Source organism: Perognathus longimembris, chromosome 1, assembly GCF_023159225.1.
Source record: "Perognathus longimembris pacificus isolate PPM17 chromosome 1, ASM2315922v1, whole genome shotgun sequence".
Classification (NCBI taxonomy): domain Eukaryota; kingdom Metazoa; phylum Chordata; class Mammalia; order Rodentia; family Heteromyidae; genus Perognathus; species Perognathus longimembris.
In genome coordinates this window covers 135,109,656-135,253,834 of record NC_063161.1, presented here as the reverse complement: position 1 = coordinate 135,253,834, position 144,179 = coordinate 135,109,656, and the positions used below count along the sequence as shown (strand labels likewise).

Below are 144,179 nucleotides of genomic sequence, written 5' to 3'. Positions count from 1 at the left end.
ACAGAAGATGAGACACCATCCGAAAGTTCACAAGGAACCTGGGCCCAATTGGTACTATATTGTGTAAGTCTAATAGGATTTTTTTTTCACAAACAGGCATAACCATCACACACACATTTGAGAAAAAAACGCCAGAACTTTGGCACCTCCAGAGCTGGAGAGCACCAAAAGAGATAAGCAACAAAAGCATTCATCACGTTTACAGAGCAGAGGGAATGGAGGCCAGTGACCCTCACTGACCCTGGCATATGAACACACATGGGACACCCCACTGCCATCTTTGAGAGTCACCAGAAAAAAAAAAAAAACCCACAGAGGTCTTTGCAGGAACTCATAACAGAAAGTAGAAACACAGCCAAAGAAGCCATTTAAAAAAATTAAAACAATAAGACTGTAGTGAGAAAAAATAGAAAATAAACAACAGGATACACACACACACACACACACACACACACACACACACACACACACCATCTATCAACACTTGGCCAGTCCACACATGCGTTTTCTTCACCATCTTGTGTTAATGTCATCATTATCACTTACCAATACACGCTTCTGGAAAGCAGCCACTTTGGGGAATGATGGCTTTGTGCCACAAATGAGGACACTTTAATGACTCAAGTGCATGGCATCTAATGGAGATGACAGCGGCTGCTAGACACCAGTCTATGTTCACACCCAGCTCCTTCGTGTGGCAGTGCTCTGCTAATTGGGCCTAATGGGGGAGTTTGGAGGTATTCTCCTTCTGTTTAGTAATATCTGATAGTAATATCTTTGTAAGGTTAATGAAAGTGATCATTTGAGCCAACTGTGAAAGGCTCCCTGGGTAGTAAACCCACCTCTTTGGAATAATCTTCTGCACACCCCAGCCATTGAAAATTCTTGTGATGGTTTTGTTTTAGTCTGCAACATCAGGTTTGATTTTTTTGTTGTTATTGCTTTTCTTTCTTTCTTCTGAGGTCCAGAATCAAACACTCCCTAAGACCTGGTCTAACTCAGAGTCCTAGCAATTTTAAAGGACAACAGCTGGAGATGATTAAGGGCATTGTTCACCTTTGGTCATGTCCTTTATGGTCTCTACTGCCCCCTGCTGGTATGGAGAGGAAGGAGCAGGTTTCCAGGCATCCCTTGGGAGAGTACCAGAAAACACAATATGAAGAGCTATTATTCAGTATCTTGTACCACTTACCATGCACTTTCTGAATTAATACTACTGCCCATGCTATGTATGAATATATAGGCTATGAATATGCCTAGGCTAGAGCCAACTTACCTAGGAACACAAGGCACAAGATGACAGACCCAGGATAAACCTAGCTCACCTTGTTACACACCCATTAGGAATACACTGAATTGAGAAAAAGCATATACACTTCAACACATAATCACACGTGAGTATTGACTTTAGTTCTATAAATGCCTTAATTACAATATATACTTTAAGCAATTTCTTTATATTTATAGAGTAAATCATCATGTAGATATTCTACCTTGAAGGGGTGTTGTGAGGGCTAATTACCAAACAGGCAAACCATAGGGCCTGAAACATAAGGGGCCAGGGTTAGCGCTAAGATGGTGCAGGGATAGAAGATGGATAAGGGTTAGCACAGGTTGCTTAGTGATCACTTCACTCAGGTCCCAGGAAGGTTTGTACCTCAAAGTCTGGGCTCAGAGACAGGAGATGGACAAGAATGAGTTGTCAGATGGACAAATGTTTACTGGTATGTAACATAATAGTTTATAACTCAAATTCTGGGATCAGAAAAAAAGTCAGAATGATCAAAAAACAATGTTAGCATGTTCTGAAAACTTCTTTACCACTTATAAACTAGTTTGTATGTGTGTTGCTTGATCTTTATACACATGTGCCTTTAGATGCATAAATGTGCCACAGTTGAGGACACTCATAAGAGGCCCAACATTACATGAAACACTGATAGTACATGGTTGATTTTCTTCTACAGGATCTCCTATTATTACTTTTTCCACTGTCAGGTAAGTCGACTGAGGGTCAGGAAGGTTAACTTTCCTAAAGTCACACCACACTGAATAGCAGAGCTAAAACTTGTAAAGTGGCCAGCCTGATTATAGTGAACACTTCTTTAACCATTTGGGCCTTTTCCTGGAGAAAGAAGGAAAGGCATGGTGTGCTACACCTTATTGAAATGGAATTCCATGGCAACCTCCTCAAAGGTATGCTCACCTGCATAAATGTAAGCAACTTGCTCAGACTCCCAAGTTGTAATTAGTGACTGCAGGAGAGGGGCGGGTCAATGTCTTAAGATGAGAATAAGTTTTATTAAGATCGGTGTAAAGCAATGTTGGCGCAAGAAGTTCCAGATGACAGCTGGAGACAGATTTTGTGAAATGAGTCATTGCTCAAAAGCATTAATGTCCAAAGACAAGTGAATAATAATGGGAAAGTCCAATTAATCATTGAAACAGGAATGAAGTGAAGAAAAGAATATTATCTCCTTGCAAATCAGGACCGGCACTTCCAGTATAAATTAAAATCTATCATAAATCACAAATAAATTGGATGGACATCTGCTGCAGGAATTAAATTAAGCAAAGAAAAACTGCACAATTCAGAAATTTTTACGAACATGGAAAGCCCTGAAAGAGACAGCTTTCCTTGAAGCTTTTTTTAATGGACTCATTTCTTATTTAAAATGTCTTTAAACATTAAGGTAATACCTCTTACGCATTAGCTCACTAAGAGCTGGACACGTTCAGTGTCATATTGTCACACATGCAAGGACATAGCCATGCATAATTGTCATAATGTTTACATGCAAATTTACAAGGCCAATTTGTGACCTTAGCATGTAACAAAACAGTTTTGTTATTATGGTGAAAAGGAATCAAAAGGAAAGCTGTTATGATTTTCACTTAAAATGTCTCTTCTTGCTCTGAAGTGGTAACAACTACATCAGAGAAGATCCCACCATTCACCATGAAGAACAAGTGGGGAGACATAGTTGAGAACAAAAATCTGAAGCAAGATTTGGAAAGTGTCTTTATATCTATCCCCAACTTTTAATAGCTTTTATTGTGCATATCCAGATTTTCCCTGAAAGGGTGCAGAATTATTTCATAGAAGGGCTTCAAACTTTAGAACTACACATGGTCCAGCCATTTAGGTGTGAAAAATACCAGCACCTCCCAAATAAGTAAGCAATATACAATAAGAAGAAAAGTCTAAAAAGGATTATTTTTAACCAGTCAGCTAATATGTATCCATACAGGTAAAAATATACATATATAAGTATATATGGATGGATATGGGTAGATAGATAGGCACATATGTATACATGTACATACGCTTAGTCTGTGGAATACTTTCCAAATGAGTCATTCCAGTGTTGTGAATGCTTATTTTCTGTTTATTGTCTAAATCTCAGGACATTCGCTTGCTTGGCTTGCTCACTTGCTTTACAAGTTAAAGCTTTTCTTAATACTTTGCCAAAGCCAGGTACTATGCTAAGAGCTTTCACAGTAAGTTTGTACTTATCACCATCTTATTAATAAGGAAGCTGGAGCAACATCTCAGTCAGTCAAGGACCAAAGACACAGAATGAGTAAGAAGTAGTGCTGGAAGTGGAATCCACAGGTCCTAAGTGGGTAGGCATCACCTTCACCCTGCTCTCTCCCTGCATCCGTCCCCAGTTCTTCTCTCATCTTGTCTTGGAGAGCTGCTTCAACTCTGAGTTCACCAAACATAGTTATAAAGAGATCAAGCAGGGATCTTAAGGGTTCACACATCCCCCTCAGATCATCTTGTAGGCACTGAGACCTAAGATTACTGTCAGGACGCCCTCTGCTGATTAAGAAAATGTCCACATGAGTGGAAAACAGACAAGATGATCCATTCCTCATTCTGACAAAACCTAATCTTGAGATAGATTCACACCTCATGAACAAACAGCTGTGCCCCATAATCATAAAGAATATACTCCTGCTTCATAGTTCAACCCCCAAATGGCCTTCATCAAAAAAAATTAAAAAGGCAAAGATATCAATCTCAATTTCCAAATCTAAGCCATGGAATCATTACAATAGCCCTGACATTCATCCCCACCTCTTCCATTCAGTGTAACACCCCTACATGCACTGTTTACATTGAAATGGAGTTTCAGCCTTTGACTATTGTCTTTTTTCAAAAGTACAAGAAAGGACTGTCTGCTTTCTTAGGAGTTATGGTGATTTAGAGCTTGCTGGTAAGAGCACACAGCCCTAGATGCTAGATTTCTTTACCCAGAAATTATAAAACATTTAGGGACTCCTGGGGCAAGTTCATCATAAAATATTCAGGAACATCTGTGTCATATTATTTACTGACAGAGAGGACCCAGAAAATATGATGCCTGTAACACAGGCTGCCTTGAATCACGTGGGCAGACTGTGGCTGGAAGGCATGTTTTGTTCTCTCTCTCTCTCTCCCTCCCTCCCTCCCTCTCTCTCTCTCTCTCTCTCTCTCTCTCTCTCTCTCTCTCTCTCTCTCTCTCTCTCTCTTTCTTTCCTCTCATGCAGCCTTTTTCTCCCATATCTCATACAGCCCCCCACTATAAGCTTAAGGATAGGTTTGAGCTCCTACTCTCCTAGACCAAAGTAATTGCTAGCAAAAGCAGTCTGACCACTCAGGGGCAAGGGTGTATCCTCTCTTCAGGACCTTATATAGACACTGGCAGTGTCAAAGGAAGCACAGTCCAAAAGGGATATTGCTACACGAATAGTGAGAGCAATCCCTCCCTCCCCAGATTCTGTGTGTACAAGCAACACATTTTATACAGAGGTACACACACACACACACACACACACACACACACACACACACACACACACTTCCAGTTTATTTTCCCCAGCCATAGAAGGGTAGAATCACCTAGAAAGGCTAGCAGACAGGACACATGAGTTCTTTCAGGCAGGCAGTCAATCAATACACCTTCTGTGTGACAAAATCTGCGCCAAGTATTGTGTGAGGCGCATTGTGCCACCGTGTGATGCTGGCACCTAGTCAACCCTCCGTGTTCTCATGTGGGGTGGGAGGCGGGAAGAGGAGACACATGTAGAGCTATGAAGAACTACACTAAGTGCCTAGCACAGGATTCTGACAAAGCACTTCCCTCTCCATCTGACTCTCGCCCTATCCCCACCTGCATGCTTATTCTAGAAAACTGCTCCCCAGGATGTGTCTGCTCCTTTCAAGAACAGTTAAATGAGATCCTTGATAAGCCAAGCAAGTAGGCATCTGGTTTCTTTAGTACAGGCCCAATCATACTTGCTCTCCTGGCTACTTGCTAATAATATTCTCTTTCACTCCCCAAAGGTTCCAAGTTTGGTATATAAATTACATGGCCATCCTCTACATGATCCTTTCCATATGTGTGTGTGTGTGTGTGTGTGTGTGTGTGTGTGTGTGTGTGTGTGTGTGTGCTGGTCTTGAAGCTTGAACTCGGGGCCTGGATGCTGGAGCTTTTCTGCTCAAGGTTACAGTTCTAATACTTGAGCCACAGCTCCACTTCCAGCTTTTTGGTGGGTAATTGGAAATGAGAGTCTCAAAGACATCCTTGCCCAGGCTGCCTTCAAACCCCGATCTTCAGATCTCTAGCCCCACAGGCTAGCTACTTAGAGCCACCAGCCCCCAGCTTGAATGTGATCATTACTGAAGATTCCAGGTTCTCTTGAATCTTCCCCACCTAAATCTTCCCAATGATTTTGAGATATTCCATTGCAATGACACACAATGGCTTCTACTTTTCCTTATCTCTTGCTGCTAAGAGCATGAAGGTCTCCAAGAAGAAGCTACACAAGGACCCTTGGCCTTGGTCCCTGCCTTTCCCGTCACTGAGGGTGCCACCTGCAGTTGTCACCACTCATATGACACAACAACACAGGAACTGTGCTCCATCTTCAAATTACATGACACCAGGAAGGAGAAATCCCATAGACCTCCTATGCCACACCCAACATGAAGCCTGAGGAGAAAGGGTCCAAATGACTCCCAGAGGTTCTTCCTGCCTGACATCTATTCTCACTTCTATTGCCCTGTCAGAGGCAACACAATGTTGGCCTGTTGGCCAGGACTAAGCTGGAGATGTGTTTCTTAGGAGTACCATATGCCAGGATTATATTTTTTAATTTTAATGTATTTTAAATATTTTTATTTTTAATTAGTACAATTTAATTGCTATTATTAAGGAGTTACACATATGGGGTGGCTATTTCATAAGTCAGGTGATGAGTATATTTCTTATTTTTTAATTTCTTCTTTATTTTTAACTAGATTTTATATAAAATCAATGAAGAACCACCTACTAGAACCAAATGTTAAATTTTCAAAACATTTCTGTTAGTAACTGCTAAGGATAACTATCTGCATATGTCTAAATAAATTCTATTAAAGAAAAACAAAGACAAAAATTCGACCGTGGTAATGATTGAACAACTCAACAAACACATTAAAATTTATTTAACTGTCCAGTTGGAATTGTGTGAATTTTATGGCATGTAAATTTTATCTCAATAAAAACTCGAGGGCAGAAATATTGATCTAGTAGAAACTGGGCAGTATGGCTTCAACCTGCAATCCTAGCTACTTGAGAAATGCAGATGAGAGAATTGCAGTTTGAGGCCAGCCCAGTCATAAAAGTTTGCAAGACTTCATCTCAACCAACGGCTGGGCACAGTGATATGTGCCTGTCATTTCCAATGGCCAGGGGAAGTACAAATCCAAGGCTGGCCCAAAAATAACCAAAGCAAAAATGAACTAGAGCTATGGCTCAAGTCCTGAACCGTCCTGGCCCCTTCCCCTTATTATCCTTCTGCTTCTGCTTCATGACCTCCCTGACTCTTGCAGGGTCCTGAGTTTAATTCCCCTCTCACAAACCCGCTCAGTGGCAGATAACTGAGCCACAGAAATAACTTCCTCTTGGAGGCTGACCACTGGCACTTTAGAAGTTCAAAAACCTAACCCCAAGAACATGGTACCATGGAGTCAAGGGACTAACGCAAGAGAGATCCACATGGGCTCTAAGTAATCACAAGTCTCCTTCTGACAGGGAGACAAAGGATTAGAGTATGAAAGGGGGGATGTAGACAGAGGCAGTGACTGGTGTGATGTGCTTTGAAGATAAAGAAAGATGCTACAATACAAAGAATATGGTCTGCCTCAAGAAGCTAGAAACAGGCAAAGACTCTTCTCAGGAGCACGCAGTAGTACCCCTTCTGACACTTCAACAATTCCATGTTATTGTTCTTCTAAAAAAAAAAAGAGAAGAAGCTAAGTTGTTGGATTTGAGATTCCAGTAGAAATGCATAATCAGACATAAGCTCTGGGTAAATCTAGAGAACCAAACTAAGATTAAAACTGAGGAGTTGTGGAAGTGGTCAGAATACTATTAAGCATTCTTGGTACTTAGCAAGGAGGAAGTGTGAAAAAGAAATTAAAATGGCAATTACTGGAGACACAGAATTGGTCCATGTTTCTACTCCAACATAATGTATATTTGTGTTTGTATTTCTCTTTCCCTTTTATCTAAAATGGGATATGTTTACATGAGTTTTATCATGCTTTTCGCCCTTAATCTATCCTGATAATTTTTCTATTATAGAGATAACCATTATAAATTGAAATTGTCTGTGTATTCAGTTCCACTAGACTGCAATCTTTGTGAGGCAAGACTAGTTCAATTAGAATGTAAAGACAAAAAATAATCATCAAAATGCCCCAAACATCATAAGAAATGATGGATTAAGCATTCAGATATGTGTGCTATCATTGGTAGCAAAATTGACAGATCTTTTTCACAAAACATTTTGGCAAAAATATCAAGTTCCTTCAAATATGTACAAACTTTGACCTAGCCATTTAATTTCTGGAAGTTTATCCTAAAGAAATAACTCATGTACCACATTCTTCCACATAAAAAATAGTTACAACATTGAAGTAATCTGAATGTTTAAAACCACAAAATAATCCAGATAAATTGTTATATTTATAATAGAGTTGAATGTAGCTATTAAAACTTGGTTCATAAATGCTTTACAGTTCCATTTATACATGTTTGAAATGTTTTAAGTAAAAAAAGGATGAAACACTGAATATCATTTAGTTTTATTTACAAAAAGCTGTTTTCAGATGAAATAGACAACCCAAAGGATATAAATCAAATGTTTTATTCTCAAATCAGTGGTTTTCTCTTTGTTCTCGCGCATTCTTTAACATTCTGTAAGAATTGTTGGTATGGTAATGTTAGTTTACTTGTCTCTATTTCCTTTTTTTCTCTACAATTGACATATATTGATTTGGGGGGGGGGCAGGTCATGGGGCTTGAACTCTGGGCCTGGGTGCTGTCTCTGAGCTCTTCAGCTCAAGGCTAGCATTCAACCACTTGAGCCACAGTGTCACTTCCCATACATTGATTTTTGTATTTTAAAAAGTAAATCCTAATTTCAAAATAAAATGAGAGATTCTAATCCTATGAAGTATTTTTGGTTATATGCTTCTCCCTAACCAACATCAAAACAGCTGTATTTCAGTTAATTTCTACATCTCATCAAGCTCCTTTCCCTGGTGGCAATATCATATTGAATTCTCAATTACTCATCCTCTCCTTAGCATATCTACAAATTTTAATCACATCTTCAGTAGGTGTATGTCATGGGCAACAATGAAGAAGCCCATCAATGCTGCCACAGAGTCAAACAGGAAGGAAAATATTAAGTTGAGAGCAAGAATAATTTGTAGCAGGTGTACTAAGTTTCACCTGTCCCATGCAGCAGAAAATCAAGGGAAAACTATAAATTATATGCATTTACTAAGAAAACTGGATTCTTCATCTATTTGGGTTCACCTTTTACAAGATGTGCTATCATTTCATATATTGCTTTGCTATTTTCCATAAACGACCAAAGACATACTAAATCTTCTCTTTTTCATCTTCTAAAGCAGTTATGCAATTTTACCTTTATCAATTGGCCCCCTCTCACCAATATCTGGAACCACAGGTTTCTCTTTATCTTTGAGCTAACACACACACACACACACACACACACACACACACACACACTTAGGATTTGACAGCTCTTTCTGAAGTCAATTATGCTACTGGTAGAGGAGTATTCATTCTTCAGTCTTTGTCAGATTATAGTATGACAAAACTGGAAAATGCCTTGAGAGATGAACGTTTATAATTCATTAAGTAACAGGCACTACTCTAAGAGCTATGAAATTATCCTAATACATTTAAACCTCACAGCTCTAAGAGTGAGTGCATGACTCGTTGCACAAATCAGGAAACTGAGGCACAGACTACCAATATTAAACTCTTTGATGGGACACAAGAATTTTTCTATAGTTCAAACAGAAGCCATGTACCACTAAAGTCCCCTCAAGTTTCCTGCCTCTGCTTCTCAGTCATCTGTACATCATGTACAATTCTCAGTGGAAGAAGTTTTAAAACACAAATCCCTTGTGTTGGAGAGTAAAGTAGCTGACCATTTTTGCCATTATATGTAACTCTGCATGTGTACATATGTATGTTTGTATCTATTCATCTTTGCCAAGTTCTACAATTATTTTCATTGAATAAATCTCTCACATGACGTTGGCAGGCCAGTGTATGTACACACCATTCAGGTTCTTTAGAGATAATGCTAGATAATTCTTGCAAAAGACGATCCCAAATTTATTCCTGCCATCAATACTGAGAATTCTTATCTACTGAGATTCATGTAACTGGATATTAGCCCTGCATATTAGGTTGTGTTTTTTATCTCTGATATTCTAACAGGGAAAAAAAATTTTTCACTGTTGCTTTAATCATTTCTATCCCCTGTATCAAATGTCCTTATAGACAAATCTGTATTATAAAAACACTCATCAATAAAATTAACCCTTATGAGCCATTTAAACTATCAGATATGTCATATTCTTTTTTATTTATATTTGAAAGTATATTTTGTGAGAGAGAAATGAAGAAAGGAAGGAGAATACAGTCATAAAACTTAATGCATAGCCTAAAAAATTAAGAAAATTGAGGGAAGCAGTAGGGTTGAGAGGAATTGGGAAGAATGATGAAAGGGGTGATGACATTGATCAAGATGCATTGTATTCATAAAATGATGTGTTGATTAGTAACACCTTTGTACAACTACTTAAAGATAATAAAAACAAATAAATTTGAAAGTATGTGTTGGCCATCATTCTCACAATTTTAATAAATCAATTAAATGTGTCTGTGTGTATAGACATAAGTAATTAAATTATAATAGTTATGCAGTCTAAGAGTCTTAGCCTTTCTGCGTTTCTACTTTTTCCCCTTTGGTTGTTTGTGGGGCTTGAACTCAGGGCCTAGTCACTATCCTTGAATTTCTCTGCTCAAGGCTAGTGCTGTACCACCTTAAGCCACAGTTCACCTCCAGGTTTTTGGTGGTTAACTGGAGATAAAAGTGTTATGGACTTTGCTGCCTAAGCTGACTTTGAACTATGGTCCTCCTCAGATCTCAACCTCCTGAGTAGCTAGGATTACAGGTGTGAGCCACCAATGTCCAGTGTGTCTTAGTCTTTTAATAGAGAGAATTACCTGGTTTTATTTACTGTGATAGCTGACATAAATTCTACTAGATTTTTCAGTAGTAGTTTGAAAGTATTGGTCTCATAGTTACATTCATTACATTTATGCTTTCCAAGTTAGTTTGACATTTCTCTAGCTATAAAATTACTGTAACTATTGGGCTGATATGTGGCCTAGCGGCAGAGTGCTCACCTAGCATGCATGACACCCTGGGTTTGATTCCTCAGCACAACATACACAGAAAAGGCTGGAAGTGGCACTATAGCTCGGGTGGTAGAGTGCTGGCCTTGAGCAAAAAGAAGCCAAGGACAATGCTCAGGCCCTGAGCCCAAGCCCCCAGACTGGCAAAAAAAAAAAAAATAAATATATATATATATATATATATATATATATATATATATATATATATCCAGGCACCAATGGCTCACTCCAGTAATCCTAGCTACTCAGGAGAAGCTCAGGGACTATGTTCAGGCTCAGAGTTCAGGACCAGCAAATATATATAACTACATGAGACTGCATCATGTTTAAAAAATATTTAGCACAATTTTATATGCTAAAATTTTTCTAATGACCTAGCTTTTTCATATTTTATATTTTTCACCTGCAATTCTTTTTACTTTAATTATATTTCATTAAAACTCTTTGGAATTTGCATGAAGTTTGCTAATCTGATCTTTGTGTGCGCTTCTTATGTCCTGTGCTAATGATCAGACTTCCCCTCTGCTTCCAAAAAAAGACAGCAGGAAAGACTGTTGATTGGACAAAGTTGGGGCTCATTAAACTGGCTGAGTTGAAAAGAGACCCCCTCAGGAAATATCAGCAGTCTCCACAAGGGCTTAGATCTAAAGAATGAGTGAGTTAATCCTATGATGGATTCACAATATGATGGCTAAATTAAGAAGTAGTGAAAAGTAGAAAAATGGAGCTGAGTTAAAGAAACTACAACATTGAGGATGGCCCTTGGGGCTATACCTTGCTCTGGTCCCTTCCGCATTCTCTTTTCTCTACTTCCTGACCACCATGATAGAAGCTACCCTGCTGTGCCACACCATTCCCCATCATGATAGACTTACACCTCCAAAACCATTGTGCCTAAACAAATCCATCAATTCAGTTCTTCTCTTGGGTATTTTGATCACAGCTATGCAAAAGAGGAGCCAAATATTGTTTGTGTTCTTGAAGATGTGCGTGAGTTTTGTTTCTCTTATCAATTCTACTTCATGTAACATAACTTATTTGGCTGGTCATAACCTTCTCCCAAGCTCTACATATGTTATTTTATAAGTATTATTTTCCTATTTTTTTAATAGGGACTTTTTCATATCATAAGACCTTATACCATGGATGTGTTCAAAGAAGCAAAAGGAAGGCAGTTTTTAGCCTACCTTCTTTCAATATGCTGAGTTTTGTTTTGTTTCTATCATCTTCTTGGGTGGTATAACATTTTTTAGGATTTTTTCCTTTTCATGGTCATTTTCATACAAATTTGAGAACGACCCATCAGAGTCTGCTAATCTAATACTATTTATGAACACTGCAATCTTCTATAATTAGGCCCACTTACTAGGCCTCTGAGAGCCAGTGAAGTAAATTATACAGTGCACACTAACTCCTTTTCTTCTAAGCCTTGCAGATTATAGACACTCTAGGGAATCAGAAAGTTGGCTGTAAGAAAAACACTAAGGCCGGGCACCAGTGGCTCTTGCCTGTAATCCTAGCTACTTAGAAGGTCAAGGTCTGATGATCATGGTTCAAAGCTAGCTCAGGAAGGAAAGTCTTTGAGACTCTTCAAGTAACCACCAAAAAGCTGGAAGTGGAGCTTGAGGAAATACAAAACAAAACAAAACTGAGGGACAGTGCCCAGGCTCTGAGTCCAACTAGAACAAAAAAGAAAATAAAAGCACTAGCTTGGCACTGGTGTTTCATGCCTATAGTCCTCTCCACTTAGAAAAATCAAGAACAGGAGAATCCTGGTTCAAGGCCAGCCTGGGCAACAAAGCTTGCTAGACCTTCTTCTCAGCCTGAGCAGTGACATAGCATGCCATTTCAACTTACACAAGAGTCTGATGTTGCAAGGATTATGAGGCCCAGGGTAGAAAAACCCATGAGCCTCTCTCTCAATGGAGAGAAGCTGATTGTGGTAGCATGCACTTAGATCCCAGAGAGCACAGCATGAAGCTCACGGCTCAGGCTCATGCCAGGATGGAAAGTGAGATGCTATCCTAAAACCAGGCAGCGAAAAACAGAGCTGGAGACATGGCTCAGCAGCCTCGCTCCAGCCTAGCAAGTGTGATATCTTAAATTCAAATCCTACTACCAGCAAAAAGGAGATAAAAAAGGAATAAGAAACCATCCGCCATAATTTTCAATAACCCTATGTATTCACTGAAGGTGAGTTACGCGGCTCTTGTCATAAGGCCAAACACCTCCTCCCAATAGTGAAAGATTACTTGGAGCAGGGTCAGTACAGGTAACAATGAGGACAGAGTGTCAGTTAAACTTGCTGGTTGTAATCATTCCTGTTCATGTGGGCTTCTTATAATTTTCTATCTGAACAAAGAAAATTGACAAAAAAAACTGTACAACTGGCGGGGGGGAGTAGGGAGGAGGGAAGATGGGAGAAAATGATGGAGGGGGTACTAAGTTGGACAAGAAATGCACTCACTTCCTAATATATATAACTGTAACCCCTCTGTTACTTCACCTTGACAATAAAAAATTTTTAAAGAAAATTGACAAAAATTTAAAATATAAGAACCAGTACTCGTGTGCAGGATTCCTTTTCCCATGTGAATATGTTCCCTAGATATTTTTCCTAAAGAAAATATCCATTCAATAAAAAGAACATTGCAGAGCAGAATATAATCTGAATTTCTAAATTCATAATTTAGACTAGTAAATGATGAGGTTCTCCCATGAAAGAGCTAAATACCATGGTCAAACAGTGAACATTATTTCTTCTGAATAAGATGGTGAAATATTAGTGTTTAAGTATGCCCTGAGAAAAATTAGCTTCTCAAACATATGACTTAATTCTTCAGTAACTGAAGCACACTATTTTATATCCTGGGGCCCTAACATCTATCCTCTGGGCTCCTGCTACCCACAATTTTGGACACACAGCTACAAGTTACTAAAAATATTGAAATAATTAGCAAAAGGTTTCGACAGATGTTGCGAGCTAAAAACCTATGCCCAGAAACTGTTGTGGGTTTGAAAATCACACATCACTACTGAGTCAGTTGTTCACGTGTGCAGCTGCCAGGGAGCAATAATCATTTGATGCCAAATTTAGCAGGTGCTATTGTCATAATCCAAAGTAGAGAGAGCATCTCTAAAAATACCTATCTTCCTTATTCACACAGGCACTCTATTTTTCTGGGAATTAAGGCATTACCACCAATAGGGTATGCACATATTTGTTTTTCTCTGTATCATTTCCTGTTGCAGAAAATGATTTGTGTTTATGCTATCTTGTGAGATGGAGTGCCTAACCCCATGTCTGACGCACAGCATTTGACAGATGCTAAAGGATCCAATGACTCAACCCCAGCTCAGAGAATCTATCTTGCAAACTAAGTTCCCAGAGCATTTCCATGTTTATTCGGAAGCCCCAGTACATTTGTTCCACATGCCTATTTGTTGTCATGGTGCTCCTACTTATCTAGACATGGCAGAGCCGGCATGACTTTCTTTTCCAGCACATTTCCTCATTTTCTGGCCTGCTGACCATGACCTTTCTCGTGAGAATATCTCCCTGGGATCCCTCTCACTTCCTTTGCTCAATCCTTTACCTCCATCTCAGATAATCTCTGTATCACTTTACAACAATCTACATCCTTTAAGGGCCAGGCCAAAATTCACTCCTCCTGGGAATTCACTCCTCCTGCAAGTTTCCTCCAGGAAGTATGTATCTCTCTCTATCTATCTTTACCACCTGAAAATGCATTCCTACCCAGGTTGTGCTGGGGTTTTGATATTGCTAAGCAGATTTCTTTCTTTTGTTCTTTTCGTCCGCGCACGCATGCTGGACCTGGAGCTTGAGCCCAGAGCCTAGGTGTTATCCCTGAGCTTTATTGCTCAAGGCTAGTGTTCCACCAGTTGAGCCACAGCTCCATTTCTGACTTTTTGGTGTTTGGTCAGAGATAAGAATCTCAGTTTCCTGTGAGACTTCCCTTCAAACTTTCCTTCAAATCGTAATCCACAAGTCTCAGCTTCCTAAGTAGCTAGGATTACAAACATGAGCCAGTAGCGTCCCTTAAGCTCCTTTCTTTCTAGATGTTCTCAAACTGTTTATGGGGCTTGGTTTTAGAGATCACTGAGTTTAAGCTATCTTTTTAGAGCATGAGGAGTCCAACGTGAAGGGGCTTTCTAAAGATACAAGGGTCCTTCATCATCTCTATGCTCTTTGCACACATTCTCAGATAATACCAGAAAAGAATGACTAAAATCATGCTGGGGGGAGGGGGGATGCCAGTGAAACTTGTGTGAGAGCAGCACTGGTGCTGAGTAAGCAGCTGCTCTTCCACAAATCGGAGCTCATTATTTCCTAACAAAAGTTGGCTTGGCCTAGTGAACTACTGTGCCCATCTCCTTGGATAAAATTATCATGAGTTCCTGAGAAAAGAAAATAATAAATGCCTCTAATTGCTTCGTGAGTGGCAGGAAGAATCGCAGAATGTGAAATTGTCTTCGTGTCATCTGGGGACAATGTCTTCAACATGGTGACTTCAGTGGGTGAGCGGAGGAGAACGGTGGCATTAAAACAAGCTTGGGGATAGTATGGAATAGAATGTAAAGCAGAATGCACTTGGCAGGGAAGGGCTTTAAAATGACACTGCAGAGAGATTCCTCACTGAAGAAATGAATACCTCCACCCTTTGGCAGTCAAGTTCAGGAGGACATTCTGAGATACAGTGACACATGTACTCCTTAGATTATTTATTCACTGGGGACATGTACAGAAATGCCTGAAACAATGTAGGAACCTAAGTCTGTCTGAGGATCCATGGTGGACTTCCCAGGGGTAAAGCATCTCCCTGACAACTATGTAGGCCATGATACTTGAAACATAGAATATTCCTAACATTTTGTACTTAAAGTCATAGTTACAAAAATATTTACTGGTCTAATAAACTTTTTTTTGCCAGTCCTGTGGCTTGAACTCTGGACCTTGGCACTGTCCCTGAGCTTTTGTGTGCCATTTGAGCCACCTCTTTGTTTCCAGCTTTTTTTATAGTTTAGTGGAGATAAAAGTCTCAGATTTTCTTGCCCAGGCTGGTTTCAAACAGTGATCTTCAGATCTCAGCCTCCTGAGTGGCTAGAATTACAGGCACGAGCCACCGGAGCCTGACTTTTAACATTCTTATAGTGCTTGCTGTTTGACAGGCACTGTTCTAAGCCAGGACCTCTGTAAGTGCTACTTAAATGTATTCAGTAATTAAAATGGACAGCTGACCTTATACATAACTGATTTACAAGTAAGTTGTAGCCCAACTCTACTCTTCCTTATCTTTACCAAATCAGATCACATATCAAATCCAGATCAACACAGAGTTTGCACTCACTCAGCCAGTTCCATGGATTGTTAAAAATATTCCAAGATAAAACAAAAATGTATCTGTATCAAACATGTAGTTTTGTTTAGGGTTTTTTTGGTCAGAATTGCTGTTTGAGCTCAAATTGATGCCCACTTGATGCTCCTGAAGGTGGACTGGTGATGACAGAGAAGTAGCAAGTGTTATCAGCTACATTCATCCCCATCTTGTGTGTTGGGTTGCCCCCAACCTCCCTCCACTGGCCACACCCTGCCTTGCTCTTGCTGACTTGTGCCAGAGTATGGGACCCTGTCTTGGAGCTGACTTCCAGTGACTGGGTGACTGAGACCCAGAGACAGAATGGCAGGTGAGCTTGTTCATATGGGCTAGACACATCCTCCAGACCTTTCCAGCTTCCCAGCTCCTGTCTTCTTTACCTTATGTATGGTATATTCCCGTGCATGTCTTCAGGAGGGAGGCGGGAGGGTACAGAACTCAGGGGGAAAAGGGTCAAAAAGTGCAGCAGTGGAGCTCACGGGACATTAATGAAATTGAACTATGCAACTTGTGGATGAAGACACAGGAGGGAGGAACTGGAAGGGAGGGAGGGAATGGAAGACAAAAGGAAATACACTCCTTACCTGACTCATGTCATTGTAATCCCTCTGTACATCACTTCTAGAATAACAATAAGTAAATTGTTTTCTAAAAATTCCCAGCTCCTCCATTCCACACCATGCAGAGCCCTCCAGCTTGCTTAGCCAGCCTGCCAGCCAGACAGCTGTAGATGACGAGAGCCGCTAGATGGCGCTCCCCCTGGCCTCAGTAAGGTCCTGCACCACCCAAGCCCATTGCCACTTTCTCCTCCGAGTCTGCCCGGGGCCAGGTCTAGATACCAGACCCTACCTCATTCTACTACACTAATCCTGGAATACTGTGCACATGCACATGCATGCACACGCACATGTACATACACACACCACCCTACATGCAAATAAAATAATTGTACATGTTAACTGTACATATAAGTATTGTAAGAACAAATCAAAATTCAAAACAAAAAGCTTAATTCTCCCTGTTTAAAAAAAGTAAGATACACAGGGAGACTGTCACAGAAAAGGAGGCAGAAGGAGAGGAATAGACAAAGTGAGAAGGGAAAGGGGAGGGGAAGGAAAGGAAAGGAGGCTGGGCTATGGCTCAAGTAGCATGTCCTGAGTTCAAATCACAGGACTGCCAAAAAAAAAGAAGAAAAATAACAAAAAAAGATCCTCTCCTCCCCCCCCCCTTCAGCTATGTTTTTAAGAAAACTATTTTTGGTTTCTTCTCTCTTTGAATGTACATATATATATATATATATATATATATATATATATATATATATATATCCTTTCCAAAACTCAAAGAACTGGAAATGAAAATTCTTAAGGTGTCCCCCTCCAGTTCCTTCAGGAAGGTGGCAGCCTAACTGTTCTGGGCATCATGTACCAACCTGCAAACTTCTCTCCTGGCATAAAGATACAAGAGGTTGTTTTTCCTTTGTATAAACCCAGTGAGCTAAAAGATGCTCATCCCAATTAGCGGGTGAGGCTAGGTGAAAGGTGCTGGAGGGCAGCTCCTCTTACTGAGGACACATCTGAAACCAGCTACGCAGCAGGTGCATCTGCTTGCCTTGTATGAACCGGGTGAGGTTTCTTCCTCTTTGTCATCTCTCAGAAGATTGCTTGTGATGTGTGTCCCATTCTGTCTCAATGTTTATTCAGTCATCCAACTGCTTTTCTTTTTCTCTAAGCCTTTGTGTAAAGGATTTCTTGGGTTGGGAGGTTTCATTGTTTAATTATATTTCCCCCAGTGGTATCAAGAAAGTCCCAAAGAATTCTGGGTCTACACGTGATAGCTGCCTGGAGGGCTTCCCTCCAATTTGTAAAATAACAAATGAAAAAGCTTCTGTGTTGCGGATACCCTGAATACAGTCTTAGCCATCCATTGGAGAATGCAGCCCTGACTTCCCCATTGCCTTAAAGAAAAATGGGGGCGGGGGGAGGGGAACACCTGTTTCATCTGAAAAAAAAGGAAAAATAAACTGAGCTGAGACAGTAACAACTGATCAAAGCATAAGAGTGAACTCCTGCTGGGTCACCTTCAAAAACTCAGAATTGAGACCAAAAACAAAATCAAGCCAGGCACCAGTGGCTGTAATCCTAGCTAGTCAAAAGGATCAGATCTGAGGGAAAAACCAGCCCAGGCAGGAAAGTCTGTGAGACTCTTATCTCCAGTAAACTACTCGGAAAAAGCCAGAAGTGGCACTGTGGCTCAAGTGGTAGATCACTAGCATTGAAAAAAGGAGCTCAGAGACAGCTCCCAGGCCCACAATTCAAGCCCCTGGGCCAGCAAAACAGAAAAAGAAAAGAAAAAAACAAGAGTGCTCTGGTGACTCATGCCTGTAATCCCAGCTACTCAGTAAACTGAGATCTGAAGATGGAAGTTTGAAGCCAGCCTAGGCAGAGAAGTCTATGAGACTCTTATCTCCAATTAGCCAGCAAAAAGATAGAAGCAGTGGTATGGCTTAGTTGGTAAAAGATCAGCCTTGAGCGAACAAGCTAAAAAACAGAGCCCAGGCCCTGTGTTCAAGCCCTAATACCAACATAAAACTAAAGAAGAAAAGGAAGGAGGGAGGGAGGGAGGGAGGGAGGAAGGGAGGGGAGAAAGAGAGAGAGAAAGTGAAAGGATGAGAGAGAGAGAGAGAGAGAGGAGAGAGAGAGAGAGAACAAAAGCAGCATGGGCTCTCTAGCGGAAAAAAGACTCCTGCTTCTTTTACCTTTTCCCTCTGACAAACATGATGTGTGGCTGGGAAAGGACCATTTCTATAAATGTTTCATTCTCCCTGCTCCAGGCACAACATCACTGAAGCATGAATTATGACCAGCTTGGCAGGCAACCATCTTTCTCTGAGCTCATCCTTTCTCATTTGCAGTCATGCTACTTGCCTGCAGTGGAATAAACTGCGTGAAAAGAGCTCAGTGTTGGAAAATACCAGCAGCATATCCATCTGCTGACCAATCTCTGGCCTGGGAGCTTAATAGACAATTTATTTATGTTCTTTTCCCCCCAAACCAAATAGCAAGTGTAGAGAGATGCTGCCACAGATGACTTTTCTCACGTATGATTCCCCTTATTCAAGCTCTACTGCCCTTGTGATATTAGTTGAACAAGAAATTATTGTCCATCTTTTTTGTACCATGGAAAACTGCCTCCCCAGTTGTTGAGGAATAATAGTAACAAGTATTGCCAATCCAGAGATTCTCTTTGTGGGCACTTGTTCCTATAATCCCTGTAGCACATAGAGGACAGGCAAGGGAAACAAAGATGATAAACACACAAACATATGCCCTCTGGTGACCTCATTCATCTACCCAGAACTCCTCTACATTAGAAATAAGACTTCACAACATAAATCTATCCGCAGAAGTCACTTATGCTCTTGAAAATTCTTCATAAAAAATACTCCTATGATAGGAGAGTAGAAGTCATCGACATGGAAAAACAGAGTCATCTTTAAAAGAAAACCCTCAATAACAGATACAGCAAAATCCATTAACCATGAGAATATTGCATGGTTTAGAATTCTGCTGCTTCTCTTCAATGCCCTCCTCCTCCCTCAGTGAATGGTCCCTTTGCCAACCCAGGCATTCAGTCAAAAACACTCCTTTTCCCACTCTCCTCCATGCCATCACCAACACAGTAAGTTTCTACCATCCTATGCATTTCTTAAATGTATAGCTTCACCCCTAACCCCACTGCCAATGCCTTGATATAAATCACTGATATTTCACTGGCCATCTCTCTACCTCTTTCTCCCCTCACCCCCTCTTCCCCTCTTCCACTCTCCCCCCTCCTTCCTCTCTCTCTGTCTCTCTGTCTCTCTGTCTCTCTGTCTCTCTGTCTCTCTCTCTCCTTTCTTTCTCTCTCTCTTTCTCTCCCTCTCTGTTAGGCTCCCAATGGTTTTTCACAAGCATCTTCACTCAAATATTTGTTAGTGGTCCCCAAGTGACCCTATCTACCAAAGCAAAAGATAAAGATATATTCTGAGGGCTGGGAATGTGCTTAGCAATAGAGTGCTTGCCTAGCATGCATGAAGCCCTGGGTTCGATTACTCAGCACCACATAACCAGAAAAAGCCAGAAGTGGCGCTGTGGCTCAAATGGTAGAGTGCTAACCTTAAGCAAAAGGAAGCCAGGGACAGTGCTTAGGCCTGGAGTAAGCCCCAGGACAGGCAAATATATGTGTATATATATTCTGAAAGTGTTTTGGGGGTAATTGGTAACCACTTAAAAGTGTGATTCTTTTTCAGGTTTATTAAGGGATTATTAAAGTTAAGAAGCAGGAGGTAATAACATGTTTAGTAGCTGGTCAACTCGAAACCACATAGGTGGTATGACACTAGGAGTAGCCTCTTCCTGCCTCTGCTTCTTCATTATAAAATGGAGGTAGTGGGAACTACCTTAGATAATTGCAGTGAATAGAAAATGTGATTTGGGATATAGATAGAGGTCGAGCTTGGCACTCACTAGCCAACTGTTGTTATCAATATTATGGTTCTTGATGAGCTAAGAGCCTACCAATGGCATTGAGTATAATTTAGAGAGAAAGCATCTAAATAGGACATAACATGTTCTAGAAATTACAAGAATGTAGAAAAATTCAAATAATTATGTTGAATTAAGTCTTCACACTTGCGTTCTCCTCCAGTTCACTCCACAGATAAAGTTCATCAGAAGTCTTATTTGATGAAATCACTCAGTTCTCCAAGAATTGGTCTCAAGAATTTTTAATGCTATATATATTTTTTTGGAGGGGCCAGTACTGGAGCTTGAACTCAGGGCCTGAGCACTGTCCCTGGCTTCTTTTTGCTCAAGGCTAGCACTCTACCACTTGAGCCACAGCACCACTTCTGGCTTTTTCTGTTTATGTGGTGCTGAGGAATCAAACCCAGGGCTTCATGCATGCTAGGCAAGCATTCTACCGCTAAGCCACATTCCCAGGCCCCTAATGCTATATATTTTTTATTTCAACCATTACAATATATTTTTAAAACTTTTATTTAAAAAATCTGTTCTATTTACCCAAGTAGTTAACTTTTCTGTTTGTCTTTCTCTTCTCTATTTCTTGTAATTAATTAATTTGTTTATTGTGAAAGTGATGTACAGAGGGGTTACAGTTTCATATGTGAGGCAGTAAGTACATTTCTTATCACATTTGTTACCTCCTCCCTCATTTTTCTCCCACCTTCCCCCCTCCCCCATTTCCCCTTGCCCAGTCACACAGTTGGTTTACAGTATATTGTCTTGTAAGTGTTACTGTTGCATTGGTTCACCTTTCACCCTTTGTCTCTCCATTTTGATGTTCAACCCCTTCCCTTCCCTAGTTCAAATAAACATATATACAATACCCAGAGTACCAAAATCAGTTACAGTGATTTCAGGGGTAAAACCATGGGGAAGAAAGACAAAAGGAAAAGGCATAGTTTCACATGGTACATTGAAAATAACGATAAACCACTTATTTCCATAACTTGGAGTTAATTTCACTTAGCATCAGCTTATGTGCTCATATGCACATAGCTATTGAGCTATTGTGATCTTCTGCTAGGACTATTCTAGACATGTACTAATTACTACCAATGAGGGAAACCATAGAGTTTATGTTTCTTTGAGTCTGGCTCACTTCACTTAATATGATTTTTTCCAAGTCTTTCCATTTCCTTACAAATAGGACAAACACTCTTTCTGATGGAAGCATAGAATTCCATTGTGTATATGTACCACATTTTCTTCATCCATTCATCTACTGAGGGGCATCTGGGTTGGTTTCACATTTTAGTGATTGTAAATTGTTTTAAGTAAGTGAGAAGCAAAACTTTCCCCAATCACGTACAACTTAACCAGGAAACCCAGTAGTGAGATAAAGACAAGAGGGTGGAATATTACTTGGTAAGATCCGGTTCACAAAATGAAATTCTGTGTATCTAGTTACCTCAGTTGCTCGGTTTTCCTTTCAACCAGTGGTATTATCACTCATTTCTGGACTTGTGGGCTGCCTTGTTACTAACTGACAAAGGCAGATGGGCTTTAGACAAAAAAAAAAAAAAAAGATACTGTCCAATTCCTATATTGCCTTTTTGAGTTCTCTAACAGTTGACACAGGCACCTAGTTTGTGAAGAGATTTACAGCATAATCAAAAATCAAAGAAAATTACTCCCCAGCTCTTCTAAACAGCGTGTTCTGGGAACAAACCCTAATGGCAATTAGTCACCACGGGAACTCTTTCTCCCAAGCATTTTTAAGTTTTACTCCACTAATTTGAGAATGTATTTTTCATTTTAGGATCTATAATTTCATGATTGAGAGACGTAAGTAATGGAACCAGAGCTGAGGCCACTAATTCCTACAAATGGGCCTATCAGCAAGAGAACTCACGGTTTGTTTTCAGTCACCAGCATAGAGCTATAATAAGGGCAGTGACCTGCAGGCAATTACCCTCCATCAGCTCAGGAACAGCTTAGGGGTCTTGTTGTGATTAGTGAATGTTTATTTTGAATTTCCATCTAACCCTAATTGGGTCAAATTACACATTTGGCTTCTCAGTAGGATTTGAATTGCCATAAACAAACAACAACAACAACAAAAGATTCACTTAGTTATAGCTGAAGTGGCCTGCCTGGCTTTGAACAAAGGCTTTCTGACATATTCATGTGACTTCTCTATGTCAGTGGTAACAAGCAATATTTCTGGGATACAACATCTGTTCTCATACCCCGTGAAAATAAACGAGCATTAGGCTACTATCAATGCTAGCACTTTATATAAATGAGGAAAGTGATCACTTTAACTTGCCCAAGATCCAACAATTGATCAGTGTGGGGCAATAATAATCAGTGGGTGGTCACTTATGGAGCCCAGGATTTGAGTTATGGGTCGTGGTACTGCCCTAATGCCTCTAAAGGTTTTCTGAGTAGTTATTGGGATATCACTGTTCTCTTAATGGCTCATTTTTTTTTTTAGTTGTTGAGAAATTCAAAAGCAAATGTCCAGTACTTCCTAGAGAAAAGTCATTTAGCACAGTGGAAATGGCCCAGGTTATGTTAATCAGTTTCCTTATCTAGGAAACAGCCCAACAACACCTGCTTAGAGTTATTGTAAGGATGAAATTAGATGAATTAACACATGTTGTCTTGCCAGCTGACTAGTGGCATTGTGTTTAATGAAAATATATCAGCCTTATATAGTAATATCTTTTCAAGGGTTGTGTAACATGCACACTAACCCTGGGTCACCATATTTTTAAAAAAAGTGTTCATTGCTTTGAGTTGAGAACAAAGTTTGAACACACTGCTCAAGTGTCTCTTCTTCCCCAGTTCTTATCTTTGAAATCCCAGAGGTCCTTTTCCATCCTTGTTGTTGTTGTTGTTTCTTTCTCAGTAAAAGGTAGAATAGTCTCTTCCTCAGAATTTGAATCCCCTGGAATAGCTATTAGGAAATGAGAAAGATTGAATGCTTTGTGCGCTTCAAATTTTCATACATTGAGATCCTATTCACCATTGTGGTAATATTAAGAAGTTTGGCCTTTGGGAGGTAATTAGGTCCTGAAGATGATACTCTATGGATAGGATTAATGTCCTTATTTAAAAAAAAAAAAAAAAAAGACTCTAGGGCTGGGAATATGGCCTAGTGGCAAGAGTGCTTGCCTCCTACACATGAAGCTCTCAGTTCGATTCCCCAGCGCCACATATATGGAAAACGGCCAGAAGTGGTGCTGTGGCTCAAGTGGCAGGGTGCTAGCCTTGAGCGGGAAGAAGCCAGGGACGGTGCTCAGGCCCTGAGTCCAAGGCCCAGGACTGGCCAAAAAAAAGACTCTGAAGAGTTGTCTTACCATATCTTCCACAGAAGCATAGCAAGCAAATGACATTCTATAAACTAGGAGGGAGGCCCTGGGCAGACACCAAAATTAGAACTTCCAAGCCTCCAAAAGTATGAGCAATAAATTTCTATTGCTTATCAGCCACTCAGTCTATGATGGTTTATTACAGTAGCATAAACTAAAACAAAACATACTTCTCATGAGAAATTAAAATATTCCTACTAGGCCTTCTGATTTGAGAAAAAGAAATGAAACATTTTCCACTTCAAATACCCCAAGCTAAATGACGGGAAATTTGATTCCCAAGTGCTGACTCACAGGCATCCACAGCCATAGAAAAGACCTCAGAAACATTTTCTGACCAAGGATCTTACTAACAAATGTCCTTAATGACTTTATCCACTGACAAGGATCAGTTAACTCATCCTGTTTCTTTCTTTACTTTTCTGGTAGGTAACCCATTCTCCCAATCCCTTCTTACTTATTCTTTTCCTCCTCAAATCCTTCTATTTCCTTTTCCTTCTAGCCAATCACTTCTCGGATGCAGTAATGTTGATTTATAATTCTCCTTCACATACTTTATTGACAGCTACCCAAAACCTTTATTCCATTTGAATTAACACAACTCTTCAGTAATTGAGTGATCATCAAAATAGCAGTTCTGATGACAATTGCTTCCACTTGCAGACTGCCATTAATCTATCATCAGGGACATTAAGCTAAAATTGAATTTCCCAAGTTCAAGCAATTCCTCTACATAGTGAATTATGGGGCTGCCCTTTGATTTTCTAGTTATGTGTGCTGATAGCAAAATCACCGTACATTCAGAAGGCATCTTCACAGAAGCCAACAGCTTTATTAACAACCCGGAGCACTGATGCTGTTATTCTGAGCCAGGAGCACCATTATGTACACAAAACAAGATGAATGGTACAGTATAGGAGGCCAAGAAGAAACCCATCCACAGCAAGATGAAAGGGCTCCTAATTTATTGCAAATGCAAAAAAGACAATTGTCATTCTGTGATATCCAGTTACTTTTTTTCACTGAGGACCATGAGGAAATGATTCAATCATGTTAGCTGGGGGTTTTATCTTCACCATAATAATTATTATTGACAGATTCATTTAGGGTAAGAAATGGACTTTCAGGAAAACACTGGGGAATTATAGCAGGGCCTGGAATATGGGAGCAGATGTGCATTATAAAGCAATATGTGACATAATGAGAAAAGCACTCTTCCCTATCCTATTAATTGTTGGTGCTACCTAATAATTGAGAGCTGCTAATCCTCCAATCCTCTAGCTAAATGATATTTGTGCATATTGTATGCACCGTGATCCAAATGTAATCTGTATAATGTTGAAAGCTTGCATGTCAGTAACATGCATCTGAACTCTACCTGTTTCCTCTGCTCTGCCTACACACAGCTGTCGATGATACATAAACACTTTTGAAAAGGTGAATGGTTTGGCAAATGACACAATGCAATTGATGGACTATGGTAACAAATTTCAATGGACAATAAAAAAGATGACTTTAAAATATGGAAGATGCTTTAGACATGAGATTATATGATAGCAAAACTATCCGAATACTAAGATTCTAAATATATAAAAATGAAGTGGGATGTAGGGACAAGAAGGAATAGACAAGCTGTTGTACTTCCAGCGAGGCAATTTCTTTTTTCTTTTCACAATATCCCCTAATAGTCCTATGATATTTTTATACTTAAAAATGGTATTTAAATCAAGCACACTTCTCCTAAAATAGTTACCCCTTATCATAAAATCCATAGACTACACCTGCATGTGACCAAAGCTGAAATGCTCTGGTTTGTTTTTCTGTTTAACATTCAAAAAAGTGTTGGAATCTGCCAAGGAATCAGCTCACATTATTCAATGTCAGACACATTTACACTCATATGTATTAGTAATTCCTTTGGTTGATTTTTACTGGTTGTCATGGCAACCATTTCCACTGCCATTAGTATACCTCTAGGACTCAGGATTGTTCACATATTTTTAGGCTGTTTCTCTGCTAACAAAGCAATTAATACTGTAGTGTATCTGTATCTGAAGCCCTGGTGACCTGTTCTGCCTCTTTCAACTGCTAAGTGCTCAGCTTCCTTCCTTTCTACTTTGAAGGTGCTGCTCTTTCTCATTTCGGTGGTTCTTTTCACTAAATATTACAAACCGTTTTATGATTTCTAATTAGGTCTGATCTGGACTGTAAGTTTCATATTTTCATATCTTCTCTTCCTTGATCAAATAACCCTAGACTACATTCAATAAAATAGTACATTTTCATTAGTGCTTTCTTTGGATTATTGCCATGGAAAAGAATCAAAAGATCTTGTTAAAAATTCACAGGCCTGTAGAGTGATTTTAGACTGGTAATGACATGAATGTGCAATCTGGACTTATACAGAATCTCTATTCACAAAAAATTCACAAATGCACAAGATACCCCTAGTATTTTCTGGAAACTGGAGTCATCTAATAGTCCTTTCTAGTTGAATGGACTACTGACTACTTTTTCACCTGTCCCATTAATTTTGTAATAGTAATATCCAGTCAGATGAAACTGATGTGAAATAGAATTATTCTCATACTGTAGAACAGAGATAAATTCTTTGCCAATTTTTGTCAAACAATACTCACTTCAAAAGCCTTGGTGTTTAGTCCTTTTGGCTCTGATATTCTTGTGGAAATCTTTTTTTGCACTGAAATCAAAAATATAAGAAATATTATGTATATTATTTACTTCTAAGTCGTCCACATTACCAAAACTACTGGGAGCCATCTTCATGTCCAACAAAAAAAAAATGCATAGTTATCTCCACAAGGTAAAATAATATGCAAACCTCACCTCTATAATTGCACATCAAGTCATGTTAATTTTGAATGTTAATTTTCAAAACAGGACATAAATATAATTTTATTTTAATTTTGTAAAAGGAATTTACCATGGATCCAGAAAATGTAGTATATATACATGGAATTTTACTTGTTTGCTGGAAATAATGATGTTACATAATTTCCAAATGGATGGACCTGGGAAAAAATTACGTTATGTGAAATAAGTCAGATCCAGAGAGACAAAAGATGCATGTTTTCTCTCCTATGTGGAAGCTAGAATTAATTTATAAATGTAAAAGCAAACAGATACAGAGTTGTATGCAAGTGTACATAAATGTATTAACTTAAGTTTGGGTATTTTCAGGGGAGAATCAAACATGTAATTCCTTATTTAAAAAAACTCACAGCCCAACAAAGTGACTACCACGAAACTGGCCCTTGAAACGTGTGTGGAACAACAGGTCAAGGGGATAAGGATAGATGAATGAAGAAAGGAAGGAGGAAGAATGCAGCCACAATATTCAATACACATCCTATGAAATTAAGAAAATTGAGGGAATAGGTAGAGAGGGCTGGGGGAGAATGATGAAAATCAATCAATATACACTATATTCATAAGCTGGTTTGTTGTATGATAATTCTTTTGTACAACTACTTAAAGATAATAAAAATATGAATTCAAAATAAAAGAATGAATGAAACCATAAAATCCAGAACAGCAACTGTTTATCTTACCTACCTTATAGGGAGAAAACCTAATTTTCTACTATCCCCTTTCTGTGTTCTTAGTTGGAATGGGACCCCTTCACAAGAAATACATTAAAAAGAGAAAAGCAGAAGCTTATGAACAAATGTATGTCAGATGTACCATGGTATATACCCAAGGAATGAGTAAGTCAAAAAAGATGGCTTTGAATTCCAAATCATATACCATATGTAACAAAGAACAATAAAATTTGAATTAGCATAAATCAACTATACAGTGAAGGAGCTGAATTAACCTAAGTGTGTGCCTCTCCTGTTTAGAGAATCTGTCCCAGTGATCAAACCAATCTTGAATGACACAAATTCCGAATCCTACACAGGGATTTATCTACTTCATTTAAAAAAACCAAATGTTCGAATTGGAAGAAAAGCCATCCTATAAACTTAGAGCTTAGTACATATGAGTTCTGTTTACCATAGCTACATTCATTATTTTATAAATCATCTTCCCAAGAGATGAATCACTTCACTTTGATCTTAAATAATTTTTTTACCTTTTAAATAAAAGTCAACTCCTAGTGTCACTCAAGACCTTCCAAAATGTTCTTCTGAAGCATATCTCCAATTTCATGTTGCATCACAATAATATATGAGCTTCATTATACTTGCTATTTACTCTATATACAGTGGAATGCTTTGTCTTCCTATATGTGCCCTCACCATTTCTTTAGCTTAAGAGACTCTTCTCGGGGCTGGGAATATGGCCTAGTGGCAAGAGAGCTTGCCTTGTATACATGAAGCCCTGAGTTCGATTCCCCAGCACCACATATATAGAAAAACGGCCAGAAGTGGCGCTGTGGCTCAAGTGGCAGAGTGCTAGCCTTGAGCAAAAAGAAGCCAGGGACAGTGTTCAGGCCCTGAGTCCAAGGCCCAGGACTGGCAAAAGAGAGAGAGAGAGAGAGAGAGAGAGAGAGAGAGAGAGAGAGAGAGAGAGAGAGAGAGAGAGAGAGAGAGACTCTTCTCCCTTCCCATCATCAAAATCCATCAATACCAATTCAAGTGCACCATCTCTGGACTGTAAAGATATGATCAGTGAGAAGATCAGTCCACAATGTATAAAATTAAAGCCTGCCCTGGTCCATTTTATGCTTCTATAGTTCAATATCCAAGATTGATAGAGATTGAGATTTTATAGCTCTGGGTGTTGGGAAGTCCAAGACTTGGCAAGTCTAAGACCGCATCTGGTGTGGGCCTTTGACTACATCATAGCCTATCAGAAGGCAACCAAGATGAGAGGGGGGAAAAAAAAGAGTACAAGGGGGAGCCAAACTCACTTTTTTTCAGTTGTGAGGCTTGAACTCAGGGCCTGAACACTGTTCCTGTGCTCTTTTTCTCAAGGCTAGAGCACTACCACTTTTACCCACAGCTCCATTTCTGGTTTTGAAGTGGTTAATCAGAGTTAAGAGTCTCATGGGGACTTTTCTGCCTTGGCTGGCTTCGAACCTCCATCCTCAAATCTCAGCCTCCTAAATCACTAGGATTACAGGCATGAGCCACTAGTGCCCAGCCAATCTCACTTTCATTTAAAAATAATGACTTTAGTCCATTCCCAAGGGCAGAGCTTATGACCTAACTACCTTTTTAAGGTTCAATCTCTCAACATTGTTGCATTGGGGATTAAGTTCCGAATACATGAATTTCAAGGGACATATTCAAACCACAATAAAATCTTCATGTATTTCCAAGTATCCAAATATTTCGGTTTCTATTTTCAAAGCAATCAAAATTCAAAGCATCTAACTGGGTGTGGTAGTACTCTAATCCCAGCTCCTAGGAGGCTGAAACCAGAGGATCACATATTTAAGAACAGCCTAGGCTTCATTAAGAGACTGTGTTGAAGGAAGGAAAAGAAAGAAAGAGAGAAAGAAAGAAAGGAAGGAAGGAAGGAAGGAAGGAAGGAAGGAAGGAAGGAAGGAAGGAAGGAAGGAAGGAAGCAAGGAAGGAAGGAAGGAAGGAAGGAAGGAAGGAAGGAAGGGAGAAGGGAAGGAAGGAGAAGGGAGAAGGGAAGGAAGGAGAAGGGAAGGGGAGAAGGGAGGAAGGGAGGGAAGAAGAAAGAAGGAGGGAGGGAGGGAGGGAGGGAGGGAGGGAGGGAGGGAGGGAGGGAGGGAGGGAGGGAGGGAGGGAGGGAGGGAGGGAGGGAAAAAGAAAAAGTTGCCAGATGACAATGGCTCACTCCTGTAATCCTAGCTACTCAGGAGGCTGAGATCTGAAGATCACACATCAAAGCCAGCCCAGGCAAGAAAGTCCATGAGACTCTCGTCTTCAATTAGCCAATCAAAAGCCAGAAGTAAAGCTATGGCTCAAGTTGTAGAGCATTAGCCTTAAGTTAGAAAGCTCAGTGGTAGCATTCATGTTCTAAGAATCTCCAGATGTTGATCTATTCATACCTAACTATGGGTATGTACATGCATACATGTGTGTGCATGCATGTGTGAGGATGTGTGTGCTCAAACAACAGGTGTTTCTATTAACCAATGTAACCAGCACTGTGCCAGCATTGGGCACACATATGTTTTGGAAGATGAGAGGGAGTAGTAAATATGACCCAGAAGGATTTGGGGAGCTTGTGGAATTATAACATTTTAAAGAGTTCTGAAAATGAAGCTTGTAGTGAGAGAAGAAGAGAATAGTCATTTCCTAGCTTGGAAGATGGGCCAAGAACAGCATGTGACAAAGAAAAAAAAGAGAGAAAAAGAAAAACAGAGTTTCAAAGGACATTTGTTCTACCTTTTAAGGCATTCTTGAAAATTTCACCAGAAGATGACATTTTAAAATGTTTCAAACCTTTTATAATGTCTGCCTGATATTAGCCTTCATTCTGCCAATGCACACACACAGGAGATAAAATCACTAACCCAGAAAAACACCAACTGTCAGAAGAGACTGACACATGGCAACCTCAGTTAATTCAAGCACAGGGAGAGACGTTCACTAAAGCCCCTTGCTCTCAGCTCTTTCCTCCTGTGAATGACACTTCAACGGTGCCAAAACACTTCCTTTGGCCTTGCAATCCTCTTTCTTCAGTCCTTTAAAGAATTAAGAATGTTTTATATGTGTCCAAATTCCCATAATCATCAATACAAAACATACATAACACCCCCTCCATTTGTATAAAAATTCATCAACCAGTTCTTTCCCAATAAAAGTGGTATACACTGGCCCTCATTCTTTTTCCTTTTTTCCTTTTCCTTTTCCTTTTCCTTCTCTCTCTCTCTCTCTCTCTCTCTCTTTCTCTGTGTGTGTGTGTGTGTGTGTGTGTGTGTGTGTGTGTGTGTGTAACAATCCTGGGACTTAAACTCAGGGCCTGGAGCTGTCCTTCAGCTTTTCTGCTTAAGGCTAGCACTCTACCACTTGAGCCACAGCTCCACTTCCAGCTTTTTGGTGGTTAATTGGAAATAAGAGTCTTAAGGACTTTCCTACCCTGGCTAGATTGGATGATCCTCAGATCTCAGCCTCCTGAGTAACTAGGGTTACAGGCATGAGCCACCAGTGTTGGGGTAGTCTTCACTCATGTTTCTAATTGTCTCAAGAAAATTCAACAGAATTACAGCTATCCTTCATCTCCTAATACCTTTCTCCACTAATTCACTGGAGGATTGTTAGTTCATACTATTTCTCAAGAATCCAGATAATATATGACTGCTGACTGGCTTTCTTACTCTCCTGAAGATTGAACAAATGGAGATGGGACTAAATCATATCAGAGAGGAAATTCTGAGATATCAGAGAGGAAATTCTGAGACATAAGAGAAAATCTTTAATGTATAAGCTAAATGTTACAATGGTTTCTGTGAAGGTTTTAGAATGTTAATCATCAAAGTTCTTTAAAAAGAAATTACCTTTCTCTTTAAAGCCCCAACCTGCTGGGAAAAGGTGATCTCAAATGAAAGCCTCTTGATCACTTCCTTACAAAAATTCTCTGACTAGCAATCATTACAGCAATGCTGTCTGCTAACTGCCTTCCAATTAACCATTCTTTTCTTCTTTCAAGCCTACAGGCTCCTTAGAGATTGTCCTACAAGGGGCTGGGAATATGGCCTAGTGACAAGAGTGCTCGCCTTGTATACATGAAGCCCTGGGTTCAATTCCCCAGCATGACATATATAGAAAACGGCCAGAAGTGGTGCTGTGGCTCAAGTGGCAGAGTGCTAGCCTTGAGCAAAAAGAAGCCAGAGACAGTGCTCAGGCCCTGAGTTTAAGGCCCAGGACTGGCCAAAAAAAAAAAAAAAAAGTGATTGTCCTGTAACCAGCCCAATAAGACAGAAGCAGAGACAACTGAGTGACATTTTTGAGAAAACTTTAAAAAAAAAAAAAAAGGCACAGGAGGTGTGCTCCATTTAACATTTGTCCTTTGCTCCTTACTCTCCCATCCTTTCTAGCAAAAGGCAAACTCAAAAGACTAGGGCTACAGCCAGCATCTTGCAACAGTAAGGAAAGGAATCACAACTAACCAAGGAAGAAGACAGAAGGCATTGAGAGGTAGTACTCCTGCCATGGATACCTCCTTCTAGGCTTATTGTGATAGGAGAAAAACAAACCCTATTCTTGTTTAAACCACTTTCCTAGGCTTTCCCACTATTTATGGCCAAATCCAAAGCTACCTGGTACAGCTATAGTCTGTTCTCCCTCCCATTGCAACGATGTGAGGTTCCAACACCTACTAAACGTTAGTTACTCCACTTGGGCCCTGGATTCCTCTCAATTTTCCCAAAGAATCCTCCTCTCTCTCTCCTTTGTCATCAGTTTGTCTTTTTCCACTTGGGCATTACCATGCTCTAATGACTACTGTTATTAGAATAATGTCTAATGAGGAAGGAAGGGAGGGAGGAAGGAAAGAGAAAGGGAAGGTGGGAGGGAAGGATTATTCTTTCTTGATCCTACATCCCCATCTAACAACTACCTCATTTCTTGAAGTTTCTTTGAAGTTTTTTATTTCCTCCTCTTCCATTCTCACCTCCACTTCTCAACTTTCATTTACATTAGGCAAATGAGAGTCCTTGTGCTGAGTCAGTAAAGGTCTCCTGGCTCTCCTCCTCTGAGGACTCTTCTTGACTTTTCATTCAGCCCAGGTCACTCCCTCTTCCTTAAAACTGTCTAGCTTAGATAAACAAATGCTCTATTTAGCAAAAGGGATGGTGTGGGTATGATTAAAGACAATCCTGGAATAACTTCTGGGGCTGGGTTTGGGAGGAGGGATGGAAATCACAAGGGAAAGAGGGAAGAAAGAGTATCAGAGTCCAAAAAAGTGTTATAATGGAAACAGATTGGAGAGATACACTTGATAGAGAATGAAGCCATAAACAAATGAAGGCAGGTAGCCTGAAGATGAAACAAAGGATTCCAGCCTAGAGCCTCCAAAAGGGAAAGTCACTACACTGAGCCCTAGTTACTAATTGTATTTTCAAGATGACTGGATATTTTTAAATACTAAGAAAAAAGGCATATAAATAAGAATATACTGGAAAGCTAGAACCATACATCTACATTCAAACTACTAAATTCTCCTGCTTCACTAAAGCAGTAGATAAACTTCCAAGAGGAGGTCATATAGCTTGAAGAAAAGTAAAGCCCTAGACCTATGGGAAACATAGCTAATGACAACTGTCAAAATAATTTACATCTATGTTGCTTAGCACACAAGACATTGTTTATATCTGAAAAGAAATATTAGGGCTTTGTAGTATGACAGTTCCTTCTAGCTATAAGAAGCCAATTTCCTTATCAATCCAGCAGGAGTGTAATTAAAGACAATAGCCACAGCAGCTGTATTGAAAAAACAAGTCATTTGTCTTCCCTTCCCCCATCTTGCTCCTTCTGCTCCACAATTCCTCTGAGCATCAGCTTCGTCACCAAAGGTTCTGCAAAAGGCAGAAAAAGAGAAAAAAAATCTATTTCCCACTGTAGGTCATGAAGGCTAAAGAAATACATGTCTGTATCTTGCTGTTGCGTTATAGAAAATATAAGTAATTTAGATCTAGAGCTCAAAAGGTCCAGTGATAAGGCAAGTTTTGGAGGGTCGGGAAGAATGCAGGAATATGGGCTGGGGATATGGCCTAGTGGCAAGAGCGCTTGCCTCGTGTACATGAGGCCCTGGGTTCAATTCCCCAGCACCACATATACAGAAAATGGCCAGAAGTGGTGCTGTGGCTCAAGTGGCAGAGTGCTAGCCTTGAGCAAAAGAGAAGCCAGGGACAGTGCTCAGGCCCTGAGTCCAAGCCCCAGGACTGGCAAAAAAAAAAAAAAAGAATGCAGGAATATGACATCCTCTGATGGTCTAGAAAATGTTTAACAATAGGCTCTTTTAGTGGTTCAGCTCTGACTTGAACATTTTCCAATTTCTGAGGTATAAATGCTTCCACAAGGGCTGATTTCAAGCTATCAAGGAGACATCCTTGAACACAGAGAATCTGTAAGCAGAATTGCAAAGGATGCTCAGCAGAGTACCATTACTGATCCTTTCCAGCACACAAAGAGAAAAGATTCAAGACTCTCACAAATGTAGGTGATAGCAAAATGTACTGAAGCCACAAGGTGATAGTAAATTTCAAGTACTTATTACCTCTACTTGTAATGTAACCTATTGGAATTCTATTTATTTTTAGTAGCTATGTTTATTACCACCTTGAAGAATTCTTGAAAACAGTCCTCACAAGCTGGAGCAAACTGACTCTAGCCTACCACTATGTGGCAACCACCATATCACAAGAAATAAATCGCTTTCTAGTTCAGACAGATGATAAAAGAGATAAATTTCCCAAGACTTACCATTCCAGAATAATCTCCCTGAAGCCAGAGAGACTGAAAAGGCTTATGTGCTGTTAATAAAACAGTAGAAACTGATTCTCTTCACAATCACAGTTGTTGAGAACATATTTTGTAACCCAGCATTTCCTGATAATGCTGAAGCCTGTCAGGCTTATTTATTTAATGCTCTTTATTAAAATCAATAAATCATGTTCTTACAACATACTGTGTAGTATTTGAAATTGCCATTGAATATGTCTGAAAGACAGCTCTGTAAATTTATATTTGCTAGATTTTAAACAGAAGACAAGTGCAGAAGACTTGTCACACTAAAAGCCTGAGATACTAAGATTAAAGGGCTTGAGTTGCAAGCTCCTGAAAAAAAATCTTAAGTTGTTAACTGGATAGATGACATCCATGTCCACTTACTAGCTCATGAAACTTCCAGATAAAAAAAAAGTCTTCTAGCAAATGGGATATTGTAGGGGAAAAAAGTGAATAGAGTATATTATAGATGAAATCTCATCTTAACTGTTTACACTATCGCTGGCCCTCTTGAAACCTACCTACAATGATTAAAAGGAAAAACTAGATAGATCCTTTAATAACTCATGCTCTTGAGCAGTATGGAAATAAGTATGGTATAATTATCACCTATCTAATTATTGCCAGAGGCTGATGAATCTCAGGAAAACATCAGATGAAGTATTAGTAGAGGCATGTCTGAAGGGAGTGGGGGTTAATGGTTGTGAAGGTTTTTCAGGGTCACCGTGTTTCAGAACTTCCACCCAACTCCTCACTGCCACCAGGCACGGAAAACAAGGAAGATGGAGAGAAGAAATGGACATGCTGCCGGGGCTGGGAATATGGCCTAGAGGTAAGAGTGCTTGCCTCCCATACATGAAGCCCTGGGTTCAAATCCTCAGCACCACATATATAGAAAAGGCCAGAAGTGGCGCTGTGGCTCAAGTGGCAGAGTAGCTAGCCTTGAGCAAAAAGAAGCCAGGGACAGTGCTCAGTCCAAGCTCCTAAGGACCATGCTGATAGTGAGGAATGACATCTTCTTTAAATACAAGGAAACATATGACTGATCGTGGCTGGTCTTTAACAGTTAACGCACTTAAATGACATACCATTTCATAATCTGTAGCTTGAGGCAGCTCACCGTCTTATCGCACATTTCCTGTTTAGACTCAAAGACAAGAAGTTTTCTTTCTCCCAGTCTGGTTCTTCAGAAGGATGAGGAGTGAGAGGGTGAACACATCTGGACACAGACACCTGCCTTACCAGCCTGTTCTGTCACCATCTGCCCCCACCTGCCCTCGTCAATGCTAGGAGCCCATTTTGGCCCATAGCAGGGTTTTGTTGGGTTTGCTTTCTATCTCAGAGGTACTGTCACTTGGATGGCTTATCAGGGAACCTCTCCCTTTGTGCTTCAGTTTCAGACTGTCTCCTGTCTTGTTCTTCCTCAGTGTGATCTCCCAAAGCGAATCCCAGGCACATTTTTTAGGGCATTCACTATGTATCAGTGTAAGAAAATGGGAGTGGATCAAATACATATAGTTTTAAACTAATAAAGTTTCCCTGACTCCCCCTAGAAATTGTCCTTTAATGGGAAGATAGTTTGGGTTATGAAAAATACTTATACACGTTTTCAGAGGGAAGAAATGCACTATCAACAATAGATTGTTATATTTATATAAAGTCTGTCTTGAGCTACCTTTTAAGAAGAGAAAATGAGCCAGCCACTGGCGGCTCACACCTATAATCCTACTATTCAGAAGGTTGAGATCTACGGATATCAGTTCAAAGCCAGGAAAGTCTGTGAGACTCTTATCTTCAATTAATCACCAAAAAGCTGGAAGTAGAGCTTTGGCTCATGGGGTTAGATTGGTAGTCTTGAGCAAAACAAAGTCTCAGGGACAGCACCCAAGCCATGAATTCAAGCCCAGGATCACTACCAAAATAAAAGAATAAGACAAAGGTGTCAATTCTTGCATTCTTAGAGCAATAAGACAAGAGAAAGATATAAAAGGGATACATGTTATATCTTTATCATTCCTATTTGCAGATAATAAAATCCTATACTTAAAATACCATAAAGACTCCCAGAAAGCTGTTAGCACTGATAAACACTTCCAGCAGAGTAACAGCATACAAAATCATCATATAAAAATCAGTAACTTTTCTGTTTACTAATAACAAATATGCTGAGAAAAAAATCAGGAAAACAATCCCATTTTCAATAGCTTGAAAATAATACTTGGGAATAAAGTAAATAAGTAAAAGACGTTTTACAATGAAAACAATGACAAACTAAAAGAAGAAATTGCAGAAGATATTAGAAAATGGAAAAATTGCTTTGTTCATGGATCAACAAAAAGTAATACTTGAAAATGGCTGTATTACTGATAGGGATCTACAAAATCAGTGTAACATTCTTGCCACAAACAGAAAAATGTTTTCAAAGATTTTCATAGATGCACCAAACAAAAGGAAAAAAAAAAACCTGAAGCTACTCTAGCCAAAGGCAATGCTACACATATGGCAATCGCTGTCTTTAAATTATACTACAGAAGCCATGACACAGCATGACAGTAGTCCCAAAACACATAGATTAGTGGAAGAAAAGAAGATAAGTTCTTTTAGCTACAGCCCTCTGATTCCTGACAAAAGTGTCAAAAAAACAGCACTACAGAAAAGACAGTCCCTTAGATAAAGGATACTTGGAAAAGCAGATATCCACATGTAGAAGACTGAAACAAGATTTTTGTCTTTTGTTGTATACAAAAACCAACTAGGAATGGATTAAATACCCTAAAACCTAAAACTTTGAAAATACTACAGAAAACAGAAGGAAAGCACTAAGATATAAGCATTGCGAGCTGGGCACCTGTAATGCTAGCTATTCAGGAGGCTGAGATCTGAGGAATGCAGTTCAAAGGCAGCCCAGGCAGGAAACTCCATGAGACTCTTATTTCTAACTACTCAAAAAAGCCAGAAGTGGTGCTGTGGCTCAAGTGGTAGAGTGCTTGCCTTAAGCAAAAGAAGCTCAGGGATAGCAATTAGGCCTAGAGTTCAACCCTTAGGACCAGCACCAAAAAAAAGCATTCATAAAGAATGACTTTCTGAACAGTATCACAAATGCAAGAATAACAGCAAGAATGGACAGATGGGTTTGCATCACATCAAAGAGACAGACAACAGAATGGTGGAAAATTTTAGGCTACTATCAAGAATATATAAAGAGCCAAACACTACTTGCTCACACCTGTAATCCTAGCTACTTAGGAGCCTAAGATCTGAGGATCATAGTTCAAAGCCAGCCCAGGCAGAAAAATCCCCAATTAACCAGCAAAAAAAAAAAAAAAACTAGAAGTGGAGCTGTGGTTTATGTGATAGAGTGCCAGCCTTAAGCAAAAATCTAAGAAACTGGCTTTGAGTTCAAGTTCCAGTACTGGCACCAAAGATTATATAGAGGACCAAAACGTTAAACACCAAAAAAATAAATAATCTAGCCAGATGCAGTAGCTCACACTAGCAATCCTGGTTGTTTGAAAAGCAATGATCAGTAGGATCACAGTTCAAGGGTAGCCTAGGAAAAAGTTATCTCAACCAATAGCTGAGCCCAGTGGTACATGCTGTCATCCCAGCTAGACAGGAAGAGTTAGAAGGTCCAGGCCAGCCTAGACACAAAGGTAAGACCCCATTCCAAAAGGTCCTAAAGACAAAAGGGTTGTGGAGGGCTTTGCTCTGTAATAGAGCACTCACCAAGCAAGCATGAACCCGAGTTCAACCTCTAATACTGCCAAAAAGTAAATAATCCAATCAATAAAAGGACAAATGAATTAAATAGTTTCCAAAAGAAGTACACATGACCAATAAATACATGAAGAAATGTTTGAGATCTTTATCCATAAAGGAAATGCAGCTCCAAACATTTGCTTCATCCCAACCACAATGGCGACCCTCCACAAAATTCGGGTAAGAAGCAACATACACTGCTGCTGGAGACGTAAAATAATGCACCCACTGTAGAAATCAGTATGGTCGGTCCTCATAAAAACTAAAAATACAACTTTTGTATGATCCAGCTATACCACGTGTGCATATTCCTAAAGCAATGTTAAGTCAGCATCCAATAAGAGATTCTTACATGTTCATATTTATTTCAGAACTATCCGCAATAGCTATGTCATAGAATTGGCTTACGTGCCCACCAACAGAAGAATGGGGTTTTTTTTAATGTGGTAAACAGTTACTGTGGAGTATTATTCAACCATAAAAAATAAAATTACATCACTTGTAAGAAGAAATTGATTGGAATTGGAGGCTATGATGTTAAAACTGATATAAGCCAGATTCAGAAAGACAAATAATACATTTTCTTTCACATGCAGCATCTAAAGGGAAAAAAATACATGAACAAAGAAGGAACCTGGCTGGCTGTGGGGGCATATATCAGTAATTAACAGAGCAAAGGAGATGAGGCAGGAGCTAGTTTGAAACTAGCCTGGGCTACATTTTTGCCAAGGCTGGGAGCATGGTTCAGGTGGTAGATTGCCTGCCTAGCAAGCATGAGTTCAAACCCCAATACTATAAAAATTGATGTAGGGGAAGGTACTATTGGAGAGGAACCAGCAGCATGTGGGAAGGAGTAAAACGAATGTTGGAAGAATATAATCAAAATACATTGTACACACATATAAAAATTCATAATATAACTCATTTTTTAACTGCAAGAAAGCTTAAAAGGGTAGTTTGGGGGAGGAGATAGGAAATCAAAATAAAAGGAGTGACTATGATCAAAGTATGTATGAATGGATATATCACAATCAATCCCCTCACTTTGTAGAATATACACAAGTATATACTAATAAAAATTTTAAAAAGGTTAAAAAATCTAGATTAAATGCCTTTTCTTCACTAAGCACTTTTTCTAAAAAATAAACATCCTCAAATTTGAAAAAAAAAATGAACTATTAGATCAAAGGAGAATCAATTACTACCGACAGTCCTCAAACTCAGTTGCAGCTTTGAAAACCTACTTCCTAAGTTACCAGCTTGCAGTCTTTAATGTGAGACCAACATAGGGGGGGAAACAAGTCGAGAACTCAGACCTACAATAGCAAAGAAAGCAAGGCCAATGTCATGAGTTTCTGCAGGACTGGAATTGATAGTAAAATATTCATCAACTGTGTCGTAGCTCATAGTGTTTACAAATATATATGTTCTTCCGTGCAAGAGAGACAACACATCCTTATGGTTTGCCCTGCATCCTGCAGATAGAGAATATCTCCCTGTCCATTGTCAGCTTTGGCTATGGTCATGAGTGGCCAATGAATATGGCAGAAATGATAGCATGCTCACAGAGGGAGCTAATCTCAGAGGTCTGCAGTTGCTTTTGTTTTGGTTTGGTTTTTTGTTTTATTTCAACCTCAAGAACAGTGTGTCCTAAATGGGATGCACCCTCATCCTGGATTCTGAAACAAAGACCCATGGAAAAGAGTTCTGTAGAACAGAGCCTCGGCCACAGGCCTGCAACTGCTTCATTCCCCACTTTGGTCTATTACATTAAGGCATCCCTTTTCTTCTAATCACATTTCTACACTGCTGCCCAGTCTTCATCAGACCTAAGCATAAACATGAATATTTTCCTAGGTCTTTGGGTCTTTGGGTCTTTAATCTGAAGATTCCTGTGACTCATAAAAACTTGGCTAGATAAATCTCTAACTTGTGTTGGTCATGACTCTACTGTGGTTTTGTAAAGATAGACATTATCCTGACTTTCGGACAATGGTCTATACATATGTTGCATAATGCCTAACCTGGGTGGAAAATGTACACTTTGACACACAATCACATTAATGAAGTGATGATCAAAAACATGCATAAGTGATAGGGGGAAAAACACAAACATGGTTCTCTGACAACAAAGCTGTAGCCAACAACTGTAGCCAACTTTGACGGCCAGTGTGAGGATATTCCAATCTGAGAAACTAAAACAGGGCCTCTGTTTTTGAAGGGGGCGGGAAGGCCCAAAACTAAGATAAAGAGGCAGGAAGAGAGCATGCCAGCCAAGGCCTAATAAGCCAAGCCAAGAAATTTTGGTTTTGCTTTGAGAAACCACTAAGGAGGGGTGATTAGATTATTTACCTTTAAAAGATGACTGTGGCCAGCTCACTTAGCGAGAAGGCAGAATGGAGTGGTCAGGATCATTGTGGGGAGAACTGTCATATAGCCACAACCACCCTGAAGTACCAGCTGAGTGGAATTAGAGCCCTGCCAGTTCACAGACCTCCATGGGGAAATGTGTGCTTGCACAGAAGGAAAATGAGAAAACCAAGCACAAGCATAGTAAAAGAGTTTTGTATGGACATGGAGCAGTAGTTCAAATGTTAGAGTGCCAACCTTGAGTGAAAAAGCTTAGGGAAGAGCCCAGGCCCTAAGTTCAAGCCCCAGGACCTGCACACACACACAAAAAAAAGTGTTATGTGTCATATTCTAAAACACTCTAAACCATGGAAGTACTATGACTTCTTTTCAATTTCCTTTCAGGTTCATCCTTTGTCTTCTTAGAGTTTTCCAGCTTTCTAATTGAGTCTCAATTTAAACCACGTTTAGAATGTATATTCTAAGTATTCTTATGAATGCAAGGATTTCTCTGTGGATCCCAAAGTAATTTCTGAGTTTACCCTTGATTTGAATGTAACCCACTCAATTCAGGATTTAAAAGGCATCGGCTTTCCCTATGTTGAGCTTCCTGAAAAAATGATGGTTCATCAGAATGAGAGTACAGGGTCCACATGAATGAACAAATGAAGAGCCAATAAAACTAGATATAAACGTGTAACTAAAGGTTGCCATTGATAAAGCATTTCTAAATCTTTATGCATACTCATCTCAGTCTCTCACTGTCAGTAAATAACATTATTCATATCTGATAAATGCAGACAATAAGAAACAAAAGTTACAGGAAGGGAAATAAAAGCCACCCAAAATACATGTTACATCTCCATTTTTCTTTGCACTGGCACTGATGCAAGAAAATAACTTTTTTTTTTCTTTTTGCCTGTCCTGGGGCTTGAACTCAGGGTCTGGACACTGTCCCTGAGCCTCTCTGTGCTCAAGACTACTGCTCTACCACTTTGAGCCACAGTGCCACTTCCAGTTATTCCTGAGTAGTTAATTAGAGATAAGAGTCTCACAGACTTTCCTGCCCAGGCTGGCTTTGAACCACAATCCTTAGACCTCAGCCTCCTGCTGGAGTGGCTTTGAACCGCAATTCTCAGATCTCTCTCCCTTCCACCACCCCATCTCTCTGTCCTTGAACTGAAACATCATTTTCTCCTGCCTTCAAACACCAATGTTCCTGATACTCAGGTTTTGGGTGACTCACATTTGAAGACTTTGACTCTGTGTGGGACTTCCATCATTGGCTTCCCTGATCCTCAACCCTTTGGCCTAGAACCATAAAATTACCTTTCCTGGATTCCAGTTTACAGATAGCACAATCTAGTATTCTGTACCCTCATGAGCCAATCCCTCATAATAGGTATATGGATGTGTACGTGTATAAATCCTAATGGCTATGGTTTCTCTGTACTACTAAAACAATATATCCTCCATCTAATCCAAATGTACAAATAACACACTATTTTCCTCCTTTTCCCTGTCTCCTTTTCTCCCTACTAAGCCCTGGCAGCTACATTTTTTTTCACCGTTTCCATCATTTTCCTTTTCCAGAATGCCATATAGTTGGAATTATACTGTTTATACCCTCTTCAGATTGGATTTTTAAAAACTTAAACATGGGCTGGGGATATGGCCTAGTGGCAAGAGTGCTTACCTCATATACAGGAGGCCCCGGGTTCAATTCCCCAGCACCACATATACAGAAAACAGCCAGAAGTGGTGCTGTGGCTCAAGTGGCAGAGTGCTAGCCTTGAGCAAAAAGAAACCAGGGACAGTGCTCAGGCCCTGAGTCCAAGCCCCAGGACTGACCTAAATAAATAAATAAATAAAATAAAAACTTAAACATGTCCCCACGTGTCTTTTTATGGCTTGAGAGCTCGTTTCTTATTAACACTGAATAATACTCCAATATTCAGATTAACCACTGCTTATCTGTTCACCCATCAATGGGAATCTTGATAGCGACCAAATTTTGGTAACTATGGATAAAGCTGCTACAGAAAACTATATGCAACCGCCAGGCAACTGGTGGCTCACACCTGTAATCCTAGCTGCTCAGGAGGCTGAGATCTGAGGATCATGGTTCAAAGCCAGCCTGGGTATGAAAGTGACTATGAGACTCTTATCTCCAATTAACCATCAGAAAACTGTGAGTGGCACTTTGGCTAAATGTGGTAGAGCCCTAACCTGGAGTGAAAAAGCTCAGGGACAGCACCCAGGCCCTGAATTCAAGCCCCATGACCAATTTTAAAAGAAAAGAAAATTATATATAAGTTGTTGGGCTACTTAATCTTTCAGTTCATTTGGGTAAATATCAAGAAATATGCTTTCTGTGTTAAGCAGTAAGAGTATATTAAGTTCTGCAAGAAACTCAGCTCTCTTCCAAGCGGCTGTAGTGTCTTCTATTTCTGCCAGCAATGAATGAATGCTGCTGTTGCTCTAGGTTAATTTGTCTTTATAGAAATACAATAATTCTATGTACATTACTCTTCACTAATTCTATGTACATTACTCTTCATCTTCCCTTCTGTTCCTCTTAACACAAGTTATGGATATCCTATAAGCTAATAACAAAAATCACATTCATTCTAATAGTACTCTTCACCTATAAACATGTTGTATAATTTGAAAACTATAGGAGAATATGCATATTATTTTCCAATTCTGTCTCCTTCGTTCTACCATCAGCAATTTAAAACCTCAATGCTCTTATTTTTCATTTCGAAAATAAAGATAATTTGGTAGAGGCTTACTGAATTAAGATATATAATGTGCTTGTAACTATACCAGGCATACTAAACACTAACATTATTGTAGAGAAAAATGTTGTTAAAGACATTGAAGCAAAAAGATTATAGGGCCTGCTAAACATACACATCATCTTTTCAATGCCTTTGACCTATTTTTCAACTCTGAAAATTACAGAAACTTGGAAGTAAATTCTTACCTATAAAAATGCAAAGTAATTGCATCTGCTGGAATATAATTGAGTATTGCTTCATAGATCAACATCTGTTTGTACATTCCTACTAGCATTTGTCCTTGTAATATATGGTTCTTCTGATTTTCTTTTGGATCAAGGATGACATCTTACTGTTTCCTTCATTAACTAATGAGTTTAAATAAAATCTTCACACTGTTCATGTTAATATTGGTATGAGTCATCATTTCATAGTTTGAAAAATATTCGCCCACACTATTTTTACAGTGAATGTTTTCATGAAAATACCTGAACCAAAGGGGCTGGGAACATGGCTCAGTGGTAGAGTGCTTGCGTTGCATGCATGAAGTCCTGGGTTTGATTCCTCAGCACCACATAAACAGAAAAAGCCGAAAGTGGTGCTATGTCTCGGGTGGTAGAGCATTAGCCTTGAGCAAAAAGAAGCCAGGGATAGTGCTCAGGCTCTGAGTCCAAGCCCCAGGACTGGCCAAAAAAAAAATCCCTGTCCAAAAGTTCCATGCCTATGTTTTTATAAAGATATTGTCATACATGTGTCTATACATAAAGTGTATAATATATGTATCTTCATCTTTAAAAGTGCCTGGAGACATTGAGGAACTGAAGCACAAATCAATATTAACTACTCTGGAGGAGAAAAGACTTGACATTAAGCACTGAAATTGGGCTGGGAATAGCCTAGTGGTAGAGTGCTTGCCTTGCATACACGAAGCCGTGGGTTCCATTCCTCAGCACCACATATTTAGAAAAAGCCAGAAGTGGTGCTGTGGCTCAAGTGGTAGAGTATTAGCCTTGAGTTCTCAGGCCCTGAGTTCAAGTTCCATGACTGGCAAAAAAAACACTGAAATTCCCTTTAATAGTTACAATAGCTACAGGTTGTAAATACACCAAAGAAATGACTATTTGGGAAATAATGTGATTTTTTTGAGACAAGATCTATGTAACACAAGCTGGCCTTAGACTCACCATCCTCCTTCCTTAGCCTTCAGAGTGCTAGAATTACAGGCATGTACCACTGGCTACAACATAATATTCTTAGACTAAATTTCATCACAATAATCTGGAGGAGAAGATAAGACTGAGCATATACTTTCAATATTTTTCCATGCCAAGTTCCCTTCCTAGGTAGGTAAAAGATCCTATTACACAATTAACCCAAAATATAAAGAGAAAAATACTGTTGAGAAGCAGGTAACTTTGTTCTTCACCAATACTCATGAGGTGGGAGCCTCTCTCCCAGCAGCCCTTACCAGAAATAGACCTCCCACAATGCCCCAGAAATCATCTGCCCAAACTAACCGAAACTAAACCTTCTATGTATGCTCAAAAATAATGTGTGATTGTGATTGTCCTGATTTTGTAAACGTAAGAACCCTAAAAAACTATATGAAATAGCTATTATCTTTCCCCAGAAGGTTTGGCAAGGAGAGGATCTATATGAAGTGTGTTTAACTATGAAAACCAATTAACATGGTGGTGACCTGGTAATGTCTAAGCACTTAAAAACTCATTAGTTAAGCACTCTGTCTACACCAGGAAAATTTCCTGAAGGAAAGGTAAATAGCCACAGGGCCTTTGATTAGTATTGTGACAAAAGAAGTGATTAATTAAACATTTCTGCTATGGGGAAGCATGCTAAGAGAATACAAGAAATTCAATCATTTGTCCCTTTTTCCTACTCAAAACATGCAAAGAGACAACACACTGAAATATGTAATTCCGGAAATGAATTGACACATAGAATTCTGATTTGTATTTGAATTTCTAAGAAATCTCAAAAGATGGTTTGCTTTACAGAAGAAAAAATTATATCCCCTCCCCCACCCCACCCCAAAAACGATCAGATCATTTATACGCAGTAGCTCAATGCTAACCAGATACTAAGGTTTCTAATATATGTGCATGTATCTAAACAAGACATCCCCATACTTGGTCTGTATAAGATCACATGGTAAATAGTTTTAGCTTTGCAGACAGTATAAGTCTGTGTCACAACTGCTCAAGGAAATCAACAAATGAGTAAGGCTATATTCCAAGTAAACTTCACTTAGAAAAGGAGGCAGGGAGCCAGATTTTGTCCCATGGTTTCTTGGCCCCTTGCTCTAGACCTTAGAATTTGCAGTTAATGCAAAACTAAGTCCAAAGCTAGGATCTATAAATACTCCCCCAGGTAAATCATACCTCAAGATTCTTTTACACTCACTAAATCATGCAATGTCCCCTCAGAATCCTGGGAGTCTATTAGTATTCTCAATCATTCCTCAGAGTCAGTGAAGAAGTGAAGGCTACAGAGGCCATTTTCAGAGAAATCTTTAACACGGGACTTCACTTCAAAGGGATCCTCTTTCTTGCTCAAAGGCATTACCACAAAAAGAGGCCTATTTCTTTCTCAAGGGAAATCCAGTAGCTGTGTGTCTTAGCCTGCCACCTTGTGGCAAACTGGAGCATAGTCAGGGACATTGTAAGACCAAGAGAACTGTAAAAAGCAAGAAAGGAGCATTAAAATCAAGGGCTGGACACTGGGGTTACACAGGGAGCCAGTATACCAAAGACCCTTATCCTCAAAGAGCTTACAGTCTGTAATTCCAAAATTGCATATGGAATTACAGCCATGAAAAACGATGCGAAGGAGTTTTTGGCCAGGCTCTGAAAATGATTAGAAGGTAGAGAAAGCTTTCCTGAGGATAAGATGACTATACTGAGGCCTGAGCATGGACTTCCAGTGGAAAGGTGATGGAAGATGACTTCAGACAGAGGAATGGCACCTGTCAAAACCCCACGGTAGGAGGAAAGCATGGTAGGAGGAAATGAGATGAGGCCAAGAGGTAAGGAAGGAACACATGGTCAGGGACTCAAAACATGGGAAATGAAGGAATTTTCTTTATAAGTGGAATGAAAAACATAAAATAGTCTTAAGCAAGGAGGAAAGGCAGAATCCAATTCATATGTCTTAAAAAGTCATAGTCTGGTGGCTCATACCTGTAATCCTCAGTATATAGGAGGCTAAGATTCAAAGGACTGACCAACCAGGTAGCAAAGTATGTAAGACTGTCTCTAACATAATTATTTTTTAAAAGGCAAGCTATAGGCATAACTCAAGAGGTGGAATCTAAGGTAAGTAAGCAAGCCAAGAAAGGAAGCTGAGCGCAAGTATGAGGCTCAGAATTTGAATCTCAGTAGCACCTCAATAAATAAATTTGTACTTTATCAGTCAAGGTCTACTCAGGAGTCAGACATAATGCAACAATTGGAAAGTTTACTATCCATAATAATTAACTAATTAACAGATGATCTGGCCCTAAAGAAACTAGAAACTTAATTAAAGAAGTCCTTCCTTATCGGAAATCTCTCTAGTGCCCTCTGCTGACAAAGCTGAGCGCTGTGCCAGCCAGCCAAGGAAAAACATTGCAAGAATCCAGTGAAGCTACGCCCTCAAGGTGTTGAGGACATAATTTTTTTTCACATACCAAATATTTTAAAATAATAGAAAAGTCTTCCTCACTACTAAATAGAAGATTGGAGTTTAGAATGTGAAAGTTTAGATGATTTTTTATAAACTCACTGCATATTCATTTTACAATGTAGTAGGTTTCACTGTGACATTATCATACATGCATGTCATGTGCATACATGTCACCCTTTCTTATCCCCCTTCCTCAAGCCCCTCTCCCCCCCCAAAGAATACATTTTCTAATTTTATGGTCTTTTTTTTTTTTTGGCCAGTCCTGGGCCTTGGACTCAGGGCCTGAGCACTGTCCCTGGCTTCTTCCCGCTCAAGGCACTCTGCCACTTGAGCCACAGCGCCGCTTCTGGCCGTTTTCTGTATATGTGGTGCTGGGGAATCAAACCTAGGGCCTCGTGTATCCGAGGCAGGCACTCTTGCCACTAGGCTATATCCCCAGCCCCTATGGTCTTATTTTTTAAACTGGATTCCATATGTTAAAGAAAATATGTAGCATTTAGCTTTTTTTTTTGTCAGTCATGGAACTTGAACTCAGGTCCCAGACACTGTCCTTGAGTTCTTTTTGCTCAAGGCTAATGCTCTACCACTTTGAGCCACAACTCCACTTCTGGTTTTCTGCTTGTTAAATGGAGATGAGTGATTCATGGACTTTCCTCTCAAGGCTGGCTTTGAACTGCAATCCTCAGATCTCAGCCTCCTGACTAGCTACTGAGTAGCTCAGAATTATCTTCCTGAGTTTGGCTTATTTCGCTTAACATGATGATCTCAAGTTTCATCTGTTTTTCTTCATAATTTTATGACTGAATAATATTCCATTTTGTATGTATGCCTATTTTTCTTCATCCATTCATCCACTGATAGCACCTAGGTTGGCTCCGTAACTTGGTGATAATAGTAACACAATATATGTGTGTGTATAGGCATCTCTATTGTATGTTGACTGGATTCCTTTGGGGACGTACCTAGGCAGGGGATAGCTGGATCATACATGGTAGTTCTATCTTTGGATTTTTGAGAATAGCCCATGCTGATTGCCTTAGCTGCTAGACAAATTTACATTCCTACCAATACAGCATATAGTTCCTTCTCTCAGAATTCTCATCAGCATGTTGTTTCTTTCCTTGGTAAGAGCCATTCTGACTAGGGAGAGGTGTGATTTTTTTTTTTTTTTTGGCCAGTCCTGGGCCTTGGACTCAGGGCCTGAGCACTGTCCCTGGCTTCTTCCCGCTCAAGGCTAGCACTCTGCCACTTGAGCCACAGCGCCACTTCTGGCCGTTTTCTGTATATGTGGTGCTGGGGAATCGAACCTAGGGCCTCGTGTATCTGAGGCAGGCACTCTTGCCACTAGGCTATATCCCCAGCCCAAGAGAGAGGTGTGATTTTGATTCACGTTTCCCTGATAACTCATGATATTGAACATTTTTTAAAGTATTTATTGGAGAAGTCATAAATGTTTAACTATGATACACTGCATTTTAGATGGAGAACTTTCTGTATGAGTACATGCAGATAGACCAGTTAGTTTAATTAATTTAGGTTTTAGTTTTGTTAGTTTTCAATAGACCAAGAGAGAAAGGAAGATATAACAGTAATCCACAGAACTGAAGAAAATGAGGTTTAAAGATAGACTGGTAGCAAAATATGTAAAAATTGTCTCCAACATAATCATCAAAAAGGCAGGCTGTAGGCATGACTCAAGAGGTGGAGTCCCGGGCAAGTAAACAAGTATGCTATACTTGTTTATATGTATGCATAGTTCATGTTCCTGTGTTCTCTAGGCTTGCAGAAGAGCCGTTTGGGAAGAGGTGCCCTCAGGGAACAGGGAGGGCCAGCTGCCACTTGTCCTAAGACTAGTCCTAAGACTAGAGACTGACAGCGTCCGCTGGAGAGAGCCATTCCTTGGGAAATGCTGCTCTATTACACAACTTGCCAGGCTTAACAAGGACATAAGATGCAGTCAACGCTATACCAAGTCCACCCAAGCATGCCCACAGCCAGGTCTACAAAAAAGCAGGCCTGAGGGTCTAAAATCTTTCCAGAGAAAGGCGAACAAGGAATAGGACAACCCAATCATGCCTTGCTTTAATAAGAATTTAAAGGGTTTTTTATCTAGAAAATTTGGCTTTCTGCAACTTTATACAGGCCTTCAATTTACTGGCTAGCTCAAGATCAGGGACTAAGGTGCAGGAGAGGGGTGAAATGCCACAGCATGCCCCCTAACATTAACACTGCCAGGTGGTAAAACATAGCACCTCAGGGCTCAAATATATGTGTCAACCACTGCAATTTACTGTTTAAATGAAGACAAGCATTTAAAAATGGCTTGCCAGGGGCAGTGTCACTGGGCATGGGGAAAGGAGCCGAGCCGGGGGAGTAGAGTTTTTTTGGTTGTTTTTTTTTTAATGAACACTATTTATTTTGATACACTGAAACTGACCGTCCTGGTGGATTTGGATAACAACTTCTTGAATATATCCTCCTACCCCTAATTGATTAATGTAATCAATTGATTAATGAAATGGTAAAATACATAGAAACAAAGGTCCACAAGGATTTATTTAGGGAGATTTTCTGGATCTGCTACCCAAGGTGGTAGTGACTTGAAGTTGCTAATGGGAGCATTCACAGAACCACTGAGGTGGCTTTTGGACAGAACAGGCTGCTGTCCAATTGCCACATGGGAAATCTGGAGAGCCACAGTGCCCTCCTCCAAATGTGACAAGTTCCCACGACTGCTTCTTACTCTTCTAGAGCACTCAAAGAGGTTCTGACAGCTCAGGTTTGGATCTAGCCTGAAAAGATAAATCTATGAGACTCATCTCCAAATACCCTGCACAAAGCCAGAAATGGAGGTGTGGCTCAAGTGGTAGAGCCATGAGCAAAAAAAAAAAAAAAAAAAAGCCAATTGAGAGCACCTGAGTTCAAGCCCCAGGACCACAGAAGTGATAGCCAATTGCTCACACTCCTTCCTTTCCTATGTCTCTGCCACCAGTTTGTGTTCATTGCTCTGACCCCAAGTGGGTCAAAATCCTATTTTCTTTCTTTGGCTACACTTTCCCGAGACAATCTTTTCTGGCATCGTTTTGGTGTGCCCGTAACCCCAAAAGCTATGTTGCTAAATTGGATCTTACCTGAGAGCTTCAGACGCGTTGCCCTATTCCTTGGCACCTGACAGCACCTCCAGAACAGATCTTCAGAGCACAGACTTCAACTGCAGCTTTCTATGGGTTACCTTTCTCATGTTTCCCATCTCCCATTCCCCATCTCACTGGACACCACCAGGCACGTCTCACACCAGAAATCTAGGAGCCACCTTAGAGTCCCGGCTCTTCACCATGCCCAGTTGGAGACCCTAGGAAACAGACACTGAGCCTTGCTGTGCAGGTGGTTTATTGAAGGCTGTGCTCAATCACAGCACCTGGGAGAAACTGAGGGCTTCCAAATTGGGAGGAAAGCAGACAAGAGAGTAGCTGATGTGGTTTTAAAAGTGGACACAGCTGTTTCCATGGCCAGCTCTGTACCTGATGGCCCTTCAGAGTTGTTTCCTGCTGAGGACACGGGTCAGATACATACCCACCCCTGCCCCACCTCCAGCCAATCTGTCACTGGATGTAAGCCACTCTCGGGAAGGCAATGACCTTGGGTGAGATGGTGAGGGAACTTCCCATAGTAGGAATTGGCGGAGAGCCAGCAGCCACCATAATTCAGCTTGGGTTTCAAGAGCGCTCCAGGACATCACACCACAGCACCATGACGGCCCTCACAGTCACCAAGTGTTTTGCCTCACTCTACATTTTAATTTTCCAATAAGATCACTTCCTTTCCAGACTACTTTTATTATTCATAAACATAAGGTATTGTGACAGGACCAGAGCAAGATGACAGACACAATCCCAGGCCTCAAGGTGCTTACAGCCTATCAGTGGAGCGAATAGCTACCCACATATTTAAAACCATAATGTGTGTTTCTGAGATCATATAACTGAGAAGATTTGCCCTGGCAAGAGTTGGAAAAGAAGCAGGGAAATCTTCCCCTGTAATATTAAAGACAAACAAGAGTTATTATGTGCTTGGGTCCCGGATGGGTGGAATTGAGACAGGACATTGGTGAAGCAAATCTTCTGGCAGCTGAGCGCACCAGCTCTAACAAAATATGCTAACAAAATACAAACAACTGGGGGATTTAGTTGGAGGATTTAGGCTGGGGATTTAGCTCAGTGGAAGAGTGCCTGCCTGTCAAGTGCAAGGCCCCGAGTTCAGTCCTCAGCTCTGGAAAAAAAAATCTATGCAAGACCAAAATACAAACAACTGAATATAGACTAGACCAGGAACTCATGAACCCACCGCAATCTCCTCCTAATAAACCAACAATTGTTCCTGTGCCTGTATGATTTTATTTTCTGTGTTCAGGAATTCCCTCTAATTCCTAAGCAAGAGCTGACAGGCTCCAAACAGGCATATAATTGCTAAGATCCACGAAAAAGCATCACAAGGCATCTCTCATTTCACTAAGCATTGCCCAAAGCTTCCTCAAAAGCCGCTAACAATCCAGCTCCCCACCAAGAAGTTTCCCACTACTCCATACTATTAAGCACCCTAATTTTGTCCATATACAGATGAAAAAGGTTAGTCTTGATTTGCATTTCTCCAAGTCAAAAACAAGTCAACTAAATGACTTAATCTGCAAGTTGCCTGCTCATTTCCTTGGCTAATTTGTCTACTGGGTCATTATCTCTTCCCAATTAATTTCTGGGCCTTCTCTCTATATTGTGTCTTTTAGTCTTAAGTAGGTAGATCTATTCCTATAGTTTAGCTCTCTGCTATTTTTCCTAGTGTTGGTCTAAGAAATTTACCCTTTTTATATAATAAAATCTCCCACAGCAAGAACTAAGAGGAGAAGAATGCCCAGCAGATGGCAGCCTTCAGCTGTAATGGGGGTTTGCCAGGCCACTGCTGTTAGGCAGGGAGCCCATGTTCTCCTAATGGAAAACATTTGGAGATTGGCTGATCTCCTTTGCAGCGTGAACTAAGACAGGAAGTGCACTTACCTTTTTTATACACAACTCAGTGACTTCATCTCTCAGTAAGAATGCAATAAAATAGGACATGTCACTACTCTGCTCTACCTCCTTCAGTGCTTGCCTCATTCACACACACACACACACACAAAACCTATGTCCTAAAGAAAGCCTGCAGCACCCCACTCCTCTCACTGGTTCTCCCACCACTTCTCTCCTGCACACACCAGCAACTTCTCAGAAGTACCTGCATGTTTGACTCATTCATTTCAGGACCTTGAGGCCACCTTATCCAAGGTCTTCCAGGTGCCCCTTGTAAAAGAGGAAGAGCCTGTTCTGCCCCGTCCACACCACCCTACTCCCTTTCCTTTGTTCTTCACAATACTAAGCACCACCTAACATTAAATTCTATCCACTTCCTAGCTCTTACATGTCTCTGGAATTTGTTCTCTGAACACATTGTCTTGTTCACAGCATTACTTCTAGAACAGAGCAGCACGCTGCTCCATGTAGAACTATCCAATGCAACAAATGACCTGACTCCAAAGACGTTTAGAGGCCAGAATTCAGAGGCATTTGTTTTTATTTAGTAAATACTTCTTAAACTCCTAATACAGCCATTGAACTATGGGATGTACAAGAAACTTCCCTTGGGATGAGAAACTGTCTCTTGCACTTAACTCAGACTCTGAGAGAGAACACATGTACATTGTGACCCAAGGCTTTACAAAAAGAGCTATGGTGAGTCCGATAGTCGTGGCTACCAATTGTGAGAAAACTAGAACCTAAGGAACATAGCAAATGCATTCCTCTCTGGCCACTTCATGAACCTCCTTGCCTCCCAACAAAGGATTGTTCAATGCTTCAAACATCCCTGGAAAGAAGTTTCTGTCATGCAAGAGCTGGTGATCCTCTTCCTGCCTTTGAACACATTTTCTTTCCCTTTGTCCTCAAAGACAACAGAGGCCACTGGGCTGCCCTTCTCCAGCTTCTCCCACAGGGGCTGGTCCTGGCTATGACCTCTAATTCAATTCATTGTCCTGTTTTTGTTTATTTTTACCTGTAAGAACCAAGATTACATTTCAGGGTTTCATGTTCATTCTCATTCCCATACCTCATAGGAGCCAGAGTTGGTTTGTTTTTGCCAATCCTGGGGCTTGAACTCAGGGCCTAGACACTGCCTCCCTGAGCTTCTTTTTGTGCAAGGCTAGCACTCTACCACTTGAGCCACAGCACCATTTCTGGCATTTTCTGTTTATGTAGTGCTAAGGAATCAAACCCAGGGCTTCATGCATGCTAGGCAAGTATTCTACCACTAAGCCGTATTCCCAGCCCTCTTTGTTGTGTAATAAGGGTAATCAACCTCCTCTCCGAACCAATTTTGAAAGCCAGGAAAAATAATCCATAACATGCATAAAGTTTGGTTTCCATTAAACCCCAGAGTAAGTCCCAGACTGTTTTGGATCCTAACCAATTCTGACCTTTCTCCAATCCCTCTACCCTCAGAGAGAGGGGGAAAGGTGGGAGGTATTGAAGCAGATGACTGGAAAATGATTTTTTTTTTTTTTTTTTTTTTTTGGCCAGCCCTGGGCCTTGGACTCAGGGCCTGAGCACTGTCCCTGGCTTCTTCCCGCTCAAGGCTAGCGCTCCGCCACTTGAGCCACAGCGCCGCTTCTGGCCGTTTTCTGTATATGTGGTGCTGGGGAATCGAACCTAGGGCCTCGTGTATCCGAGGCAGGCACTCTTGCCACTAGGCTATATCCCCAGCCCTGGAAAATGATTTTTTTTAACATGGGAGAATAGCAATTACTACTAACTCTCCAATAATTATTTGCCAGAAATGTTGGTGGGTTGTTTTTTTGTTTGTTTTTGGTTTTTGTTTTGTCTTTGGTAGCACTGGTAGTTGGGCTCAGTGCCTCAAGCTGGCAAGGCAAATGTCTACCAAGTGAACCATGCTCCCAGCCCTTTTTTGCTTTTTCAGATAGCCTAAAACTAAGATCTTCCTACCTCTACCTCCTGAGTAGCTGGGACTACAGGCATCTACCATCAACAGAGCCCCTGGTGGCTTTATTTATTTGCATTTTTGGCAGTAGTGGAGATTGAACTCAAAGTCATGTTCCTGCTAGGCAGACACTAGCACTTGACCCATGCCTCCAGCCCTTTTGTTTAGTTCTCACATTTCTGTGCACGCTTTCCTGGAGGATGGCTTTCCTATTGAGGCCTGCCACCCAGCTGAGATGACACACGGCACCTCACTTCTACTGAGATGGAGTTTCACTAATCTTTTGTCCAGACTGGCTTTGAACTTCCGTCTTTCCTATCTTCGCCTGAGTAGCTGGGATTACAGAAGTGAGCCACTGTGCCTGGCTTGGTGAGTTCTTTTTATGTGAAAGAGATAAATGAATTTCAAGTACAGAATATTTTGGTATGTTTTCCTCATGAATTTACAATATGGTTTGTTTAGATATTTTCCCTCCTACTAAAGAAAAATTGAGTCCTGTATTTTTGACGGTGAACAGGAACATCAGTGTTGCCCTCCATATCCTTTGCTTTTAACGAGACCCAAGCTCACCCCCTGCATAATTCCATCAACTTATTTCCTGTTACTGGGAAACATTTCAGATAAACGTGGCCGTCTGGAAGGTGCTTACACAACTAAAATGATACACCCATAATATAATGGATTTCATTTTACCCTAAAACACTGTATCTGCCTAATCACGGTTTCAGAACTTTAAAACTTGTGCCGATACAAGGTCTAATGAGGTCCTAATAAATTATGAATACTGGCCCATGAGAGTATGAGAAAAACTTGGCTGCCTTACAATATTATGCTGTGGGTAAACTTCAGCCAGGAGTAATTCTTTAATGGATTCACAGCAAGAAATGGAGCCAATCCATGCACAGTGTGGGCTTGTTATAATTCCAAGCTTCGGGCTGGGATAATTTGTCACGTTCTTCTTGAAGCAGATTGAGTCAAAGGGTTGGAAACCAGGGTTTGACAGAGAACTCCCTGCCTTTTCTAAGTAATGATGCCACACACTAATAATAAGAGCATTCTCCCTTACAGGAGAGCCTGGGAACTACTACTCAGAATTAATTTGGACAGCAGCCTGCTCTACATCCCCTTGTCCCCCTTCATAACATGTATCACTATCTCACATGAGATTACACCACTTCCTACATTGTCTCTCTGGAATGAGTCCTCTGAAAACAGACTTAATACCAAAGTTGGGCAGCTAAGATCTTTATCCATGCTTTCCTTCAAAATGCCTTGTTATTTTCTCAGGAAAAACTGCACACCTCATTTTCTCCCATGTGTACACCCCACCCTCTCCTCTGGGCTGTGATCCATGTGTACATCCAACTTGCCAGTCCTCTTCCATTGGTCCCTGCTGAAGAGTAGCCCTCCAGTGTGTCCGAAACAGGTCTCTGCAGCAGTAGCAGCCATGGTCACGAGTTAGGCTAAACTTCGCACATTAACCCACAAGAGTACAAACCAGGCTGTGCCATCAAACTGAACCCTGCAGGAGGCCTTCTACTCACCATTAATGACAGATACTAATCTGAGAAGAGCAGCCATAAACGCTCAGACATGGCCTAATCCCAAAGGAATGACACAGGATGGAACATGAAGTTTTTTCATTGTTCACTCACCTACAGCCCAGGTACTAGCAAACTAAAAGCAATAATAATAATAACACAAAATAGCCACTCCTGTTTTTTAGGAATCATAATCTATAATTTTTAATTATAGACTTAATTATAATTTTATATTTTAATTTGTAATTATAATTTTTAAGCACAGTGCAATAACAGAAGCTACAGGAACTATGTCTCATAGAACTATGTCTCATCGAAAAAAGAAAAGCCCAGTGCTTTCATGTAATAGAATTAACAGTTAGCAATGGTTCTGAGGGCTATTTTACATAATATGACATGTGACTGTTAGCTGATGAGAGTTACAATGATTAGGCTTTGCTCTAAACCAAACTCTTTAATGTGCACAAAAGAATGAGGCCAGGGTAGTTTGTACTTTCATTTTCTAAGTGGAGTGTTCTCTCTCTCTCTCTCACACACACACACACTCGTGTGTGACACGAGTACTCTTAGTAAGCTGAACTTTTCATGCACATTAGTGTTGATTCACATTCACCCAGTTTTTCTAACATAGAAGCCAGAATGAAGCCACTTTCCACGCACAGAGGCAAAAGCCAGAGCCATCATGTGCAGGGAGTCTTGCGACTCCTCCTCGATCTCCTCTGAGGAAAGACTTCAGAGTGGCTCCCTGCCCTGGCATCTATGATGTTATGTTACTCGGCCTCATAGAAGGAAAGGGGAGATGGCCTGCTAATGGCTTTATCGAATAAACTGATGAAAGGCTGATAGGTATAATTTATAAAACACTGATGTTTTCTGAGACTTTGAAGAGAATGAATGCTGACTAGAATACCCTGTACATTAAATAGGATGTTACTTCACAGCCGATTATCTTTGTACTAAGGAAACCAAAGGAATTATGACCATGGAATTTAGGAATGTCCTGAATAGGAGAGAATTGTGGACAGACATGATATAGAGGGAAAATCCTAGCAGCAAAAAATTAATGCATGATATATGACCCTCCAGGGAAGGAAAATTGTTTTAGTGTTTGTGCACAAAATCTACTGTTACTGTGAGATTACAGCTGCACCAGAATTCAAATACACTTGTGTGTGAAATACTCCATAAAATGTCAAGTCTGGTTATATAATGGAGTCAGTAAGTAAAATTCCTTGACAGTATTTGCAGGAAAATACTGTAGCCCAACTAATATTTATTCTGCATAGCACCAGAAAGAAAAACCTTATAATTTCCTTTTATTCTTCTAAATCTAGAAGCATATCTACTTTAAGGAAGATTACTATATTAGGCTCTTGTTTGTGAGTTGTTGTTAGCATTTATCATTAGTAAAAAAAAATTTATGACTAGGACACTGACATCAAATTTTGCAACAATGTCTTTGTAAATTCAAATTTATGATGGCTTTTAAAGAAATGTGTGAATAGGCATCCACACTCTCCAAGCTCCTTCGAAGGCATAATAAAAATGTTTTTTGGAATTATTCTTTCAAAGCTTTATTCACTATTGAATACACTTTCATTACCAATGTAAAAAGATAATGAGATGAACAAATGATAATTTTTCTGTATTGAGGCAAAGAGGAGAGAAAATGATGCTGAATAAAACTCCCAAATCCAAACTCTGGGCACTTGATTACAACATTTGAGAGCTGGTCTGTGAGCACTTATGAATGTGTGGGGTTTTTTTTCTTGCTTTCTTTGAGAGAGTATTTTACTGCGTAGCCCTAGATAGTCTGAAACTCATAATCTACCTGACTCAGCATCTGAATGCTGGATTCTAGAAGTGTAGCACCATTCCCAGCAAATTATTTTTAACTACTACATGATTTTTAAAAAATTAACCTGAAAATTAAAAAAAAAAAAAACGAAAACTAGCTAACCTCTTCAAACACGGTAACTCCATCATGTCTTCCTTTAAAAAAAAAAAATCAGAAGTCTTAAATATACTGGCAGTTCAGAAGTGGTATGGCCATTTCCTCTCTACGTCTGTTTCCTGACTGCATCAATCCACAGCTAAGAGCAACTTGGAATCCAGCTTCATGGCGAACACTACAAATACTGTTCATGAGGAACAGCTGGGCGCTGCAGAGCTCACTGTGGAAGTACAAGTCGAGGTTATCCCCAAACCTTCTGCACCTGAGCAGACTCTGAAGGCCACGTGACAACAGAACCCTACTCTTACACATTGCGCTTTTCAAATAAGTTTCTAGAGTCCACTCCAAGTCTAAATCCAAAGAAAAGTAGATAACTTTCCAGAGAACAATGACACAATGAACAATGAACCAATGACACCCAAGGTTTGGTTTTAATCTTTGATGAAAAGGTGATCACTCAAGCCAATTATTTTTCATTCATGATTCTGTAAAAACTATGTCTAAAGATCAAATTTAGTTTCTGTCCAACCTTTAGTTTCTGTCCCCTCCTCCCTCCCTCCCTTCCTCTCTCTCTCTATCTCTCTCTCTCTCTTTCTCTCTCTCTCTCTCTCTCCCTCTCTCCCTCTCTCTCTCCCTCTCTCTGCCTAATGCTTGGGGCTTCATCACAAGACGTAATTATTTCGATTCTGCTTTTGAGAGAACAGTGTGGCTTGTGTTTTTCTGGTTGTGCTTCTGGCTCTCCCAGAGCGTGTGACATTTCCTCTGATCTTCACAGCCGTCCTCTGAAAAGGGCAGGACAGGTTAAGACGTCCTCATGTCTAGCGATGAGAATACACAGGTGACCTGCCAGGTGTCTCACTAATAATAAAGCTATTATGCTACAGACTAATGCTCAAGTCCTGAACTTCAACTTTCTTTTTTCTATGCACAAGCCTCAGAAGGGGTGTGGCTTACTGACTAAAGAATCAGTTGAGTGGATGAATCGGGATGACATAATCCACACATGGCATTATTCTTCTCTGAGGTGGACCACATCAGTAACCTAGACCAAAAAGGTAGTCTGCTTGTAAATGATGGGTACAAAGTTGCCTTTTACCAGTGTCAAATGAGTCTATAGACTGGACTGAGCAACTACTCTCTCAAGAGAATAGAACTTAGAAGCCATGAAAAAGTATGACACAGCAAAGAGCTGCTAGAATTGTATATGCTCAGTAAAAAGAATTCCCAAAGAACATGAATATATATATGCATATATATCATCTTTCAAGCTTTAAACTTAAGAAATGAAACCATACTATTTGTTTTCCGACATGACATATGAATATAAATGACTATATTATTCAATGAGAACTACAAAAGCAAGGATTTATATGTAATTCCTCTTTATGAAGACTGCTTTAAATCTAACAGGAGAGATTCATCATCCTCTACTCTCACCTGAGGTTTAAAAGTAACCTTTAATGGCTCGGGGGTTGGGAAGTCCCCTCCTACTTGGGGCTCATACCCTGTCCTGCCTGACACCTCTTCTGTTTCACTGAACTCATTGGGGTGGAGCTCATTGGGGTGGAGCTCATGGGTGGCGTCGAGAGCTGGGCTGCCTGCAATGATGTCCACACCCATGTCCCGCCCCACTTCCTGACCTTCCGCCTTGGTGTCTTTAGGCTTCCTGAGGCTGCGCATCTTGAAAGCTTCCTTTGAGGGAGCAGCATTGGAAATAGATTTCTTAAATCTTTCCCCTGACTGCCTCAGCCTCTCTCCTGACTGCCTCAGCCTCTCTCCTGACTGCCTTAACCTTTCTCTCCTCTCGGGTGTTACTATTCTCGTTCTAATTCTGTTCACTTTCTTGTCAAAATTCTGCCGTGTCTTCTGCATGCTTTCTTTGGAAAATGCTTTTTTGATATGATCAATGCGTTCCTTGCCTGACTTTCTAAACCTGGCAGATCTACTTTCTTCCACATAATATTCTTCATCCGAAGAAAGATCTATGGGAGGATCAAAGACTTCATCTTCTTCCTCTTGGTTCTCTGTTAGGTTTTTGTCTCTAACAATCGACAGGGAAGTCGGACAGCGAACCTCCTCCTGAAGGAGAGAAAACACAAAGCATGTCAGTGCGTCCTCTGCTGCCCACACCAAGCCGTCGGCCTTCATTGCTGCTCATCTTCCACTGGCTAGTGTTTCTCAGGGCTCCTCTCTCATTGCTCTACTTCTAAAATAAAAGCACATCTAATTACTGAGCAAACTTCTCCACCCAAGTATGCCACAGACACCTTACACTCTGCAGGCCCAAAACTCAAGGTCTAACCAGAGGACTCAAGGTCTCCTCCATTTGTTACTTCCTCAGTGCCCATAACTACCCAGATCGACACAACTTAGAATCACCATCTCAACTAGCCACATGCCTTGTCGATGACACTATATAATAACTCAGCTTTCCCTCCACATTCCTCAAACAATGTCTTAATTCAGGTCCTTGTCACCTCAGGCCTGAAATTGTATAAATCTTTCTCACTGATTCCTCTCTCTCCAGAGCATCACCTAAGAACTTCCTATGGAATACTTCTAAAGCAGAGCCCTGGTTATATCCCATGAAAATTCCAAGAAGAGAGTCTGAATCCTTTAGTGTACTTAGAAGGCTTCTCAAGCCAGGCACCCATGGCTCATGCCTGTAACCCTAACTACTCAGAAGACTGAGATCTGAGGATGATGCTTCAAAGCCAGGCCTGGCAGCAAAGTCCATGAGACATTTATCTCCAATGAACTACCAAAAAAGAAAGCCAGTAGTGGCGCTGTGGCTCAAGTAGCAGGAGCACTAACTAGCCTTGAGCAAAAGCAGCTCAGGAACAGAGCCTAGGCACTGAGTTCAAGTCCCAGGACAAGCACACACAAAATAATAATAATAATTTTTAAAAAGAAGGCTCTTCAGTTTAACCTACTCCTACTTTCCCATTTCTCAAGATGAGCAACAGCTGTACTCTGCACACTTTCTGCACAATGTCTGCATTCTTCTTGCCTTTGCATTCCTTTATATGCATGGTCTGTGATACCTTTAATACATCTTCATCCTCTTTTAGCTTTATGGAACTAGTATTCTTCAAAAATCAACCCAGATGTCTCACTTTCCCCAAGTTGCTAGTTTGTTCTCCAATTTATTCCAAAACAACACAGGCATGCCACTACTGTAATATTTATCACTGTTTGAACTGAACTGGAGTTCCACTCAGTTACACATGTATTTCTAGAGCCTTCACCAGACGACAGGTTTCTTAAAAGCAGCAGTATGTCTTCATTTAAAATTTATGTATGCCCAATAGCTGAGCACCTTGTACATACTAGGTATTCTTGATTAATGATTGTTGAATCAAATAAAAGTTTTATGCCATCGACAAGAAGTTACTAAGCACCCACTATATATTAAGTCAATATTCTAAGAACTGAGAAACTTCTATGAGGAAAACAGGAAGAGTTTACATTCTAAAAAACAAAATATATAGGATGCTGGATTAAAAATTAAGTGCTAAGATTTTTTTTTTTTTTGCCAGTTCTGGGGCCTGAGCACTGTCTCTGTCTTCTTTTTGCTCAAGGCTAGCACTCTACCACTTGAGCCACAGTGCCACTTCTTGATATTTCTATATATGTGGTGCTGAGGAATCGAACCCAGGGCTTCATGTATGCAGGCAAGCTCTCTACCACTAGGCCATGTCCCCAGCCCTAAGATTTTTTTTTTTTTTAAAGAAGAGAAGTAGATATTCATTCAGTGACAGGACAGGACACTACTTGAACTGAGTGGCCAGAAGGCTTTCCTAGTAAGATGATATCTGAGCCGAGACAGCCATTGTGAAAGAAGAAAGTGAACCAGGGGCACAAGGAAGAGTGAGGGTGAGAGAGAATGAGGGCCAGGACATGAAAGGCTCTGTGCCCAATAGTGACAGTGGGTCCCACTCTATGTATGACTAGAAGAAGAGGGATTTGAAGAGAGTGGTGGTAAGATCTGGCCCACTCTGTTAAAAGAGTCATTGTGTTGAATGCAAGCTACTGGGACAAGATAAGGACAAAGGATAGTTAGGCAGCACTGAGTTCAAGCAGGTGGGAAGTGGACCAGGGTGTCATGGGCAAAGATAGGTGAGAAATGCTCTGGCTCTGGTTCAGGTTAAAGGCCAACTTATTGCTCCTAGATTAGGTGTAGAGGATGGTGTCTAGGATGGTCCTAGATTAGGTGTCAAGGATGGTCAAGTACTTGGTCTGAACCACAGGAGGAGGAAAATAGGGAAAGGGCAGGAGGCAAAGCCCAAAGAGGAAAGACAAGATCTGAATATGCTGCTTTGGAAATGCCCCCTTGATGTGGAGGCAGAGGTGCTGAGGAGGCAGCTTAGGCGAGCCTATGAGCATGGACTCCAGGAGGGAGGATGAGCAGGAAAAGCTAATTTAGGAGTCATTAATGACATGGAGCTAAAGGTTCTGTAGCTGGGAATGCAGCACAGTGCTAGAGTAGTTGCCTAGCATATACAAGGCCATAGAGCCAATCCCCAACCCTATGAGAAAATGAAACAAAATGAAATAATGATAAGAAGAAGAATCAGACTGGAGATGACCGACACTGGTGATCTTGACGGCTGACCCAGACCACAAGTGTAAAGGAATCTAGCTAGCTATTTAGCTAAAACAAAATAGACAAAATTTTAAGGGATATGAAGTTTTTTCTTAATCAGATCAAGATTAATTCTATTCAATAAAAAGAATACACAGAAACACATTTACACATATGCTAAAAAAAAAAATCAGCCTGATGGTATGGAAGAAATTCCTGATGCCTTCCTTATATTGTTGGATATTTATTTAAAATTAAATTCTTTGGCTTGAGAGTTGTAGCATCTAGGAGCTAAAAAAAAAAAAAAGCAGAGGTGGGTGTCTCATAACTGTCTTATGAATCAGAAGTATTGGAGTTATTTCCTTTCCTGACACCTGCTGTAGGGAGTAGCTTCAGCAACACAGTGTGGGCTAGGCTGGACTGGCCTGAAAAGGTATAATTAGAAAAGGATGGCATCAAAGAGTCATTTCTATTTGGTAGGGGGGGGGGGGGAAATTCACATCAAATATAGCTTAACTTGGAATGATATATTCTTCTCTTCAAGGGCTCCACAAACTGTCCCAACCCAGGATTTAAAAAAAAAACAACAAAAGTAGAACAGGCAAGAGGAGAAAAGGTCACTTTTATGAAGATCTATTTCTCACATAATAGTATATGCTAATGGTGAATACACTGCAGTGATCATTCAAGGTTGTAACACTGTGTTAATGAGTAATTTCCAGGCTATATCACTATATTGTCCAGGGTTTTTTTTTAAACATCATTTTTGTAGTAGGCTGATTTTTAGATTAAATGGACTTGATTATCAAAGTAATGAATCCATGACTGAGTTGTATGTCCATTGCATGTCTTTATCCTTTTCTCCATAAGTTTATAAAAGACAACAGTTGCATACAAATGACTGTTCACCCTGGGCAAATTTCACAAATCTTCATAGCACAATATCTTAAAAGAGGTCTACTCTAAATCATATCATCTCAGTTCTGTGGAGTAATTATGGGGACTCAAACAAAGGAAAAATGGTAAGTTAAAGATAAGAAAGAAGTAAATAGACACCTTAACTTTTTTTTCATGCTGTTCCTGGGCACTGTCTCTGAACTTTTGAACTCAAGGCTAGCACTCTACCACTTTGAGCCACAGCTCTATTTCCAGCTTTTTGGTAGTTAATCAGAGGTATAAGAGTCTCAGATTTTCCTGCTTAGCCTGGCTTGGAACCGCAATCACCAATTCTCAGCCTTTTCAGTAGTAGCTAGGATTACAGGTATGAACCACCAGAGTTCGGCTAATTTTAACATCTTTAAAAGAACAAAAAGGCTGAGTATGGCAGCTTACACTCTGTAATTACAGTTTGTAAGTTCTAGGCCAGCCTGGGCTACATAGTGAGATTCTGACTAAATTAAAAATAAACTTAAAAAACAAACAGGAATAAACAGAATTATGCCTATAGACAAGGTCAATTAAAACTTTTAGAACTTTTCAGAAACTTTTTGGCTGTGGCTGTTGTAAATCTAGACCTAAGCCTGGTCCACTCAGGATCAGGATACTAAGCATAATTCCTGGCTCACTATATATGCACATGGAGAGTGAGATAAGTGCATTATGGCTGGTGCCCTGGGAAAGGAAATGGAGAATCAATACCCCATTCTCAAAAGACAAATCTGGATCCGCAATACTTGCACTAACCATGGAGCTGGCCTCTGAAAGTAAGATAAAACTTATAAGAAGAACTTCCAAGGACCCAGAAGGAAAAATATAGGGGAAAGGACTTGGAATGTCACTGTCCATTCTGTCTACTTGTGACATAAGAAACACTTTTCTCTCTTCCCTATCTTTTTTCTCAGTAACCTATCACCTCTTAAAACCAGATCCAAAATGCCACTCTACCATCCCTGATATAACTATAGCACTGGGCTAAGGGATGTGGAGAATTGACTTAATTCATTAAGAATGCCATGGAGAGTTATGGGGCCATACCCATTATTTCATAAATGTTCGCTTCTATCATCCAACCGTGTTCCCCTTTCATCTGGTTCTTATCCTTGTTTTTCCTCCTATGCACACAACCATTTTTAAAGTGCACATGATAAAATATTGTATATGCACCAAGTGACCACCCCTAGCATGCATTCTTGATTTTATGCAGAAAACAAATTATTTAGTAGGACAAAATTTGGGGTTAGGTTTTTAACTGTTTAAAGGTCATAATGCATACTAACAAAACATACCTTCTAGACAATGTGCCAGCCAGTAGTCCAAACAGTGTATGAAAATGAATCTTAAAAGCTAAGTTTTTGTTTTAATGGCTGTCACCATTTAAACAGGTGAAATTCACCCTTATTTATTTTGCCTTTTGTGAAATGCCTGGTAATTCCTTTTCTTTTTTTGGGGGGGGGGAGGGGGGCGGGCGCCAGTCCTGGGCCTTGGACTCAGGGCCTGAGCACTGTCCCTGGCTTCTTTTTGCTCAAGGCTAGCACTCTGCCACTTGAGTCACAGCGCCACTTCTGGCCATTTTCTGTAAATGTGGTGCTGGGGAATCGAACCCAGGGCTTCAAGTATACGAGGCAAGCGCTCTTGCCACTAGGCCACATCCCCAGCCCCTGGTAATTCCTTTTCTGAGTTTAGTTCCATCTTGTTTCCTGGGTTTAGTTTTGTTTTCCTATGAAAGGAGGGTTCAACTTCTTTTAATTTTGAAGAGTTTTGAAAATGTATTGGAAATATTATGCATTTGCCATAGATATGTTCCTGTTTCAAAGAAATGCATAAGCACTGAGTACAGTATTATAGGAATTAAGCTCAATAAACAGAGCCACACAAAAATAATTATATTTAATTCAATAAAAATATTTTTGTAACTAAGGAATTATTTATGCAACTTCCATATCTTTATTAGCCATATAAAAATAAAACTACCTGATTGTCCACTTAGAAACAGGTAACATTTCTTATTATTGTAATATACAGATAAAAATTCCAGTAACAAATTATGTTCTGGAAGGTTTATCTTTTACAGGTTAAAACTTTCTAGGCTGTCTATGAGAAATTGTAGGGGCCCTGCCCTCTAGTTTCTTAATTTGGGGAGATGTTAGCAGTAGAATCCACTTGTTTGTTTAGGACTCTTTTGGTTCTAACATTCTCCAAGTTCTAAGAGAGGGCATCATGCTATTAAAGCTAATATGCTGAACGAGTCTGACCAATATTAAGTTTCAAAGGCAAGAAATAGCCTTAGCTCTGAGTCATAGTTCATATTACATGAAATGCTTTGAGAAGCTCAAAATAATGATAGGCTCGATAGTATCATTAGGTAACACAGAAAGGTTTATTTCCTGAGCTTTCTGCCATTATAGAGCTCCACTATCTAAATACACATGATGGCTAAAATGTGATACTTGGACACCTCTGACACGACTTATTGACAATTAAAGAATACTAGCGTATAGCAATCAAGCTTACCTGGAATATTACCACACGGAATTTGTTTTTCTTCATTATTTCCTCTTGCTTGGTTTCAACTTTTGTCACATGAACTTGTTGCCTCTCCACTCGGGCCTTCACATCTTTAATATGAGCACTGACTTTTCGAGTTTTCTCAAATAGTTTGTTAACCACATAGCCAGTGTTGCTATGTGACTGTGAAAGCTTTAGCAGGTCGATCTGCACAGACTTGAGGGCATTTTCCATCTGCCTATGTCTCTCTTCGATTCTTTTCTGGCTTGCCTGGACACTGTCCACAATGGTAGCGACTTTGTCCAGCACAGTCACAATGGTAAGAGCAGCATCTTGGTCTTCGTCTTCTGTAACACTGGACAGACGATTCTGGTGGATTTTATCAGCATTGGAAGCAGATCCATTATGCTCCATTTTATTTGCTCCTCAGCAAAGTCCTACCACAATCACTTCTGGCACTTGAAACCAAAAGTCAGCTTGGTAACAAGCAACACAGTTGCTTAAAGGGTTGGAAAGCCCACTTGCTGGAGAGTGGTCAAGTATTTATAACTACAAATGCCCATACGTGACTGTCCTGCAATATGAGCCCTTGCAAAGCACTGGGGACTGTTCCAAACATGCTTGCTGACTGACTAAGAGACTCAAATAAGACTGTGGGTAGAAGAGGAAAGTTTTGTGTGTTTTTTTAAGTTCATTAAAGCCATGGGGTTACTAATATTAAGCCTACAGGCCAAGTAACAAAAAAAAGAAAAGCAACCAACAAAGATTGGATGAAACCTTTTCTCTTAAGATCATTTCCAACAGTATTTGTCAAAGCAAAGGGGAATTGCTTCTTCTATTGATTTCACTATTAGAAGGACTGATACCAAATGATACAGTAAATAACCACACCAAAACAGAGGCCACATAGAGAAAACGTTATATTATAACATGCTTTTCCAAACCAAATATGAAAATTAATATTTAATTTTGAACACAGTCTGAATTCTACATGCATACTTTTAAGTACCTAAACTACACGTTAAACAGCTCTATACATTCTACTCACATTTCAGACTTTTAAACAACAACAATCTATCCATCTAGCTATTACTATAGGACAAATTTGAGAGAGGTCTTGGGTCATTTTTTAAGCTCACTTGAAGAGCACCAATCATTAACAATTATTTTTGTATTATATTCACAAACACTTGGTACAATTTATGTTAAAACAAATAGTCTGCTTAAAAATGAATGTGTATTAAAGTAGTTTAACTGGGAGTGTAGGCTTTATCCTAATCTGTTAACAGTCTATCTTGACAAAGTCTAAATCTACTTTTCAATGATTTGTTTCCCTTATTACTATACCAGGTAATTTTCTCAAATTATTAGTTATTTCTTTTCAAAGAGGAATAAACAAATGCCAGTCCATTCATCTTATAAATAATTTACATCTAACACACACAGCTTTACAGTTCATGCGGTAGGCAGTGTCTAAAAAAATCAGATACTAAATCTCAAAAACATTTAAATAGCTATTTAAACACAGTGTCTTCTAGATTTATTTATTTTTTTGTAAGAAAAGTAATCTGTAAACATCTTTACCTTTAGTTCATGCTTGGTCAATTTGCTATGATCACTGGGAGAGAAGTATGACTTTAGAACCATTTGTGAAGTGAGTCCATCTTTGCAAAAATATTACATTCCGTGGGTAAAGAACAAGGTTTTAGTATTACCATGTGGTACAAATCTGTGAAACCAATTTCTGTATTTAAAAACATAAAACAAAGACTACTAAACAGTCCAAAACTGTTGTAGCTAAATATTCTAAATACGAGCCAACAGTACTACACTAAAAATGTCCAAAAATAAGGCCTCTGAAATAAATGTTTCCGTTCTTTAAAAAAAGACATCGTAAATGTACATCACATGGTCAGTGTGCATATAAAAGTTATCCATTTAAACCATTCTGGATGATGTGTCTGAAGTAAAATGGCCTAGGTTCTGCTTCTGTCGACGTCCTCTATTATTCTTAGGGCATTTTCTGTTACATAAAAAGAAGAGAAAAAAAAAGGAAAAGATCAATTGGATCATTTTGTTGAAAAGATTTCAAATTTTCTAAGTAATACACATTTCACATACAAAGTCAGACTGTATGTACTTATACAAAGAAACAACAAGAAGCTACTTGATACAAGTTACGTATTTGCAGGATAAAAGTAATGGCAGATTGTTAGTTCCCCTATCAAGCTGGGAGGTAGAAGAATCAGACATATATTTAGGAACAAGGACAAGCAAAATTCGTTCCTAGTGTGTATACTATTACACACGCATCCCTGAGAAGAAAACCTACCCCATATGCCTGGCAACTCCCTAGCCACAGTGATTAACAACATTAAAACAATAACAACAACAACAAAAGCCTGTGGTCATAGAGAAGACTTTGGCCAATGTACATCTCCTGAGCATTATCACACTCCTAAAATGACAAGACAAGCCTGGATGAAGGAAGAAATCAGAAAGAATTGTGCTTCTAACCTTGAATTTGAACATACTGGAATGCTCACTGATTTTTAGACAATAACTCACAGTGAATGTGCTCCATCCACATGCTGCCAGGGGATACCACAGGACCCAGGGGAAGGCTGAGTTATTCTGTGCTTCTGCTCTCATTTTACTAGAAATGCTTCCCTACTAAGGAGCAGATCTCATGGTACTGTAACTGCTCTTTTCCCTGCCCACTAGATTACAAACTTGTCTCTGTCTATGCCCAAAGTGCTGGGTTATACAAAGTAAGAGGCTGGGATACATTCTGGTAATCTTGAGTTTGAGTCCTACGAAAAACTAGCTATGCAAACTCAATATTCCTTAATGGAATGAAAATCTTAGAATAATGAAAGCTCCTACTCTAGTGTTCTACATTTTTATCCAATTTCCAAGAGGACTGCTTTGCCTTTAAAATGATAATAATACTTCTACTGTGTGGATGGTTTTTAAAAGATTTTCTCACTGATCGTCATTAAAAAGTTTTGAGGTACACAGAACTAGAATCATAGCAATTCATATATGAGGAAATTAGTTGAGAGGTCAAGCAACCCTCTTGAAACATCTAGGCCTGAACTCTCTATCAATCCCTAGCTGACTACATCTTTACAAAAGTTCCAGCTTTCCTGGAGACATGGCTTTTATTTTTCCTTAAAAGATCAAGAAAGTATAGCTAGATGCCCTGCCAATCTGTGATCCACGAGTCTAAAAACATGCAAGAAAGACTGTCAGCATCCAAGAAGAAAATGTGATTCAGAGATTTGATGAGCAGGTCAGTGGAAACATCCTTTTAAAGGAAAATTCTTCACTAGCAACAGCAACCACAAGATAGATGAACAGCTGTCCCATGATGGACTGTGTGGGAGAGACACTCCTAAAAATTCAATGATGGTAAGCCTGCAGACCTAATTATAACATTCCAAATACAAGACAGCAAGGCTGCCTGGGTAAGAGGGAAAAACACTACAATAAAAGGACCTCAAGGAGGAATCTGTAATAAATACATTGAGATAACCCTCCAGTCACAGAGGTCAGATGTAGTGAAGACACTGTCACTCTGGGGTCTCAGTAGCTGTGAAGGTAGCAAAGGGATCACAGGTAGAAACTGCAGGGTACCAACACAGTGAACACTGGCCAGGTAATTTTAATAACTGGGGATCTGGGAACACTAAAAGCAGAAATAGACAGTGGGGAAAAGGCTAGATCAGGATTAGGTTGGAAATGGGTTTGCCTAACTCTCTAGCTTTAGGCAAGATACTTTTCAACTAAGAAGTGAGCTTCCTCTCACTTCAATGAGAAATCAGCCTGCTCACATCTCTAAGAAGATTAACTCAAAGCTACTTTTCAGTGCCTCCACCCTATGATCCTCTAGTAGGGCCCTGTACTTTCTCAAATATTTTTCCTTCTCTTTAACTCATTTCTCATTCACCTAATTTTATACATGACCCTTCAATTAATGCTCTAGAAAAATGGCTTATACCAAGTCACTCCCTTGGTTAAAAACTGCAACAAAAATGAAGTTGGGCCCCTGCTGACAAACCTATTTCCCAACATGCCCCTTGATGATTTAGTGGAAAGAGAAATGATTAAGGAACTAGACAACCATGAATAGAATCTCAGGTACTTCCACTTACTAGCTGGATGACTACATCAAACTTAACCTCTGAATCTGTGCTATATGGCCACAGCCACACTGCTGTTGATCTACTGACCAACTGTATACTCAGTAGGCTTGCCTAAGGGTAGATCATCTTTTCTGTGGAATAAAGCACATTGACTTCAGTGCTTGCATTACATGAAAAATATCCTTTACTCAGAGAACATTCTTTTATCATTTCTAGATTTACCATACCAGCTGCAGATGGTCAGGCTACTAAAGTCTGGCTTCTTAACCCAACCTTGTATAGAAAAGCCACAAACCCAAGAGAGTATGCCAATGTCTGTGGTTGATAGGATCCAATGCTCTGCCCAGAAAAATGCAGAAAGTACAAACATGGTATCTACAGAACAGCTGAACAAAGCCTTAATAGAAGTAGAAAGAAAACACATGAACCTGGGAAGCACCATGACCTTTGCTCTGGTCCAATTTAGTCTGACACACATTTTCACTCAGTTCAGTAAAACACCCATTTTATGCCAATTACATTCCAAGTGAATCCTTTCATTTACAGAAAGTGGTTTTATTTACAACATGGAATTTTAAAGTCTGTGACTTGTCACTATAATCTAGAATATGAAATAATGTCAAGACAATGATATAGTAAGAAGAGTGGTTATCCTTAACAAGGATAAAGTATATTTCCAGAGCATAAAAAACATGAGAGTTGCGCAGGGCTTAAAACACTGCTACATGGCTTTTCTGTGCAGGTGCAGAACATTCTAGAAACTCTGCTACTACTATGACTGTCCCTGAATGCAGTGCTACTACCATGCAGTGCTAAGATCTCTAAACTCCTTTATTCCACTGACTGTTCTCATACTCTCTGTGCCTGTAACCTAGATATGTCTCTAACCTCACAAGTGAGTTCTTATCAGTATTCTAAAGAAGCAAGACAGGGAGAGGTCAGACTTATATGGGAACATCAGAGAATGGACTCTAGGGTTTCTCCCTAATAGACTAGTAGACTTCAGGCACCATCACCTTGAGTATGCTTCAAGGGTTTTCTCTAATTCAACAACCACCCACCTCTAGTTTAAAGCTGACATTTTTTACATCATTACCTACCTTGTTATGCACATGACAATCGCTACTATAATGGCAATCTGTACAGCTCCAATGATGGCTGCGATAAGAACATGAGTGAGCTTCTGCCTACTTGGCACTACATAGAGAATGCTAAAGTCTGTCTTTTCACAATACTGTCCAGTGTAACCAGATTCACATCTGGAGAGAGAGAAAACAAAAAGAATTCCTGTGAGAATCACAAATTTTCATATTGCTGGGTCTCTAAAATACAAGATACAAAAGGACAACAAAATTTAAACAGGAACAGAAAGTCACTTTGCAGTCATCTGTGTGTGTGGGGGGGGGGACATTAAATATATTTTCTTACAGTGTGTATCTGTGCATGTAGGGCCTGGAGCTTGAACTCGGGTCCTAGGTGCTGTCTGTGAGCTTTCTTGCTCAAGGCTCTGCCACTTGAGTCTCATCTCTACTTCCAGCTTTTTGGTAGTTAAGAGATAAGAACGTCACAGGCTTTCTGCCCAGGCTGACTAAACACCATGATTCTCAAATCTCATCCTCTTGAGTAGGTAGGGCTAGAGGCATGAGCCACTAGCAAACAGCTTCAGTGTCTCTCAAAATAACAAGCATATGAACCTAAACTGAAGATACATGAAATGAAGAAGCAAGACTTCTAAAATGTATTATACACATGTATTTTTTGTAGAAAAAAATAGCAGAACTGCATGCATCAGTCTTTTCTCCCTGTCATCCTCTCCCCTTTTTTGTAAATGGCCAAATATCAAAGAAAACAAAATTCTAGAATACAAAACACATTGCTGTTTGACCCCACTGTCTGAGAGAAAACACACAGTAGGGCTCTTGTTCTGAAATGCAGGGTTGAAATGATTTTTAAAAAATGAAGCTACCTGATTATTTTGCTTATTAAAGTTTTAAAATTAGAATTTATGAAATGTGATTAAAAACTGTGTTACTCATTATAGTATTCTAAAAAGGCTCCTAAGAACCACTTCAGAAGTAATTAAAGAGCCTCCTGAGTAGCTAGGATTACAAGCATGAGCCACCAGCAGCCAGGTTTACAGTATTTTTCACATACTTTTTTTCCATGGTGCTCCTTTCACCTATGTTAAATCACATTAAAGTTGCTAATCTGCCTTTGTCACCATCATTTTAAAGTACAGTCAAAATATTCCAATCAGTGACTATAACATATCAATTCTCCATTCTGAGATATACCAGCTATTTTCAGTTTTTCACAATTAAAATTTAGATGTGGTAAACATCTTATAAATTTACATTTTTCTACTTAAAAGTATCCCTTAGACTAGATACCTGGGAATGGGATCACTAAGCAAACGGTTGTAAACATTCATAGTTCTATGAACACAACCCCAAATTATATCAAGACACTTTTCAGTGTACAAACCATAAATATTTAACATGTGGTGGGAAGGAAAGTAAATTATAGCTGACAAACAGAGCAAAGCAGCCAAGTTTGTGCTAATCTTATATGTTACATAAATTCTAAATAAAAGTAAATACAAAGGTATTATCATTGCTGCTGATTCACCGACAGAGGGGCAACATTTAAGGTATTGCACAGAAAAACAGCTAATAGAAATGTACAAATAAGGCAGACTTCAGTTCGAACTGATTCATAACACATGTGAAACCTAAAGACGGAGTGCATTTATTAATGTGACACACCTTGTTACAGAAAGACTGGAGGAAGTTTACCATAAAACACGCATAACAGTGACAGAGAAGAAATCTGAGCCAATAAAAAGAGGTGAATCGACCAAATTGTGTCAACAACTCAACTATTCATCAGTTGGTGACTGTAACAAAATATTACTTAGCCATTAAAACAAAAAAGTAAAGACACAACACAGACAAGCCTTTAAAATATTACACTGAGTGAAAAAGCTAGACATAGAAGACTACATATGATTTCATTTATATGAAATGCCCAAAGTAAATAAATCTTTTGAAGAAAAAGAAGGATTAGTGCTGCCTAGGACTGAAGTAAACAGGAAGCTCTGGGAGCGGCACCTAAAGGACATTGGATTTCTTCTTATGATGAAATGTGCTAAGAATTGATTGTGCTGGTAGTATATTGAAAGCATTGGAGGGAAGGAGGCAATGTAGAAGGAGAATGGATCAATCACTAACAGAGAAAGAAATCTCCATAAAACAAAAATAAAAAACTTTGGGCTGGGAATATGGCCGAGTGGCAAGAGTGCTTGCCTCCTATACATGAAGCCCAGGGTTCAATTTCCCAGCACCACATATATAGAAAACGGCCAGAAGTGGCACTGTGGCTCAAGTGGCAGAATGCTAGCCTTGAGCAAAAAGAAGCCAGGGACAGTGGTCAGGCCCTGAGTCCAAGTTCCAGGACTGGCCAAAAAAAAATAAAAAACCTTGATTGAAGGGATGCACAGTTACTACTGTTATTAAACTTAAGGGAACTGCCTCTCTTGTTTGTCCTCATTTAAAGGGGGCACCTTCTCACATACAGAAGATCTTCCACAAATTTAGTAATTTGACTAAATCTCAGAGGACTTTTAAAGTAATGTCCTTCGTGGTAGGCTAACAGCCTAAAGTTAAAGCTCAGTACAATCAAAACAGTTCCAGAAAGAGCTCTAACAATGCCCTAGATAAGCAGCTCTTATACAGCTTAGCTTAATCCAAGGATTAAAATCAAAATATCAAGAAGGATCTTTAGGTCATATATCATTTAAGTAATGCTTCCTAGATATTTGATTTTGCAGCTGACTTTCATGATCTCCAAATTAAACTAGAGTACAGTCTGAAGTTGTTATTTCTCACTCCATTATTAAAGGCAGATCCAGGGTTCAATCCATCACCTTCCACTTCTTTCATCCCACATACCCTCCATAGGGCAATTTCATCCACTGTCATGGCTTCTGATTCATTCTCATTCACTTATCTACTGGGGGGGGGGGGCGGGGGGGGAGAGAGAGAGAGAGAGAGAGAGAGAGAGAGAGAGAGAGAGAGAGAGAGAGAGAGAGATTGTGTGCTGTTTGTTAAGGGGAAATGTGAGTGATATGTTTGGGCCAGAAAACAAGGGTTGAAATTTTAAATAAGAATCCAAACAGACACAGAATCTAGAGGTATAGTTCAGTTGATAGAATGCACATCTAGCATGTATGAAACCCTGGGTCGTGTTGTCATGAGAGGAGGAAGGGGAGAGGGAATTAAGAGGAGAAGGAGGATATGGCATGTAAATAAAGATTCAAAGGAGGTAAGAGTTTGCTATCATCCAGACAACTGGCAGGAGAGTATGCCAGGTCAAAGAAGGGAGGGGGGGCAGCATCCTCCTATAGTATGTGCGCCTAGAGTACAGATAAGAAGAGAACAAGACAGAGAGAGACGGGACCAAACTGAGTAGGTCCTTCTGCACTTACTAAGATGGAGAAGCCAGTAGAAGATTTTAGCAAAGGAATGACATGAACTGATTTTTATTTTCAAAGGCTCGCTTTGGCTGTTATGTTCAACACAGCCTGTAAGATAGCATCAAGACAGCTATTAGGATAATCCCAGAGAGGGGGAGAAAGGAAATGCTTGGCCTGGACTAGGAGTAGCAGTGACATAACATGTAATAAGATTCTGGATATGTTTCCGAAATTAAAGAGCTAACAGGATTTTCCAAGTAACTGGATGTGGAGAACAGAGACAGAGAAGTCAAAAATGTATCTGTGATGTTTTTTGTACATGATGGAAAAGATGGAGTTGGTATACACTGAGACAGAAAAGGGTTTGGGGGAAGGAAGGGAAAGCAGATCAGGAAATCAGCTTTAATTCTATTGAGAGTAAGGTATAAGATACCCAGTGGAAATGTAAATGAGGCGGAAGGACCTTAATCTCAGATTCATTCGAGGGGACAGGGATTTCTGTCAACTAGGAGTCATCGGCTCGTGTCACATAAAGCCCTGTGACTAGATAGCATTGCTAAGGAAGAGGACTAAGACTGATCTCCAGCGCACTGTGACATGGAGAGGCCAAGGAACAAAGGTGAAATCAGTCAAGAAGACTGGAATGTCTGGCAAGACATCAGGAGAGAATACTATAGTCCTAGACACGAAGACAAGAATGCATAGCACACAGCGAGTTGCCACCAACTGTGTCAAACACTACTGACCCTTGTACTGAAAGCAAATAGAACACAGACTCTCCATGAGAGGGGCTCAGAGCCAGAGTCCAAGACAAAAGACTTTCTTTTTTTTTTTTTTTGGCCAGTCCTGGGCCTTGGACTCAGGGCCTGAGCACTGTCCCTGGCTTCTTCCCGCTCAAGGCTAGCACTCTGCCACTTGAGCCACAGCGCCGCTTCTGGCCGTTTTCTGTATATGTGGTGCTGGGGAATCAAACCTAGGGCCTCATGTATCCGAGGCAGGCACTCTTGCCACTAGGCTATATCCCCAGCCCCAACAAAAGACTTTCAATCAAGAAAATGCCAAAAGCGTAACAAAAATTAGTCACTCTTTAATGGTCAATAGTGGAGGGAAATAGGAATATCTCTCCATGTTTTCATTTTTTTTAACAGAAAGGAAAAAGGATTTTGGCTAGTTCAAGGTGACCAGTGTGAGCAGGACAACAATTATCTCCCCTTGTCTAAGGGAACCTAACCTGGCTAACCAGACCAACCTAAGGCAGAGGAAGAGCCAAGCAGCAGCAAGAAGTAGTACCCGTCAACAAAGACACAGCGGCAAAAGCACTAAGATGGTCAAGTTGGGTATCAGGAAATCTGAGATCGAGTTTTCTCTCAGTTTCTATTTCTAACTTGCTTTTGACCTTGAACAAGTTACATAACTTCTCTGGAAGCAGAAAAGATTTACACCCTTTCTACTTCTCTCTATTCACACCTGGTTCTTCAATCCTCTTCCCTTATTTTTAGAAATCTATTTTAGCATTTTATTTGAATTACAGGTTCCCTATTCTTAATATATTCCTCAGTCCCCCAACCACCTTGCTTGTGACAGATTGCCTAGAAGACCAAAATAGTATGTTTACTTTTTATTTGGAAAAAAAAAAAGATGTCACATGATCTTAAAGATGCTGGGCATATAGTCGCAAATCCCTAATAAAATGCATTTTTTGTTTTGCATATTTTTTGCCATAATGTTTTATGAAGCAGCAGAGATTTCTGTCTAGATTTCTTATCTACTGTAGATAAATTACTAGTTTTTAGTATTATCCTGCTTGCATTTGTCTTCTATAAAGCAGTGACTGATGATGGGAAAAGAAATCACTGACTTACCGACACGAAGCCTTCTGAGTAGAATAGGTGAATTCACATTTCCCATGGATGCAGTAACCATTGAGGTTTTCAGGGCAAGGCATGTGGCTCCCAATATAAACATCTTCTCTTTGATCACTAGCATCTTAAAAGAACATAAACCAGGTCACTGAATAGTGTAAAGCAAGCTGAAAAACAAGTACTTTTCAAAGGTTCTGAAACAGCAAATAAATTCACCCCTTGCAAATTACCTGCTGGGCAATTTAGAAGGGAGATTAATCAGAAAGATAGGAGGTTGGGTAAGATCCAAGCTTCCTTCCAATTTCCATTATTCCACCAACACAGTAGGTGAGCTAAGTTCAAAGCATTTAAAAATATTTGCAGGATGCGACCACTATATTCTACTGCTGTATGAAAAGGAAAAAAAAGTCAAAGAACGCTAACTATCTGCACATCTGCCAGGCACTGGTGGTTCACACATGTAATAATCCTAGCTACTCAGGAGGTTGAGATCTAAGGATCACAGTCCAAGAGAATCTTGTCTCCAATTACCCACTTAAAGAAAGAAAAAAGATAGGCATCAGTGGCTTACACCTGTAATCCTAACTACTCAGGAGGCTGAGATCTGAAGATCACATTTCAAAGCCAGTCCAGGTAGGAAAGTCCACAAGACCTTTATCTCCAATTAACCACCAGAAAAACTGGATGTGCCACTGTGGCTCAAAGTGATAGAGCACTAGCCTCGAGCAAAAAGAGCTCAGGGACAGCACAGCCAGGCCTCCGAGTTCAAGCTCTACAGAAGACAATGAAATAAAATAACCAGCTATCTGTCTATATAGTATATAACAGCAAAGGACTTATGTCCCTAAGACACAAATAAATGTATTAATAAATTCTGATGGCTTGTAGAAACTAAGATGGATGAACTAGGAGGCTCCACAAGTACATATGGATGTGGGAAAAGACCATCAATGGAGAAGTGGCAACAGCAATACAGAAGCTAAGTGAGAAAACAAAGCTCAAATTGCATGTTTCCTAGAGAGCAAAATTCACTCATGGACACACACACAGAAAAAAAAAACTTTATTATTAATCTTGGTGCCAGAATAAATAAAACAGAGAGACAATATCACCCTAACAAAAACAGAAGGATACCATTTGACCTCAAAATGTATGCATTTACACTGTACTAATATATGTCTAGAAAGACATGGGAACTGGAAGTCAGGGGGCTCAATATACAAGTCTCAGTTTAAAAAAAAAAAAAAAAGATATTTGCTACTTCGTGACACTGGTCACATCACTTTCTGACCCTGGGAGGGCTGTGGGCAGTGCTATCCAAGAACAGACCTAGAATTGGACACACAGGTAGCTTTATATTTTCTAGAAGTTACATTTTAACAAGAAAATAAACAGGTAAATTAAATTTCATCTGATACTTTTATCCAGCATGTCCAGTAAATATTAATGTGTCAACATATTATCAATATCAAAGAAATTAAGTTATTTTATGTTTTGTTTACAGTAAATCACCAAGATCCAGCATTTCACATTCATAATTTACTTCACATGCTGAGGAGCCACACGTGTGGCTAACAAGGAACAGCACAGGATAATAATGAATTTGGTAATCGTCTACCCACCACCTTCCACATGCCAAATACTGTGCTAGACAGTAGAGACACAAAAATAGGACATACCATAATCTCAGCAGTTTCTATGATCTCTCTAGCTCCTGGACTGTAATTCTCCATGGCAATAGAATCAAGCCCTCCTCTGGGCTTCTATGACCCTGAGCACTGACTGATATATTTTACCATGCTTCATACTGTGGCATCACTACCCTGTTTGTTTCTTTTTTAACTCAGGCACCATGAAACTGAGAGCTCCTTTAGAATCTAGACATTTGTCTTATTCTGTGTTTCTAAGAGGCAGCTAAAACTTAATCAACAGATCATTTATTTATTAATACTTGTGATCCAAGCAGAAGATGTTCCTCAAGCAATTAGCACTGCTAGAGAAATAGTTGAATAGAAAACTAAGAACTCAAATTTACTTTCCTTGCTACTATTTTTTCAAACTGAAAACTCCACTCCCAGTCAAGTCATGAGAGCACCAAGAAACACAGACGTCACCTCAGATCACAGCGCTTTGAGAACACGGTACTTTCTCAGTAGGATGTCACGAGAGTATATAATCAAGGCACCACGGAAAGCGTGCCAACTTATAATAGTCAAATCCCATAATATGTGTGACAATAAGATGGCATAGCTCTGAACAGGTGTGGCAATGTACTAATCTGTCATAAGAAAGGCCCCATAGGCAGCGGGAGATGTGGAGAATAATGCAGAGCTGAAAGCTATCAGAGAATTCAACTCCATGAAAGCAGTAAGAAAAAATTAGCTAAATTAAGAACAAGATTTCAAAAAATTAATAGGCAAAGTACTATACTAAGAACACTGAATGAACGAATGTGATATCTTATCGACAGTGAGGAACACCTAGTAAGCCTTCAAAGCTTTGCTGAGAGTCCAACCGTTAGCATTCCTTTCACAATCATTATTCATTCCATTATGCTTGCAAAATACCCTGTGCAAAACCAGCTATAAAGTCAGTTGAGCTACAGAACATAAAGAAACCAGGAAAGTCAACAAATAAATTGAGTGGTACATGGCACCTGTCCTCAAGAAGCATATCATCAATCTAGGGAATCTACACACAAAAAGTTGCACACATAAGAGGTACTCAACCATATAACTGAATGCCACTGGGTATTATGGAAGTTCACATTCAAAGAAAAGGCCATCATAGGCTGAGTTCAAGCCCAAGAACCAGCACACACACACACACACACACACACACACACACACACACACACACACACACACACACACAAAGCTAAGATAATTACTTCCGTACTAACAATCAAGATCAAGAACTAAATGGCAGGTGACCTATTAGGAGCTTAACAAAAGTTGGTGTGTGTGGCATAGAACATGAGAGCAAAAGGATCACAAATTTAAGGAAGGAGATCTTGTCTCAAAAATAATCAAAGATTAGCCAGGCATGGGGGCTTACCTCTGTAACCCTAGCTTCTCAAGAGGCAGAGATAGGACCGAGGTTGCCTGGACAAAAAAAAAGTAAAAACCCCCACCTCAACAAATAAACTGGATGCAAAAGGTGTAAAAGGATTGCATTCCAAGGACAGCCTAGGTAAAACCAGTAGAGCACATGACTGGAGATTCCAAGGCCCTAAATTCAAACTACAGTAATACACATAACAGAAAATAAACCAGAGAGCCAAGAAATAGCTCAGGGGTTGCCTAGTAAGAGCAAGGCACTGGCAATGCAGAAGAAGGGGGAAAAGAGGGAAGAGGATAATGTACACTTCAAACCCAGGATAATGAAAGCTATACCAGAGCTGAGCAGTAGGAAGCAATATTAAAATATATGCTCCAAAACAATAACCAAGCTTGACAGGGTTCAAAATGAGTAAACCCTGGAACTAAGGTTGAAGGGTACACAGTGGCCATCTGGCTTAACTGGAAGTTGTTTCTACCCTAAAATTTCTAGTGATGACAAACTCATTGTAACAACATAATGGATTAAAATACTGTTGGATTTCTTTGGGTAGCTTTCCTAGTGTCTATTCATCTCCTTCCCCACTACCCACCAGAACATTTTATTCCTAAGGTCAAAGTTCCCACTCCCATTTGTATTTGAACAGGTTTGGCCTACTCTTTTTTTGGGGGGGGGGCCAGTCCTGGGCCTTGGACTCAGGGCCTGAGCACTGTCCCTGGCTTCTTCCCGCTCAAGGCTAGCACTCTGCCACTTGAGCCACAGCGCCGCTTCTGGCCGTTTTCTGTATATGTGGTGCTGGGGAATCGAACCTAGGGCCTCCTGTATCCGAGGCAGGCACTCTTGCCACTAGGCTATATCCCCAGCCCTGGCCTACTCTTTTAAGAGTGGTGCTCAACATTAACCAAGTTCTCAAGTAGAAGAGAACCATTCTCTTTATTAAAGATACTCAATATACAATTGCACGAAAAATGTCTTTAAATATGAGTCTACTGACAGAAGACCCAGTAGAGAGAACATACTAAGCTGAGTACAAATTTAGATCTCCACTCACTCAAAAAGCATTTGTTGGGGCTGGGGATATGGCCAAGTGGCAAGAGTGCCTGCCTCATATACATGAGGCCCTGGGTTCGATTCCCCAGCACCACATATACAGAAAATGGCCAGAAGTGGTGCTGTGGCTCAAGTGGCAGAGTGCTAGCCTTGAGCAAAAAGAAGCCAGGGACAGTGCTCAGGCCCTGAGTCCAAGGCCCCGGACTGGCAAAAAAACAAAAAAACAAAAAAAAAAAAAAAGCATTTGTTAAGCACCAATTGTGTTCCAGGCTATGATAATCCCCCTGACTTGAAGCAAGGACAGAAGAAAGATTCACCAAGTAACTAAATACATAAAATTAGTGCTCTAGAAAGATCAGGCTAGAGAACAAATGGCATGGTTCATCAAGGAAACAGCTGTTGGGTACATGAAACATTCTGAAAGAGTCAGAAAGGAAGAGTGGGGGCAGGGGGCAGAATTCTGGAATAGCTATCAGAGTTTTGAAAGAGCAACCAGGGCTTGGATCAGAAAGCCTGTTGCTTCTAACCTTCATGCTCCATAAGCAAACTCAACTTCAAGGTATTCATCTGCAAAGTATAGATAGCATGAAGTAACCCAAATATGTGAAAACACCTGGTGAGGAAGTTAAACACAGCCAGGATACCAACACCAAAACCAGAACACAAAGGTGTTAGCAATAGCCATAACAATATCATTAATGAAGTCAGTAACCTAGTGTTCAGAATTCAGAGTGATCCCACTTTATAGATATGATCATTGAGGCTCAGAGATGTCAAGGGATACTGCTTTTAGCTATGGTTTTGCCAAGCAAATTGTGAGGTATGTAAAGGATAAACAAAAAGATAATATCCAAGCACTCACTTCCTTCCAATGCCAAATAAATTAGACAACTTGCATACAGGAAGATAAAAAGGCTTTCAAGATGGAATAAAGCACGGTTTCTTTCACAAATCACAGCAGAGATGCAGCCGCAGCACCATACAATCTAGGCACAGAATGATTCTGGGTAAACAGTGCCCTTGGGCAAGTAGTGACAGGCTCCACCAACAGCTGCAACTGCTGATGTCTGAATGATGTTTGTGTGCGCCCGATACAAAAAGTACACTTGGCCACCCAGCAACTCAGTCCACCCACAGAAGTTCTCACAAATCCAACCGCAGCAACAGTGTTTAGCATACAAAGAACAGAACTTCACTCAAATTCCACCTCTTCCATGACATTTCTCAGATCTTCATTGTCCCTAATCAACATGACTCTCTTTTTCCACTACCCTTTTTTAACTAGACACTACTTGGGACAACAGTTCATTTTCAACTTATTAGTAGTTATATGCACTTCTTACTATAGCACAAACTCTAAATCATGTACTAGAGTGTCTTTTCTATCTGCATCAATCCCTTGTACAAGGGAGTTTCCTTTAAACACAGCTATCTATCTATCTGTCTATATCAGTCGTGGAGCTTGAACTCTGGGCTGGGGCGCTGTCTCTGAGCTCTTCAGCTCCAGGCTAGCGCTCTACTACTTGAGGCACAGCGCCACTTCCCAGCTTCTGGTGGTTAATTGGAGTTAAGAGTCTCATGGACTTTCCTACCTGGGCTGGCTTTGAGCCATGATCCTCAGATCTCAGCCTTCTGAGTAGCTAGAATTACAGGCATGAACCACCAGTACCTGGCTAAACACAGCTATTGAGGTATGCAATTTTTTGTTTGTTTCTTTTTTGTGCTGGTACTAGGGCTTGAATTTAGGACCTGGTTGCCTATCACTTAGCTTTCTCCACTCAAGGCCAGCACTGTACCATTTGAGCCACAGCTCCACTTCCAACTTCTTGTAGTTAACTGGAAATAAGAGGATCATGGACTTCCCTATCCAGGCTGGCTCTGGACTGCAACCCTCAGATCTCAGCCTCCTGAGTAGCTGGATTACAGGCATGAGCCACCGGCATCAGGCTTTGAACAATACATCTCGATCCTTCTTTCTCCTCTTTTCCCCACCTTTCCCCATCTAGTTTCATCAGGTTTCCCTGTTCTATTTTCACCATGTTCAGAGATTATTATTGTCATAATAATAATAATAACAACAATCTCTCTCCTTCCCTACATCTGTCCAAGTATCCTTTTTCTACTACTTCCCACACCCCCAGTCCAGACAGGTCTTAACTTCCTAATGCTCTTTTTGTTAAACTGCATGTGAATTGGTCAAGAGGCCATGGCATCATACCCACATAGACCATGTTTAGATTATCTTTCTGTCCACAAGTAGTAGCTGCTAAAAGGACCAGTATAAATTAGGTACATAATAAACTATCCATAATGATTGTAATGATTTAAGTCATAAATTCACCTGTGTACAGAATTTTCAGGTATCTCAAAAAAGTCATATAGGCACTAAGTTATCAGCATATATACTCACATTATACTATTATAGTCATTATACCATAGTCATATACATATATATGTCTATATATACATATATGTGTCATTGTAGGATTTTATCAACAGTATATACACTGTTTGGGTTATACACAATTCCTTAGATCACCTTAAATATGAGCTTCTAGATGAAAATAAAACAATAGTCTTCTAAGTGTAGGCACGTATTATTAGACTAAAACTAAAGTTGATCAACTATGTTTCCTGTTTTCCTATTTGAAATAAGCACTTTGTATCAGCACAGGAAACTGATATTTACCAGGCTCATAGACAGGGTATAATGGATTCAGATTTGATAAGTAACACTCAAGTAAAAAAAAAAAAGTGATGGGCTGGGGATATAGCCTAGTGGCAAGAGTGCCTGCCTCGGATACATGAGGCCCTAGGTTCGATTCCCCAGCACCACATATACAGAAAACGGCCAGAAGCGGCGCTGTGGCTCAAGTGGCAGAGTGCTAGCCTTGAGCGGGAAGAAGCCAGGGACAGTGCTCAGGCCCTGAGTCCAAGGCCCAGGACTGGCCAAAAAAAAAAAAAAAAAAGTGACTATTCAGTGACAAAAAGTTAACAATTCTATGTTGAAAATGAACTATATAACTTGTGGGTGAGGAGGACAGAAGGGAAAAACTGGGAGGGAACAAAAGAAGGAGTAACACTGTCCAAAAACAAATGTACTCACTCTCTGACTTAGGTAACCTCTCTGTACATTATAATAATAAAAATTTTAAGTTAACAATTACTGAGCACTGAAAAAGTATAACAGACATTGTTATAGGTATTTGATAAATGATCCTAATTTACTTTAAAAACAATAACAAATAATCAGGGGTGTTGAGGTGGATCACATTTTTTTCCATCTAGTACTCTGGGTCAAATCCAAGATTTTATGCATGCTCAACAAGCATTCTACCACTGAACTATTCGTACGTAACACTTGGTATTTTTGTTTGGTTCTGCCAGTCCAGGAGCTTGAACTCAGGGCCAAAGCACTGTCCCTGAGCCTCTTTGTACTCAAGGATAGTTCTCTAGCCCCATTTCTGTCTTTTTCTGATTAGTTTATTGGAGATAAGAGTCTCTCAGACTTTCTTGACCAGGCTGGCTTCAAACTGTGATCCTCCAATCTTAGCCTCCTAAGTACAGGAATTACGGGCCTATGTTGGTTAACGAACTCCAGCATTAGTCTCAGTAACTCTTCTTACACTGGTCATTGTAAGAATCAAATTAATGTGCATAAATGTCAAATGAGAAAGTGCAACAGAATGAGGCCAGGAGACCTGGATTCCAATCTGTTCTTTAACTTAACTAGATGTGAGACTTGTGCAAATAAATGCTATCACTTGAGCCACATCCACTTTACTGACACATATAGAGAGAGAGTCCTCTTATGTGCTAGATAATCTGCTAGGCTTAGTGATGCGGAGTGACGATGACAGGTACTGTCATCCTGTCTGCACAGAATTCTTAGCCTACAGGGAATACAGATGAGTTAAAAATAAATTATAATTGAGTAGGTGAATGCTCAGCTAGGAGAGGATGTAAGAAAGGCACCTAATCTAAGTTGAAGGTCAAAGAATACATTCCAAAAGGAATGACTTCCACTGCTGAGAGTGAAAACTTGAATAAGAGGTCAGAGAAAGAAGTAAAGACTTCCAGGCAGAAGGAAAAAGGTCACCAACCTAGACACACATGGGAAAAAATGGTGATTCAGTACCTTTTACATCTGGTGAATATTGTAGTCCATCATCTTTCTTTCCCAGCAAGCTCATATCATCTGTGTCTGTGAGAGGAAAACAGTGTTGAATTAACCAGATATGAAGTGGAAGTCATACAGTGGAACTCCCAGTTATTCCAAATGCTCCAGGTCATCCTTAACTTTCTACCCCTCTACCCACTCACATTTTCTACCATTCTCTCTTTTGTACACTGATAAGTAACATTGTATGTATTTATCAAATATAAATAACATAATGCTTTGATGTATGCCACACTACAGAATGATACCTACCATTCTCTTAAATAGCTGCCCCTTTTCTGTCTTAATGCACCCCAGGTAGATATGCTCTTTGCATTCCAGTTTCATTTCATTTTGGACCTCAGAGTTCAAAATTCACCTATTTTTAAAAGTCCTTCCTGTCTAAACTATAACAACACATACCCTGAGCTGTATGTTATTTTAAACTTTCTCTCCAAGGAACAATGATTTCAAGATTTATCTCCTATCGCAGTTCTCCTAGAAACATCAGATTAAGATGAATATGGAATCTCAATCGTGTCATCAAATAACATTTATTGATTTGTGAACTGCATCTGCATTGGGAAGACTTAAAAAAAAAAAACACAGCTAGGAAGCACAAGTTTCTGCCTCCAATACACAGGGAGGGAAAGTATGGTGAGGTGGACAGAAAATTCTTGAGAGGACTAAAATAATAACTAAGGCCCAACCAGGCAGAAGTCATCTAAATCTGCATGAATTTCAATCAAAATCCTTAAGTCTGGCCAAATGCTCTGAACTTGACATTCCATGTATACATAGTTCCTCAGAGGACTTTTCTAAGCTATTCCTCCTATCTGAGATATAAATCCTACCACATGAAATAAAATAAATCATATTCCAAGATCAAAGACAAAGGAAATATCTACCTAGGGGAGAACCATGTTAGGAAATGGCTTCCTTGATCCTGCCCACACCATCCCTTCCCGGAAGTTCTCTGATAAGCTTCTTAGGTATTTGGTAGCTCAAAGCAGAGGTGTTGCAATCAGTTAGGCAGTATGTCAAAAATAATTCACCACCGAGATAAAGTACCAAACTTTGTTTCATAAGGTTTTGCCCTTAGTTCCGATGGGAAAAGGGAAAAGGAGGGCATCGAGGTGAAACTAGTAAGCAGGAAGAGTATACAATCCTAGTCCATGCATATATAACCACAGTATATAACGACAATCACAAAAAAGGTCATATGAAAAAAAACTATTACACACTAGGAAAAACAGGGTTAGGAATACATGGAAAACATAGTTTTTATTTGTAATCAGATCAAAATAAGTTAACTCTTAGCTATTATCAATTTTAAAATCACCTTAGAATTATAAATACCTGATTTAGATGGATCTACATTAGGATCCATACAAAGATAGGCATAGAACTAAATAAACAACCAAGAAGTATGCTTTATATCTGGTGAAAATAAAAAAAAATTTTTTAAGTCTGTTATAGTCAAGTTCAGATTGTGGCTTCTAGTAATTCTGAAACTAGTACAGATTGCTGTATGACTTTGGAGAAGTATATAATACTCATTTTCCCTAATTTTCCTCACCTTGGAAAATGAAATTTAATAATTTATATACATTGAAATCAGAGGAATTGACCATCTGACTTTTTCATCATCTCTAGTTTTCTGGAAGTTATTAAATAGAAGATAAATATGAGGTATTATAAAATGAGTATGTAGCAGAGTAAATATGGTTTTGCATCTTGTCTTTCTCACTTTCTTGTTATCAGAAAAAGTCATTTAAATGTTTTGAGGTGCTGTTATTCTACTAGTGAATGACCAAATCACACAGAAAATAATAAATTGCACTTAAGAAAAGATCATATCTTTAAAAAAAGAAATGCTGAAGTATGCTGTACTGGAAAAGATCAAGCTTCAAGGGCTTTCCTTTTATAAATCCAGAATGCTATCAAGTATGATAATAGACATACACTATTACAAACAGGTCTTTAGGTGAGTAGAATGGAATTTACCTGTGCAGTGGCCAAGATGTCTTATATCAATCTGTTCCTGCTTTATACAAGATGCTTCTCGCACAAAACAGGGGTTGTTATAGGAACTCCCATCAGAAGCACACACAGGATTAAAACTGTACCCACTGCAGTCTATGTTACACACACACCTGTTGGGAAAAGGCAAAAATCACTAATAGCTTACCACAAAATTATCACACAATGCTGTAATAGCAACAAAAAAAAGTTATTTTGTCTCTGCTGTTAACAGCTGTCAGTATTTTGCTTTATGTCACTAAGGAACTCTTAAGCAAATTGATCTTTCTCACCTGAATCTTTCTTTCCATGGAGTATTTAGAAATCATTTCATCTAGATATTATTCTTCTAGGGGTTTCTCGCTAGAATTGTCATATCTAAATCAAATAATTAGGAGCTATCAGACATTGACAATATTAAATAAAAAGCAAAATGGGATGATGAAAAAACATGGAATTATGTGACCAATCAAAAGTCATGAATCTGGGAGAGCCTGCTTCGAGTCTCGGGGTGCTCGATTCTTCAGGCAATCACAATGTCAACCGACACAGACATATCACTCTCTTCGTATGATGAAGGCCAGGGCTCTAAGCTTGTGCAGAAAGCTAAAGAGGCACTATTTGTCCCTATTGGAATGGCAGGGTTTGCAGCAATTGTGGCATATGGCTTACAAAAGCTGAAGAATAGAGGAAATACAAAAATGTCCATCCACCTCATCCACATGCGAGTCGCAGCCCAAGGCTTCGTCGTGGGAGCCATGACCCTTGGTATGGGCTATTCCATGTATAAGGAGTTCTGGGCCAAACCTAAACCTTAGAAGAAATGATGCTGTGCTTGAGTCCTGTTGGAAGAGCTTCCTTTAATTAGACATCTCATATTGAAGTTTCCTGTTGCTGTTAGAAATCAATGATTTGAGATTTGAGTGTATTCAGGAGGTAACACGATATTAATAATGGACTTAAAAATATTTTTTTTCAGGCTTGACTTTTCTGGTGACCAATTTACTAGATTACCCAGAGGAATCCCTTACCACCACCACCACCAACAACAACAACAACAAAAATAGTGTCACCTAAATACAAATGTCCTCCTTTTTTGTGTGTGTGTGTGCAGGTACTGGGACTTGAACTCGGAGCCTCTTCCTATCCCTTAGCTTTTTTGCTTGTTTGTTCAAGGTTGGTACTCTTAAGCCACACCTCCATTTCTAGCTTTTTGCTAATAAACGGGGAGATTAAACGTCTCTTGGATTTGCCTTCCCCAGGCTGGCTACAAGCTGTGATCCTTAGGTCTCAGCCTCCTGAGTAGCTGGGATTACAGGCGAGAGCCACCGTATCTTCCTCTTTAAGGGTGACAAAATTGGCTTAAAGGTGACAGCTTCTGTCTGTAAGTGTTGTACTGCAAAATATGCCCTGTGCCTATGTATTACATATTAATCCCGGTTAGCCCAAGTACTTTACTTTAGTTCTACTGGACCAGTTTGAGAAGTCCAGTTTGTAGGGTTTGCTGACTCCTGAAAAACCCTTTTTCAACTAAGTGCATGAAATACAAACTTCAACTCTTCCTAAGTGAAAGTTTTCTATTGTGTGTGTGTGTGTGTGTGTGTGTGTGTGTGTTGTATATTTAAACCAAAGCCGAAAAACTTTTTATCAGCTGATTAGAGGAACGGTGTTTTGGGCTCACATTTGTAAATATGAGAAGAACTTTAATTATAGATCTCAGATTTACTGTTTTAGGATTGCAGAATTATTTTTTTGCTGATCTTGTATGAGAATAATTTTTAAAGGTCTTTGTATGTATGTTGACAGTACTGGGGCTTGAACTCAGGATCTGGGCACTGTCCCTTAGCTTTTTCACTCAAGGCTAGTACTCTACCACTTGAGCCACAGCTCCACTTTTGGCCTTTTGCTGGTTAATTGGAAATAAATGTCTTACAGATTTTTCTGCCTGAGCTGGCTTTGAACCATGATCCTCACCTCTCAGTCTCTTGAATAGCTAGGATTATATGTGTGAGCCACCAGTACCTGGCTTCAATGTCATTTTTATATAGAGATAGTTTTGTTTGCTTGCTTTTTCATTTTTTCCCTCTCTCCCCCTCCCTCCCTCCTTCCCTCCTTTTTTTCTTTTTGTGGTGCTGGGAATCAATCTAGAGCCTCAGGCATACTAGGCAAGCAATCTACCACTGAGCTACAAACCCAGCCCAGAAATAGGTATTTTAAGAGTGTATACATGGGCTGGGAATATGGCCTAGTGGTAAAGTGCTTGCCTTGTATACATGAAGCCCCAGGTTCGATTACTCAGTACCACATATGTAGAAAAAGCCAAAAGTGGTGCTGTGGCTCAAGTGGCAGAGTGCTAGCCTTGAGCAAAAAGAAGCCAGGGACAGTGCTCAGGTCCTGAGTTCAAGCCCCAGGACTGGCAAAAACAAAACAAAAAAGAGTGCATACAAAGACAAATGAACAGTTTTTCGATATGGGGCAATGTTAAATAGGCTACTGGAAATGGAAGCAATTTTGCTGAGATATTATACACACAAGTTTGATATGCTACACAATGTTCTAGAACACTTGTAAAATTCTCTCGTCTAACCAGAACATGGTAATAACATGGTATTAAAGTGAGTGAAACATGGGAAAAAAAAGTCATGAATCTAAGTCCTAGGCCCCAACTAATCACCAAATTTATTCCAGATTCCTCCTTGAAGTCTATCTTTACCAATCTGTAACAAAGGTAGAGCTGACACGTCTAGTTTACTAAGTAATCGAGATTTTATTAAGTAGCATTCTAGCTACTATCTACCTGCATGAGAGCAGTCACTAAGTACAGAGTGTTGCACAACAGGCAATAATGTCTAGCTGGAGGGAGGGAGAAAAAAGAGAGGGGGAGGGAGGGAAGGAGAAAGGGAGGGAAAGAGAAGATTCTCCTGTTTTCTGCAACATGTTAGACTAGGAAGCATTTTTCTTTTCTTTCTTTTTTTGGTGCTGGTACTGGGACTTGAACTAAGGGCCTGCTGAACTTTGTCAGTCAAAGGCTACCCCTTGAGCCACAGCTCCACTTCCAGATTTTTTTTGGGGGGGGGGGGGATAGTTAACTGGATATAAGATTCTCAAGGACTTTCTAGCCTGAGCTGCCTTCAAACTGATCTCAGCTAAGATTACAGGCATGAGACACTGGCACCCAACTAAGAACCTTTATTAAACTTCCTGCTAGAAAGAACAAAAAACTGGATAAATCATTTTAAAAAGCGTTCTCCCACTGAGCATGATGGTACACACCTATCTATAAACCCAGAACTTGAAAGGAAGAATAACAAATGTAGAGTTCAAGTCCAACCTGATTTTACATTGCAAATGTGAAACCATTCTGGTTTACATAGTAAGTTTGAGACCAGTCTGGTTTAACAAAACAAGACCACGCAACAAAACACCAAAATATAAAAATTTAAAAATAAAATTTAAAAATCCTTTCAAATGCATTCATTAATTGCTAAGAGAGCCAAGAATATTCAGAACAAAAGTTAAATGAAGACAGGTCAATTGAGCACTCTCAAGCTGATTTTCACTTTGGAGGCACTTGCCAAACAGAATTCAATTATTATCGGTTTTGAGTTGTGGCCTTCTGGGAACAGGAGACAAATTAACACTGACACACCTTCAAAAATCTACAGTTTTTAGCATGAGGGTTAACTGCAAGTGAGTTACCAAATTCCAAAGAAATTATATGAATCAAAAGAAAGTAAGTGAGAGGACAGCCCCCAGCCATGGCACTGAAGACAGGAAAGAAGATCTCCTTAGAATGAAAAACCACAGACCACAGAGCCAGCCCTCACAGGGGTAATTACAACTTAAAATACTATTTGATAGTTCAAAATAACCTCGAATCCAGAAAAGATCAAGGGGCTGGAAGGAGGCCTGGGAAAATAGAAGAAGCACATAGAATCTTCTAGAGAAACCCAACTGTACCCTAGGCTTCACTGATTCTCCACAGATACAATTCTGAGGGGGAAAAAATACCATACCACCTACCTACCAACCCCTCTCTATCACCTCTCTCTCTCCTCTATCCCTAGGCCTCAATGATTCTCCACATATAAAATTCTGAGAAAAAATATCACACTACCTACCCATCCCTCTTTTCCTCCTCCCTTCCTCCCTCTTTTCTCCTCTCTCCTTCTCTTTCCTCTCTCCCTTACACACATACACACATATCCAAACAGAGCATCCATGAATAAATAATGTATTACTAGAAGCAGTGGGCAGATGTAACAGTTGATGAGAAAGCTAAAGTAGAGTGAACTGAAAGACTGGGAAAATTGCTCACTCCAGAGCAAAGCCAGGCAACACAGATCACACACCTTGAGAGAAATGGAGAACAGTCAAAAGGAATAATAAAAATCCAGAGGGCCTAGGAGTTAAGAGAATGAAATATTCTCAGCTACTTCTCTTCAAACTTTCTAAAACTAATGACAGAAACTAATCTAAATTTCTATGAGGCCCAACACATTCCAAAGAGAATTTTTAAAAAATGAACACTGCCTGTAATGAACCTGATGGTTCATGCCTGTAATCCTACCTACTCAAAAGGCTGAGATCTGAGGACAGTGGTTCAAAGCCAGCCCACAGAAAGACCCTCATTTCCACTTAAGCACAAAAACAGCCAGAAGTGGAGCTGTGTTTCAAATAGTAGAGCATTAGATTAAGCAAAAATGCTAAGGGAGAGTACCCAGGCCTTGAGTTCAAGCTCCAGGACCAGCACACACAAAATAAAAATAACCTACACACTGAAGTATCAGACTTGAATTGTTATAAGCAAAAGAAAAGAAAAAAATGAATATTGTTAACACTTCCAGAAAGGAGAGAAAAAATAAAACTAAAAAGGCAAGAATAAGAAGGGAAACTAAACTTCACAAGAAATGCTGAAAATAAAACTATTGCTAGCTGGAAAACAGCTGCAAGGTGCTGATATAGAGATGGATAGAGAGAGTAATATTTTTTATGAATGAGGGGGGAAAAGTAACTCAGAAAAAATTAAAACTTGCTTAGCAACAGTATCTCACTGCTGTAATCCAGGTTACAAAGCCAGGCCAGGAGACAAACACAAGGTACTCTGATACCCCATAACCAGCAAAAAGCCAGAAGTGTGACTCAAATGGTAGAACACCAGCCAAGAGTGAAAGAGTAAAAGCCAGAGCGTGAAGTCCTAAGTTCAAATACCAATACCAATACACAATTAAGAAAAAGTAAAAACAAGAGTTTATTTTGTCCTACTAAGTGCTTACTTAAATAAAATTCTAAATGCGATAGAAAAATGATCCTATAAGGAAGAACTAAGACATAAACACATATGCACAAAGGATTAAAAAAAAGTGAAATATGTAGGTGATATTACCAAAATACTGACCAAATAAGATAATAGCCATATTGTGTATTTAAAGTTTTTTAATGAAATTTAAATGATAGTATATAAACTTAGAGGAGCTGAAGTTACAATGCTTAAAGACAGATCTTAACAAACTAGAGTGTTAGTAACTTGAGTACATATGTTAAGACTTCAATGGTTACTAGTAGAAGAACAACCAGTAATTTTAAAACTAGTGAGAAACACCCCCCACACACACACACACAAAGTCAAAGAAAAAGCAAGAAAAAAAAAGTACAAAACAGAAAAAAGTTAAAGTATATCGGTACTTAAAATATATTTAAGTAAGAATAAAATAATGTCATTTGCAGGGAAATAGATGGAACTAGAACAAATTGTGTTAAGTTAGGTAAGCCAAGCTCAGAGAGGCAAATGGTGGAAGTTTTCTGATACATGGAAATAGATCTAAAAGACGCTAGAATATGATCAATTATACAGGATTCTAAATACACACAGAGGATCCTCTTAGGAGAGAAATAAAAAGGCACAATGTCTACTTGCCACTTCATATTTATATAAAAGAATATATCAAAACAAACTCCAAGATACAAAAACAAGACAGCCTTTTTTATTTTTATGTTTTGTTGCTTCTGTCTTCTTTATGAGTCGTATATTCATGTGTATATCTTCAGGAGGGTGTGGGGAACAGAACTTGAGTGGAAAAAGGGTGAAAAAGTGCAGCAATGGAGCTCACTGGACAGAGATGACAGTGAACTATACAACTCACGGATGGAGATGGGAGGGAAGCACTGGGAGAGAGGGAGGGAACAGAAGGCACTGTATAACAAAATGAAATGTACTCCTTACCTGACATGGAACTGTAATCCCTCTATACATCACCTTTATATTAATAAGGTAAATTGTTTTTTTTAATATATACATATATTTAAGCAGATAAATTTTAACAAAGATTGACTGGATAAAATTACAAAACCTAACTTGTGCTGCTTTTATGACACATGTTACAATACAATGAAATGAAAAATTGAAAGTAAAAGCAGAGTAAGAGAGATATCACACCTGGCATAGTTATATTTAATATCAAAGATAAGACTACAGTGTAAAAAGGATAAAAAAAAAAAAAACAGAAAATCCCTTCATAATAACAAAACATTTTGTTCACTGGGAAGATTTAATAATTCTCGAGATTTGAAGATAGGCTCAAAAGCTATAAAGCAAAAGTTGATAAACTACAATGAAATACCTCTGGGTAAGCCATGCATCAAGCAGATAAAATCACAGTAAAACTGAAATCTGTGCAGGTAAAAAAACTTGATGTGAGAATTACTTAGAATAGGTCCCCCTAAAAAGGGGAGGGAGGGAAGAGGAGATGAAACAAAGTTAGACACTTTGAAGACAGTGTTACACAGTAGATCCATTTGTTGACTTTGCTTTCCTATGTATCTGAAGATTCCCTTAATTCCTGATGAACTTGTTAAAAAAGAAAAAAAAAGCCTTTAGCTTTATTAAAGACCTAAGTGTGAAAGATAAAGCCACAAAGACTTTGAAGACCATAGAGACTGATAAATATGACTTGGAAATAAGTAATGTCTCATAAAAACAAAGCTACAAGAAAAAATAATTACAGCCAATATAGCCAAAAAGTTAGTACCCAGAATACATAAATATAAATCAGTTTTTCAAGTAAGGTATAATCAATGCAGAAGGGAGAAGAATATTTTAAATGTGATTTAAAATTTTAAAGCATATAAGGTCTGCATGTGTGAAAAGGCATTCAATGTTTTAATAATCATGAAACTGAAAATTAAGGTAAGAAAAATATAGCATCCACACTTGGTAAAACCTTGAACAAAGACAATAACAAGGATGAGAAGAAAATGCTGGTAAGAGAGCCTACTGGTACAACAACTTCAGAAAAGAGGCATTGCAATAAAAGGCTAGACTTGTACTTGCCTAACAATTTGACTATTAGGTATGATCCTTAAAAATATCTTCCACATGTGTGTACCGGGAGCTGTGCTAGAGAACAAAAGACTAGAAACCATACAAAAGTCCCCCTAAAATACAAAAGGTCTGCAAAAGAATGTGTATCAACATTCAAAATGTTGAAGCCAACATGCAGTTAAAGTGAATTGACCAAACCTATGTGCACCATGCAAATACATACAGCTACATACAAGGTGAAAGAAGAAAGAAGAGTGTGATTTTTATTTGAAAAAAATTCAAAATCATTCAAAAACCGATGATGTCATACTGTGGGATCTATCCTGTAGGGTAAAACTGTGAGGCAAGCAAGGAAAACAGACAAGGTGCACGACCAGGATATAATCTCAGCTACTGGGGCAGAAGCAGGAAAACAGGGTTTGGGGCCAGTTCAGGCACAGTGAGCAAGACCATATCTCAAAACAAAACAAAGAAACAAAAGGGCCGGGGGTGTGACTCAAATGGTGGAGTACTTGCCTACCAAGGAACAGGTCCCGCATCCAATCCTCAGTACCACAGAAGATACAGGGATGCCTTACACAAAGTGCATCGCATCGCATCACATGTGTTGTTGGAAAGCAAGACAAGGAAGGCCCTCAAGCATTTCAGGAGGTATCCTAAAATAGTTTGTGTGTTCCAAGCTTATTCCTCAATGTAGCAGTGGAGGGTTGGGGGAGGGGAGTGGGACAAGGACTTTGGAAAAGTGGTTAAAGCCTATGGGCTGACTTTCGGTGATAAATAATTTGATGGCATTACTGGAATGTGGTGAAAATTAGGGAGGTAGACCTTACAAGCAGATTAAGGATGTGCCCTCTTCTGTTTCTCTGCTTCCCAGACACTGTGAGGTGAGCAGCTCTACTCTACTTATGCCCTCTCCACAATGAGACTCTGATGCACAGGACCACGGCAACGGGGCCAAGTGACCATGGAATGAAACTATTGAAAGCATGGAAAAAACAATACACACCTACACACACACAGAGTTACAGCAATGAATGTTAGTTCTTGACTTGAGAGGTGGAATTCACAAGGCCTATTTCCTCTTTGTTATTGAACCAAATATTTAAGTTTTCATGTGTGGTTGGCTATCTGCTGTATTTTATAAGTGAAATTTAAGTTAACAGAAACTATGACAATAGTTTCTGGGTACCAGTGGCTCGCATCTGTAATCCTAACTACTCAGGAGGCTGAGATCTGAGGGTTGATGTTTAAAACAGACCAGGCAGAAAAATCCATGAAACTCTTATCTCCAACAAACAACAACAAAAAGTGGAGCTGTGGCTCAAAGTGGTAGAGTGCTAAGTCTTGAGCAAAAGAAGATCAGAGACAACAACCAAACCCTGAGTTCAAGCCCCAGGCCTTGCACGTGCACTCGCACACACACACACAACCTAACTTGAATAAAACATACTGCTATAATAAGAAGCTTAATTTCTTGGGAAAATGACTTGAAAGAAGTAACAGTATCAATGTGGTGAGTTTGGATAAAAGACATAGCACAGTGGTAAAAAAAAAAAAAATTTAGTATGTCCAGTGTTCAATCCAAAGAAAAGAAGAAGGGCACATAGATGAACTAAGAGAGTAATATCCAACTGTGTGGGTAAAAGTGTGCACATTTAGTACCATTCCTGTATCTAAACTAACACAGAATCATAGTGTTGAAAAGGACTTGACAAAACCATCTATTCCCAAATCTTTTATCTAGTGCAGGATTCCTCTGAGTGCTATGCATGACTACACAGCCCCTTCCAGAGCATTTGTATAGTTGGACAGCATGCCTACTCACCAAGGCAGCACATTTCATGGTTGACTAAGCTCCTTTCCAACAGTAAGCCCAGACACTGCATCTCAGTAAGTTCTACCTGTTGATTCTGATTCTTGGCCTCCTCTTATGGTGTGAATACGAAATGACACTATAGGTTCACGTGTTGAGTGATTGATTGTCAACTGGGGGAGCATAGTACTATTTGGGGAGGTAGGTAGGTAGAGGAAGTGGGTCAACCAAGGGCATGCCTTCCTTAAAGGTTCTATCTGGTCCCTAGTCCCTTTCTTTCTTCCTGCTTCCTGTCCTCCTCCACATGTTCCTTACTACCACCATGATGTTATTCCCAAGGGAAGGGTCAAACAACCATGAAATGAAATCATGAGTCTTTCCTTTTTAATCCATCCTCTTTTAAGTCATTCTCAAGTATTTTGTTCGTGTCTATGCAAAAGTAACTCACACACCTCGGAATGTAAATGTGATCATGAAAAATAGCTTCCAGGACTGCCCTTTAAGATACTGAAAGATAATTATCATATCACAGGTAAATATTCAATAAGTCCTTATTTGCTGTAATGTCCAAACAGTCCTCCAAATTATTCTGTCCACTGTCCAACTCCAACATCATAACATTTAAAGCCAAGAATAAAGCAAGTCTACAGTACTCTAGATAGATAGATAGATAGATAGATAGATAGATAGATAGATAGATATAGATAGATAAGATAGATAGATAGATAGATAAGATAGATAGACAGATTAGATTAACTATCTGGGAGTAGTATGCAAATGAAACACAGAGGACTGGCCTTCACTTTACTGGTACCACATCAAACATGAGGCCCACACGGAGGTTCTTAAATATACTCAATTCTGTCAGTACAATCTGCAAAGCACACAAAGGCCATCCTCTGCAGCCCAGGATTAGAATCCTATCTTTATCTCAATCAAATTTTACAATATTTTAGCATGCTGAAACTTTTTAGGTTACAATTCTATCATTTCATACATCTAGAATGATAATTTTGACAAGAATACCTGACACTTTTGCCAAATCACCAATAAAATCACCACACAAAACAGGAGAAGAAAGAATAATGCATGATATATCATAAAAAAAAACTAACTTCAATGTTTATAAAAAGTTTACCCCATTATTGAATACTTTTTAAGAAAAGTCATTTACCAAGGGAAATCAAAGAAGATACAAGGAGATGGAAAGACCTCCCATGCTAATGGGTAGGCAGAATCAATATAGTGAAAATGGCCATATTGCCCAAATTGTTATACAAATTCAATGCAATACCTATCAAAATCCCAGTCACTCTTCACTGAAATAGAGAAAGCAATCCATAAATTCATATGGAACAGCAAAAGACCTAGAATAGCCAAAGCAATTCTAGGCAAAGAAAGCAGTGCAGGAGATATCACAATACCAGACTTCAAGCTCTACTACAGGGCCATCATAACAAAAACAGCCTGGTATTGGTATAAAAACAGACCTGAAGACCAATGGATTAGATTGAAGATCCAGAAATAAAACTGCACTCTTACAGCCAGCTGATATTCGACAAAGGAGCTAAAGACATACAATGCAATAAACATAGCCTCTTCAACTACTGGTGCTGGGAGAACTGGGCAGCCATATGCAGAAAACTCAAAGTAGACCCAAGCCTATCACCATGCACCAAGATCAACTCAAAATGGATCAAGGACCTCAATATCAGACCTGAATCCTTGAAACTACTGAAGGACAGAGTAAGAAAGACGCTAGAACTTATAGGCACAGGAAGGAACTTCCTGAATATAGTCCTAGGGGCACAACAAATAGGGGAGAGACTCGACAAATGAGACTACTACAAATTAAAAAGTTTCTGCACAGCTAAGGACATAGCCACCAAAACAGAAACAGCAGGTCCCAAGATATCAAAAAGACATTTGTACTTCCATGTTTATTGCGGCACAATTCACAATAGCCAAAATATGGAAACAACTCAGATGCCCCTCCACAGATGAGTGGATCCAAAAAATATGGTACCCATACACAATGGAATACTACATAGCGATTAGGAATGGTAAAATATTGTTATTCGCAGGGAAATGGTCAGAACTTGAACAAATAATGTTGAGCGAGACAAGCCTAGAACACAGAAAACAAAGGGGCATGATCTCCCTGATATATGACTGTTAAGAAAAGGTGACAGAGAGACAGTAGAGACCAGGTCTGTGAAACCAAAAACTGCTTGTCAAATGGTATTTCCCACAGGATTGGGGCAGCGACCCAACAGTATGTAACTAAAACCAAAAAACTACTCAACATATAAAGGTCAAAAATCGACCTCTCAGTGGAATACAATAGCTCAAAAGCTATGTATGTACGTTCATATAAGACTGCTGTCGACATATTGTCTAATATCGACATTACATTTAAAGCCCTAGGCGAATTTTCTTGGGCTTGGCCACGTGGCTACTGTATATGTTCTTGATACATTGTGTATTGTATATATGTCTACCTGACCTAGAGAAGGGAAAGAAAAACAGGGCATAAGATATCACAAGAAATGTACACACTGCCCTACTATGTAACTGTACCCTTTTTGCACACCACCTTGTCAAAAAAAATTGTGTTCAATTAATAAATAAATAAAATTTAAAAAAAAAAAAGAAAAGAAAAGCCAACCAGAATGATACCTATCATCTGGCCTGATGAACTACATACATCAAACCTAATTGGTGAATATGTTGCTTATCTTCCAAAATACTTTAATATAGGGATCTTATTACATGACCAAAAGAAAACGAGGTTAGCTTTAGTTGATTTGTTTTGGGAAGGCCATGCTATTACTAGAAATCTCAGCATGTGCTCAGAAACAAAGTTTAAAAAAAAAGATTAAAAGAAACTCAATGCAAAAAAGGTCACTGAAGCTCAGAGAGCATGACTTGTCCATTACTAAAGTTAATAATAATGCTCTTTGCATTAATGTCCAAAGACCTTTCCCATTCCTGGAACAAAACCTGAGGTATTAAATTAATTGTGAAACCTCCTTAATCACAATTTATTTAAGAAAGGCCTACTTTTTTCCCTCCTTTCCCAGTTTCTTCTCAAAACTTAGCAGAATGGGAGTAGAAATGAGAACCAAATAATAATGACTTTCTTTTACAAACTGTTTTAAGCCTTACAATATGATACAAAATCTACATAAAAACTGTCATAATTCTGTACCTAGGAACAGGCTCCCTAAGGTTCAATCTGTTTTTTCTACTATGTAACAATATTTCAGATTCTCTATGTAATGATATTGATTGATATACTTAATTAATTGTTTCAATGATGAAATGAAATGCTGTACTTTTAGCACAAACAATAAGAGCTGGATGTATATACCGATGTACTTTACAAAAGCCATATTCATTTCCACAGAAAATAGTTATTTTTAACTAAATCAAAATAAGAAAAGGTTTGAAAAATAAATTCCAAATTACTGCATTGGACATCAAATCAAAATATGTGTTTGTCTTAAAGGAATAACAATAAAAACATTTGAGGCTGGGTGCTTGTAGCTCCTGCCTATAATACTAGATATATTCAGGAGGCTGAGATCTGAGGCTCACACTTTGAAACAAACATGGGCAGGAAAGTCCATGAGACATTTTTATCTTCAATTAATGATCAAAAAGCCAGAAGTGAAGCTGTGGCTAAAATGGTAAAGTGCTACCTTTGAGCAAAAAGGTTCAGGGACAGCTCCTAGACCTTGAGTTCAATTCCCAGGAAAAAGCAGAGGGAAGCCAGGGTTCATGTTTGTAATCCTTGCTACTGTGAACCTTAATGCTCAGATCAAAATTCAAAGCCACTTAGGCGGACAAACCCGAGAGACTCTTATTCCAGTTAGCCAGCAAAAAGCCAGAACTGGAGGCATGGCTCAAGTGATAGAGTACCAGCTGTGAGTAAAAAAGCCAAGTGAAAGCAAGGCCCTGAGTTTAAATACCAATACTAGCAAAATAAATCTATCAATAAATAATAAAGAGGCAAAATTAGGATAACAGTAAAATAAGAAACAATGGCTAATGAAAGAGAAAACTGCAGAACTGTTTCAGTACCAAGAAGAAGCTAAGCAACAAAGTACCGTACCAGTCTAGTAAGAAGAAACAATGATTGTTTCTTTACAATTGGTATTGTTCTGGGGGGGGGGGGGGGGGGAAGCCACTCTGACCCAGAGACTTCACTTTTCTTGCACTTCAGGCTTTGCCTAAGAATGGCGCTTACAGCCCTCTCAGTCCATGGTGATGCTGTAACTCAGTACTGGGAACACAGCAGTCTTCTATTTTGCACCACAGGTAGTCCTTAAGTTGCATGCAGATGTTTTAAGACCTTCCATATATACTATATGTTTTACAATAAAAACTTTTTAATAGGAGCGAGGCATCAGTGTTTCACATTTGTAATCCTAGCTACTCAGAAGGCTGAGACCTAGAGGATCATAGTTCAAAAGTGGCCTAAGTGGAAAAGTTCACAAGACTCCATCTTGAATTAACCAGCAAAAAGGTAGGCTGGAAGCATGGGACAAATGGGAATGAGAAATAAAGCCAAGAAAGAGCACAAGCTCTTCCAGTACCAGGCAAAAAGTAAGAATTTTCGATAGGATACAGAACTGTGCTGTCATTTTTTAAGAAAAGAATACATGTGCATATTTTCTTGCAAATTCATGAGGTATCCCCTGGGAAATTAAACGAGAAATGGATCCCAGTGACTACTTCTCGACAACTGGGTAACTGGGTGCTCATCACATTGCCTTTTAAAGTTTTTGAGTGTTTATCAGGGGGAACTTCAAAAGCATGAATGCATGCATACATAAGTAAATAAATGAATAAACAAATAAAAATTACTCCTATGATTTAGCTTTATGATTTTGGTAAATCAAAACCCCAGTCCTTTAGAATAAAGGACTCCTACCACTGCTGACACAATCAACAGAAGACTTGAAAAAGGCCTTTTAAAATATCTCCAGTATTAGGCACATCTGAAAGGTATCATTAGTACTCTTAAGTAGAGGGGCTGGGAATATGGCCTAGTGGCAAGAGTGCTTGCCTCGTATAAATGAGGCCTTGGGTTCGATTCCTCAGCACCACATATACAGAAAATGGCCAGAAGTGGCACTGTGGCTCAAGTGCAGAGTGCTAGCCTTGAGCAAAAAAGAAGGCAGGGACAGCGCTCAGGCCCTGAGTTCACGGCCTAGGACTGGCCAAAAAAAAAAAAAAAGAAAAACATCAGTACTCTTAAGTAGATAAACCCATCCTTCCACTTCTTCTTCCCCTACATGGAAAAATGCCATGTGGTTTAGGTACAGTTTTAGCAGAGCACTGACTTAAACTAACTTATTCTAAAATAGTGCATCAATCTCAGAAAACATTCAACTAGACTAGCATTAAAATTTTAAACTATAGAAGAGCACACCCAAAATACACAGAAGCAAGGAGATGAAACCTTCCAATGATCCAGCTGTGAAAGAAGGAAGGTCTAAGCTCCAGATGCATCCACCCCTTCCTCTCCATAACTCACCCGACGTTTTCTGCATCCTCATCACACTCCGCTTTGTATTTGCAAGGTCCACACTTGGAATGTTTTCTGTGAGCTTCCGCCCCTGACCCCTCCTCTTCTGTTCAAAAAAGAAAAAGGAAACTTTCAACCAAAAGTTGGGATCCTTTCCAGATAAGCACGTCATGTTTTCAGGAGCTATTATCCTATTTGACAGAAAATGTGTCTGAGCTAAAAAAAAAAAGTCACTCTCCAAACCTATCAATGCCTAAGCCCAAAACTGTTGCCAAATACTGTGCGACATATTCTACAGCACAAGCATTGTTAGCCAAATAATCCTATAAACAATATGCCCAGGAACAATATAATAAGTTTGACAACCAATACATCTTTGAAAGAATTACCATGTATCACTAAATAAGAGAGGAAAAACCATGAGCAATAAATCAATGCCTGTGGTTGTCCTCCTCCCTGAAATTAGTGTGGGCATCACTGACTAGCACAGACAGGTACCTGAATGCTTTTTCTCTCACATCAGTTTCATATCTGCCTTCCTGAAAATATGTAAATGAATGCTACTGCTTAAGTGTATGTGTGTGTGTGTCCAAATGTTAACAGGGACCAAGTCTTTATAAATGACTTTCCCTTTCTCTACCAGCCCATTTAGCACAACCAGAAATAACCAGACACAGAAATATGTGGGTCTCCTATTACCTAACAACAAAAAGCAAACACACTAGCGCCCCCAACTGGGCTGACAACCCACCTTGATGGAGTCCCTAAATGTGTGGGTCACAACAAAAGTGGATGCTATTCTTGATAATTGCAGATTAGGAAGGGAAGTCAGTAGTTCTGGGGTCAATTTAAGGATCTCAGCTTACTCAATGGATTTCCCAAGGTGATTTGGGAAAAGGATACTATTCTGAGAGGGTATTAAAAGGAGCTAAAAGGAAGGTACACAGACAATACTTCTAATCTTCCAAATTTGGGGTTGGGGGGAATATCTACCTGCACTATAGGTAGAAATACTCTCCAAACTCTCATGAGCCATCCTCAAAAGAGACTCCAGAAATAATCACCCTGAGACCTCAGAAACATCATAAAATCCAAAATAACTGAACAAACTACCTAGCATTTTAAACTCGGATTCTGAAGAACCTGGTATACCTATATGGTTAGGACAAGACTTCCAGTGCATTGTAGTAGTAGTAGTAGTAGTAGTAGTTGTTGTTGTTGTTGTTGTTATTGTTAGCAGCAGCAGAAACAAATGCTGACAACAACTGAGGCTCCTAACTGAATATGACTACAAAGGCTAGACCACATTATCTCTTCATTCTTTCCAGCTCTAAGACCTAATATTCAGGAGCTTGTAATTTATGCATAATTATAAAGCTTCTTCTTGAACATGCCCATTTCAATCAAATTCTATTGTTCAACAGCTTTAAGCATTTTCTTTGGGCTGAAACTGCCACCCCTGAACTTCCTCTCTCATGATTGCCCATTATATATGACTTTCACAATCCCTCTTAACTCTGAAACTTTAGGATTCTATGACACATAGAAGAGTAAAGAGCAACCTGGAATAAAGTTTCACACCGTGAGTGTGAAAAGATCCGAACTCAAGTATGCATCTGGAGTGATTTTTCCCAGCATGACTGTTTTAAATTTTATCCTCATGGTACCTCAAACATTATTCTGCATGTAGATACCAAGATATAGCCTGGCTAGATTATGAAATAGATTAACCATCCCCAATTCTCATCATTTAACTCAATTATATACTATTACCAAATATGGTTTAAACACCAGAAAAAAAAATTTACATACTTGTATACACTGTGAAATAAAATTTTTTTAAAAACCAGGAAATTTCCAAAAGCTGAAATAAAACTTTAAGTTCACCAAAGCTGTTTGGCAAGTTTCCCCTGCACTGTGCATAGCTTACTCTGGAGATTCTTGACCCTGTTCCTGTGAAAATAGCTGAGCATGAGTGGCACACACCTGTAATTCTAGCTACGCCAGAGGCTGAGATCTGGAGGATGGATCACAGTTCAAGGACAACTCTGGGAAAAAGAAGTTCACTAGACTCCATCTCCAAAATGCCAGACTGTAAGCTAGGCTCAAGTGGTAGAGTGCCAGCATAGCAAACAGGAGGCCCTGAGTTCAAACCCCATTACTGCACACACCTTCACTTTAAAAAAAAAATCTCTTATGACAAAAAGTTTGGAAGCAAGGAGTAGAATTACAAATCCTGTGGTCTAACCTAAGATCACCTCTGTGGATGACCCAAAGGGAAAGTCAATTGTACAGCCACAGCATTTCCCCCTTAGTTTAACTGCAAGTTTTCAATGGAAAACATACATGCAACAAAGAATCCCAGTGCTAAAAGGGACAGTCAGGTGAGGATTGAGGATAAAAGCTGGTGGCCAAATGGCACATGATTTCTTTCTGGGGTGATGAAATGTCCTAAAGTTGTATGATAAAAGTCACTGGCTTGTACATTTTCAGTGGATAAATCATGTTATGTGAATTACATCTCCAAGCTGTTGAAAAGAAATAGGAAAGAAAACAAATGTCCTTAATGAGGAAATCAAAACTTCCAGGTGCCTGTTATCCTATCCTCAGATCTGAGGATCAAAGTTTGAAACTAGCCAGGCAGGAAAAGTCTATGATATTTTTATCTCCAATTAACCACCAAAAATCAAGAAGTGGGTATAGCTTGAGTGGTAGAATACCAGTCTTGAGCAGAAAAGCTAAGGGACAGAGCCCAAGCCCTGAGTTCAAACCCAAGTGTGTGCACGCACACACAGACAGACACACACATAAAAGATTTAAAACTTACCTCCTTCTCCAGATCCAGAGCCATTATCTGAGAAGAAAAACAATGCATATAAACATTTTTCCTAGAAATTTCTTCTGTTCACATAGTAAAATTTCTTGTCCAAAACTGATACTCATTATCAAAGTCCTGTTTTGTTTTGGTAAGTTGTAGGGCTTGAACTCGGGGCCTGAGCACTGTCCCTGAGCTCTTTTGCTCAAGACTAGCACTTTAAGCCATAGCACCTCTTCTGGTTTTCTGGTGGTTAACTGGAGATAAAAGTCACATGGACTTTCCTGCCCAGGTTGGCTTTGAACCTCGATCCTTAGATCTCAGCCTCCAGAGTAGCTAGGATTACTGGTGTGAGCCACCAGTGCTCAGATCCATAGCCCTGTTTTGATAGCTAACTGTTTTTCTATACCTGTCTAATGCCTCTATCAAAATAGAAATGGCTTAGATACATAATCATGTCTGAAACACATTCAGGAAATATCTAGCTACCTTTCACAGAATACAAACCAATACTGTTCGGAGCTAAATATAATTAACTAATTTGACCTCATCTACAAGATAAAAGACTTTTTTTAATTTTGTTAAAGCTTTAAGGGCTTGTTGAATAAGCTGCTTCTATTAGAAAAGCAGGAGAAAAGCTTTTGAGTCCTGCTCCAAAATTCTTCTTAATGAAATCTGTGGACAAAGACAAAAAGCCAAACAATAAAATGGGAGAAAAAAAAAAAAGTCCCAAGGCTGAGGAAGGAAAGAACCTCAAGACTGAGGTTTTCATACTACTGATGAAAATAATTTCCTCCAGGAAATCTAATCAGCACTCTCAAAAAGAATCCAGCCTACAATGTAATTAATACAAAGAAAAGGTGCTAGGGATTTAATCCTGTGCCTTGTACATGATAGGCAAGTGCTCTACCTCTAAGCCATATTCCTAGCCCTAATGTTTAATTTTAGAGTGCCCAAAGGACCAAAATACAGCACACAACTCTTGAAAGGAAGGCAATACCTGTGTGTGGTATCATCAGCATGAGCTACTTAAAAAACAGAGATGTCAAGTGAAGAGTCTGACACTTTGGCTGCACTTTGGAAAGGAGAGGGTATCTAGGTCCAGAGAACCCAGTCCTTTCTTCAAACAGATGTCTGAAAACATGGGCTCACACCAGTGGTTCACACCTGTAATCCTAGCTACTCAGGAGCCTAAGATCTAAGGATCTTGCTTCAAAGCCGGCCTTATGTAGAAAAGTCCATGAGACTTTCATCTCCAATTAGCCAGCAAAGAGCCAGTGGTAAAGAACCAGCCTCAAGCAAAAATAAGTCAAGCAAGAGTTCAAGCCCCAGTACTGGTACAAAATATATAATATATATGACATATATTATATATGTGTGTGTATATATTTTTCTATCCCCATATGGAGTAGAAGACAATTCTCAGACAAGATTGTCCTCTTCCCTTCAATCTCCTTCAGACAATAATCAAATAATTCACAGACAGGGTAGAAAAATATATACTGTCTGTGTAATCTTAAGTAAAGTTTTCAATTATATTCCACTTTTATTTCATCAAGTTTCAAATGATATAAAGAATAAAAATGCAGTAGAAAAAAAATATATAAGAGGGGCTGGGAATATGGCCTGGTGGCAAGAATGCTTGCCTCGTATACATGAAGCCCTTGGTTCGATTCCCCAGCACCACATATCTAGAAAAAGTGGCACTGTGGCTCAAGTGGCAGAGTGCTAGCCTTGAGCAAAAGGAAGCCCGGGGGCTGGGGATATAGCCTAGTGGCAAGAGTGCCTGCCTCGGATACACGAGGCCCTAGGTTCGATTCCCCAGCACCACATATGCAGAAAACGGCCAGAAGCGGCGCTGTGGCTCAAGTGGCAGAGTGCTAGCCTTGAGCGGGAAGAAGCCAGGGACAGTGCTCAGGCCCTGAGTCCAAGGCCCAGGACTGGCCAAAAAAAAAAAAAAAAAGGAAGCCCGGGACAGTGCTCAGGCCCTGAGTTCAAGGCCCAGGACTGGCAAAATAAAATAAAATTTAAAAATAAATAAATACACACACACACACACACACACACACACACACACACACACGAGAAAGATAAACATCTAGGCACTGGTGACTCACACCTGTAATCCTAACTACTTACAAGGCTGAGATCTGAGAATCACAGTTCAAAGTCAGCCTGGGCAGGAAAACCCATGAGATTTTTATCTCCAATTAACCACCAGAAAACCAGAGGAGCTGTGGCTCAAAGTTGTAAAGTACAGTCTTGAACAAAAGAGCTCAGGGACCATAACTGGGCCCCAAGTTCAAACCCCACAGTGGACAACAAAAGGGGAGAGAAACTAAAACAGGAACTAAATTTTAAGTTGTTTTATATTTTTCTTAGGAAAACAATCCTGCTGTTACATATACATTGACTAGGTACACAATAAGTGCCAGGCCCCATGATAATGTAGAAATAATATGACAAATAAGACCCATTCTCAGTATATGAGATACTTATTCCCAATCCTTTTTGTCAATCCATGTCTAATTTTAATAATTCTTTTTAAAACCCACCCCTTCCTTGATCATTTAGAATTCCTAAACAAATTACTGTGACTTTTTTTTAACAATGTTGTTCTTGTAGATTACATTTGTCCAGAGTGTATACCTTCCCCAGCGCCCAGGGATCCATCCCAACGTTGAGATTTTTACATTTCCTTAGGCAGGACACATTGCCTTGCACTTGAGAAATACAGATCTGGCTGGAGGCACATATGTCAGATAAGCAAAATATAGTCTATTACATGCATAGACACACATATCAGGTGTGAACAAACTGCCTGAAAACTTCACAGATTTTTAAAGAGAAAAAAGGCTTAAGCACAATGCTAAAAGCATAAGAAAACTGTTTTCCAGCTAAGTAAAAGAGGGTAATATTTCTAGCTCACAGAATAGGAGCCATAAAAGACTAAATTACATAAAAACACTGGCTCAGTCAGCAAATAACAAAATCAATACAGCCACTTCATAGCTTTGTGCTTTCAATCTTAGCAAGCCTAGGAGATGATTGATATCCATTTAAAGATTTCAGGAACTGGGGCTCAGAAACTTATCCAAGCTCATGAGATAAATAAGAGTTAGGATAACTTTAAAGGCAGGTGTTCCAGTCTTAGTACAGTGGCCTTTTTAATTTACTATTCTGCCTCCTGATGCTTAACATTTACTGACCATCAAAATACTTTGTGTCTTAAATATATGCATTTCATAAATAATGACAAATTAATTCAGAATAAAAACTTCATATTCCTTCTTTAGTTTCGAGTTCCAGTCTGTGAAATACAACAAATTTAGAGAGGTATAAAAGAACCACATCAAATGAAATAGCCTACTGGCTATTCTACTAAGATCATAATTACCTAAAGCAACTAATCATCAGTGTATAATAAAATGAAAAATGGCCTTGCCCAAAGGGAAGTCTGGCCTTTTCCATAGGCTCCTAGAAGGTAATCTATGTCATCCCTGATCTCTGTTAGGAATGGGTACTTAGGACGGTGACAGTCACACACAATAGTCTTGGGTGGGGACTAGCCATACTAAGAAAGCTCACTCGAGTGATGTAGAACCAGGGCTTTGGATCACATGATATTAGCACACCTAAAGTCTAAGATAAACCGCATGAACAATCAACCAATCAATTATATTTATGGAATGTAACCACAATAAAAACTCTGAGCACTGAGGCTCACAACATGCTTACTGGTTGGCAATAGTCCATGTGTACTGTCTCATAGTTAAGCTAGGAGATCACACTCTATAAGGAAAGGCCAATCCAAAGTTCTCATGTTTGGATCCCTCCAGGAATCTGCTCTATGCACTTATCTCTTCCTTTAGTTGACTACCATGTATCCTTTCCCTGTACTAAAACATAATGCTGAGTATAATGGCTTTCAATGAGCTCTACGTGCCTTTCAAACAAATCCCTGAATCTGAGGCCTATTTGGGAAACTTCTTAAACAGTCTGGAGACTCTGCCTTCTGACTTTGCATATGGTCTTAAAATCTTCACATTTAGTCAAAGGGAGAACATTTACACACTGTAACATAATTGGGAAAAATGAAGATAACAGTCTCCATCTTTACAACCAATCTCTGTATAATAGTTCTAGTGGTTCTTGCCTATAATTCTGGCTATATGGGAGGCTGAGTTTAAGGATCACAATTCAAAGCCACCCCAAGCAGGAAGGTCTATAGAGACTCTTATCTCCAATTAATCACCAGAAAAACAAAACCAGAAGTGGACCTATGGCTCAAAGTGACAGAGTGCTAGCCTTGAGCAAAACAAGCTGAGGGATAGCTCCTAGGCCCTAAGTTCAAGCTCCAAGACCACCACCAACAACAAATAATAATAATAATAGTACTTCTTCCTATGCATCAAGCACAAATACAAGTAAAAATCTAACATTAGCCAGGTGCCAGTAGCTCACACCTGTCAGCCTAGCTTCTCAGGAGGCTGAGATCTGAGGATAGTGGTTCAAAGCCATGACTCTCTTATCTCCCATAAAAAACCACCAGAAAACCATAAGTGGCACTGTGACTCAAAGTGGTATAGAGCAATCCTTGAGCAAAAAAGCTCAGAGACAGTGCCAAGGCCCTGAGTTCAAGCCCCATGACAGACAAAAAAGAAAAGAAAGGAAAGAAAAGGACAGAAATTCACATAAACACCTCTCCAAAATAACTACCACTAATTCAGGATGGAGAAATGAAATAAAGGAAGAAAATACAGACAGCTTATGGCATAATGGGGTAGAAGAAACAGAAGGAAATTTTGAAAAGAGACCAATGAACTGCTCCTAATATCTAAAGATTTTCCTCATTCTTTCCAAAAAGAAACCAAAAAAATTAGACACGGGTGCCATGCCTTGACACTCCTCAGGTCAGCATGGTGTCCCTCTTCAGCTCTCCATTCGAGTTGATCTGGTTTGTTGAGATTATTTTTCTACTCTTTCTTTACTACCATTGTGGCTCAGTTTCTTAACAGTATTAAGTTGATTCAGGGCTGCAAGTTTGGGAGACATATGTCCACATGCTTTCTAATAGACTCCTGGTTCAATCTCTCTCAAAAAAAAATAATAATAGACATGATGACCTGTGTCATTCTCTATTCTAAATCTTTTTTTTTTTTTTTTTTTTTGTCTGTCATGGGGCTTGAACTTGGGGCCTGGGTACTGTCCCTGAGCTCTTTCAAGTCTACAGCTCTACCACTTTGAGTCACAGCACCACTTCCAGTTTTCTGGTAGTTAACTGGAGATAAGGGTCTCACAGACTTTCCTGCCCTCGCTGAGTAGCTAGAATTACAGATGTGAATCAACAGCTCCCGCTTCTACTCAATCTTACATTCAACCCATAGTACAAAAGATATACAAAGACCACACACACACACAGAAAAATGGCATACACAATCAGTACGAAACCACCTGAGGTTAAAAAGCAGCAATTTGAAATATGCAGTTCAAAAGAAAACCTCTCTAATCCCCTCACACTATCACCCCTAACCCATGCAGTGATTTAGGGAATTTAGCTCTGCCTGGATAAAGCCTTCTGTATGGAAAATATGGTGGAACCATTTCCACCAAGTGTTTGGAAGTGATGATACACACCTGAGTAACAGGGTCCTCTTGCCACCACTGTTATCTCTTTCTGGTGCTTACAAGCAGCTCTTCTGAGAAAGCATTCATTTTGGTATGTGTCCCCGTTTGATCCACAGACAGGAATATAATTTGTATGGCACTGCAAAAAAAGAAATAAAAATAGAATCTCAGAACTAGGCATGAATATTAATAGTTTATTTCGCATTCATGAAAGCAAAACCATAGTATTATGACACTCATCTACTACTGAATAAGTTGTTCCTTTATTTGGTTTTGTGAAAAAATGACTAGTTACGTCTTCATACCTGCTTCCATATTCATAATGAAAACAACTGCCAACCATCCATAAGAATGAAGCTGGAAATCCCTGCACTATATACTTTATTTGCCTGCCATGAAAACTCATTGAGACAGTAAGGAAATGCTTGACAATGTTTGTAAAGAACATTACTTAGGTAATGTCATCTTATTGCCATCAAAATTCATTTATTCAATACCTGTAAGTAGTCCCAAAGTAAATGTTAGAAGAGACACAAAGAAATATAAGAGATCATTGTTCTCTGAGATCTTACAATCTTGTTAAAATCCTAAGACTAGAAAACAAATTGTAAGCTAAAAAATGTTCCAAATCAACAGAATACACAGTTAAGTATAATGCGTGGTACCTAGTATAATCTAGAATGTTCAGGGAAAGTTCCTCAGACAAAATAAAATGTGAACTGAGCCAGAAGGATGAACTGAAATAGAGCATATGGAGAAAAAAGGTGATATGGGGTTGAGAAATGTCAGTGGACCTACGTACTTAAAAAAAAAAAAAACCTTTAAGCTGGATGCCGGTGGCTCATGCCTGTAATCCTAGCTACTCAGGAGGCTGAGATCTGAGGATCAAGGTTCAAAGCCAGCCTGGGCTAGAAAACCCGTGAGACTCTTATCTCCAATTAACCACCAGAAAACTGGAAGTGGGGCTGTGGCTCAAGTGAGAGAGTGCTAGCCTTGAGCTGAAGAGCTCAGGGACAGTGCCCAGGCCCAAAGTTCAAGCCCTACAACTGACTGGGAGGAAAAAAAAAAAACCTTTCTACATATCAAGTCCAATGCTATAAGCCTAGCTAAGCTACTTGGAAGCTGAGATAGAGAGAATTTCTATTCAAGGCCAGCCTACATTTAAAAACAAGTTTGTGAGAATGCTTGATCAATAGCTGGGACAAGGTAGGAAGTATCTGTCATCCTAACTATGGTTGGAAATCTAAACAGGTGGAGCAGAGTCCAAACACTGAGCCTAGGCAGAAAACAAGACTCTATCTCAAAATAAATAGCACAAAAAAGAGTTGGGAGATGAAGTTGTGCAGTAAAGCACCTGCGTAGCAAGTGTGACTGCCCGAAAATCAAACCCCAGAGTGCCATCAAAGAAGAAAAATTACATCATCCATGACTAAAGTTTTAAAACCTTGGAAAATGCTATAATGTATTATCATTACTTTTAAAAAGAGAAATAAAAAAATAATTTTTAAAAAGACCAAAACCAATGTATTTATTTTTTAAAAATCTGCAAACAGCAATTTAAAATATAAAAATGAGTGACCTTCATTATTGATCAGAATATGTACTAAAAATGAGATTTATTTGTTTTGGGGGTTTTTTGCCAGTCTTGGAGCTTGGACTCAGAGCCTAAGCACTGTCCCTGGCTTCTTTTTGCTCAATGTTAGCACTCTACCTCTTGAGCCACAGTACCACTTCCGGCTTTTTCTATTTATGTGGTGCTGAGGAATCAAACCCAGGGTTTCATGTATGCAAGGCAAGCACTCTACCCACTAGGCCACATTCCCAGCTCCAAGATGTTATTTTTAACTTATAAATTTTTAATTTAGAAAAAAATCAGCCAGGCATGGTGGTACCTGCCTATAATCTCACCACTCCAAGAGCTGACAGGACTGAGTTCAGGGCCAGCCTAGAATCCTAGCTACTGAGGAGGCTGACTTCTGAGGATCAAGGTTTAAAGCCAGACTGAACAGGCAAATCCACAAGACTTTTATCTCTATATAACTAGCAAAAGTTTGGAAGCAGAGGCATGCTTCAAGTAGCAGATGGCTAGCTATGAACAAAAGGCCAAGCAAGAGCATGAAGTCCTAAATTCAAGCCCAGTAGTAGCAGGAAAAAAAAGGTTTTTTTCAGTTAGGTAGGCATCTCAATAAACTAGGTTATGATAGGCAAAGTTGGTTTAGCTTTTTAAAGAACATTATTTAATAATGGATTTCAAGAGTCCTAAAATAAAATGTCATTTTTGATCCAGAATTACACATTTAAGAGTGTATCTGGAGCTAGGAGATAGTGACTCATGCCTGTATTCCTAGCCACACAGGAGGCTGGGACCTTGAGGTTCACAGTTTGAAGCTAGCCTGAGAAGAGAAGTACACAAGATTCCAACTCCAATGACCCCCGTCATAAGCAAGCAAGTTGAGTAAGCGCCAAGCTCCAGAATTTAACTGTTAGCTGAGTCTGATAGAGGGACTGTTATTCACTTATTAGATGGGTTTCAAAGCACTTGATGTACAACAAAGGAAAAAGACAGTTGCACATGACAAATACAAGTGCCATGTAATTTCTGTGTCTCTCTCTGGCCATTTCTTTTTTTTTTTTTTTTTTTTTTTTTTTTTTGCCAGTCCTGGGGCTTGGACTCAGGGTCTGAGCACTGTCCCTGGCTTTTTTTGCTCAAGGCTAGCACTCTGCCACTTGAGCCACAGCGCCACTTCTGGCCATTTTCTTTATATGTGGTGCTGGGGAATTGAACCCAGGGCCTCATGTATACAAGGCAAGCACTCTTGCCACTAGGCCATATCCCCAGCCCACTCTCTGGCCATTTCTGTAGAAACAATTGCAAGACTTACCATATACTAGTACATCTGGTCTGTTATACCTAACCCTAAATAACTTTTATTCTAATATCCACCGTACCTATGTCAGTTATCCTTTTCATGTACTTTGTGGTACTTCCATTTTTTTTTTTTAATCCAAGCATTCATTTTAAATAGCTACAAGTATCTAACCACCACCTTGTCTTCTAGGGTAATAGTGCCAAGCACTGACATTCTGAAAGGTTTTAAGTGTGTTTCCTTTGTTAAAATTATGCATTATAATCATTTCTTTAATTACATCTTTATCTAGGTCACATTATCTATAAATTTCATTTAAGAAAAAGAAAAATGGCATATAAATTATTGGTCATTAAAAAGAAGTATTAACAGCAAATTCAAGGGAGATCTCTTAAATAGTATAATTCCTTAGAAAGGCAAAATCAAAGTTCAGCAAAATAAAACACCAGGAAGCAGGTACTTAAAAGGAGTAGGGTGAGGTCAAGGGGAAGGGGTAGACAAATGAAGAGAAGGGGGGGGGGAAATGCAGTCAAGAATTCAACACAGATCCTATAAAATTAAGAAGCGTGAGGGAAGGAATGAGCAAGGGAAGGGGAGGGTTGGGTAAGAATATTAAAAGGGGTGATATACTGCATTCATAAACTGCTTTGTTAAACGGCAGTACCTTTGTACAACTACTTACAGAAAATAATAAAAGTAAAAATAAAAAATAAGTTAGGGGCTGGGAATATGGCCTAGTGGCAAGAGTGCTTGCCTCGTACACATGAAGCCCTGGGTTCAATTCCCCAGCACCACATATACAGAAAACGGCCAGAAGTGGCGCTGTGGCCCAAGTGGCAGAGTGCTAGCCTTGAGCGAAAAGGAAGCTAAGAACAGTGCTCAGGCCCTGAGTCCAAGCCCCAGGACTGACAAAAATAAATAAGTTAAAAATAAATATTAAGTTTACCAGGGCTGAGAATATTAACACTCATCAATCAGCATCTACCTAATAAGCACAGGGCTGCAACTTTAAATGTTGAAATATCATAACAACCACATAGCTTCATGCTTGAGTCCAAATCCTGGGACTAACTAGCTGTATGATTATGGGGTAGCACCAGCTCCAGTATCCCCATCTGTACAGTGGTAATAAGAATAGTCCCTACCTGATAGAGTTGTTATGAGGATTAAATAAGAGAAATTCACCTGTAACATTCACATCTGGCTATAGTAAATTCTGACTAATCATTAACTATTTTTGCTATTGCTATTGTCATTTCCAAATCTTAAATATTTGTCTAGGGTCATAGTCCCTAAGTGGCAGAGCTACCATGCCTCACCATTCCACACACTCAAGTCATTCAGCAATCTTACCATATGTCACTTGGTGAAAGCAAGCAAGAGGACTTAATGTCCCTGAAATTCAACCTCATCGCTAAGAGCAAGTGAGCCTGAGACAGGAGAATAAGTAGATCACTACTCCTTGGTCCTTCTTGATTTCCAGAGGTCTGTCTTCTTGAAAGCTTGTTGGTACGCTTCAGACAAATGAAAGGATCTGGGCAATTTGGAGGATAAATTGTTTTGTTTTGTTTAAATTTGGGGGAGGGGCTGTATTTAGTTTTGTAGTGCTGAAGATGGAAGCGAGAGCCTCACACATGCTAATAAAATGCTCCAATACTGGCCTATCCCCTGCACTCAACATTCAATTTATGATATGTATCACTGTTGCCAGCCTCAACCTTCAGGCTTAAGTTAGAACCACTGAGAGAATGAACTCTCCCCTGTAACTTTCCTTTAGAAGAACCTGATGGTACTGCCATAAAGTATTTCAGAAACATACAGTGTACAAGTCTGGAATCACAACCTTACAAGCACTTGTTGTGAACCTACTTATCGACCATGAATTGTTCTGAACACAATAAGTAAGAAAACGATCATTAGGATGTTGTGATGGTTCATCTTGATCATCCACTTGATTGTACTGAAAACCATTGGGGAGCTTAGTGAAGCACATTTCTGGTGAAGGCTTTTCCAGAGAGGCTTAACTGTGGGTGGCAACATCCCAAAGACTGGGGGACACAGATGGAATAAAAGGGAGATATCCACTAGCTTAGGCATTCTAAATCTTCCCCTCTTAAGTTGTTCTGCTCAGGTATTTTGTCTCAGCCATGTGTCAACCTGACTGTGCCCCAGGGTGGTCAGATGAAAAGTTATTTCCAGGTATATCTGTGAGGATATTTCTAAATATTAAGATTTGAGCCAGTGGACCAAGCTAAGCAATCCCAATGTGGAAAAGCAGAGCCCAATCTGTTGAGGACTTTTAAAGAACAAAAACAGAAGAAGGGAGAATTCTCTCTACTGACTGCTTGAGCTGCTCCATCAGTCTTCTGGTCCTCAGACATTAGTCTTAGATTCCCTGGGCTTTCAACATGCAACTGAAACTGTGGCACTTCTCAGACTCTCTACAACCAAATAAGCTAATTCCATATCTTAAGTCTGTACATATGTCTGTCTGTCTCTCTCTCTGTCTCGTGTGTGTGTGTGTGTGTGTGTGTGTGTGTGTGTGTGTGTGTATCTGTATAACTGTGTTTTGTGTCTGTGTGTCCCTTTACTGGTTCTATGTTTCTGGAAAACTCTAATACAAAGATCTACTAAGGACACTGGCCTCTAGCAAGACCGACCCTGATAAATTCAAGAGGAAAGACACACACCACAGAGAATTCCAGGTAGAAGAAAAAAGAGGAGGAAAAGTCATAGACATTAACTTTTTTTTTTTTTTTTTTTTTTTGGCCAGTCCTGGGCCTTGGACTCAGGACCTGAGCACTGTCCCTGGCTTCTTCCCGCTCAAGGCTAGCACTCTGCCACTTGAGCCACAGCGCCGCTTCTGGCCGTTTTCTGTATATGTGGTGCTGGGGAATCGAACCTAGGGCCTCGTGTATCCCAGGCAGGAACTCTTGCCACTAGGCTATATCCCCAGCCCCAGACATTAACTTTTAACAGAAATCTAAAGTGTTTGTCACTTCTGTGGTACAAAATTAATAAAAGTGGCTGTGTTTTTAAACATGGAAAGAAAATTGCTCTTTGTTAGTAGACTAAAAGTACCACTTTAGACTTTTATATGCAGTCTTGTTATCTGTTAAAATTTACTTAAATCATGTTACTAGCCCTGAAAATATGCTGGATCATCAACTTTTTTTTTTTAAGGAGTTGAAAGACACTGCTACAGCAGAGCAGACCAAAGCATTAAATGTGTATATGCAGTCATTGTTCCTAAGCTGGCAATAACCTGGGTCCAACTGGAACAGATTTATAAGCTTATCAGAAGCCAGAATGGTCCAAGGAAGATTTCCTGGACAGGAAGATCAAATCATGATGTAAGCCCTAAGGCAGTTTGCCTGTACAAGGCAAGAAGCCTGTCTTTAAACATCTTCACATCCTTAGCATCTAGCCTAACACACCACATAAAGCTCTGGACAAATATCTATGAATCTCAGTTCCTTATATTCCCTTTTCCTGATTTGTGACAGAGTAAGCACAGAAAGGATTCAGGCAGCTAACAAGAGGATTTCCTAGCTGCTGAAGTATGTTAAAAGAGCTATTTTGCTACACTCTTAAGAGAGTTTTCAGGAAAAGACATTCAAGGAATAAAGGTAGAAAAGGTAGAATCATAGATACAGACACAGATAAAGATAATGCATAACTTTAAGCATATTTATGTAATAAAATGAAATCTACAAAGCTATTTATTACCTGTTAACTAAAAACAAGTAAATTTTTTTCTAGGCCTATAATCCCAGGTAATCAGGAGGAAGAGTTAGATAATCATGGACTGAAGCCAGCTCAGGAAAAAAAAAAAAAAGAGCCTATCTGAAACAATCTAAAGCTAAAAGGGATGTGGGGGTGTGGTTCAAAGAGTAGAGTGCTTGCCTAACAGGGTACGTCCTTGAGTTCAAACCTCAGTACCACCAAATAGTTCAAATTTTGCCACCAAGGCATGGTGGTATATATCGGCAATCCCTTTCAGTACTCCAGAGGTCGAGGCAAGAAGATCTCGAGCTGAATGCCAACCTAGGCTACACAGTAAGCCATCATCTCAAAAAACTCAAAATGAATAAAATTTTTAAATAAAGTAAGATAACTTCTTTTCCTCTACAGAATTCACTGGGAAGTAGCAATCCCTAAAGTAAATACCATTAAGTGATTTATATTCCTAAAATGTACACACAGACTATTTTAGAAAAAATATGAACAGCAACAAATATTGCCTCCAAGAAAAGCAACTGATAGGACTGTAAGATAGGATGTATGCCCTCTTACATTGTTCAAATATAGGCATGCATTACTCTTCTCAAAAGCACATCAAAGGGCTGGGAATATGGCCTAGTGGTAGAATGATCAATTGTTCAACACCACATAAACAAAAAAGGGTGCTCAAGTGGTAGAGTGCTAGCCTTGAGCAAAAGGAATCCAGGGAGAGAGCTCAGGCCCAGGAATGGGGGGGGGGGGGAAGCACATTAAAATAGGAGGTTCTCCTAGGAGTTGCTAAGTTTGAGGATATAAAATGCTTAGCACAGTAAGTGTTCAAATACTATATACAGCAGACATACAAAATCACATATATATGTATATATATATGTATATATATATGTGTGTGTGTGTATATATATATATATATATATATATATATATATGTCTTTACCTATCAACCCAAACCAAAAAGAAAGTATAAAAAAACAGGAAAGGGGCTGGGGATATGCCTAGTGGCAAGAGTGCTTGCCTGGAATACATGAAGCCCTAGGTTCGATTCCCAAGTACCACATATACAGAAAACAGCTAGAAGTGGCGCTGTGGCTCAAGTGGCAGAATGCTAGCCTTGAGCAAAAAGAAGCCAGGGACAGTGCTCAGGCCCTGAGTCCAAGGCCCAGGACTGGCAAAAAAAAAAAAAACAGGAAATAACACTAGTACTAGTTCTTTAAAATGGTCAATAAATAAGGAGCATATTTTCAATTTCTCTAGTAATCAGAGGCAAATATATGTTTTTCTTTTTTCTTCTTTCTTTTTGACTTTCACATTTACAAAGTATAAGCAGATTGGCAAAAACCCACTATCACAACTCTGAGAGAAAACGGGCCATCTGATACCCTGCTGCTGGTGAGATGTGAATCTGAACACGAGCATCCCACTGGACCAATAAGTCCACACTAAGGAATTTAAAGGACTACTTTCTCACACGAAATTTCTGTGGGGAAAAGACAACCTTTCTCATGTGATAAACCAGAAGACAGCTCTGGTTCAGACCTGCCTGAACCAGCTACTAGAAAGTGAAAAGGAAATTCCAGAAGGTTGAAAGTCAGAGGGGAGTCCCAGCACCTGTGAGTACAAACTCAGAACCAATTTCTAGCTGACCCTGGAAGGAGACATGGGACAGACTCCACGTAGCTCCAATGGGTTTTAAAGAAATGAACTGATGGGCTGGGAATATGGCCTAGTGGCAAGAGTGCTTGCCTCATATACATGAAGCCGTTGGTTCGATTCCCTAGCACCACATATATAGAAAACGGCCAGAAGTGATGCTGTGGCTCAAGTGGCAGAGTGCTAGCCCTGAGCAAAAAGAAGCCAGGGACAGTGCAAGCCCAGGACTGGCCAAAAATAAATAATAAAAAATAAAAAAAAATGGGGCTGGGGATATGGCCTAGTGGCAAGAGTGCTTGCCTCCTATACATGAGGTCCTAGGTTCAATTCCCCAGCACCACATATACAGAAAATGGCCAGAGGGGGCGCTGTGGCTCAAGTGGCAGAGTGCTAGCCTTGAGCAAAAAGAAGCCAGGGACAGTGCTCAGGCCCTGAGTCCAAGCCCCAGGACTGGCCAATAAATAAATAAATAAATAAATAAATAAATAAATAAATAAATAAATAAATAAATAAATAAACGAACTGATCATTTGAGTACTGAGAATTTGAGCCAGACAGAATCAATAGTTTGGAAAGTTCAATTAATTTAATCACCCCCAAATTAGCAATTCTCTTCAAAGGAACACAACAGAATTCAAGCACACATATCATTTATAATGTATGTATAACGTACAGATAAATTCAAAAGTACTCTGAAATGAAGACACAATACACTCTTAACTAATAGACACAAAGATAAGCATAGGGGTTGGGAATATGGCCTAGTGACAAGTGTGCTTGCCTCGTATACATCAAGCCCTAGGTTCGATTTCTCACATATATAGAAAAAGCCAGAAGTGGCGCTGTGGCTCAAGTTGGCAGAGTGCTAGCCTTGAGCAAAACAGAAGCCAGGGACAGCGTTCAAGCCCTGAGTTCAAGCCCCAGGACTGGCAAAAAACAAACAAACAAAAAAGATAAGTGTAATGCAACCAAGAGACAATACCTAAAAAATATCCTGTAGCAGCAGAAAAAAATGTGTTCAAATATATATATATACATATATATATTTGTAATGAATGAAAAGATGAGAAATATCAACTGATAAGCTATAGAACCTAGATATAAAAAATATGAAATTAAAAACTTACTAAGTAGGAAAAGTGGAAATAATCAAAGGGTTACTAAACCTGTAGGCTGATCCATAAAGTAATTGTTTAATGTGAAAAACAGAAAGAAAAACCTGGGGGAGGGGGGGAATGGACAAGAGACTCAGTATTAAAAGGTCTAAAGAGGCCTGGGAATGTCTTAGTGGTAGAATGTTTGCCTAGCACACGAGGCCCTAGGTTCAATTCCTTGGTACCACATAAACAAAAAATAAACTTTAAAAAAAAAAAGGCCTAAAGCCTAAAGAATTATTAAACTCCTGCAGTAGGACAGAGAACTGGGAGAAAATATACTAAGAAACAATGACCATTAACTCATGCTAATGAGTGACATAAATTTATAGATTTCAGATCAGCCAACTCCAAGTAAGATAAAAAGAAAACTAAACCTAAACACTTTATTATGCTTAAAAAGGTGGGTGGGGGTGGAGCAAAGTAAAGAGAACATCTTGAGAGCAGCCACAGAAAAATTATATATTTTCCAGGAGAAAAAGAGTCTGAATTATGTTCCGTGCTGGTAAGGAATCTCATGGAAGGGCACTGGTGTCCCCACCCAGTGGGCAGAAAAGATCTGAAGCCAGCCAGAAGCTCCCTGGGCAAGTGTGGAAGATGGTGGCTATTTTGAAAATGCCCAAGAGAAACCTTCTTTCTAACTGAATATAAACCTTCCACCTTGAAGACCTTCTTTGGCTGGATAGACCAGAGTAGTAAACCTACCCACCTTCCCCTCTAACTCATAAACTGACCATTTCTTTTCATGAAAATAAACACCATAATGATTTATGGGTTTCAAATAGGCTTCACCTATAAGCCCTCTTTCCAATTTTGGTTCTCATTGCCATTGCCATGTTTTAAGAAAAGGTATGAAATGTGCCGTCTCTTTTCAAATGGATTACTGATAGGAAAAATCTGCTTTGAGTATCATACAGAAAGACACGTGAGGTCAAGGGTTACTGGAAATATTACTCTCTTCTGTTCTATTCCTAACTTCTGACTCCTTTCCCTCTCCTCAAAATCCAAGATGGCACATAATTTTACAGCAAGATCATAAGTGAAAAAGATTCTAGTTCTTTGTCTCATCTTAAATTATGACTCAGGAATCATCTTGTAAAAAGCCATGTTATAAGTTAACCATTAACAAACAAACAAAAAGGAAGAACTGGATATAACACACTTGCTTTTACTTTTTCAGATAATCAAATAACTCAAACAGCACTGGTAGTAAAGGCATCCATGGTTTCACAAACAAAGGTTCTACTTTCTAGTCTATCGGTTATCCTGATGGACCCTGAGGCTCTACGTCACATTCTAAGAGATGAGAGAAAGAAATGAGAATGGAAGAGAAAAAGAGCTAACCTAGCAGGAGGATTTTTTTTTAAATTCTTAAAGGCTCTAGTGCAACCTTGTAGCTTATTTCCTTTCAGTGGCAATTACATCTTATGTCTGGAGAGAACCTTAACATTTTTTCCATCACATTTTCCCACCTGTCATTGCCAGTTTGCCCTCTTTAATTCCAGGATCAAGCATGGAAAGTACAAGTAACAGAGTAGCAGCATCTGACCACAAGAACAGGTGGGTTATGAACCTAGCTTCTTTATAGAGTTCAAGGTGCTATAAACACATGTTAATTTGAAGAATACAGAATTATAAACTATGGTAAATATTTTAAAATGTAAAACTCATTTGGATTCCTCACCTGAAACTGGCATGCACATTTCAAACCATCTCCATCTTCTTTACAGACTCCTCCGTATTTACATGAAGACTCATCACAGACTCTTACAACAGACTCTCTCACATTTAACTCTGCAAGAGAAGAAAACAGCTTCATACATATATTTGTATTTGACTTTTTTCTTACTTAAATGTGCATAAGTATACAAAAAAGGAAATCCTTCACATGGTATAATAAGAAAATATACAAAAAAAAAAGCATCAAAAACAAGCTCTACAGGAAACAAAATGTTCAGAGTATCCCCAAAAGAATCTTACATAATCATATAGCTACATGAAACCCCAAAATGAAACTCAAAATTTCAGAATTTTAGGGGCTGGGAATATGGCCTAGTGGCAAGAATGCTTGCCTCGTATACATCAAGCCCTGGGTTTGATTCCCCAGCACCACATATATAGAAAATGGCCAGAAGTGGTGCTGTGGCTCAAGTGGCAGAGTGCTAGCCTTGAGCAAAGAAAAGCCAGGGACAGTGCTCAGGCCCTGAGTCCAAGGCCTGGGATTGCCCCCCCAAAAAAAAAAATTCAGAATTTTACATAATTCCCGAACACAATTTGTCTTAATATATTAGGTTATTTCTCTAGTGAATAGTTTAAGAAAGGACTGGGGATACAGCTGAATATAAAGGACTTCCCAAGTATACACAAAGCCCTGCATTCAATCACTTTCACAGGAGAGAAGAGAGAAGATAGGGGAAGAAGGGGAAAAAAGAAAGAGAAGGGGAGGGGGAAGGGAAAAGGAAAAGGAAGGGAAAGGAAGGAAGTCAGGCAAAAATGAATTGCAATCTTCTTTATGTACGCAGAATAAATTTTCATTGGTCACTGTTTGTTCTATATTAATCATTTTAAATTAAAAAATGAAATGAATTTGAATTTCATACAATAGATATATATGGAACATTTACATACTCAGAATTGAAGGATGAAAACTCTTACTAGACTTCAAGATTTTCAATAATTTTACTCCACCACAGCCAATACAACCCACATTATCGAACATGGTTCAGAGATTATTCTGCTCCTGCTCCAATATTATCAGTCTTGTGCTAGAAGACTCACATTAAGCTTTCTCAGCACCAAATACATTGCTTAAAGTTGCCAATCATATCAAATTAGGTGAAAATCACTGCAGTGCAATTTTTGTGTCTTCTCTTTTAGAAATATGAGTCTTGACAACAAATGCAATACACAAAAGAGTGCTTGGAAGAAAAGGAATACAGTGTAGTGGTGATCACTTGAATGTGGGAGTCTGTTAACCTCAGACTGCCTGAGGAACATGCGACTTCTTGCATTCTACATTATGACAGCATCTTGGCAAAGAGATAGCAGGAAACATTTCCCCAGCAAGCCTCTATTCCTAGTTATTCTCTATTTCTAGACTTGAGCCATGAGCCAAATGAACTCTCTTTATAAATTACCCCGTTTCAAGTATTGTTATCATTATAGAAACAGACTAGGACAAATTCTATTATTTCTATATGACTAGGTAAGTCATGAAATTTTGATGGCTCTGTTTACTAGTCCTGTTTCATCCTATGCCTATCTGGGTCGCATACAATGAAATTCAATCCTCAGACAGGTATTGCCAGTGGTTTTTTTTTTTTTTTTTTTTTTTTTTTTTTTTGGCCAGTCCTGGGCCTTGGACTCAGGGCCTGAGCACTGTCCCTGGCTTCTTTCCCGCTCAAGGCTAGCACTCTGCCACTTGAGCCACAGCGCCGCTTCTGGCCGTTTTCTGTATATGTGGTGCTGGGGAATCGAACCTAGGGCCTCGTGTATCCGAGGCAGGCACTCTTGCCACTAGGCTATATCCCCAGCCCCTGCCAGTGGTTTTAATGAAGGTAAATATTTCTAAGCAGAAGTCCTAAGATTTTATTGCCTACAACATATCCCATGTTTACAAATCTGTCAAGAGCATCAGAACTTCCTGTGCTGCCCTAACAAGTGTGAGCACCAAGTTCTTAGGTCAAATCACTTAGAAGGATCCTATCCTGAGGGTGATTTTCTGGAATGTTGTGCCTTTTCAAGGATTCTGTACAATCCCACGAGTCAAGAGGGCACTCTGCTACCTGTCAATGATGGGCCTGATTACACACCTGCCTTCTCAAGACCCGAATGGAAATTCAGTAAAAAAAAAAAAAAAAAAAAAAAAAAAAAAAAACAGATGAGCCATTACTAAAGGTCCTCAAGAATCAACTCTCCAAACAGAAATATTTTACACAAAAAAGCACTCGACACAGTGTCTTAGGGCAAACATATTTAGCTCTGGTTGCAAATCTGCCTATCATCTAATTCTCAAACTGCAAAATCTGTCTCAAATGCCAGTACCACTGCAAAGCTGGGAAACAATGCGCTCCAGGCAGAAGCCCTGCTTACTGGGAACAAGAGCGGCCCCAACTCCCAAACTCAGGCTGCAGTTCCACACCACACCCAGCAGCTATCCAGAACGGTATGGCTGTCTTCCACTCTTGCTGTAAATAGAAGGTAGTTCGGTTTAGCTAACCCTTAAGGAGACCAAAAGGGAGTAAACGTTTTTTTTAACAAGTTACAGCAGAACTCTGGGCTTCTAAATCGGGGGTGCTAATAGGCCTTGGTAGCAGGACGACCCAGTGCACGGGAGGATGACCCAGTGCATGGGAGGATAATATCCCTGGCATTCAGCCTCTAGAGATCCCAGTATGACCACCCCAGGAATACAAAACTGTCCTCAGATTTTACCCAAGGTCCCCTCAGAGGCAAACTCATCCTCGGTGGAAGAACACTGTGAAAAATGGCAACAAAGGCTTTGTTTACACTTGATTGTCTAAGGCAGTCATGTGTCAAATAAGCAGCAGTCTCCAAGCACTCAGTAATCACCTGTTTCAGTGGAGGCACCTAAATACATCAACTCTTGAGTTTATGTTAAGCTCTGTTTCAAAGCAGAAGCCCCAGCCATAAAAAATATCTCCACTCCTAAGGAGTCTGACTTCCTGTATTTTACTTGAAACATTTTCCTTCAAGGCCAATGAAACCACCTAAAAATTCAAAAGCTCACTAGGTGGGGGGAGGGAAGGTGCACCAACACAAGGACTTGACCTCAGAGCTTCCTTGGCTTTTTTGCTCAAGGCTGGTGCTCTACCCACTTGAGCCACACCTCCACTTCTGTCTTTTTGTTGGTTCACTAGAGCTAAGAGTCTCACGGACTTTCCTGCTCAGGCTGGTTCTGAATCCAAATATTCAGGTCTTCGACCTCATGAGTAGCTAGGTTTACAGATATGAGCATCAGTGCCCAGCCTCAAAAGGTTTTATTTCTTTTTTTTTCTTTTAGTGTAAAAGAGGGGTTACAGTTACATACGTTAATGAGTACATTTCTTTCTGAACAATGTCACTGCCTTCCTCGCTTTCTTCCAGTTTTTTCCCCTCCCAAAACCCCTGCCTCCCTAAGCTGTAGAGTTCATTTCCAACATAGCTATCTGTTTTGTCCCACCGCTTCTGTGCTACGCCTTCCCCTCAGATAAACTTACATACAAGACAAAGGGTGCAGGACTCAAAAACAAGAACAAAAGGGAAAAGAGGAGAGATGGGGCAGAAGCACAAATGGTACAATAAAAACTTCTTGTTTCCATTCCTTGGAGTTCATTTCAATAAGCATCATTTTATATGATCATATGCACATAGCTATTAAGCCTTTGTGATACTCTCCCTAAGAATATCCTCCTTTGGTCTCACTGTGTGACTGTTTAGAGTCCTGTTTAATTTATCATGTCCAAGTGTAATTTTTGACCAAAAGCCTTTATTTCTTAAGTTTTCCAATTCTTTTCTTGATCTTTCCACAGCACTTGACATTCCTGCCTCCCCTTCTAATCCAGCAACACCCATTATCCCCTCAATTCCAACCACTTCTCATTGACTCCCTCCTCTTGCCTTTTCCTACTGTCCAGACCATGTAACACTCAGATAGGTCCCCAGATTTATCAGATTAATGGGAAGTGAGCATACCATTCTCCTAAAACCCACGGTCAAGGTCTCAGGCACAAGGATCTAAAAGGCCTCTCAGTTACTCTCTAGAGCCCTTGGAACTCCTTAGCTCCAAGTAAGGTAGCTGTTCTTGTGTTTTTATACATTACCCCAGACTAGTTATGCCCACTGTACTTGTTACTATGATTATAATTTCAACATTTCATATGAGTGAGAATAAATTGCTTCTATGAAAGCTAAACTGAAGAGTGGAAACAAAGCAAGCTGCCTTTAAAAGCAACGGCTGTTAGATTCATTCACAATTCAGCATCCATAAAACCTTAAGTTCATTATAAAGGTTTTACTCCAGAATTAACTACCTTCAATGAAAACTTCTGGGCCCTTCTTCAAAATATTAATAAATATGTACTTACATGTTTTTAAGTTAAAATATAATGTTACCTGCATTTACAAATTGTGTGTGACTAGCCATAGAATTCTCTTTATCATAACAAGAGGGTTCCTATTACAAATAAAAATGTCCCACCCTCAGCCATTATTATGTCATCTTGTTCCCTTGTCAGTATACCACATACAGCCTCAACTTCAAGCATTCAAACCCAGTGTTCCCAACTTTACTGCAGCCATGCCACCTGCCTCTGCCTGTATCCTTCACATCTAAAGAGAACCACTAGGGAAAGCCAAAAAACTAACGCTGAGTAAAGTCTTAAGCATGCAGAAATCTTTCACTCTTCTCTAGGCTGATCCCCCCACAAGATGTACTCAAATTTTTTACCTTGTTCTTAAAAAAACAAAATTTAAATGTCTTTAGAATAACTACCTAGATGTTGGTAGTATTTGGAGAACTCTGTCCTTTTTATGGGAAAATCACACCAGTCCAATCTGATGAGCTTACTCCCTAACTAAACCTCACTTATTCCCCAACCTGTACCTGACAGTCACTAAAAACAATTTGCTGAAACAGAAAAGACATTGAAAATATTTAAAAATCTACAATATTGTGTGGTATAATCATGAAACACTATACAGCAATTTAAAGATACATATTATATAACACACTACTAAGGGATATGACTGTTGGAATGAAAAAGAGAGACGCGGCTATAGAATCCATGTTATTGTATCTACCTATCTACACACAGAGACAGAGAGAGACAGAGAGAGAGAAAGAAAGAAAGAAAGAAAGAAAGAAAGGAAGGAAGGAAGGAAGGAAGGAAGGAAGGAAGGAAGGAAGGAAGGAAGGAAGGAAAGAAAGAAAGAAAGAAAGAAAGAAAGAAAGAAAGAAAGAAAGAAAGAAAGAAAGAAAGAAAGGAAGTTAACCAGGAAAAAACATGTCACACAAGTTGAACAAGGATGACACTTTTTTCTCTTTTCACAGGTTTATGTTGATAACTATTTTTAGTAATTGTGCAAGGTTTCAGTTGTAAGAATTCCACACATGCATATAGTATATCCTAATCAATGACATCACTTTCCTCTACCCCACCCAATCTTCCCTAATATGTCACCAGGTTTCATAGTTCCATTATCACACAAGCAAACCAACTATTCCTACCATCTTCATCCTCTTTTGAGTTCGCCATTAGCCCTTCCCCTCTCCAACTCATTAAACCAAAATTGCCCTTTATGTCGGTCATGAAAGAAAAAAGAAAAGATTGCAAACCACCCTAGACACAGTTTGCTCCATAATGGGCCTGAGTTTGGGGGTCAATGTTAGCCATAAAATAATTCTTCCCCTTGCATTGTAATAACTAGATGACATCATGTATTCAAAAGCAACAGTGCTTAGAACAAGTAGGCACAGTACACAATAAAGACCTACTTTCTTTCCTCAAACATGACTTCAACTCCTGATGTTGAAGGGGCACCGTTAATGACGCAAATAATTGAAAATAGAATTCAGGATAAACCAAGAAATAGATTCAATAAATGCTAGCACCAAGTCTCAACAAATCAGAAGAGCAAGAAATTTAATTTTCTTCAACTTGTTTACTAAAATATTCTTACTACAGCATTTATCTTCTACTATCACAATGTGAGGGGAAATAGTCTTAGCATTTCACAATACAAAACCAAAAGCAGTTTGCATTAATATTAAAATGCATTAAGGGCACTGATGAGTAAAACTTATTTAAAGAAAGGAAACTCACATTTGCCACACAATTATCTGACTCCGATATTTGTCATCCATTCTGAAAGCTACTTGCCAAAAAGCACAAAAAGCTACTTTGTCAAAAAGCACAGTGAATCCTGTCAATCCATCCTCACCCCACCTCCTTCAAATCCAAGTGCTGGTGACAGGATGCTCAAGGCAAGGTGACAGGGAGGACAGCCAAACATGGTCCACCCACGGCCGGGTGGGATGGAAGAACAGACCTGAGCCCCAGCTCAGTAACAGAGGTGCCCAAGAAGCTTCCAGATCCATCCAGTGATCACCAAGGATGCCCACCAGTGAAGTTTTCTCCCTGCCTCCCATTTCTAATCCTAGGGTCTGACACTAACCTGGGAAACTATATACTTCCTCTCACAGATCCGAACACCAAATCTATTCTGAGGATTATTAAAGTAATGATGACAATTCTCTACTTCCTGACACAAAACATTATCATTTTCTTTTCATTGTTTTGTTTTTTCCATCCTAGGACTTGAACCCAGAGCCTGAGCACTAATCCTGAGCTCTTTTTGTTCATGGCTAGCACTCTATACCTCATTGAGCCACAGTGCCACTTCTGGTTTTCTTGTGGAGATGAGTGAGTCTCACTAACTTTCTGGCCCAGGCTGGCTTTGAACCTGGACCCTCACATCTCAACCTCCTGAGTAGCTAGGATTACAGGCATGAGCCACCAGTGCCTGGCTATTTTTTCCTTCCTTTCTTCCTTCCTTCCTTCCTTCCTTCTTTCCTTTCTTTCTTTTTCCATATTACCACTTTCTTAAGGGCAGTTAAGGTTTTTTTTGTAGTCAGTCCTGAGGCTTGAACTCAGGGCCTAGGCACTTCCCTTGAGCTCTTTTGCTCAATGCTAGTGCTCTACTACTTTAAGCCATAACTCCACTTCCATTTTTCATGTGATTAATTGGAGCTAAGAGTCTCATAGACTTTCCTGCCCTGGGCTAGCTTTGAACCTGATCATCAGATCAGCCTCCTGGAGTAGCTAGGGTTGTGAGCTACCAGCGCCCCGCTAAGGGCAGATTTTTAAAATATATATATGTAACAACCAGGGTGGGGTTCCAGCCCCAGTGCAGAGAAGAAAAAGAGTATAACAGAGCTTTTTTAATGCTTATAATAACTCAAAAGAATGAGAAAATATATACACCAAATGAACCAGTTATGTCTTGGCAGAATCTGAAGTTTCCTCATTATTATGTATTCTCCTGAATTATGTTGAATTTTACAATCATTTATTAGTTTTTTTTTGGGGGGGGGGTTGTTGTTGTTGTTTTTGTTTCTGCAGTACCACTGTATTCAAGGTCCAAATGTCTTAAAACAAGTGTTCTGGCACTTAAGCCATGCCTCTAGCCCTTGTTCTTTTAGATTAATTTTTAGATATGTCTCTTGTTTTTTGCCCAGACAAGACTCTGACCAAGATCTTCTGGGCTATACTTCCTTCATACCTAGGATTACAGATGTGAAACACCATGCTCAGTTTATTAGTTTATTGGTTGAGAAGAGGACTTTCTAAAATTTTACAACCATTCCCATCTCCACTTTCTGAGTAACTGGGATTACAAACATGAGCTGCCACTCTCAGCCCATTATACTATTTCTTCCATGTGTGTGTATGCTCGTGCACACACAGGTACTCCAATCCTAAAGCTTGAACTCAGGGTCTGGAAGCAACCCCTGAGCTTTTTAATCAGAGCTAGCACTCTAGCACTTGAGCCACAGCTCCACTTCTGGGTTTTTTTGGTCATTAAAGTCTCACAGACTTTCCACCTGAGCTGGCTTCAAACCTCACCCCTCAGATCTCACTCAGATTTACCGGCATTAGGCAGTAGAGCCCAGATTACATTAATGCTACAGCATGAGAAAAACTTTAAAATACTACGTGTTAAGACAAAGAGAAGTCAGGCATAAAAAAGCTACATATGTACTGTCTGGTTTCTATAGAATATCCAGAACACACAAGGACATGGAGACACGAAATTTCTATGTTGCCAGGAAACCGGGTGGAGATAATAGGACTGATGGTTAATGGTAACAGAGATCCTTTCTGGGGTGATGGAAATGTTCTTAGGTAATAGATAATGATGATGGTTGTACAATAGTGTGAATGTATAAAAGCCACTAAATGGCATACTGCAGTGAATTGTATTTGATTTGAATTATCATACCTAATAGAAATCAGATATGACAATGATGCTATTTTAATTTGGGAAAAATTGTGAGACAAAGTTCAAATGATCATGTGTCATAATTTGGTGTTTTTAGGAAGCGCCATGGTTTGGGATCCTGGCTCTTCCGCTTCGCAGCTGTGAGGCCTTGGTCATTAACTACCTCCAGCATCTAAAGCAGAGACAACAGCACAGCCACTACTATAATGCTGATGGAGGACTGAAGACAGGTAGGAGAGGCATTTAGAGGAGCGCATGACACTATTAAGTATTGCTACTATTTTTCTTTATTAGCACCAGTGGAAGAAAAGGTGTGAGGGGGAAAAAAAATCAATACTCTAGCTATAGCAAACCTCTCATATGCATTAAAATTCTGTCTTTATTCTTTTATGCAACAATTCCAGTTCTAGGAAATGACAGAGAAAAGAAAAGGCATACAAAAAATATATATGCACAGCATTGTGACTATTTGACTTCATTTTTTCTGAAACAGGGTCTGGCTATGAACTGGCCTAGAACTCCTGGGCTTATGGGATCCTTCTGCCTCGATCTCCCAAGTAAGCTGGGACTTTAGTTGCATGCAAGCATTCCTTTTTTTACAACAGCAAAGTGGAAATTAATCTAAGTATCCATCTGTTGGGAATTACATAAATTATTAAAGACAATGCAGACACTAAAGTATTAGTAGAAACATGTGTAGTGGACCAGAAAGAAGATCAAGACCCATTGTGAAGTTAGGAACAGAAGTTATACAGCTGCAACGGACACTGATGAAAGCAAACTAAGCAACTCAAGGGCAGCAGGGCAGGGGCGGGGGAGGAAAGAAATGAGAGAAAAATAGGGAATAGATTAGAATAAGCAAAAGGAAAGAAATGCACATATCACCCAGCCTGGGAGAAATTGTTTTATTGTTAATGTTCATAGAGTTCATAAGCATTGTAGACTAGAATGACGATGTCCACCATTGGGAAGGTTTTAAAAAAAATGATGAGGGCTGGGAATGTGGCCTCATGGTAGAGTGCTTGTCTAGCGTGCATGAAGCCCTGGGTTCAAATCCTCAGCACCACCTATACAAAAAAGCTGGAGGTGGTGTTGTGGGATCAGGCCCTGAGTGCAAGCCCCAGAACTGGCAAAAAAAAAAAAATTTCTGGTATAAAATGAATGTTATCATAAATAAGAGATTATAAAAGAGAATGGCAATTATTACAGAGTTCATCTTTATATTTTTCATATTCCTCAAATTTTCTACATAGATCATATACTGCTTTTATAACAACAATAATAACAAAAAGAAGTACTTCCCCTCTCCCCTTTTCTTAGCCACAGAAATCATTTCACAAAAATAAGAAGACTGGAGCTATGATTGAAAACCAAGCATTGTCAAAGTTTCTGAAGATAGAAGAGTGTGTTAAGGACACTAGAACCTAAATGCGTTGAAAAAAAGAGGTACATGATACTTTTTAAAACTAAATGGGGGGCTGGGAATATGGCCTAGTGGTAAAGTACTCGCCTCATATACATGAAGCCCTAGGTTAGATTCCTCAGCACCACATATATAGAAAAAGCCGGAAATGGCACTGTGGCTCAAGTGGTAGAGTGCTAGCCTTGAGCAAAAAGAAGCCAGGGACAGTGCTCAGGCCCTAAGTCCCAAGCCCCAAGACTGGCAAAAAAACAAAAAACAAACAAAAATAAATGGATCTGAACAGTAACAAAGGATTAACAATAAATATTACCTAATAAAATAAAAGCATACACTGAGAATAAAATTAAGGATTTTAAAATACATGAAAAGAATGACATCCCTCATTTCTCAAGAGGCACTAATATTAGAATTAATAAGCAAAATGAAAATAATTCAGTTAAAACAGTAGATCTAAGTAAAAAAAATAAACTGGATGTGGCACAAGTGGTAGAACATCTACCTAGCAAGCCCCAGGCCCTGAGTTCAAAACTCCAGTATCACACAAAAGGGGATGGGGAATTACAATGTTTAATTCATTAAAAACCAAATGTAGGGCAAAGGAGAGACAACACACATGAACTTAAAAATGCTGGTTACATATGACCCAGCAGCCCCACTTTTGGGTATCTATCCAAAAGACCACAAACAAAATCACAGTAATGCCACCAGCACAACAATGTTCATCGCAGCACAATTTGTCATAGCGAGAATCTGGAACCAACCCAGATGCCCCTCAGTAGATGAATGGATCAGGAAAATGTGGTACATATACACAATGGAATTTTATGCCTCTATCAGAAAGAATGACATTGTCCCATTTGTAAGGATGGAAGGACTTGGAAAAAATTATACTAAGTGAAGTGAGCCAGACCCAAAGAAACATGGACTCTATGGTCTCCATTATTGGGAATAATTAGTACAGGTTTAGGCAAGTCATAGCAGAGCATCACAAGGCCCAATAGCTATACCCTTATGAACACATAAGATGATGCTAAGTGAAATGAACTCCATGTTATGGAGACAATTGTTATATCACAGTTGTAACTACTTTCAACGTCCCATGTGTATCTGTAGCTTCTATTATTGATGATGTTCTTGTATCACCTTCCTGTGGTTGTACCTACACTGTATCTGTAATCTTATCTGAGTATATTGGAAACCGTGTATACTGGTATTGGAACTAGGAAATTGAAGGGGAATACCAAAATTGAGAGACACAGGGTAAAAAAAGAAAAACAACTACAAAAGCAATACTTGCAAAACTGTTTGGTGTAAGTGAACTGAACACCCCAGGGGGGGAAAGGGTAAGGGGGAGGGGAGAGGGGGGTATGAGGGACAAGGTAACAAACAGTACAAGAAATATATCCAATGCCTAAAGTATGAAACTGTAACCTCTCTGTACATCAGTTTGATAATAAAAATTTGAAAAAAAATGCTGGTTACAATAAAGGATAGTACGAAATGTTGGTAAGGACTTAGAAAATGGACTGCTTATATACATGTAAACAAGGCACAGACATTATGGAAGAGTCTGGCAGTTTCCCAGTTGGGATGGGGGGATATCCACCCAAGAAAATGGAAAACACACACATACACACACACACACACACACACACACACAAAGCCTGTACATTAATATTCAGAGTAGCACTATTTATAGTAGCCAGAAAGTGATAATAACTCAAATAGCAATAAAAGATGAGTGGACAGCCAGCTCTGGTAGCTCACACCTGTAATCCTACCAACTTAGGAGGCTGAATTCTGAGGATCATGGTTTGAAGCCAATCCAAACAGAAAAATCCATGACTCTTACCTACAATTAACTAGTAAAGAGCTAGAGTGAAAGTGTGGTTTAAGCAGTAGAGCGTTACCCTTGAGCAAAAAGCCAAGCAAGTGCACAAAGCCCTAAAGTTCAGGCTCTAGTACCAGTGTGCGCATACTCGCACGCACACATACACACACATACACACAAGATGAATGGATAAATAAAATATATCATTAGCCATACAAAGGAATATTATTCAGCCACAAAAAAGAATGGCATTCAAACACATGCTCCAACATGAATTGCGCTTTAAAACATTATGCTATGTGAAAGAAATCAAAAGCCACATATTACCTGATTCCATTGATATCAAATGTCCATAATAGACAAGTCTACAACAGCAAAAAGATTAGTTTCTGTCAATGGCTGGGAAGAGCAGAGATGGTGATCAGGATTGCTAAGGAAGGAAGACTGGGTCACCAACGTAACTCCATTCCATCCTCTCTGACTCCATCTACCCATCTGTAACTTTTCTTTTTCCTTCTGAGTCACTCTCCCCAGCCATAATTCCTGGGATTCCAGGAAGAACAGGACTGACTGATAAACTTCTTCATGACAAAAGATTAAATTAACCTCTGAGAACTGAAGTGATGTCCCACTACCAGAGGAAGTAACTGCCAAGACAGGAACCAAAGCTAACCCACGTGAAGCAGGAGCCTCCAACTCCTGGGAATCTGCAGACCCCAACAGCCTCCTCCAAGACTGAGTGAAGCCACCTCCCAGAATAGAGTTAAAGATCAACCAGTTCCACAGGGTCAGCCATGCAAATCCCCAATCATTGCCTTGGGCAGAGGGGGGGTCTATAAAATCTCAAAGTTCCTTTCAGCCCCTCAAATACAAACTTGGGTATCAATGGACATCAATCTGCCCTCTGCTGCTAAGGAGAGGCCTTTTGCTCTGCCCTTCACCACTGCCCACCTATTTGATGGCTTATGGGGTCAGGTGGCCAAGCAGAGTCCCTAGGGACTCCCAGAGAATCCAGTAACACTAATGAATATGAAGTTTCTTTCTGGGGGAGATGCAAATATGCTAAAACACTTTCCACTGTACAGCCCTGTTTGTTCTGACTAAAATGGCCCTTGGCAGTTGTCTGACCTGCCTTTGGGAGAGTAGGAAGAAGGTGCTACGTGCAGAGTCTGGAGAAAAACAGAGAACAGTAAATACGACAAGTACAGGCAAGAGGGGTGTTCACATAGGAAGGGCTGGGCACTGCAGAAAGAATTATTTGCATCCATCAGGGTCCTTGTGAATAACAGGAATGAAAGACTGCACACCAACCTGACTCTCCTCCAAATTAAACCTACTGCCATTCATTCACCCAAACTGTTCATCAGGAGGCCAAGCAGCTAAGGGAGGAAAAGGCAAAGAGGCTGACAGGTTGGGGACCAACACGGTGAAGAGTTTGAGCCTCGCTAGACAGATCTGGAGCATTTTAGAAATGAGCATTCAAAGGTGCCAGTCAGTACCTCTTCGTCTACAAAGAATCCAATCTAAGGCAGGAATTCTTATTTTAAAGTGAAACTTCTAGATTTCTTTTTCTTTCTTTCTCTCATGCATGTATGTGTGTGTGCATGCATGTACTGGGGCTTGAACTGAAGGCCTGGGCACTATCCCTGAGCTCTTTTGCTCAAGGCTAGTGTTCTACCATTGAGCCACAGGTCCACTTCTGACTTTTGAGTTGGAAATAAGAGAGACTTTCCTGCCCTGGCTGGCTTTGAACCTAGATTCTCAGATCTCAGCCTCCAGAGTAACAAAGGTTACAAGCATGAGCCACTGGTGCCCGGCTATGGAACCTCTGCATTTCTAATGCTTAACAACCAGCAGAATGTTTCCTTAAATACTGTGCAAGACACACGAGCTGTGTCAGTCATCCCCATCTCCATTTTCCTCTTTTACCATGTGGCCAGTCTCCTCTCCATTTCTTTCTCACTAAGTCCAGGCTGCTTTCTAAAACCACCACGTCACTCAAACTCTTTAGAAGCCTCCCTCTGTCTTCAGAGCCCATGCCAAACCTTACAATTCACTGAACGCCTTCCACTAACATGGTGGCAACTTGTACCTCATGTTCTGCATCTACCCACACACACTAGGGCAGTACTCCAGAAATGCTAGCTTCCCTTTCCACTCAGGTGCCATTTCTAAAGCCAGTCAACCCAGAATATCCCTCCCAACTAACAGTCAATAATCCAATCCACAGATAAACCTACAATGGCCAACTAACCGTATCAGATATTATTCTAGGTGCTACTGAAGAGTGAAGAAAAAACAGACAAGAATCCCTGCCTTCACAGAACTACAGGTGCTCTGGTGCCAGAAAAAAATGAATATTCAGGTGAGAGAGCAGACCCGCATTGTGGAAGTGTGGAGAAGGCTGTAATTTTAAGGCATCATTATGAAGGTGACATTAGACTGAATACCTGAAGATGCTGAACAGGTAAATAACTGGGACAAGGAGATTGCAAAAGGAACATCAACAGCAAAGGCCTCAGGCGAAAGTTGTACCTAGGATTTCAACTGACATTCTACTCTTCCATTAAGCCCCACTCAAGTGCCACTCACTCTGGGAAAGTATATTTTTTAGTCCTACAAGTCAGAGTTAATCATTTCTTCAACACTGTATCTCATTCTTTTTCTCCCCTGGACATCTTACACAGTGGAAATCCTCCTTTGAACATACACAAGAGTAATCGACGTTAAGTCTATCAAAAAAGTCAATTAAAAGCTGGGCACTGATGGCTCACATCTGTAATCCTAGCTACTCAGGAGACTGAGATCTGAGGACCAAGATTTGAAGCCAGCCCAGGCAGGAAAATCCAAGAGACTCTTATCTCCAGTTAACCACCAAAAAGCCAGATGTAGAGCTGAGGTTCAAATGGTAGAGTGCTAACCTTAAGCAAAAAAAGCAAAGGAACAGCCCCTAGGCCCTGAGCTCAAACCTCAGTACCAACACCAAAAAAAAAAAAAAAAAAAAAAAAGGTCGATTAAAGCAGAATATCATTTTATCATTTGCAAATGGTACATACCTATTTAAACTTCAAATATACAAATGTATATTCATTACTCAATGTAGAACCAAAACATTTTCTTTGAATAAGAGTCTGCAGTTCCTCATGTTTTTAATATTTCATTGTTTTTAGTAAGGTGACGTACTGAGAGGTTACAGTTACACAAGTCAGGTAAAGAGTACATTTCTTTTAGGACAATGTCACCCTTTCCCTTGCTCTCTCCCAGTTTTTCTCTCCCATCCCAAACACAAGTTATATCGTTCATTTTCAACATAGTGTCTAGTGAATACCACTGCTTCATTTGTTCACCCTTTGTCTCTCCATTCAATTCTCAATTTCTTAAACCTCAGATAAAATCCATTATCTATGCTTCCTGCCCTGTTGGGGGACTGGGCTGCAGTTCACCTGTATTAGGCTTATTCCTAGCTAGGGTAACAGTTACACACCACCAGCTCTTGGTTGAACACTTACTTTTCCCTTACTTTTAAAGTAAAGCAGGGACTTAGAAATACTTGTAATATTTTCTGGACAATCCTTCCAAATACTGTTCTGGGTTCCCCAATTTTGTTGTGGTTGTCTTGATCACAAGTCCTGTTTGTTCATAGGCAATTCTTTTTGCCTCCTGCTTTATCATCTTTCCAAAGCACCTCATAAAATAACTTTTTATATCTGCATTTCTTAATTTGAGTAATGTTTATTAAATTATACTCTCAAGTGCCATTGGCAAAAATAAGTTTGAAAACAAACACAACTGCCTCTTGGTAAGCACAGAAAGCAAATGACTCACAGGCAAACCAGAGCTACCCTACCAGCCGGAGCATCTGTGTGCCTGCTGTGGGAATTGGCTGGCATGGTGTATTAAGGAAATGATGAGTGGCTGGGAATATGGCTTAGTGGCAAGAGTGCTTCCCTCATATACATGAGGCCCCAGGTTCGATCCCTCAGCACCACATATATAGAAAATGGCCAGAAGTGGTGCTGTGGCTCAAGTTGGCAGAGTGCTAGCCTTGAGCAAAAAGAAGCCAGGGACAGTGCTCAGGCCCTGACTTCAAGCCCCAGGATTGGCAAAAAAAAAAAAAAGAAAGAAAGAAAGAAAGAAATGATGAGTCCAAGATGTCAAATACATGCTCCAAACAAAATATATAAGGGACCAATAAGCATGGGAAGACACTTGATATTGTTAGTAATTATGAAAATGCAAATCCAAACCACTAAGGGGCTAGGGATATGGCCTAGTGGCAAGAGTGCTCAACTCATATACATGAAGCCCTCGGTTCAATTCCCCAGTACTACATATACAGAAAATGGCCAGAAGTGGCGCTGTGGCTCAAGTGCAAAAAGAAGCCACACTGAGCTGTATGTAGGGCAGTGGCTTTTGCCTGTAATCCTGGCTACTTGGAAGAGTGTGATTGGTAGGATCTTGACTCAAGGCTAGCCTGAGCAGAAAAGTTTCCCAAGACCCTTTCTCAACCAAGAGCTGGTGGTATAGTAATACAGGTGAACTGCAGCCCAGTCCCCCAACAGGGCAGGAAGCAAGACTCTGCCTCAAAAATAATTAAACATCGAGGCTGTAGGAATGATGCTCAATAGTAATAGTACCTGCTTGGCAAAAGTCCCAAGTTCAAACTCCAGTACTAAAAAGAAAAGAAAAAAACAAGCTACACTAATACATAATCCACACCTATCGGGATGGCTATAAACAAAAAGACAGATATTAGGGGTGCTGGAGAGGCTACAGAGAAACTAGAACCTTCAAATCTTGCTGGTAGGAATGTAAAATAGTACACTACTTTGAAAAGTAGTTAGGCAACTCATCAACTGTTAAACATATGAGTTGCAATTGTGATCCCGGAATTCCACTCCTAAATATACACAAAGGACTGAAAAGATATGTACCCCACAAAACAAATATCCGTTGATGGAGGAATGCATACACAAAATGTGGTTATCTATATAACAGAACATTATTCTGCCATAAAAATAAATGAAGTTTTAATACATGTTACAACATGCATGAACACTGAACACAAAATGAAAAAGAGGCCAGACACAAAATAACTGCACAGGAGAGGACTGCATTTACTTGCATATCCAGAGTAGGCAAATCCTCAGGGGAAAAAAAAACAAAAAAGATTAGTAGCAGATAGGAGTTGGGGGGGGGGGGGCGGTGAATAAGGATAGGGTTTCTTTTGAAGGTGAAGAAAATGTTCTTAAATTTAAAAATAGTGATATCCAACTTTAATGGATATACTTAGAATACTTATATAACTGTGGGGCTGGGAATATGGCCTAGTGGTAAAGTGCTCGCCTCATGTACATGAAGCCCTGGGTTCGATTCCTCAGCACCACATATATACAAAAAAGCCAGAAGTGGCGCTGTGGCTCAAGAGGTAGAGTGCTAGCCTTGAGCAAAAAGAAGCCAGGGAGAGTGCTCAGGCCCTGAGTCCATGCCCCAGGACTGGCAACAAAAACAAAACAAACAAAATTATATAACTGTGAACTTTTCAAAACATTCTGTCAGCTTGAGAGAATGGACAGGCTTGGGAAACACCTTTGTGGAACAATGGAAGGGGTGGCATTGATCAAGATGCACTATACTCAACCTAACTTGAAACTCCTTTGTACAACTACTTAACGATAATAATATATATACATATGCATACATACGTGTATTATGTATGTAAGGATGTTATAAATATACATATGTATATATGCATATGTATTTGTGTTCAAAAAACTGTATTAAGCAGAAATTTTCACTATATATAAGAGACTAAGCACTTCTGTTGGGATTAATGGGCCCTTTGAGAGTAGGTTGGCCTCTCAGGCATTTCCCTTTGAATCTGGTAGAGTAGCTGAATATTAAGGCAGGCCTTCTATCAAGGATCACTAAGTACATTAACTAATATCCACATTTTACATACCAGTGTTGTAACAAGATTCCACCACTAGCACTTTTTGTTCCCCAGAATCCTGAATTGCCACTAACAAGGAACTTCTCTTAATCTGACATTTTATGCCACCATTTATTCCCTTCTTGCCTCCAAGTAACAATCTAGAGGACTCACTTCTAACTTCTGTGATATTTTTAAAACCTAGTTTCAATTCTCCATCTGGCATCTATCACCACATGCCACATACTGGTGGCATTTTAATTTATAACATGGACTTCATTTGTTCTCAAACACCCTCAAGCCAAAAAGGACCATTCATTCCTGTTACAAGTGGGGAAAGTGCGGGGGGGGGGGGGGGGGGGGAGTCACATCAGGCCTCCTGAATTCATCTTTATTCACAAATATTGTGTGTGTGTGTGTGTGTGAGAGAGAGAGAGAGAGAGAGAGTGCTTTGGGAATTAAACTCAGGGTGTGGATGTGTCCTTAGATTTTTCTGCTCAAGGCTAGTGTTCTCCCATTTGAGCCACAGTCCACTTCCAGGTTTTTCATGCTTAATGAGAGATGAGTCTGTCTTTGGGAGACTAAAGGGGGGGGGCAGAAAAATGGAGGGACAAAGGGTGAACAAATGCAGCAGTTCTACTCACTGTACACTATGTTGAAATTGAACTGTACAACTTGTGGGTGGGATGGGAGGAGAAAACTGGGAGGGAGCAATATACTCTTATTTAACTGTAACACCTCTGTACATCACTTTTATAATAACAATTTGTTTAAAAATAAAAAAAGCCTAACAGACTTTCCTGCATGATCTGGCTTTGAACCACAATCCTGAGATCCCAGCCACCTTAGTAGCTAGGATTTACAGGTGTGGGCCATCAGTACCTAGCTACAAATATCATCTCAAACTTTTTTATTTTGCCAGTCCTGGGCCTTGAACTTAGGGCCTGAGCACTGTCCCTGGCTTCCTTTTGCTCAAGGCTAGCACTCTGCCACTTGAGCCACAGGGCCACTTCTGGCCATTCTCTATATATGTGGTGCTGGGGAATCAAACCCAGGGCTTCCTGTATGTGATGCAAGCACTCTTGCCACTAGGCCATATTCCCAGCCCATCAAACCTTTTTTATTTTTGACACTCGGAGAATTTTCTCAAAATTAAAATTTTTTTAAGTAAACATCAATAAAAAGATGTACAACTTGGACCGGAATGTGGCTTAGTGGTAGAGTGCTTGCCTAGCATGCACGAAGCCCTGGATTCCATTCCTCAGCACCACATAAACAGAACAAGCCAGAAGTGGTGCTGTGGCTCAAGAGGTAGAGTGCTGGCCTTGGGCAAAAAGAAGCCAGGGACAGTGCTCAGGCCCTGAGTCCAAGCCCCAGGACTGGGGGGAAAAAAATTACAACTCAAGATTTTTTTAACAGCAATAAGCTAAAGTCCAGAATGACTGGAACACTGAAGCAAGAACCAAAAAAGGGGTAAAAGGGGTATTGTTTAGAACAACGGATAAACGAAGGCCCATTACTATAGGGAGATGAAATATCAAGAGATGAAGGACAAGCCAGGTGCCAGTGGCTCATGCCTGTAATCCTAGCTGAGATTTGAGGATTGCCATTTGAAGCCAGCCCAAGAAGAAAAGTTCATGAGACTCTTATCTCCAACTAGCCCCTAAAATGTTGGAAATGGAGCTGTGGCTCAAGTGATAGAGCAAAAAGTGCTAAAGGACAGCACCTAGGCCCTGAGTTCAAGCCCCAGTACCAACACATGCATACACATACATACACACACACACACACACACACACACACACACACACACAGATGAAGTGCCAGGCAGACTCATTCAGTTTCTTTGCTTGTCTTCATCAAGGAACATGACTTAAAACTGGGAAGACAAAACGGAGCTAGCATCTAAGTATCATGGACAGTGAATAGTAATGGAATATAGAGCTCAAAAGCATTTGCTTCTCATTCAAACTGGATTCCCTGATACTGAAAAAAAAAAAAAAAAAAAAGAGGGTGGGGGCAGGACTAGGGTTTAAACTCAGGGCCTCATGCTCTACCAGCCCTTTTGGGTTATCTTCAAGGTTAAGTCTGAATTTATGGCCAGAGCCAGGCCTAACCTGTGGTCCTACACTGTACCTAACCATTGATGAAGATAGAATTTCTGATTTCCACCTTGCAAGTAGCTAAGATTACAAGCTTGAGTCATTACACCCAGGCCCCAGAAAAAAATGAAAAAGAAAACCTTTAGATTCCTGGGCGTTATTTAAACTATTTTGACAAAAAGTCAGAATTATCACAAATGTAGGAACACATCCACCATGTTTAATAAAGGAACAGGCAGAGAAACCTCATCTATGGGTAAGCTTGCCACAGATCTGCTGATAAACTGTAGACTAACAAAAGTCTTTGAATACAGCTAAAAGAGAAAGCCACCATAGGCTCTTCATGAAGGAAGGCTCTCCATTTGTTATCCCACTAAAATGGAAGATGACACAGATATTTACATTACTAATACTAACAAGATGGTCTAACCAAACCATTTTGTGATAGGGTGGTGAGCAAAATAGAATATGTTCTGTACAGCAGAAACTCAAAAGAGGACTGCATAGCCAGTTAAGCATCTGATGGCTAACATGTCAATGTCAACCAACTTGGTAGGCAGTTGCCAGTAAAACACCACAGGCATCCATCCTTTTCCACAATCTATAGATTAAACTCCTATTAATCTAATAAAGCTATTACCTTTCTCTTCACATTTGCAAGGGTCAAAACACTCTGAATGAACCAATACAACACAGCCCAACAGAATTACAGGTTCCATATAGGTCACAGGAAGCTAAAAAGGATAGTCCAAAACTAAAACTGACAACTGGGAGTCAAGGACAGCATTGAGATTTCAAAATTCATAAACATGATGAGATAACAAAAGTTGCTCATAAAAAAAAAAAAACAGGTACATCAGTATATACCTGTAATCACAGCATTCAAGAGGCTGAGGCAGGAGGATTTCCAGTCGGATATGAGATTCTGTCATCAAATTAAATTAAAATTTTTAAAAGCTAATAAAAGGCTGAACTCAAGCTGCATTAACAGATGCTTATATCCAAACTAGTTAAGATAGTTCTCAAATTCACCAACTAAAGAAAATTCATATTTTTCTTATCATTCTTTCTTAGCCATTACAGAGTTGTAACCAGAATCTACAAATACCATTTAAAGCTCTAGGCTTTAGACCTAGAGTTCTTTAAATATATCTTAGCATTAGGAAGTGTTTTATTTGATCTACCTAATTTATTGACATATCAGTGACAAATGTTCCTTAAGAGGAGTAGATATTATACAATCCAAATCTCTCTTTTAACAAAAGAAGAAACAGGAAAATTAACTAATTTGCCCCCAAAATAGCATAGCTATGTGGTAATGGCCATGACCTCTACCTACATGAGTCCCCTTTTTCCAAATCTTGTTCATCTCCAGTCCTCTAGATCCCTTTTAAAAACCTGTCCTATGCATCAAAGAATTGGAAAGTACACTCACAATCATCCATCAACACTACATTTTGCTCAGGACAAATTAGCTTAGCAAGAACAAATAACCACAGCACATTAGCCCATAAAATATTTTGACACAGTATGATCATTTACAAGTTTGATAACCAATATCTGTTACCAAAAAAAATAATAACTCCAATACACAAGTGGCTTTTATTCCTAACGTGTGATTACTGATTAAAGCATTATTTCATATGCCACTTACTATTAGAAAAATATTCGATTTCATGGATGGAAATGCTTTCAATGGACATGAATTGTAAAGTGCTCTCAAAACCCCTCCCCTCCCATAAAACACACCATGTGAAAACTATTAAAGGGTTCTGAAGCCTTGAAACCTAAACACAAGGCCATAAGCTTTTCTCCACATAGGATATAGGAGCCTTGTGCTTGAGAGTGTCTTGCTCCTCCCTCCCTTCTTCCCTCCCTCAGAAACAACATCTCTTCACTAGCCCAAAGGTACAAAGATTGCATGCCAGGTGAACCAGCAGATTCCCAGAGGCCTTGTGTCCATCCTTCCCCCGCCCTGTTAAAGAGGAGGACCAGTAAAGGATTCAGAGCCAATAAAAAGATAAGTGAGCAAAAGATTGGCTGATGACCAATGAGCATCTGCTAGGCCAGCTCAACAAGAACATTCCCAAGTTCCTCCCCCCCCCCCCCCCCCAACACACACACACTTACTCCCTTACCTCACCCCCACTCACAAATGAGACCTGGCTGCCTCTCCTTGCCCCGGGGCCTGAATCCTTGGGCTCCTCTGGGACTCCTTTATAAAGGAAGAGGGAACTTTACTGCCCAGTCAGTCCCCTCCTCCCCAGTGTCATCCATTAAAGCCCCAGCAAGCTCTTTGTTTCCAACAGCTGTGGGAGGGCAGGCGGCCTTGGAAGAGAGGGGAGAGGTCAGTCCCTTGCTCCCCAGGCTGCCAATCTCAGGCTCTCCAGCAAAGAAACACAAGCAGGGGATTCAGCATCATTTTTTTTTTTTTTTTTTGCTTTCCACACCACCCTAATAATTCAGGATACACTTTCCTACACACAGGGGTACTGCTAGGAACCTAGTCACCACTTTCTACACCCAAACAACACACAAGAAGAGTCCCAGGCACCCCATCCATCCTCAATGGAGGATGACTCTTGGACTCTAACCTCTCTTCTTCAATGCCTAGCCCAGGGGTGGCTGCCTGAGCCCCAGGCACCATCCAGCCACACACAGCAACACAAAAACACAGGGTCATTTCCTGGGGCCTGGGACTTTCCCCTACCCAGATCCACAAAACTGTGTGACACTCCCTCCCTCCGGCTTGTGAACCCAAAAGACATGCACACACATAAGCCCCCCAGTCCTCAGTGCCACCAATTCCCTTCACCCTCATGACCCTTCCAAGGCCCCGGAGACCTAAGGAGGAGCCTCCCCGGCACATGGTCACTACTCTAGCCCTTTGCCTCAAGTCCTCCCGCCCCTCACACCTACACACACACACGCACACACACACAGATCCCGACCATACTCCCTCCTGAGTCTTCACAACACAAACACGCGCTCCCGCTAGCACACACACACACACACGATCAGATCACTCGAGCTGCTCCGTGCTCCCTCTCGTGGGTCCCGGCCTCACTGGGGCACCGCACACGGAGCCGCCCTCGCCCGGGCCACCGGGCACCCAGGGACGCACGCACGGCCACTCCCCATCCCTCAGCCCTGCCCTCCCGCCCCGGCTCCTGGGACACCCCCCCCCCTCCAACACACACACACACACACACGCTGGGGGCGCTCCCCAAGTCCAGCCGTGGGAGGCGGGCGGCAAAGGTGGCGGGGAGGGGAGGGTAGGAGGGAGGGCGGGCCCCCGGGGGCGGGCTCCGGCCGGTCCTACCTGAGCAGTTGATGCTCTTGCCTTTGCCACCGGGACAGTCCCCGCCGCCGCCGCCACCGGGAGGCTGATTGGAAGCGCGGCTCCCGGGCAAGGAGAAGGCGAAGAGCAGAAGCACCGACGTGTAGCAGCAGAAAGCGAGCGGGGGCGCAGCAGGCAGCCGGAGCGGCGCCAGGGCGGCCGCGGCGCCCATGGCTGGCGCCCCTGGACGGCGGGAAGTACAGGGAGCTGCAGGCCAGAAGCATCCAGCCGTGCGCCCCGAGCGCCGCGCCGCCGTCTGGGCGCCTCCTAGCACGGGAAGCGCCGCGCCCCCGAGCAGCCCCTCGGCATCGCCCGCCCCGCCCGCGGCACTCGCCAGGCCCCCGGGCTGGGCTGCGCTCGCTCGGGACAGAGTCGGTGGGCACCGCGCGCGCGTGTGTGTGTGCGCGCGTGCGTGTGTGTGTGCGTGTGTGTGTGTGCACGCGCGCGCGCGAGGGTCGCGGGAGCGCAAGGCGGGGAGCGCGCGCACGGGCGCGCGGGTTGGAGGCTGAGCGGAGACCCGGCGCGCGCACGGCGGGGCGGGGGTCTTCAGGCGAGGCCAAGGCCCGCCCCCCACCCCTCGCCGATTCGCTTTCCCTTTGTGTCCGCACCCGTCAGCCACCGCGTCACAAAAGACCCCGGCCCACCCGGCGAGGGGCGCGTGACGGAGCCGGCGGGAGCGGGGG

At 40.0% G+C, this 144,179-nt stretch overlaps 3 protein-coding genes across 3 annotated transcripts; 1 reads left to right on the top strand and 2 right to left on the bottom strand.

Moving 5' to 3' along the window:
* Positions 1-58,136: 58,136 nt before the first annotated feature.
* Positions 58,137-66,071, bottom strand: Cavin4 (caveolae associated protein 4). The gene is made up of 2 exons (XM_048352436.1): positions 65,573-66,071; positions 58,137-59,616 (listed from the first exon to the last, which is right to left on the bottom strand). Exons 1-2 carry the CDS (start codon positions 65,978-65,980, stop codon positions 58,921-58,923), a joined length of 1,104 nt encoding a protein of 367 aa, XP_048208393.1. The 5' UTR covers positions 65,981-66,071; the 3' UTR covers positions 58,137-58,920.
* A 401-nt stretch (positions 66,072-66,472) lies between these two features.
* Tmeff1 (transmembrane protein with EGF like and two follistatin like domains 1) lies at positions 66,473-143,724 on the bottom strand. The gene is made up of 10 exons (XM_048338149.1): positions 143,479-143,724; positions 120,551-120,660; positions 109,464-109,593; positions 103,839-103,865; positions 101,021-101,117; positions 86,327-86,475; positions 84,299-84,364; positions 76,051-76,174; positions 70,815-70,973; positions 66,473-67,589 (listed from the first exon to the last, which is right to left on the bottom strand). The coding sequence occupies exons 1-10, from the start codon at positions 143,666-143,668 to the stop codon at positions 67,505-67,507; spliced, it is 1,137 nt and encodes a 378-aa protein (XP_048194106.1). The 5' UTR covers positions 143,669-143,724; the 3' UTR covers positions 66,473-67,504.
* LOC125346021 (HIG1 domain family member 1A, mitochondrial-like) lies at positions 86,835-87,189 on the top strand. Its single transcript, XM_048338182.1, has one exon. The coding sequence runs from the start codon at positions 86,878-86,880 to the stop codon at positions 87,157-87,159; it is 282 nt and encodes a 93-aa protein (XP_048194139.1). The 5' UTR covers positions 86,835-86,877; the 3' UTR covers positions 87,160-87,189.
* Positions 143,725-144,179: the final 455 nt, after the last annotated feature.

Excerpts from the sequence above, each read along its gene's own strand:
- Cavin4 (XM_048352436.1), bottom strand. The coding sequence starts at position 65,980 with ATGGAGCATAATGGATCTGCTTCCAATGCTGATAAAATCCACCAGAAT. Across the intron at positions 59,617-65,572 it reads TCCGTGTGGTAATATTCCAG|GAGGAGGTTCGCTGTCCGAC; the intron begins GTAAGCTTGATT and ends TCTCTCCTTCAG.
- LOC125346021 (XM_048338182.1), top strand. The coding sequence starts at position 86,878 with ATGTCAACCGACACAGACATATCACTCTCTTCGTATGATGAAGGCCAG.
- Tmeff1 (XM_048338149.1), bottom strand. The coding sequence starts at position 143,668 with ATGGGCGCCGCGGCCGCCCTGGCGCCGCTCCGGCTGCCTGCTGCGCCC. Across the intron at positions 120,661-143,478 it reads CAAGAGCATCAACTGCTCAG|AGTTAAATGTGAGAGAGTCT; the intron begins GTAGGACCGGCC and ends CTTCTCTTGCAG. Across the intron at positions 67,590-70,814 it reads ATTGTCATGTGCATAACAAG|AAAATGCCCTAAGAATAATA; the intron begins GTAGGTAATGAT and ends TTTATGTAACAG.